This window comes from Silurus aristotelis, assembly GCF_946808225.1.
Source record: "Silurus aristotelis genome assembly, chromosome: 4".
In the NCBI taxonomy this organism is placed as follows: Eukaryota; Metazoa; Chordata; class Actinopteri; order Siluriformes; family Siluridae; genus Silurus; species Silurus aristotelis.
The window spans coordinates 34,008,025-34,129,054 of NC_139577.1; the positions used below are offsets into that span (position 1 = coordinate 34,008,025).

The 121,030-nt window shown below is 40.5% G+C and overlaps 2 protein-coding genes and 3 long non-coding RNA genes across 6 annotated transcripts; 2 read left to right on the forward strand and 3 right to left on the reverse strand.

The window, feature by feature from the left end:
* Window positions 1-21,056: 21,056 nt before the first annotated feature.
* Window positions 21,057-30,707, reverse strand: LOC310724614 (deoxycytidylate deaminase-like). The gene is made up of 6 exons (XM_083538885.1): window positions 30,634-30,707; window positions 27,418-27,501; window positions 23,993-24,125; window positions 23,689-23,805; window positions 23,259-23,355; window positions 21,057-21,352 (listed from the first exon to the last, which is right to left on the reverse strand). Exons 2-6 carry the CDS (start codon window positions 27,466-27,468, stop codon window positions 21,289-21,291), a joined length of 462 nt encoding a protein of 153 aa, XP_083395011.1. The 5' UTR covers window positions 27,469-27,501; window positions 30,634-30,707; the 3' UTR covers window positions 21,057-21,288.
* An 8,802-nt stretch (window positions 30,708-39,509) lies between these two features.
* LOC310724618 lies at window positions 39,510-102,575 on the reverse strand. Of its 2 annotated transcripts, XR_014533099.1 has the most exons (6): window positions 102,414-102,575; window positions 88,727-88,804; window positions 66,849-66,926; window positions 66,451-66,509; window positions 66,104-66,174; window positions 39,510-39,547 (listed from the first exon to the last, which is right to left on the reverse strand). It is a non-coding gene; the product is annotated as an uncharacterized lncRNA (long non-coding RNA). The 2 variants fall into 2 exon arrangements; XR_014533100.1 differs by lacking the exons at window positions 66,849-66,926; window positions 88,727-88,804 and having other exon boundaries at window positions 102,405-102,572.
* Window positions 71,370-73,747, forward strand: LOC310724632. Its single transcript, XR_014533113.1, has 2 exons — window positions 71,370-71,636; window positions 73,716-73,747. It is a non-coding gene; the product is annotated as an uncharacterized lncRNA (long non-coding RNA).
* On the forward strand, window positions 85,890-89,732 carry LOC310724623. Its single transcript, XR_014533104.1, has 3 exons — window positions 85,890-86,160; window positions 88,393-89,307; window positions 89,711-89,732. It is a non-coding gene; the product is annotated as an uncharacterized lncRNA (long non-coding RNA).
* A 2,916-nt stretch (window positions 102,576-105,491) lies between the features above and the next one.
* dctd (dCMP deaminase) lies at window positions 105,492-113,770 on the reverse strand. Its single transcript, XM_083538856.1, has 6 exons — window positions 113,622-113,770; window positions 110,242-110,353; window positions 109,490-109,625; window positions 108,178-108,294; window positions 107,060-107,156; window positions 105,492-106,546 (listed from the first exon to the last, which is right to left on the reverse strand). Exons 1-6 carry the CDS (start codon window positions 113,660-113,662, stop codon window positions 106,393-106,395), a joined length of 657 nt encoding a protein of 218 aa, XP_083394982.1. The 5' UTR covers window positions 113,663-113,770; the 3' UTR covers window positions 105,492-106,392.
* Between the last annotated feature and the right edge of the window lie 7,260 nt (window positions 113,771-121,030).

Here is a 121,030-nt window from a genome sequence, read left to right on the forward strand (position 1 = left end):
GTACAATAGATTGAGTAGGGTAAAATAGTGTAGAGTAGGGTAGAGTAAAGTAGAGTTAAGTAAAGTAGAATAGAATAAAATAGATTAGCATAAGATAGAATAGAATAGAATAGAATAGAATAGAATAGAATAGAATACGTAGTGTAGAGTAGGGTAGAGTAGAGTAGAGTAGAGTAGAGTAGAGTAGAGTAGAGTAGAGTAGAGTAGAGTGAAGTAAATTAGAGTAGAGTAGAGTAGAGTAGAGTAGAGTAGAGTAGAGTAGAGTAGAGTGAAGTAAATTAGAGAAGAGTAGGGTAGAGTGGGGTAGAATAGAGTGAAGTAAATTAGAGTAGAGTAGAGTAGAGTGAAGTAAATTAGAGTAGAGTAGAGTAGAGTAGAGTAGAGTAGGGTAGAGTAGGGTAGGGTAGAGTGAAGTAAATTAAAGTAGAGTAGAGTAGGGTAGAGTAGAGTGAAGTAAATTAAAGTAGAGTAGGGTAGAGTAGGGTAGAGTAGAGTGAAGTAAATTAAAGTAGAGTAGAGTAGAGTAGAGTAGAGTAGAGTAGAGTAGAGTAGAGTAGAGTAGGGTAGAGTAGGGTAGAGTAGAGTGAAGTAAATTAGAGTAGAGTAGAGTAGAGTAGAGTAGAGTAGAGTGAAGTAAATTAGAGTAGAGTAGAGTAGGGTAGAGTAGAGTGAAGTAAATTAGAGTAGAGTAGAGTACAGTAGAGTAGAGTAGAGTAGAGTAGAGTAGAGTAGAGTAGAGTAGAGTAGAGTGAAGTAAATTAGAGTAGAGTAGAGTAGGGTAGAGTAGAGTAGAGTAAAGTGAAGTAAATTAGAGTAGAGTAGAGTAGAGTAGAGTAGAGTAGAGTAGAGTAGAGTAGAGTGAAGTAAATTAGAGTAGAGTAGAGTAGAGTAGAGTAGAGTAGAGTAGAGTAGAGTAGAGTAGAGCAGAGTAGGGTAGAGTAGAGTGAAGTAAATTATAGTAGATTAGAGTAGAGTAGAGAAGAGTAGAGTAGAGTTAATTAAATTAGAGTAGAGTAGAGTAGGGTAGAGTAGGGTAGAGTAGAGTACAGTGAAGTAAATTAGAGTAGAGTAGGGTAGAGTAGAGTAGAGTAAAGTAGAGTAGAGTAGGGTAGAGTACAGTACAGTAGAGAAAAGAAGAGTTAAGTAGAGTAGAGTGCAATAGATTGAGTAAGGTAAAATAGTATAGAGTAGGGTAGAGTAAAGTAGAGTTAAGTAAAGTAGAATAGAATAAAATAGATTAGCATAAGATAGAATAGAATAGAATAGAATAGAATAGAATAGAATAAGTAGTGTAGAGTAGAGTAGAGTAGAGTAGAGTAGAGTAGAGTAGAGTAGAGTGAAGTAAATTAGAGTAGAGTAGAGTAGAGTAGAGTAGAGTAGAGTAGAGTAGAGTGAAGTAAATTAGAGTAGAGTAGGGTAGAGTAGGGTAGAGTAGACTGAAGTAAATTAGAGTAGAGTGAAGTAAATTAGAGTAGAGTGGGGTAGAGTAGAGTGAAGTAAATTAGAGTAGAGTGAAGTAAATTAAAGTAGAGTAGAGTAGAGTAGAGTAGAGTAGAGTAGAGTGAAGTAAATTAGAGTAGAGTAGAGTAGAGTACAGTAGAGTAGAGTAGAGTAGAGTAGAGTAGAGTAGAGTAGAGTAGAGTAGAGTAGAGTAGGGTAGAGTAGGGTATGGTAGAGTGAAGTAAATTAGAGTAGAGTAGAGTAGGGTAGAGTAGAGTGAAGCAAATTAAAGTAGAGTAGGGTAGAGTAGAGTAAAGTAAATTAGAGTAGAGTAGAGTAGAGTAGGGTAGAGTAGAGTGAAGTAAATTAGAGTAGAGTAGAGTAGAGTAGAGTGAAGTAAATTAGTGTAGAGTAGAGTAGATTAGAGTAGAGTGAAGTAAATTAGAGTAGAGTAGAGTAGAGTAGAGTAGAGTAGAGTAGAGAAGAGTGGAGTAGAATGAAGTAAATTAGAGTAGAGTAGAGTAGGGTAGAGTAGAGTAGAGTAGAGTAGAGTGGAGAAGAGTAGAGTAGAGTGAAGTAAATTAGAGTAGAGTAGAGTAGAGTAGAGTAGAGTAGGGTAGAGTAGAGTAGAGTAGAGTAGAGTAGAGTGAAGTAAATCAGAGTAGAGTAGGGTAGAGTAGAGTAGAGTGAGGTAAATTAGAGTAGAGTAGAGTAGAGAAGAGTAGAGTGAAGTAAATTAAAGTAGAGTAGAGTAGGGTATAGTAGGGTAGAGTAGAGTACAGTGAAGTAAATTAGAGTAGAGAAGGGTAGAGTAGAGTAGAGTAGAGTAGAGTAGAGTAGAGTAGAGTAGAGTAGGGTAGAGTACAGTACAGAAGAGTAGAGAAAAGTAGAGTTAAGTAGAGTAGAGTGCAATAGATTGAGTAGGGTAAAATAGTGTAGAGTAGGGTAGAGTAAAGTAGAGTTAAATAAAGTAGAATAGAATAAAATAGATTAGCATAAAATAGAATAGAATAGAATAGAATAGAATAGAATAGAATAGAATAGAATAGAATAGAATAAGTAGTGTAGAGTAGGGTAGAGTAGAGTAGAGTAGAGTGAAGTAAATTAGAGTAGAGTAGAGTAGAGTAGAGTAGAGTAGAGTAGAGTAGAGTAGAGTGAAGTAAATTAGAGTAGAGTAGGGTAGAGTAGAGTGAAGTAAATTAGAGTAGAGTAGAGTAGAGTGAAGTAAATTAGAGTAGAGTAGAGTAGAGTAGAGTAGAGCAGAGTGAAGTAAAGTAGCGTAGAGTAGAGTAGAGTGAAGTACATTAGAGTAGAGTGGAGTGGGGTAGAGTAGAGTGAAGTAAATTAGAGTAAAGTAGAGTAGAGTAGAGTGAAGTAAATTAGAGTAGAGTAGGGTAGAGTAGAGTAGAGTGAAGTAAATTAGAGTAAAGTAGAGTAGAGTAGAGTGAAATAAATTATAGTAGATTAGAGTAGAGTAGAGAAGAGTAGAGTAGAGTGAAGTAAATTAGAGTAGAGTAGGGTAGAGGAGAGTAGAGTAAATTAGAGTAGAGTAGAGTAGAGTAGGGTAGAGTACAGTACAGTACAGTAGAGAAAAGTAGAGTTAAGTAGAGTAGAGTGCAATAGATTGAGTAGGGTAAAATAGTGTAGAGTAGGGTAGAGTAAAGTAGAGTTAAGTAAAGTAGAATAGAATAGAATAGAATAGAATAGAATAGAATAGAATAGAATAAGTAGTGTAGAGTAGGGTAGAGTAGAGTCGAGTAAAGTGAAGTAAATTAGAGTAGAGTAGGGTAGAGTAGAGTGAAGTAAATTAGAGTAGAGTAGAGTAGAGTGAAATAGAGTAGAGTAGAGTAGAGTAGAGTAGAGTAGAGTGAAGTAAATTAGAGTAGAGTAGGGTAGAGTAGAGTGAAGTAAATTAGAGTAGAGTAGAGTAGAGTAGGGTAGAGTGGGGTAGAGTAGAGTGAAGTAAATTAGAGTAGAGTAGAGTAGAGTGAAGTAAATTAGAGTAGAGTAGAGTAGGGTAGAGTAGAGTGAAGTAAATTAGAGTAGAGTAGAGTAGAGTAGAGAAGAGTAGAGTAGAGTGAAGTAAATTAGAGTAGAGTAGAGTAGAGTAGGGTAGAGTAGAGTAGAGTGAAGTAAATTAGAGTAGAGTAGGGTAGAGTAGAGTAAAGTGAAGTAAATTAGAGTAGAGTAGAGTAGAGTAGAGTAGAGTAGAGTAGAGTGGAGTAGAGTAGAGTGAAGTAAATTAGAGTAGAGTAGAGTAGAGTAGAGTGAAGTAAATTAGAGTAGAGTAGGGTAGAGTAGGGTAGAGTAGAGTGAAGTAAATTAGAGTAGAGTAGAGTGAAGAAAATTAGAGTAGAGTAGGGTAGAGTGGGGTAGAGTAGAGTGAAGTAAATTAGAGTAGAGTAGAGTAGAGTGAAGTAAATTAGAGTAGAGTAGAGTAGGGTAGAGTAGAGTAGAGTAGAGTAGAGTAGAGTAGAGTAGAGTAGAGTAGAGTGAAGTAAATTAGAGTAGAGTAGAGTAGAGTAGAGTAGAGTAGAGTAGAGTAGAGTAGAGTAGAGTAGAGTAGGGTAGAGTAGGGTATGGTAGAGTGAAGTAAATTAGAGTAGAGTAGAGTAGGGTAGAGTAGAGTGAAGCAAATTAAAGTAGAGTAGGGTAGAGTAGAGTAAAGTAAATTAGAGTAGAGTAGAGTAGAGTAGAGTAGAGTAGGGTAGAGTAGAGTGAAGTAAATTAGAGTAGAGTAGAGTAGAGTAGAGTAGAGTAGAGTAGAGTAGAGTGAAGTAAATTAGTGTAGAGTAGAGTAGGTTAGAGTAGAGTGAAGTAAATTAGAGTAGAGTAGAGTAGAGTAGAGTAGAGTAGAGTAGAGTAGAGTAGAGAAGAGTGGAGTAGAGTGAAGTAAATTAGAGTAGAGTAGAGTAGAGTAGAGTAGAGTAGAGTAGAGTAGGGTAGAGTAGAGTAGAGTAGAGTAGAGTGAAGTAAATTAGAGTAGAGTAGGGTAGAGTAGAGTAGAGTGAGGTAAATTAGAGTAGAGTAGGGTAGAGTAGAGTAGAGTGAAGTAAATTATAGTAGAGTAGAGTAGAGAAGAGTAGAGTGAAGTAAATTAAAGTAGAGTAGAGTAGGGTATAGTAGGGTAGAGTAGAGTACAGTGAAGTAAATTAGAGTAGAGAAGGGTAGAGTAGAGTAGAGTAGAGTAGAGTAGAGTAGAGTAGAGTAGAGTAGGGCAGAGTACAGTACAGAAGAGTAGAGAAAAGTAGAGTTAAGTAGAGTAGAGTACAATAGATTGAGTAGGGTAAAATAGTGTAGAGTAGGGTAGAGTAAAGTAGAGTTAAATAAAGTAGAATAGAATAAAATAGATTAGCATAAGATAGAATAGAATAGAATAGAATAGAATAGAATAGAATAGAATAGAATACAATAGAATACAATAGAATACAATAGAATAGAATACAATAGAATAAGTAGTGTAGAGTAGGGTAGAGTAGAGTAGAGTAGAGTGAAGTAAATTAGAGTAGAGTAGAGTAGAGTAGAGTAGAGTAGAGTAGAGTAGAGTAGAGTAGAGTAGAGTGACGTAAATTAGAGTAGAGTAGGGTAGAGTAGAGTGAAGTAAATTAGAGTAGAGTAGAGTAGAGTAGAGTGAAGTAAATTAGAGTAGAGTAGAGTAGAGTAGAGTGGAGTAGAGTAGAGTAGAGTGAAGTAAAGTAGTGTAGAGTAGAGTAGAGTGAAGTACATTAGAGTAGAGTGGAGTAGGGTAGAGTAGAGTGAAGTAAATTAGAGTAAAGTAGAGTAGAGTAGAGTGAAGTAAATTAGAGTAGAGTAGGGTAGAGTAGAGTAGAGTGAAGTAAATTAGAGTAAAGTAGAGTAGAGTAGAGTGAAATAAATTATAGTAGATTAGAATAGAGTAGAGAAGAGTAGAGTAGAGTGAAGTAAATTAGAGTAGAGTAGGGTAGAGTAGAGTAGAGTAAATTAGAGTAGAGTAGAGTAGGGTAGAGTACAGTACAGTACAGTAGAGAAAAGTAGAGTTAAGTAGAGTAGAGTGCAATAGATTGAGTAGGGTAAAATAGTGTAGAGTAGGGTAGAGTAAAGTAGAGTTAAGTAAAGTAGAATATTAGCATAAGATAGAATAGAATAGAATAGAATAGAATAGAATAGAATAGAATAGAATAAGTAGTGTAGAGTAGGGTAGAGTAGAGTCGAGTAAAGTGAAGTAAATTAGAGTAGAGTAGGGTAGAGTAGAGTGAAGTAAATTAGAGTAGAGTAGAGTAGAGTAGAGTGAAGTAGAGTAGAGTAGAGTAGAGTAGAGTAGAGTAGAGTGAAGTAAATTAGAGTAGAGTAGGGTAGAGTAGAGTGAAGTAAATTAGAGTAGAGTAGAGTAGAGTAGAGTAGAGTAGAGTAGAGTAGGGTAGAGTGGGGTAGAGTAGAGTGAAGTAAATTAGAGTAGAGTAGAGTAGAGTGAAGTAAATTAGAGTAGAGTACAGTAGGGTAGAGTAAAGTGAAGTAAATTAGAGTAGAGTAGAGTAGCGTAGAGAAGAGTAGAGTAGAGTGAAGTAAATTAGAGTAGAGTAGAGTAGAGTAGAGTAGAGTAGAGTAGAGTAGAGTTGAGTAGAGTAGAGAAGAGTGGAGTAGAATGAAGTAAATTAGAGTAGAGTAGAGTAGAGTAGAGTAGAGTGGAGAAGAGTAGAGTAGAGTGAAGTAAATTAGAGTAGAGTAGAGTAGAGTAGAGTAGAGTAGAGTAGAGTAGAGTGAAGTAAATCAGAGTAGAGTAGGGTAGAGTGGAGTAGAGTGAGGTAAATTAGAGTAGAGTAGGGTAGAGTAGAGTAGAGTGAAGTAAATTATAGTAGAGTAGAGTAGAGAAGAGTAGAGTGAAGTAAATTAAAGTAGAGTAGAGTAGGGAATAGTAGGGTAGAGTAGAGTACAGTGAAGTAAATTAGAGTAGAGAAGGGTAGAGTAGAGTAGAGTAGAGTAGAGTAGAGTAGAGTAGAGTAGAGTAGGATAGAGTACAGTACAGAAGAGTAGAGAAAAGTAGAGTTAAGTAGAGTAGAGTGCAATAGATTGAGTAGGGTAAAATAGTGTAGAGTAGGGTAGAGTAAAGTAGAGTTAAATAAAGTAGAATAGAATAAAATAGATTAGCATAAGATAGAATAGAATAGAATAGAATAAAATAGAATAGAATAGAATAGAATAGAATAGAATAAGTAGTGTAGAGTAGGGTAGAGTAGAGTAGAGTAGAGTGAAGTAAATTAGAGTAGAGTAGAGTAGAGTAGAGTAGAGTAGAGTAGAGTAGAGTGAAGTAAATTAGAGTAGAGTAGGGTAGAGTAGAGTGAAGTAAATTAGAGTAGAGTAGAGTAGAGTGAAGTAAATTAGAGTAGAGTAGAGTAGAGTAGAGCAGAGTGAAGTAAAGTAGCGTAGAGTAGAGTAGAGTGAAGTACATTAGAGTAGAGTGGAGTAGGGTAGAGTAGAGTGAAGTAAATTAGAGTAAAGTAGAGTAGAGTAGAGTGAAATAAATTATAGTAGATTAGAGTAGAGTAGAGAAGAGTAGAGTAGAGTGAAGTAAATTAGAGTAGCGTAGGGTAGAGTAGAGTAAATTAGAGTAGAGTAGAGTAGAGTAGGGTAGAGTACAGTACAGTACAGTAGAGAAAAGTAGAGTTAAGTAGAGTAGAGTGCAATAGATTGAGTAGGGTAAAATAGTGTAGAGTAGGGTAGAGTAAAGTAGAGTTAAGTAAAGTAGAATAGAATAAAATAGATTAGAATAGAATAGAATAGAATAGAATAGAATAGAATAGAATAGAATAGAATAGAATAAGTAGTGTAGAGTAGGGTAGAGTAGAGTCGAGTAAAGTGAAGTAAATTAGAGTAGAGTAGGGTAGAGTAGAGTGAAGTAAATTAGAGTAGAGTAGAGTAGAGTGAAGTAGAGTAGAGTAGAGTAGAGTAGAGTAAAGTAGAGTAGAGTGAAGTAAATTAGAGTAGAGTAGAGTAGGGTAGAGTAGAGTGAAGTAAATTAGAGTAGAGTAGAGTAGAGTAGGGTAGAGTGGGGTAGAGTAGAGTGAAGTAAATTAGAGTAGAGTAGAGTAGAGTGAAGTAAATTAGAGTAGAGTAGAGTAGGGTAGAGTAGAGTGAAGTAAATTAGAGTAGAGTAGAGTAGAGTAGAGTAGAGTAGAGTAGAGTGTAGTAAATTAGAGTAGAGTAGAGTAGAGTAGAGTAGGGTAGAGTAGAGTAGAGTGAAGTGTATTAGAGTAGAGTAGGGTAGAGTAGAGTAAAGTGAAGTAAATTAGAGTAGAGTAGAGTAGAGTAGAGTAGAGTAGAGTAGAGTAGAGTAGAGTAGAGTGAAGTAAATTAGAGTAGAGTAGAGTAGAGTAGAGTGAAGTAAATTAGAGTAGAGTAGGGTAGAGTAGGGTAGAGTAGAGTGAATGAAATTTGAGTAGAGTAGAGTGAAGAAAATTAGAGTAGAGTAGGGTAGAGTGGGGTAGAGTAGAGTGAAGTAAATTAGAGTAGAGTAGAGTAGAGTGAAGTAAATTAGAGTAGAGTAGAGTAGGGTAGAGTAGAGTAGAGTAGAGTAGAGTAGAGTAGAGTGAAGTAAATTAGAGTAGAGTAGAGTAGAGTAGAGTAGAGTAGAGTAGAGTAGGGTAGAGTAGGGTATGGTAGAGTGAAGTAAATTAGAGTAGAGTAGAGTAGGGTAGAGTAGAGTGAAGCAAATTAAAGTAGAGTAGGGTAGAGTAGAGTAAAGTAAACTAGAGTAGAGTAGAGTAGAGTAGAGTAGAGTAGGGTAGAGTAGAGTGAAGTAAATTAGAGTAGAGTAGAGTAGAGTAGAGTAGAGTAGAGTGAAGTAAATTAGAGTAGAGTAGAGTAGGTTAGAGTAGAGTGAAGTAAATTAGAGTAGAGTAGAGTAGAGTAGAGTAGAGTAGAGTAGAGTAGAGTAGAGTAGAGTAGAGTAGAGAAGAGTGGAGTAGAGTGAAGTAAATTAGAGTAGAGTAGAGTAGAGTAGAGTGGAGAAGAGTAGAGTAGAGTGAAGTAAATTAGAGTAGAGTAGAGTAGAGTAGAGTAGAGTAGAGTAGAGTAGAGTAGAGTAGGGTAGAGTAGAGTAGAGTAGAGTAGAGTAGAGTGAAGTAAATTAGAGTAGAGTAGGGTAGAGTAGAGTAGAGTGAGGTAAATTAGAGTAGAGTAGGGTAGAGTAGAGTAGAGTGAAGTAAATTATAGTAGAGTAGAGTAGAGAAGAGTAGAGTGAAGTAAATTAAAGTAGAGTAGAGTAGGGTATAGTAGGGTAGAGTAGAGTACAGTGAAGTAAATTAGAGTAGAGAAGGGTAGAGTAGAGTAGAGTGGAGTAGAGTAGAGTAGGGTAGAGTACAGTACAGAAGAGTAGAGAAAAGTAGAGTTAAGTAGAGTAGAGTGCAATAGATTGAGTAGGGTAAAATAGTGTAGAGTAGGGTAGAGTAAAGTAGAGTTAAATAAAGTAGAATAGAATAAAATAGATTAGCATAAGATAGAATAGAATAGAATAGAATAGAATAGAATAGAATAGAATAGAATAGAATACAATAGAATAAGTAGTGTAGAGTAGGGTAGAGTAGAGTAGAGTAGAGTGAAGTAAATTAGAGTAGAGTAGAGTAGAGTAGAGTAGAGTAGAGTAGAGTGAAGTAAATTAGAGTAGAGTAGGGTAGAGTAGAGTGAAGTAAATTAGAGTAGAGTAGAGTAGAGTAGAGTGAAGTAAATTAGAGTAGAGTAGAGTAGAGTAGAGTAGAGTAGAGTAGAGTAGAGTGAAGTAAAGTAGCGTAGAGTAGAGTAGAGTGAAGTACATTAGAGTAGAGTGGAGTAGGGTAGAGTAGAGTGAAGTAAATTAGAGTAAAGTAGAGTAGAGTAGAGTGAAGTAAATTAGAGTAGAGTAGGGTAGAGTAGAGTAGAGTGAAGTAAATTAGAGTAAAGTAGAGTAGAGTAGAGTGAAATAAATTATAGTAGATTAGAGTAGAGTAGAGAAGAGTAGAGTAGAGTGAAGTAAATTAGAGTAGAGTAGGGTAGAGTAGAGTAGAGTAAATTAGAGTAGAGTAGAGTAGGGTAGAGTACAGTACAGTACAGTAGAGAAAAGTAGAGTTAAGTAGAGTAGAGTGCAATAGATTGAGTAGGGTAAAATAGTGTAGAGTAGGGTAGAGTAAAGTAGAGTTAAGTAAAGTAGAATATTAGCATAAGATAGAATAGAATAGAATAGAATAGAATAGAATAGAATAGAATAGAATAGAATAGAATAAGTAGTGTAGAGTAGGGTAGAGTAGAGTCGAGTAAAGTGAAGTAAATTAGAGTAGAGTAGGGGAGAGTAGAGTGAAGTAAATTAGAGTAGAGTAGAGTAGAGTAGAGTGAAGTAGAGTAGAGTAGAGTAGAGTAGAGTAGAGTAGAGTAGAGTAGAGTGAAGTAAATTAGAGTAGAGTAGGGTAGAGTAGAGTGAAGTAAATTAGAGTAGAGTAGAGTAGAGTAGGGTAGAGTGGGGTAGAGTAGAGTGAAGTAAATTAGAGTAGAGTAGAGTAGAGTGAAGTAAATTAGAGTAGAGTACAGTAGGGTAGAGTAGAGTGAAGTAAATTAGAGTAGAGTAGAGTAGCGTAGAGAAGAGTAGAGTAGAGTGAAGTAAATTAGAGTAGAGTAGAGTAGAGTAGAGTAGAGTAGAGTAGAGTAGAGTAGAGTGAAGTAAATTAGAGTAGAGTAGGGTAGAGTAGAGTAAAGTGAAGTAAATTAGAGTAGAGTAGAGTAGAGTAGAGTAGAGTAGAGTAGAGTAAAGTGAAGTAAATAAGAGTAGAGTAGGGTAGAGTAGAGTGAAGTAAATTAGAGTAGAGTAGAGTAGAGTAGAGTAGAGTAGAGTAGAGTAGAGTAGAGTAGAGTAGAGAAGAGTAGAGTAGAGTAGAGTGAAGTAAATTAGAGTAGAGTAGAATAGGGTAGAGTAGGGTAGAGTAGAGTAAAGTGAAGTAAATTAGAGTAGAGTAGAGTAGAGTAGAGTAGAGTAGAGTAGAGTAGAGTAGAGAAGGGTAGAGTAGATTCGAGTAGAGTAGAGTAGAGTAGAGTAGAGTAGAGAAGAGTAGAGTAGAGTAGAGTGAAGTAAATTAGAGTAGAGTAGGGTAGAGTAGGGTAGAGTGAAGTAAATTAGAGTAGAATAGAGTACAGTAGAGTAGAGTAGAGTGAAGTAAAGTAGCGTAGAGTAGAGTAGAGTGAAGTACATTAGAGTAGAGTGGAGTAGGGTAGAGTAGAGTGAAGTAAATTAGAGTAAAGTAGAGTAGAGTAGAGTGAAGTAAATTAGAGTAGAGTAGGGTAGAGTAGAGTAGAGTGAAGTAAATTAGAGTAAAGTAGAGTAGAGTAGAGTGAAATAAATTATAGTAGATTAGAGTAGAGTAGAGAAGAGTAGAGTAGAGTGAAGTAAATTAGAGTAGAGTAGGGTAGAGTAGAGTAGAGTAGAGTAAATTAGAGTAGAGTAGAGTAGGGTAGAGTACAGTACAGTACAGTAGAGAAAAGTAGAGTTAAGTAGAATAGAGTGCAATAGATTGAGTAGGGTAAAATAGTGTAGAGTAGGGTAGAGTTAAGTAGAGTTAAGTAAAGTAGAATAGAATAAAATAGATTAGCATAAGATAGAATAGAATAGAATAGAATAGAATAGAATAAGTAGTGTAGAGTAGGGTAGAGTAGAGTCGAGTAAAGTGAAGTAAATTAGAGTAGAGTAGGGTAGAGTAGAGTAAAGTAAATTAGAGTAGAGTAGAGTAGAGTAGAGTAGAGTAGAGTAGAGTAGAGTGAAGTAGAGTAGAGTAGAGTAGAGTAGAGTAGAGTAGAGTGAAGTAAATTAGAGTAGAGTAGGGTAGAGTAGAGTGAAGTAAATTAGAGTAGAGTAGAGTAGAGTAGAGTGAAGTAAATTAGAGTAGAGTAGAGTAGAGTAGAGTAGAGTAGAGTAGAGTAGAGTGAAGTAAAGTAGCGTAGAGTAGAGTAGAGTGAAGTACATTAGAGTAGAGTGGAGTAGGGTAGAGTAGAGTGAAGTAAATTAGAGTAAAGTAGAGTAGAGTAGAGTGAAGTAAATTAGAGTAGAGTAGGGTAGAGTAGAGTAGAGTGAAGTAAATTAGAGTAAAGTAGAGTAGAGTAGAGTGAAATAAATTATAGTAGATTAGAGTAGAGTAGAGAAGAGTAGAGTAGAGTGAAGTAAATTAGAGTAGAGTAGGGTAGAGTAGAGTAGAGTAAATTAGAGTAGAGTAGAGTAGGGTAGAGTACAGTACAGTACAGTAGAGAAAAGTAGAGTTAAGTAGAGTAGAGTGCAATAGATTGAGTAGGGTAAAATAGTGTAGAGTAGGGTAGAGTAAAGTAGAGTTAAGTAAAGTAGAATATTAGCATAAGATAGAATAGAATAGAATAGAATAGAATAGAATAGAATAGAATAGAATAGAATAGAATAAGTAGTGTAGAGTAGGGTAGAGTAGAGTCGAGTAAAGTGAAGTAAATTAGAGTAGAGTAGGGGAGAGTAGAGTGAAGTAAATTAGAGTAGAGTAGAGTAGAGTAGAGTGAAGTAGAGTAGAGTAGAGTAGAGTAGAGTAGAGTAGAGTAGAGTAGAGTGAAGTAAATTAGAGTAGAGTAGGGTAGAGTAGAGTGAAGTAAATTAGAGTAGAGTAGAGTAGAGTAGGGTAGAGTGGGGTAGAGTAGAGTGAAGTAAATTAGAGTAGAGTAGAGTAGAGTGAAGTAAATTAGAGTAGAGTACAGTAGGGTAGAGTAGAGTGAAGTAAATTAGAGTAGAGTAGAGTAGCGTAGAGAAGAGTAGAGTAGAGTGAAGTAAATTAGAGTAGAGTAGAGTAGAGTAGAGTAGAGTAGAGTAGAGTAGAGTAGAGTGAAGTAAATTAGAGTAGAGTAGGGTAGAGTAGAGTAAAGTGAAGTAAATTAGAGTAGAGTAGAGTAGAGTAGAGTAGAGTAGAGTAGAGTAAAGTGAAGTAAATAAGAGTAGAGTAGGGTAGAGTAGAGTGAAGTAAATTAGAGTAGAGTAGAGTAGAGTAGAGTAGAGTAGAGTAGAGTAGAGTAGAGTAGAGTAGAGAAGAGTAGAGTAGAGTAGAGTGAAGTAAATTAGAGTAGAGTAGAATAGGGTAGAGTAGGGTAGAGTAGAGTAAAGTGAAGTAAATTAGAGTAGAGTAGAGTAGAGTAGAGTAGAGTAGAGTAGAGTAGAGTAGAGAAGGGTAGAGTAGATTCGAGTAGAGTAGAGTAGAGTAGAGTAGAGTAGAGAAGAGTAGAGTAGAGTAGAGTGAAGTAAATTAGAGTAGAGTAGGGTAGAGTAGGGTAGAGTGAAGTAAATTAGAGTAGAATAGAGTACAGTAGAGTAGAGTAGAGTGAAGTAAAGTAGCGTAGAGTAGAGTAGAGTGAAGTACATTAGAGTAGAGTGGAGTAGGGTAGAGTAGAGTGAAGTAAATTAGAGTAAAGTAGAGTAGAGTAGAGTGAAGTAAATTAGAGTAGAGTAGGGTAGAGTAGAGTAGAGTGAAGTAAATTAGAGTAAAGTAGAGTAGAGTAGAGTGAAATAAATTATAGTAGATTAGAGTAGAGTAGAGAAGAGTAGAGTAGAGTGAAGTAAATTAGAGTAGAGTAGGGTAGAGTAGAGTAGAGTAGAGTAAATTAGAGTAGAGTAGAGTAGGGTAGAGTACAGTACAGTACAGTAGAGAAAAGTAGAGTTAAGTAGAATAGAGTGCAATAGATTGAGTAGGGTAAAATAGTGTAGAGTAGGGTAGAGTTAAGTAGAGTTAAGTAAAGTAGAATAGAATAAAATAGATTAGCATAAGATAGAATAGAATAGAATAGAATAGAATAGAATAAGTAGTGTAGAGTAGGGTAGAGTAGAGTCGAGTAAAGTGAAGTAAATTAGAGTAGAGTAGGGTAGAGTAGAGTAAAGTAAATTAGAGTAGAGTAGAGTAGAGTAGAGTAGAGTAGAGTAGAGTAGAGTGAAGTAGAGTAGAGTAGAGTAGAGTAGAGTAGAGTAGAGTGAAGTAAATTAGAGTAGAGTAGGGTAGAGTAGAGTGAAGTAAATTAGAGTAGAGTAGAGTAGAGTAGAGTAGGGTAGAGTGGGGTAGAGTAGAGTGAAGTAAATTAGAGTAGAGTAGAGTAGAGTGAAGTAAATTAGAGTAGAGTAGAGTAGGGTAGAGTAGAGTGAAGTAAATTAGAGTAGAGTAGAGTAGAGTAGAGTAGCGTAGAGAAGAGTAGAGTAGAGTGAAGTAAATTAGAGTAGAGTAGAGTAGAGTAGGGTAGAGTAGAGTAGAGTGAAGTAAATTAGAGTAGAGTAGGGTAGAGTAGAGTAAAGTGAAGTAAATTAGAGTAGAGTAGAGTAGAGTAGAGTAGAGTAGAGTAGAGTAGAGTAGAGTAGAGTAGAGTAGAGTAAAGTGAAGTAAATAAGAGTAGAGTAGGGTAGAGTAGAGTGAAGTAAATTAGAGTAGAGTAGAGTAGAGTAGAGTAGAGTAGAGTAGAGTAGAGTAGAGTAGAGAAGAGTAGAGTAGAGTAGAGTGAAGTAAATTAGAGTAGAGTAGAATAGGGTAGAGTAGGGTAGAGTAGAGTAGAGTGAAGTAAATAAGAGTAGAGTAGAGTAGAGTAGAGTAGAGTAGAGTAGAGTAGAGTAGAGTAGAGAAGGGTAGAGTAGATTCGAGTAGAGTAGAGTAGAGTAGAGAAGAGTAGAGTAGAGTAGAGTGAAGTAAATTAGAGTAGAGTAGGGTAGAGTAGGGTAGAGTGAAGTAAATTAGAGTAGTGTAGGGTACAGTAGAGTGAAGTAAATTAGAGTAGAGTAGAGTAGAGTAGAGAAGAGTAGAGTAGAGTGAAGTAAATTAGAGTAGAGTAGAGTAGAGTAGCGTAGCGTAGAGTAGAGTAGAGTAGAGTAGAGTAGAGTAGAGTAGAGTAGGGTAGAGTCGGGTAGAGTAGAGTAGAGTTAAGTAAATTAGAGTAGAGTAGAGTAGAGTAGAGTAGAGTAGGGTAGAGTAGAGTAGAGTAGAGTAAATTAGAGTAGAGTGGAGTGGAGTAAATTAAATTAGAGTAGAGTAGAGTAGGGTAGAGTAGAGTAGAGTTAAGTAAATTAGAGTAGAGTAGAGTAGAGTAGAGTAGAGTAGAGTAAATTAGAGTAGAGTAGAGTAAATTAAATTAGAGTAGAGTAGAGTAGAGTAGGGTAGAGTAGAGTAGGGTAAATTAGAGTAGAGTAGAGTAAATTAAATTACAGTAGAGTAGAGTAGGGTAGAGTAGAGTGAAGTAGAGTAGAGTAGAGTAGAGTAAAATAAATTAGAGTAAAGTAGAGTAGAGTAGGGTAAAGTAAAATAGCATAATATGTAATTAAGTAGAATAGAATAGAATAGAATAGAATAGAATAGAATAGAATAGAATAGAATAGAATAAGCTTAAATTGATTATTTTAAATTGGTTATAATAAATTAAAGGATAATTAGAGAAGCTGTTCAATTAGTGCAAAAATAATGGCACCTTAAAAAAAGGAAGAGGATCCAGATTTTATAGAAAGATGCCAAATTTGGAACATTCCATCATTATTTGTTTATTTTATCTTACTGTGAGATTTGCCTTTGATGGATTTTGTGGGCGTCGCTAAATAAAACAGGGCTGTGCTGTAGACACACTCGGTCATTTAGGGTTTGGCCTAAGAAAGGTTTTCTCGTGTTTTTCTGATCTAAATGAGCCGAGAAACTCTGCTGAACAGCTTCTACTACTCAGTCGTGATGCTACAAACACACACACACACACACACACACACACACACAGAGCATATTTAAATTTTTATCTTCAAAACCTCCTGCACCAAACAGGAAGATATCTTTCTCCCTTTCGAGGCCAAAAAGGTCTTCAGTGAGACGTGTGATCCATTCAGCACATAAATTAAAAAACTTCCTCAGCTTTTTGGAGTCAAACTGATTAACCGGAGACAGACAGCAGAGATAATAATAAAAACGCTGTCATGCAGCAAATATTTTTTTTACAGCCAGAAGACAAAAGCTTCAAGAAGTAGAAGAGAAGGAATTAACCTCTGAGCTCTTACAGCCAGCAGGAAGACGCCTTCAAGGATTTTCTCCTTTTTTTTATCGAACCGTTTTCTTTTGTCCATCCATGTTTGATCCACCAGTAATGAAAGTCTCAAGATTTTATTTACTGTCAGACTTTATACAGCGAGTACATAAAGGTGCAGTCGATGGGTTTTCTCACCCGGAGAGCTTTAAGCTCAGAATCTCATTACAGCAAGGAAAAAAAGGGACGCATGAAGGGGAAGAAAAGTGCCACCCTGTGGATATATATTTCAACACGTTCATGTCATTCAAATATGAAATATTAAATAAGAAGTAATTAAAAAAAGCAGGCTGTTGAAACATTGATATGCTTCGGTCCCACCGGTTGTTAAACGGATCACGATGACATGCGAATGAGATGAACAGCAGCGACACATTTCGCCATATATAAGTGTCAGAAGAATTGCCTAAAAGTGTAAAACTCAAATTAAACCCCAAGGCCTCATGGTTATGTAACGTACGCTTCAGATTTATGATCAAGACTTTACTTTAACTCTATTAGCAACTTTTAGAAGTTGAATCTCTTTAACCTAAAACAAAAAAACCCCAAAAAAACTAATAAAAAGACAAATTGCATAAATGTGTTTATCACAAACTCTTATTACATTTAAATATAAGATTATTAAACCTACTTCCAGATAATTTTACTCATTCAGGCTTGAAATTCATTCCTGTTGTTTTGCTAATGATCTGCTAACTGAATACAAACATGTAAAGCTTCAATAATCGTATATTTGTTTCGTTATAATCTCAAAATAACATAAAAACCACACAAATCTGCCCATAGTCAGGATGAATATTAAACTCTGAAACTAACAGATAAAAAAATCAAATCAAATCAAATTTTGTTTGTTACATACACGGACATAATGCTTTTTACGATGTCCAATACTGAAGAATGTACATGTAAACAGAAATAGAGTATAAAAATATAAAGGTATAATAAAGTATGAAAAAAAAATCTTCATTTTTAAAGGAAAGATGCTTTTACTTGTTACAGAACAGAGAAATCCATATCCCAGTGATGTCAGGAAGCTGGGGTCAGAGCACAGGGTCAGCCGTGATACAGCACCCCTGGGGCACAGAGGAATGAGGGCCTTGCTTAAGGGCCCCGAATGTGGTAGCTTGGCAATACCTGGTTTTGAACCCCTGACCTTCTAATCAGTAACCCAGAGCTTTAACAACTGAGCTCCCACTTCCCCATGGAGATGTCTGGGTTTAAAATCAAAAAGGTGAATATGAGCTGAGATGAACAGTTTGTTGGAGGTCCACAATTTTATCAGACGTCTTTGAATGTGGCAGCATGAAATATTCCTTCACTTGAACTAGGAGACCCAAACCTGTTCCAGCATGACGATACCCCTGTGCACAAATCCAGCTCCATGAAGATCTGCTTTACATGAGGATGTTGGAGTGGAAGATCTCTTGCTGTAGAGTTCCAACCCTATTTAACACCTTTGGGATGAATGTGAACACTGACTGCACCCCAGACCTCCTCACCTTCTCACCTGAAGTTCAGAATGGTCCTGGAAGCCAAGCAAGAAACAGAAAACCAGGTAGAGAGGAGACGGTGGCGAGTGGTGAAGATTATCTGGTTATAGTCCAGAGTTTAAAGCATTAAAATGTCCCTGTGTTGTGTTACAGAGTGTTTCCTCTACATATAACAAGAATATTTTAAATCTTTGATGTTGTAGGTTTGATGATATAATGACAGTTTCAATAAAAAAAAAACTGTATACTAAGTTTGCAATCTAGTGTTAATTTATTAATTGATTTAGACTTCGAAGCACTTTTGGACATTGTTCTGGATAAGAACGTCTCACTCCTCACACACACTGAGAGTGTCAGGGAGTTCTAGGTTTTTGTTTTTACTTTCTTTGTGTTCCCTTTTTTCCCCACCAGATGTCGCCAGAACGTTCCAGAGTCCATGGTTAGCTTTTACTGTTTCCACCTGAGTTTTATTAGCCTGTTGTCTGTAAGTTCCCCTTTTTGTGCCTGTCTCTTGCTAGTTTATTGATGTTATGTTTTGTGATCTGTTTCCCAAATTGGTATTTGAGTCTCATGCCTTTTCTTGAGTTGCCCAGCTTTGTTTTATTTTGTTGGATTTTTGGTACTTGTGTTATTGGGATTTATATTTTCTGTTATATATTTTTGGACTTTCCATAATAAAACTATGGATTGTTTGTCATTTCTGAATGTGTCTTTGCATTTGGGTTCATACGCCACCCGGTGGCAGACTTCTCTAACTCCTGCCTCTCATGCAGTAGACTCTGGTTCGAGCTAAGACCCTGAAAGAACCCTCATTCCACACACTCACCAGAACCTTATAACGCTTGTGCTCTTACCACAGCTTCTCATTTAATGCTCTATTCACATAAAAGTAGTAAGGAACGGCCCATAACATAAAAGATTGCCATAAGATAAAAAATAAAAAGATACTCTGAAACAATTCAGATACATGAAAAATGCACTTACATAATAATACATAAAATGTGATTCAGACAGATGAATTATCAAATTAGATCATTATAATAAAACTTTGTGTTTTTCTTTGTCTTAACAGTCACCTCTGACGGCGTTTTCTCTCCTTCCTCAGTAGTATCTGATTCTAAGACACTGTGCACTGAGATACTCAGGCAGCAGGTGGTGCTGTTGCTTAGATATTGACTGCTGTCCAGGAACAGGACATGACGTTTAAGCGTTAGGATGAGTATAGAAGGAGGAAAGCACTACTTACTACTACTACTTACACCCCTTATCTTCACACCCATATGTAATTTGTCTCCAAACTGTTACTACAAGGCTAGAAGCACAAAATTGTAAAGAACATGTATCATCTTCTTCTCCTTCTTTCAGCTGCTCCCATTAGGGGTCTCCACAGCGGATCATCCGTCTCCATACCCCCCTGTCCTCTACATCTGCCTCTTTCACACCAACAACCTGCATGTCTTCCCTCATCACATCCATGAACCTCCTCCTTGGCCTTCCTCTTTTCCTCCTACCTGGTGGCTCCATCCTCAGCATTCTTCTACTGATATACCCCATGTCTCTCCTCTGCACATGTCCAAACCATCTCAATCTCACCTCCCTCACCTTGTCTCCAAAACGTCCTACATGCGCTGTCCAACTAATAAACAAATTTTGAATCTTGTCCATCCTCGTCACTCCCAAGGAACATCTCAAAATCTTCAGCTCTGCTACCTCCAGCTCCACCTCCTGTCTTTTACTCAATGCCACTGTCTCTAATCCATACAACATCTCAGGTCTCACCACAGTCCTATAAACTTTCCCTTTCACTCTCACAGATACTCTTCTATCACAAATCACTCCTGCTATCACTCTTCTTCACCCACTCCACCCTGCCTGCACCCTTTTCTTCACTTCTCTAACACACTCTCCATTACTTTGCACTGTTGACCCCAGGTATCTGAACTCCTCCACCTTCTCCACCTCTTCTCTCAGCCTGGCTTCCACTACTCTTTCCCAGAACTTCATGGTGTGACTGATCAACTTTATTCCCCTGTAGTTACTGCAGGTCTGCACATCTCCCTTATTCTTAAAGATCGGTACCAGCTCACTCCTTCTCCATTCCTCAGGCATCTTCTCACCTTGCAAAATCTTGTTAAACAATCTGGTTGAAAACTCCACTGCATCTCTCCTAAACATCTCCATGCTTCTACCTAAATGTTATCTGGTCGAACCGACTTTCCACTCTTCATCCTCTTAATCGCTGCTCTCACTTCCTCCTTACTAATCCTATCAACTTCCTGCTTTACCAACTCCACATCATCCAACCTTCTCTCTCTCTTTCTGATTTTCCTCATTCATCAGCTGCTCAAAATACTCCCTCCATCTTCTCAACACACTCTCCTCACTAGTCAACACATTTCCCTCTCAATCCTTTACTGCTCTAACTTGCAGCACATCCTTCCCAGCTCGGTCCATCTGCCTGGCCAATCGCTACAAATCCTTTTCTCCTTCCTTAGTGTCCATCTTCTCCTACAGCTCCTCATATGCCTTTTCCTTGGCTTTCGCCACATCCCTCTTTACCTGCTGCTGCATCTCCTTGTTCTCCTGCCTACTTTTCTCATCACTCTGTTGATCCCACTTCTGTTTTGCCAACCTCTTTCTCCTTATGCTCTCCTGCACTTCCTCATTCCACCACCACGTCTCCTTGTCTTGCTTTCTATTTCCAAATGTCACACCAAGTACTTTTCTAGCTGCCTCCCTCATCACTCCTGCAGTAGTTTCCCAATCACCCAACACCTCTTCACCACCACCGAGCCTCTGTCTGATCTCTTCCCTGAATCTCACACTACACTCTTCCTCCTTCAGCTTCCACCATCTTATTCTTCTTGCAGTCCTCACTCTCCTTCTCTTCTTCTTCACCTCCAAACCCATCCTACAGACCACCATCCGATGCTGTCTAGCTACACTTCTCCTTCAGGTTGCATCTCCTGCATAGAACATAGTCCACCTGTGTGCACCTTCCTCCACTCTTATACGTCACCCTATGATCCTCCTTCTTCTTAAAATACGTGTTCACCACTGCCATTTCCATCCTTTTAGCAAAATCTACCACCATCTGCCCTTCCACATTCCTCTCCTTAAAACCATACCTACCCATCACCTCCTCATCACCTCTGTTCCCTTCACCTACATGCCCATTAAAGTCTGCCCCAATCACTAATCGTTCTTTCCAAGGTACACCATCTAAGACTTCATCTAATTCACTCCAGAATCTTTCCTTCTCCTCCATCTCACAGCCGACTTGTGGAGCATAAGCACTGATGACATTTATCATCTCCCCTTTAACTTCCAGCTTCACGTTCATCACCCTATCAGAAACTCTCTTCACCTCCACTACACTCTTACTGTACTCTTCCTGTAAAGAACATGTATACCATTACAATTTCCTGTTCCAGCATGATGATGCTACTGGGTATAAAGCAAGTCCCATGAAGATATGGTTGTTGGTGTGAAGGTTAGAGTGGAAGAACTTTGGAGTGGAAGTCCATCACAGAGCCATGACCACCTCAATCACACTGAACACCTTTTGGAATGAACTGGAACTGATCTAGTTTTTAACTAGCTGATCTATTGAACTATCTGAGCTGCTGAATAAATAGAATGGGAACTGTAATGTAACCACCTCACTGCCTGGAGCATTGTATCATAGCTGATCATGCTCTGATCCCAATTTCCAAACAGACTGGAATATGCAAAGAAAGTATTCCCCTGTGCTGTAACTTGTGTGACAAATAAAAGCCTCTTTCTTCCATGCAGTAATATATTAACATACGAGACTCCTATTAGATTTATTTCAGCACTCATCATTTTCCCATTCATGCATTATTCTTTTATTAATATAAAAAATAAAATAAAAATTTGCTGCAATGTAAGGCATTTGACAGCAAAGCAAAAAAAAAAAAAAAGATATTTTCCTTATCAGAAAATAAACAGAAGAAGAACAGAAGATTCCCTTAAGCAGGTGCATAACCCTACTATATGAGGAACTTTCCCCATGTAACCGTATAACTTCTAAGTATAGTTCAAACTTTAGAATAAGACAATACATAAAAAATATATATATATATATGCTGTTTAATTAATCATCAGTCATTTGAAAGACAAGACAAAGCATTGTGAAATAGCTTATATAGTGATACAAAATTTTCTGCTTAAAAATATATTTAAATTAGATGTTAAATTAAGTTTAATTTGAGAAATTTATTTAATTAAAGATACAGATACTCTATTAACCCATTACTAAATGTAAACTGCCCCAGTATTTTATTAGAGATGACTGCAGTCCAGGTCTTATTCACTCAGCATTCGGATCGATGGACTTCAGCAGTTCACAGACATCACCCTGTGCAGTGAATTGCCTAAAAACACACAACAAAACATTAACCAATCTGAACCATTTGTTTAAAAACAAATGACCTGTTTTTGCTTAAGACCAAGGCTACAACTCTCTGTTTTGCTACATCTTAGTGCTGCATTCAACACTATACATTGATTATGACTTTCTCCTGGATCGCTTACAAAATTACATCAGCATTCAGGGACTGGCATTAAGCTGGGTTAAATCCTACCTGTCTAATCGTTACCATTTTGTAGATTTAAATGGAGAATTATTCAGGGTTATGCAAGTAAATTATGGAGTGCCACAAGGTTCAGTTCTAGGACCTCTGCTTTTCACAATATACATGCTTCCCTTGGGAAATATTAAAAGAAGGTATGGGATTAGCTTCCACTGTTGCGCTGATGATACCAGCTATACATCTCATCAAAACCAGGTGATACACTCAATTAGCTTGGATAACTGAGTGAATTAATGAATTAAAAGATTGGATGACCCATAACTTTCTACTATTAAATTCTGATAAGACGGAGATTTTGCTCATCGGCCCAAAATCAAGTACACAGAAGCTCCAGCATCTTAACCTGCATTTAGACGGATGTTCTGTAACTACAAGTTCAACAGTAAAAGACCTGGGAGTTATTTTAGACTCCAACTTGTTTTTTAAAAATCATATCAACCAAGTTACAAAAACAGCCTTCTTTCATCTTAGAAATATTTTTAAGCTAAGAAACATGTTGTCTATATCTGATGCAGAGAAGCTCATCCATGCATTCATGACCTCCTTTGTAATGCATTACTAGGTGGATGTCCTGCATCATTAATAAACAAGCTTCAGTTTGTCCAGAATGCGGCAGCAAGAGTTCACACAAGGTCAAAAAAATATCACCATATAACCCCAATCTTCTCATCCCTACACTGGCTTCCTGTTAAGTTTCAAATCCACTACAAACTACTCCTACAAAACACTAAATGGTTTATCTCCATGTATCTCTCCAGTCTTCTAACACGCTACAAAGATCTCAAAACTCTGGACTTCTAGTAGTTCCTAGAATAGCAAAGTCCACTAAAGGTGGTAGAACATTCTCACATTTAGCTCCTAAACTCTGGAATAGTCTTCCTGACAGTGTTCGGGGCTCAGACACACTCACCCAGTTTAAGTGCAGCTTAAAGACGTATCTCTTTAGCGAGTTCTACACCTAACACACATCACATCATAACCTTGTGCTCCAGAACATCTGATCACATGCACATTATCATCTTGTGCTGATAATATCATGAACAGCAGCTACGCTAATTCCTCTCCACTGCTTCTCTTTCTCTCCCCATCCTGAGGCATCCTGAGGTTGCTCCAGGTCCAGTCACGTCCCACCTCATGAAGATTGTGGACCTTTAAAGAAGTAGATGCCCACAAACATCCTGAACCATCTAGAGACGTACCAGCGTCATTTGGATCCCACTTCATGTGGAGTTTGGACATTGAAACTCTTTGAGTGTTTAAAGGTTTTGGCATGGAGAAGCTGGTGTTGATCACAAATGTTGAGCTATTTTATTTGCTCAGTCGCTGCTGGTTCCATCATCTCAACTGACTGTATAAGACTGTAGATAGAACATTACTCATAATCACACACTCCAGTGCTCATGTTAGTTCTCACTATCCAGTGTTCTGTATTGTTTAAAGACTATAATCACACTCTTGATGTCACCCAAGTGGGAGTCCGCTCAAGGTTTCTTCCTCATAACATCTAAAGGAGTTTTTACTTGTCACAGTCACCACAGTCTTCATCATCAGGGATAAACACACACCATTCACTTTAATGCCTAAATTCTGTAAAGCTGCTTTGAGACAATGTGAAAAGCGCTATAGAAATAAACTTGACTGACCTGTTTCATCTAAAAACAGATAAACACACCCTTTGGAGACTCACCTTTGTTCAACACCTGCTGTTTCCAGCATTCTGCGCGATGCCTTTACTTCATTGGTTTCTCTGTATTTATTTGACAAATAGCAGACACCTCCTATACCTGTAGTTTGAAAATATTAATTAAGACACACACACAAACACACACACACACACACACACACACACACACACACACGTCCACATTAGGTTTAACATCTGAAACTATACATTTTCTTTGTAACTGCTCAATATTGTCTGAGCTTAAATAAAAACACTACCACAATGTATCAGTTGAAAGTCCTGTTCGTTAACTAGATCCACCACTGAACCTAGCAACATTTCACTTCATGTTGAAATGTGTTACATACCTGAGCTTACAAACAATGGAAACATTAAATAGTGTATAACAGGCACAAATATGTATTTATACAGGGATATGTGTGTTTTTCATCACCTGATTGGATGAGAATTTTGGCACACTCGTTACAGGGGAACAGAGTGACGTATATGGTGCATCCCTTCACATCCACTGAGGTTTTATTCGCGATGGCATTCAGCTCTGCATGGCACACTGTGACCAATAAAAAGCCATTTAAAATGTTATATATTTTAGAGTGTAAAAATAAATAAAGCAGCATAAGGTGTTGAAAATCCAGGGATATTTGTCATTGTTAGAAATAACGATAAGCAATGCAGGAGAAACTTTTTTTTAGGTTTAGAAAAAGTCGAGCACAACAGGATGCTGTACTATAACTTACCATATGGATATTTGTTGTCCAATACGTTTAACTCCTTCCTATTCCAGGGAAACTTGTCCTCACAGCCATTAGGCATTTTATTGTAGCCAACACCCACAATGTTCCCTTCTTGATTTACAATGCATGCACCCACCTACACAAAAATAATTCAGCTCAATTCATCTTCAGAAAGACACTGAAAGTAACAAAAGGCGATCTGTCAGAGAACATGTTAACAATGTTAGCAATCACTTTACAACCTTTTATAATAAATAAATATAATAAAATTAAAATTGAGGTAGAGTACCTCTCAAAAACTAGGAAACACCTAATCTTTTAACATTTTGAAAGACACATGCATGTTCTTTTTCTTTCTATGCAACAAAACACAAGAACTGGACAGTGAATGCCTGGAAGAACGTTCTGTAGACAGATGAGTCCAAATGTGACATTTTTGGCTCCAGCAGAAGAACTTAGGAAGGAGAACAGGGGAGATGTTAACAGACATACCCACAGTCAAAAATGGAGGTGTAGGCTTAATGGTCTGGGGTTGTTTTCATGAATAGCGTTCCTTAAATGTATCTGTCATTGTTTAGGCCTTGTTATAGCATCAGAGAAAGCGCTGGCTAAAGTAGTAAATGACCTGCTACTGGACTCTGAGCAGGGCTTAGTTTTCTTGCTTGACCCTAAATATTGCGACACCACTGATCACAATATTCTCCTTGTGAGCGCAGAAAATATTATTAGAGTTAACGTAATTGATCCCTCCTGGTTTTATCTAAATAATCATTATCATTTTGTAGATAAAATTTGATTACTCTACACTTTTTATTAGTGAGGTAAAGTTTGTTGTTCCACAAGGATCTGTCCCACAGGCCCACTGTTTCTTTCATCATATATGCTACCTCTGAGTGAATTCATAAACATGGACTCATTTCATTTAAATGAACTTATCCATCTGTGCACCCATAACCGGACTCTCAGGTCCTCCAATCATGTCTTGCTCAAAGTTCCTAGAACAAGATATAAATCGCAGGGTGACCGCATTTTCTCAGTGGCAGCTCCTAACTTTGGAATTCCCTCCCTCCTGATCTCAGCTCTAAAAGGGAATTCTCTACTTTTAAAGCTAAACTAAAGAGCCACTTATTCACCAAAGCCTTTGTTTTGTAGTAGAGGGTGTGCTTAGTGTTCTGCGTTTACGTTTATTTTATTTTTCTTTAATGATATATTTTATCAATTTTATGTTATCTCTAATTTCATTACTATTTTGCACATTGCCTTTTGCACTTTGTTCAGCACCTAGGTTCTACCTGGTAGTTGTTAGGTGCTATATAAATAAAGTTTGAATTTAATTGAATGGACTCAGACACAGTCTCAGTGTTTAATTCTAGGTTGAAAACATGTATTTATTCAAGCCTTTGTGAATATTTTTTTTTAGGTATAAAATCAGATACAGTGTGTTTTGGGTAAGTGGGCTGTTTGGATGCTGTCAATCTTTTTGGACCTTCCTGATTCATCCTGGTGCATTACCTCTTGATGGAGTTCTCTTCAATTGGTGAACACTCAGAACATGCTGCTGTTTAACCCAGCCATCATGGTAACCCAAGTCAGGTCACTCCTAGGGTCGGTTTCAAGCCGGGAAAAATTGGGAGGTTTGTGTTATGAAGGGCATCGAAAATAAAACATGTGGCAAATCAAATATGCGGATCACGATCCTGAATTTCATACTGGGGTTACCAATGACCACCACAGGTATCGTTAACAACAGGGTACCAGTGGAAATTAGACTTTTGTTGGCCGAAGGAGGAGAAGGAGAGAAGAAAGACATCTACAGAGACAGCAGGGAAAATGTGATTTGTAGTGAGAGTAGTGAGCAGGTTGAGAAGAGCCTGGAGAGGTGGAGATACACGCTGGAAAGAATGGGAATGAAAGTCAGTAGGAGTAAGACAGAGTACATGTGTGTGAATGAGAGGGAGGGCAGTGGAGGGGTGCGGTTGCAGGGAGAAGAGGTGGAGAAGGTGGAGGAGTTCAGGTACCTGGGGTCAACAGTGCAAAGTAATGGAGAGTGTGTTAGAGAAGTGAAGAAAAGAGTGCAGGCAGGGTGGAGTGGGTGGAGAAGAGTGATAGCAGGAGTGATTTGTGATAGAAGAGTATCTGTGAGAGTGAAAGGGAAAGTTTATAGGACTGTGGTGAGACCTGAGATGTTGTATGGATTAGAGACAGTGGCATTGAGTAAAAGACAGGAGGTGGAGCTGGAGGTAGCAGAGCTGAAGATGCTGAGATGTTCATTGGGAGTGACGACGATGGACAGGATTAGAAATGAGTTTATTAGAGGGACAGCGCATGTAGGACGTTTTGAAAACAAGGTGAGGGAGAAAAATGGAGAAAAAGGAAGACCAAGGAGGAGGTTTATGAATGTGGTGAGTGAAGACATGCAGGTAGTTGTTTTAAAAGAGGCAGATGTAGAGGACAGGGGGATATGGAGACGGATGATCTGCTGTGGAGAACCCTAATGGGAGAAGCCGAATGAAGAAGAAGAAGAAGAAGAAGAAGAAGTGCTGCTATTTCCACATTCTCTAAACACAAGATACTTCAAATGAAAATGAAATGATCATTACTTGGTGCCAGTTAATCAGGTAGTAAACAAGTTTACATTTTAAATGTTGGTTGTTTTTGTTTCACTTGGCAGATAATATCATGTAAGATCAAAATGGTAAACTGAATCTTCATCTTTGGGAAGAGGGCGAAGTCTGCAGGAGCCAAATCTGGGTGAGTGCAGGTGGGTGCAGAAGTGAGATCAGGTGGATTTGTTCTCCGAAGATTGTCATGAACAAGTTGACGAACAGTTTCAACATTTTCAGTAGTCGAGCTCATCAAAAGTCTTCCTGATCTCTAATCATCTTTCAATGGTTTTTCAGCTCTTAAAGCATGCATGCCAAGATATTTCCTCAACCCAGACATAACAGGTTGCCAGCATATACAATGTGGTATCAAAGGTTTTGAAACCAATGGTGTAACTGGTGCTATTCTGATGACATTCATTACCATGTCTGTAATTTCATCACGGACAGCAAGTTAGATCAAAGAGCACACGTTAAACTGGGCAAATCTGCCACAGAGACATTCGACACGACACACGTTCATAACATTTTCATGCATTCTTTATGACCAAATTATCTTTGTAAAGCTGCTTTGAGACATTGTCCATTGTTAAAAGCGCCATACAAATAAAACATTTATTGAATTAACATGGAGAATTGTGGGTAATATCCCAAGCCACACTGTCTGGTTAAAAAGAAAAAAATAATTCTATGATTGCATTCAATTTAAATCCTTTAATAGAAATAGAAAAGACTGGACACCCCTTTGAAATTTGAACCTCATAGAAAGGCAGTCAACAGGGGCAACATTGCAAGTGCTGCATAAGTTTGACAAAGTTTAAATACCTTTGTGCTTGGATCAGGGCTCTTCTTAGCAAACAGGAGAGCAACAGTCATAAAATATTTTTATCCTCAGATGATCCAGTTGCCCTGTAGAAGGTATAAAGAAAATGAGGTAAAGATTTACAATCCTGATTTCTGCCTTACATATTTAGCACAGCAAAAGCATGTCCTGTACATTGCCGTGTTTACTGTTATTAGAAATAAAAAGGCATCTTTTAGTGTAAATTGAGTGTGCAATGAATCATACATCATACAAAGTCATGTCCTGCAAAAGGCTGATTGGGTCCATGTTGTTATTCTCATTATACAGGGGTGTATGTGTGTGCAAAATATGCAGAGGTGGTCTTAAGTCAGTGTTTTAGTAATCATTTTAGTATATCATTTAAGTATATCTTCTAAACGAATGAACTTATAGAGATAACATTTATTTAGAGTAGTCAATGTGCAGCTTGAATTGCAGTACAGATTTTGCTGTCCTCTAAAAATAACTCAACATACAGACATTATTGTCAAAACATCTGACAATAAGCCACATGTCCTATCTATCGTGTTCATGTTTTTGTCTGCTTGACAGGGCCATACAAATTTGTGTATCTTGTATTAGAGCAGTTCAAATGTGTTGCTTTGAGTCCAATTCTCTCATACTGAACACTGGATGATCAACATGGACTTCATGGTAAAGAGTCTCTGAGGATGTGAGAATTAGAATTGTTGCTCTCCACAAAGATGCAGAGGCTGTAAGAAAATCAGTATCACCCTGAAACTGAGTTACTGTACAGTGACCAGCATCACACAGGTTTTCCAAGACGGGGTTCCAGTCGGAACAGACCACGCAAGGGTCCATCAAAGAAGTCGAGTCCTTGTGCTGTGCCAGAAGCTGCTTCAAAAAAGAGAGGCATGAGTGCTGAGGTCATTTCTTTAGAGGTTGCAGAAGCAGATCACATGAAACATTGCAAACAGTTTGCTAAAGAACAACCTGCCCAAGAATCACTGCAACCATGTCCTGTGGTCTGATGAGATTAAAATGAACTTGTTTGGCTCAGTTGGTTTTCAGCATGTGTGGTGGCAAACCAAGAAAAATTGTGTCTTGCCTACAGTTAAGCATGGTGGTGGCAACATCATGGTCGGGGGCTGCATGAGTGCTGATGGTACTGATGGGCTGCAGTTCATTGAGGGAAACATGGATTTCAACATGTACTGTGATGTTATGAAGCAGAGCATGATGCCCTCCCTTCAGAAACTGGGCCAAACAACAGATTTCCAAAATGAAAACAACCCCAAACACACCACCAAGATGACAACTGCCTTGCTGAGGGGTGAAGTTGATGGAGTAGTTGATGTCTCTAGACCTGAACACTATTGAGCAGCTGTGAAGCATCCTCAAGTGGAAGGTGGAGAAGCGTCATGTGTCTAACATCCAGCAGCTCCATGATGGATGTTAGACACATGACGCTTCTCCACCTTCCACTTGAGGATGCTTCACAGCTGCTCAATAGTGTTCAGGTCTAGAGACATCAACTACTCCATCAACTTCACCCCTCAGCAAGGCAGTTGTCATCTTGGAAGAGGATCCCAGCAACAACCTGTGCAACTCTGGTAAATTCCATGCCCAGGAGGATTAAGGCAGTGCTGGATGCTGTACTGCTATATAGGTTGCAGATTGACTACTCTAAACTATGTCCACTTTTAATTTCTATAGTATTGTCCCTTGAGAACATTATACTAAAATGGTTGCTGAAATGTGAGGAATGTGTAAAGGACATTAGACAGATAACTACCGTCTCTAGGTTACGACCGTAACCCTAGTTCCCCGAGGGAACGAGACGCTGCATCGAAACGCTATGGGAACGCCCCATAGCGTTTCGACGCAGCTCGAGTTCCTGAAGGGGAACCAGGGAGGTCTGAAGAGAAAAAAAGACAGGAACACTGGTCAAAAAAAAAAAGCTTGACTAAATAAAAGTTTTCAGTCTCGACTTGAACACTGATTGGAAGGTTGTTTAATAACTGTGAGGTTTATAAGAGAAACATCTGCCCCCTGCTGTAGTCTTCATTATTTAAGGTACCAACAAATAGCCTGCATCTTTTGATGGGGAATCATAATTTATCAAAAGTTTGCTTAAATAGTGCGGTGTGAGACTGTTCAGTGATTTATATGTTTTATAATCAATGTGAGATGTAATTAAATATGTAGACTGATTAAAACAGGGGTGATGTAGTCATATTTCCTGGTTCTAGTAAGGACTCTTGCTGCTGCATTCTGGACTAACTGAAGCTTATGTTTGCAGTTACTTGAACACCCAGACAGTAAAGCATTACAGTAATCTAATATAGATGTTACAAAAGCATGAACTAGTTGTTCTGTATTCTGTAATGACATGTTTTTAATTTTTGCAATATTTCTAAGTTCCCCTTCAGGAACTCGAGCTGCGTCGAAACGCTATGGGAACGCCCCATAGCGTTTCGACGCAGCGTCTCGTTTCCCTTGGGAAACTAGGGTTACGGTCGTAACCTACAGACGTTCATCCCAACGTCCTACCTCTACAACAAACTACCTTAAATTTAATAAACGTACACATTCTTTTATATAACCGTATTTTCACTTTATCTGTGTAAATTGTAAAATTGTCCATTGTAAAAAGCACTATACAAATAAAAAAATAATTGAATTGAATAGAATATTCAACTGTTTTGCAAACTGATGTTGAGGAACATTATTCTTAAATTGTTCGACAATTTGTAGATACAGTCTTTAACAGATTGGTGAAGCTCTGCCCATATTTACTTCTAAGAGACTCGGCCTCTCTAAGATACACTATTTATACCTAATTATCTTACCGGCCTGCTGTCAATTAACCTCATTAAATGCAAAACTGGTTAATTTGAATAAAACTTACTTTTCCAGGTTTTTGTTGCCCTGTGCCAACTTTTTTGAGACATGTTACAGCCATCAATTTCAAAATGACCTTTTTCTTTTTTTAAATGGTACATTTCCCCAGTTTAAACATTTGATATGTTTCTGTGTTCTATTGTGAATAAAATATGGATTAATGAAATTTGCAAATCATTGCATTTTGTTTATATTTACATTTTACACAGTTTTCCTACATTTTGGAATTTGGATTGTACTCAAAACATACAAAATCATAAAATAAAAAATAAAAAACTGAAACATTCATCAGACTATGACCCTGACATGGATAACAAACTTCACACACTTACACAATCTTTGGTGGTGGTGGTTCTAAATCAGAGTCTTTGCTACGTTCCTTGTTTTTGGAGGCCATCACACCACATCACACAAAGGTAAATGACCATTTTTACTGCACTGTAACTAGGGCACAAAAATGTATGCCAAAAGCAGATAGAAGCTGTAAAGAAAAGCACATTTAAAATAAAAAAAATAAAAAACACAATAAATAAGTTTATGTATGGAAATAAACTCTATAAATATAAATTAAATAATTTATTTAACAATAAACCATTAAAAAAGAGTTAGTATTTTGACTGATTTATAACACCTACCTTTTATTTTTATTGAGTTTTTGCAAAAGATGCTGTGCTGTTTCTGGTTGTATCCCGGTAACTCCTACCTGTGGCGTGCAAACGTAGAAGAAGGAAGAGTTATTTATATACATGTGGTCATGGCAAAACACAGAGACTAAATAATAGGTTGAATGTGACAGGGCGTTTCTAATCACAACTTCTAAATCAATATATAGAATGACATCGACTGACTCATTTTGTTTTTCAGAAGAAACTCAACATCATTCATTAATCATCCATTAAATGTATTATTTAGACTTGTTTGAATAATAAAATAAAAGATTTCAGAGCACATTTTGAAAGTGATCTAAAGTTAAAATGCTCAAGCTTTTAAGTCTGCTGGGGAACATTCCGTCTGCACACTGTTTGAGATTTCTCATTTCTGCCAGATTTGCTACCGGTTCCTCAGGTTGGTTGGATGTTGTTTTTTGACTACAATATTGAATAATGCCACTGTTTCGCACACCCAGGGATGAGTTTATTCAACGTACTACACCATGGACGGTCCTTAGCCGGGCTACGGAATGAGGAGGGTGGGTGTTGTGCTAACAACTCCATAACAAAATTAAGGACCGTCCATGGTGTAGTACTTTATCAGCATTCCCACAATTGAGCACCCATGGGGGGTTCAGGACCTTTCTCAAGGGCCCAAGAGTGGCAGCCTGGTATTGGAAACCACAATCCCTGGATCTAAAGTCTAATGCCACTAAGCTACCACGCCCCAATTCAAGGTTTGCACTACACAAATACGTTGATCTGTACAATAGACCTTTTATGGTCTTTTACACTGCTGAAAAGGATTTTTTAAGTCATGTGTAGATTCAGGGCTGGTAGTAATCAAGCTTCATTGGTCTAATCTAATTAAAACATTGATCAATTTAACGGGGTTAGTTGTTTATTTCACTAAGAGGAGAAGGACCTTCTTCCCGTGGGCTCACCACCTGCAGGAGGGACCGTAGGGGCGGTGCTGTGAGGATTGGGCAGCAGTCGAAGGCGGGGGCCTGCTTAGACTGCTGCCCCCGCGACCCGAATTACGGGTTAAGCGGGAGAAAATGAATGAATGAGAAGGACCTTTTTCACAAAATAACCTGTTGAAGTTTAGAGAAAATTATTTATTAAAAATGTGTGTTGTGTTTAGGTTAAATGTATTATATTTATATTACTTTCTATTTACAGGAACAACAAACACTGAACGATTAAGAATTTGAAGTCATGACCATTTTATTTATGAAGCTACTATTTCCCTGATAGCGTCGCAGAAGTTATTTTTAGTAGGTGTAACATCTTGTTACACCCTGAACAAAACAATGCACATCTGCATTTTTGTAATTCACCAGAAGGTAAATAATTAGACATTTATTTAAATAACACTTCATATTTCCATTTCAGAAGAACTATGAGATGAACATTACCAGGACAGATCCATAAAGAGTGTGACAGCTCTACTAGTTAAATTAATACATTTAATTTATAAATCACTTTTAAAAATAGTATTTTTCCTTAAAACAGCTTCATGTAAATCTAGATGTAGGTTTAGTTCCTTGATGTCAGAAGCTCAATAAAGTAGACATTAGAAGAAAATGGCCAGGAAGCTTTAAACCCATTTTTAGCTGAGCACCAGATTTGGATTTTTGATGGACTGGTCATTGCATGCTGCTCAGTTCACCAGATTTATCTGGATCAACTTAGGATGCTGTGTAAAATATAAATTAAAAACAGAATGATTTGCAAATCCCATAAAACCACATTTGATTCACAATAAAACATACAAAACATATTAAATGTTTGAACTAAGGTAATGTACCATTTCAATGAAAATATAAAGTAATTTTAAATTGAATAGTTGCAAAACATCTCAGAAAGGTTGGTACATTTTAAACCCTAATTAAAATATTAGTTGAAGATAACACAAATGAACACAACTTGTAGTTTTTTTATTCACAATAGAATATAGATAACATATCAAATGTTGAATGTGAGACATTTTGAAATGTCATGCCAAATATTGGATCATTTTGGATTTCATGAGAGCTACACATTCCAAAAAAGTTGGGACAGGTAGCAATCAGAGGCCGGAAAAGTTAAATGTACATATAAGGAACAGCTGGAGGACCAATTTGCAACTTATTAGGTCAATTGGCAACATGATTGGGTATAAAAAGAGCGGTATAAAGTGGAAAACTGTTCTGTGGTCAGATGAATCAGAATTTTAAGTTCTCTTTGGAAAACTGGGACCCCATGTCATCCGGACTAAAGAGGATAAGGACAACCCAAGTTGTTATCAGCGCTCAGTTCAAAAGCCTGGTATAGGGTTGCATGAGTGTGTGTGTGTGTGTGTGTGGCATCGACAGCTTACACATCTGGAAAGGCACCATCAATGCTGAACAACATATGCTCCCATACAGATGTCGTCTCTTTCAGGGAAGACCTTGCATTTTCCAACACGACAATGCCAGACCACATACTGCATCAATTACAACAGCATGGTTGCGTAGAAGAAGGATCCGGGTACTGAAATGGCCAGCCTGCAGTCCAGATCTTTCATCCATAGAAAACATTTGGCCCATCATTAAGAGGAATACCCACATGTTGACCCACTTGGGATTGTATAGTCTTTAATAAGCCAGTGTCTATAAGAGCCTCTCTCTAACACAGTGCTGCTGCAGAAAGTATGGTGAACTGAGCAGCATGCAATAATTAGTCCCTCATATATGACTCCAAATCTGGTGCTCGGTGAAAAATGGAGTTTAAGCTTTCTGGCCATTTTCTAATGATGTCTACTTTTACTGAGTCTCTGACTTCAAGGATCTAAACCTACATCTAGATTAACATGAATCTGCTTTGTGGCATTATCTATTTTTAAAAGTGATTTATAAATTAAATGCATTTTATTGAACTAGTAGAGCTGTCACATGCTTTATTGATCTGTCCTGGTAATGTTCATCTCTCAGTTCTTCTGAAAAGGAAATATGAAACAAGGAAGTGTTATTTAAATAAATGTCTAATCATTTATCTTCTGGTAAATTGCAAAAATGCAGATGTGCATGGTTTTGTTCAGGGTGTAACAAGATGTTACAGATACTAGAAAAATCTCTGTAATGGCATCAGGGAAATAGTAGCTTTGTGCATAAGTTGGGCATGACTTCAAAGCATTCATTGTTCCTGTAAATAGTTTTTTTTTCTTAATAGAAATAAGATTACTTTTAAATAAAAATTGTATCTATTGAAGGAAAAACATCATTATCCCCTTAGTTAAAAAAATAAACAACTAACCCTATTAAATTAATCAATGTTTTAATTAGATTAGACACAACAGAGCTTGAATATAGATCAAAGTATTTGTGTAGTGCAACCCTTGAATTAACCTATCTCTATATGAACTTGAGAATCAGTGGCACTGGTTAAAATTGCAGTCAAAAAATGTCCAACCAACCTGAGGAACCGATCATATCTGGCAGAAATAATGAGTGAAAATCCCAAACAGGAACGTTCCCCAGCTGGCTTGAAAGCTCTTGAAGTACTTTAAAATGTGCTGACCAAAATATACTCTAATAGAAAAGACTTTGAACTTTTGCTTTGAGAATGTTGATGGAGAAGTATAGAGAAGGTCAGAAGGAGTTGCATTGTGTGTTTATGGATTTAGAGAAATTGTGGTACTGTATGAAAAAGTCAGGTGTGTCAGAGAAGTATGTGAGCGTGGTGCAGGACATGTATGAGGGCAGTGTGACAGCAGTAAAGTGTGCAGTAGGAACAACAGACTGGTTCAAGGTGGCGGTTGGACTGCATCAAGGATCAGCTCTGAGCCATTTCCTGTTTGCAGTGGTGATGGACAGGTTGACGGACGAGGTTAGACAGGAGTCTCCATGGACTTTGATTTTTGCAGATGATATTGTTATATGTGGTGAGAGTATGAAGCAGGTTGAGAAGCGCCTGGAGAGGTGGAGGTACACGCTGGAGAGAAGGGGAATGAAAGTCAGTAGGAGTAAGACAGAGTACATGAGAGGGAGGGCAGTGGAGAGGTGCGGCCGCTAGCAATTCTCTGTTGTATACTGTTTCCAACTTTTAAACATCCACTGAATTCACTGCAGGCACAGAGGCGGGTGGGTTGGAATCCATATGTAAATGTATTAAAATACCAAAAGTACAAACCAAAGATGTAATCTGAGGATGAAGCAGTCCACTAGACCAATAATTCAGACAAACAGACGAGAACCTAGTAGGGTCGAAAACACAGTAAAACACAGATCATGAATGGTTTGGTAATGCAATGGAAGCAACCACAATACTTCGCATGGGTGACAGTGTGAGCATGGTTTAGGAATGCTTCCCTCTGCCAGTGTGGGGTATAGTCCAGAGTTTAAAGCATTAAAATGTCCCTGTGTTGTGTTACAGAGTGTTTCCTCTACATATAACAAGTATATTTTAAATCTTTGATGTTGTAGGCTCGATGATATAATGACAGTTTCAATAAAATAAAAAAAATGTATACTAAGTTTGCAATCTAGTGTTAATTTATCAATCAATTTAGACTTCGAAGCACTTTTGTACATTGTTCTGGATAAGAACGTCTCACTCCTCACACACACTGAGAGTGTCAGGGGTTCTAGGTTTTTGTTTTTACTTTTTTTGTGGTCCCTTTTTCCCCCACCAGATGTCGCCAGAACGTTCCAGAGTCCATAGTTAGCTTTTACTGTTTCCACCTGAGTTTTATTAGCCTGTTGTCTGTAAGTTCCCCTTTTTGTGCCTGTCTCTTGCTAGTTTATTGATGTTATGTTTTGTGATCTGTTTCCCAAATTGGTATTTGAGTCTCATGCCTTTTCTTGAGTTGCCCAGCTTTGTTTGATTTTGTTGGATTTTTGGTACTTGTGTAATTGGGATTTATATTTTCTGTTATATATTTTTGGACTTTTCATAATAAAATTATGGATTGTTTGTCATTTCTGAATGTGTCTTTGCATTTGGGTTCATACGCCACCCTGTGGCAGACTTCTCGAGCTCCTGCCTCTCATGCAGTAGACTCTGGTTCGAGCTAAGACCCTGAAAGAACCCTCATTCCACACACTCTCACCAGAACCTTATAAACCTTATATACAGCTTCTCATTTAATGCTTTATTCACGTAAAAGTAGTAAGGAACGGCCCATAACATAAAAGATTGCCATAAGATAAAAATAAAAAGATACTTTTTAGAAATTCAGATACATGAAAAATGCACTTACTTAGTAATACATAAAATATGATTCAGACCAATGAATTATCAAATTAGATCATTATAATAAAACTTTGTGTTTTTCTTTGTCTTTACAGTCACCTCTGACGGCGTTTTCTCTCCTTCCTCAGTAGTATCTGATTCTAAGACACTGTGCACTGAGATACTCAGGCAGCAGGTGGTGCTGTTGCTTAGATATTGACTGCAGGACGTTTATGTGTTAGGATAAGTATAGAAGGAGGAAAGCACTACTTACTACTACTACTTACACCCCTTATCTTCACACCCATATGTAATTTGTCTCCAAACTGTTATTACAAGGCTAGAAGCACAGAATTGTAAAGAACATGTATACCATTACAATTTCCTGTTCCAGCATGATGATGCTGGTTAGAGTGGAAGAACTTTGGAGTGGAAGTTCATCACAGAGCCCTGACCACCTCAATCACACCGAACACCTTTTGGAATGAACTGGAACTGATCTAGTTTTTAACTAGCTGATCTATTGAACTATCTGAGCTGCTGAATAAATAGAATGGGAACTGTAATGTAACCCCCTCACTGCTTGGAGCATTGTATCATAGCTGATCATGCTCTGATCCCAATTTCCAAACAGACTGGAATATGCAAAGAAAGTATTCCACTGTGCTGTAACTTGTGTGACAAATAAAAGCCTCTTTCTTCCATGCAGTAATATATTAACATACGAGACTCCTATTAGATTTATTTCAGCACTCATCATTTTCCCATTATTCTTTTATTAATATAAAAAATAAAAATAAACATTTGCAATGTAAGGCATTTGACAGCACAGCAAAAAAAAAAAAAAAAAGAGATTTTCCTTATCAGAAAATAGACATAAAGAAGAACAGAAGATTCCCTTAAGCAGGTGCATAACCCTACTATATGAGGAACTTTCCCCATGTAACTGTATAACTTCTAAGTATAGTTCAAACTTCAAAATAAGACAATACATGAAAAATTTATCTATGTATGCTGTTTAATTAATGGGTTAATAGAGTATCTGTATCTTTAATTAAATAAACTTCTCAAATTAATTTTAATTTGAGAAGTTTATTTAATTAAAGATACAAATACTCTATTAACCCATTACTGAATGTAAACTGCCCCAGTATTTTATTAGAGATGACTGCAGTCCAGGTCTTATTCACTCAGGATTTCATTGAAGGACTTCAGCAGTTCACAGACATCACCCTGTGCAGTGAATGGCCTAAAAACACACAACAAAACATTAACCAATCTAAACCATTTGTTAAAAAACAAATGACCTGTTTTTAGCTTAAGACCAAGGCTACATCTCTCTGTTTTGCTACATCTTAGTGCTGCATTCAACACTATACATTGATCATGACTTTCTCCTGGATTGCTTACAAAATTACATCAGCATTCAGGGACTGGCATTAAGCTGGTTTAAATCCTACCTGTCTAAGCGTTACCATTTTTTAGATTTAAATGGAGAATTATTCAGGGTTATGCAAGTAAATTATGGAGGGCCACAAGGTTTAGTTCTAGGACCTCTGCTTTTCACAATATACATGCTTCCCTTGGGAAATATTAAAAGAAGGTATGGGATTAGCTTTCACTGTTACGCTGATGATACCAGCTATACATCTCATCAAAACCAGGCGATACACTCAATTAGCTCGGATAACTGAGTGTGTTAATGAATTAAAAGATTGGATGACCCATAACTTTCTACTATTAAATACTGATAAAACGGAGATTTTGCTCATCGGCCCAAAATCTCAACCTGCACTTAGACGGATGTTATTTTAGACTCCAACTTGTTTTTTAAAAATCATATCAACCAAGTTACAAAAACAGCCTTCTTTCACCTTAAAAATATTTCGAAGCTAAGAAACATGTTGTCTATATCTGATGCAGAGAAGCTCGTCCATGCGTTCATGACCTCCTTTGTAATGCATTACTAGGTGGATGTCCTGCATCATTAATAAACAGCTTCAGTTTGTCCAGAATGCGGCAGCAAGTGTTCTTACTAGGTCGAGAAAATATCACCATATTACCCCAATCTTCTCATCCCTACACTGGCTTCCTGTTAAGTTTCAAATCCACTACAAACTACTCCTACAAAACACTAAATGGTTTATCTCCATGTTTCTCTCCAGTCTTCTAACACACTACAATCCGTCACGCTCCCTGAGATCTCAAAACTCTGGACTTATAATAGTTCCTAGAAGAGCAAAGTCCACTAAAGGTGGTAGAACATTCTCACATTTAGCTCCTAAACTTTGGAATAGTCTTCCTGACAGTGTTCGGGGCTCAGACACACTCATCCAGTTTAAGTGCAGATTAAAAACATATCTTTTTAGCAAAGCCTACACATAACACACATCACATCATAACCTTGTGCTCCAGAACATCTGATCACATGCACATTATCAACTTGTGCTGTTTATATCATGAACAGCAGCTACGCTAATTCCTCTCTACTGCTTCTCTTTCTCTCCCCATCCTGAGGCTTCCTGAGGTTGCTCCAGCTCCAGTCACGTCCCACCTCATGAAGATTGTGGACCTTTAAAGAAGTAGATGCCCACAAACATCCTGAACCATCTAGGAGACGTACCAGCGTCATTTGTATCCCACTTCATGTGGAGTTTGGACATTGGAACTCTTTGAGTGTTTAAAGGCTCTGGCATGGTGAAGCTGGTGTTGATCACAAATGTTGAGCTATTTTATTTGCTCAGTAGCTGCTGGTTCCATCATCTCAACTGACTGTATAAGACTGTAGATAGAACATTACTCATAATCACACACTCCAGTGCTCATGTTAGTTCTCACTATCCAGTGTTCTGTATTGTTTAAAGACTATAATCACACTCTTGATTTCACCCAAGTGGGAGTCCGCTCAAGGTTTCTTCCTCATAACATCTAAAGGAGTTTTTCCTTGTCACAGTCACCACAGTCTTCATCATCAGGGATAAACACACACCATTCACTTTAATGCCTAAATTCCGTAAAGCTGCTTTGAGACAATGTGAAAAGCGCTATAGAAATAAACTTGACTGACCTGTTTCATCTAAAAACAGATAAACACACCCTTTGGAGACTCACCTTTGTTCAACACCTGCTGTTTCCAGCATTCTGCGCGATGCCTTTACTTCATTGGTTTCTCTGTATTTATTTGACAAATAGCAGACACCTCCTATACCTGTAGGTTGAAAATATTAATTAAGACACACACACACACACACACACACACACACACACACACACAAACGTGTCCACATAAGCTTTAACAGCTGAAACTATACATTTTCTTTGTAACTGCTCAATATTGTCTGAGCTTAAATAAAAACACTACCACAATGTTCCCTTCTTGATTTACAATGCATGCACCCACCTACACAAAAATAATTCAGATCAATTCATTTTCAGAAAGACACTGAAAGTAACAAAAGGCGACCTGTCAGAGAACATGTTAACAATGTTAGCAATCACTTTACAACCTTTTATAATAAATAAATATAATAAAATTAAAAATGAGGTAGAGTACCTCTCAAAAACTAGGAAACACCTAATCTTTTAACATTTTGAAAGACACATGCATGTTCTTTTTCTTTCTATGCAACAAAACACAAGAACTGGACAGTGAATGCCTGGAAGAACGTTCTGTAGACAGATGAGTCCAAATGTGACATTTTTGGCTCCAGCATAAGAACTTATGTAGGAAGGAGAACAGGGGAGATGTTAACAGACATACCCACAGTCAAAAATGGAGGTGTAGGCTTAATGGTCTGGGGTTGTTAAATAGCGTTCCTTAAATGTATCTGTCATTGTTTAGCCTTGTTATAGCATCAGAGAAAGCGCTGGCTAAAGTAGTAAATGACCTGCTACTGGACTCTGAGCAGGGCTTAGTTTTCTTGCTTGACCCTGAAAATTGCGACAACACTGATCACAATATTCTCCTTGTGAGCGCAGAAAATATTATTAGAGTTAACGTAATTGATCTCTCCTGGTTTTATCTAAATAATCATTATCATTTTGTAGATAAAAATTGATTACTCTACACTTTTTATTAGTGAGGTAAAGTTTGTTGTTCCACAAGGATCTGTCCCACAGGCCCACTGTTTCTTTCATCATATATGCTACCTCTGAGTGAATTCATAAACATGGACTCATTTCATTTAAATGAACTTATCCATCTGTGCACCCATAACCGGACTCTCAGGTCCTCCAATCATGTCTTGCTCGAAGTTCCTAGAACAAGATATAAATCGCAGGGTGACCGCATTTTCTCAGTGGCAGCTCCTAACTTTCGAATTCCCTCCCTCCTGATCTCAGCTCTAAAAGGGAATTCTCTACTTTTAAAGCTAAACTAAAGAGCCACTTATTCACCAAAGCCTTTGTTTTGTAGTAGAGGGTGTGCTTAGTCTTCTGCTTCTTAACGTTTATTTTATTTTTCTTTAATGATGAGTAATTGATATATTTTATCAATTTTATGTTATCTCTAATTTTATTACTATTTTGCACATTGCCTTTTGCACTTTGTTCAGCACCTAGGTTCTACCTGGTAGTTGTTAGGTGCTATATAAATAAAGTGTGAATTTAATTGAATGGACTCAGACACAGTCTCAGTGTTTATTTCTAGGTTGAAAACAGTTATTTATTCAAGCCTTTGTGAATAGTTTTTTTAAGGTATAAAATCAGATACAGTGTGTTTTGGGTAAGTGGGCTGTTTGGATGCTGTCAATCTTTTTGGACCTTCCTGATTCATCCTGGTGCATTACCTCTTGGTGGAGTTCTCTTCAATTGGTGAACACTCAGAACATGCTGCTGTTTAACCCAGCCATCATGGTAACCCAAGTCAGGTCACTCCTAGGGTCGGTTTCAAGCCGGGAAAAATTGGGAGGTTTGTGTTATGAAAGGCATCCAGCATAAAACATGTGGCAAATCAAATATGCGGATCACGAACCTGAATTTCATACTGGGTGTGGCAGCGGGGGCGGGGCTGAGCGCCGGTTTGTGAATGAAGGGCAGGGCCGAGAGAAGATAGGTATGGAATTGCCTCACCTGAAGTCTATCTAACCTCATGTGTTCTTTATTTTATGATCAAAGGAGGCATTTAAGGAGGAGGGTGTGTGTGTGTGAGAGGTGTGTGCGTACGGGTGCCAGAGACATGCGGCGTGAGCACAGTACAGAAAAGCAAAACTTTGTGTAAAAGAAAATAAAGACGGCTAAATAGCCTTTACCCCTGACCTGTTGTGGTGTTCCTCCTTTCCCACCGACAAGCTCTCCCACAGTGGTGCCGAAACCCAGGAACCACCTTCAGATAAACGGGAAAAGGGACCCAGGTCAGGAAAATGACGGAGCCTTCTCCACTGGCCGAGCTCGTGAAAGCGATCGCTGAGCTCCAGCAGACGCAGCACCAGGCCCTCCTTCAGGTACGGGCCGAGCAGGAACAGTGGTTTGAGGCCGTGGTTCGAGCACAGGCGGAGGACCGAGCTGCATTCCGCAGCGCCCTAAACTCGAAAGAGGCACCGGAAAACCCCCCCCCCCTCGCTCCCCGCCGGTCATCCCGCAAAGATGGGCCCGCAGGACGATGCGGAGGCCTTTTTGGAGCTGTTTGAGTGGGTGGCGGCCGCCGGAGAATGGACCGGGATGGAACGAGCTCTTCGCCTGTTGCCGCTGCTTTCCGGGGAGGCCCAGCTTGCGGCCCAGCAGCTGCCGGCTGATCAGATGCTGGAGTACGAAGAGCTGAAGCGAGCTATCCTCCAGCGAGTCGGCCGTTCGCCGTCGCCCACCAGCTTCGCGATGCATACCGGAGATGGCTGCGGGACGAGGGCCGGAGCACGGACGAGGTGGTGGATTGCGTGGTGTTGGAGCAGTTCATCGCCCGTCTTCCGCCGCGGACGGTGGAGTGGGTACAGTGCCAGCGACCGGAAACTGTGGAGAAGGCAGTACAGCTGGCAGAGGACCACCTGGCGGCGTATGCCGGGGCGGATGGATTCCTCGGATCTCCTTCCGACTCTCCTCCTTCCCGAACACCTGGTTCTTTCTCCACTCCTCCCATTCCCTTACCCAGGAAACGGGGGCTAATTTCCCCGAAGCCAGTGCCTCGGGCGCGAGCTCCTCCCTCTTCCTTCTCTGCTTCTCCTCCTTCTGTTCGCTCTAATAACTCTTTGCCTCTGAATCCACAGGGGGCTGAGACGACCCGCGCGGGGGCGGAGCGGAAGCCTGGGCCGGTCTGTTGGCGCTGCGGGGAGCCGGGACATTCCCTGGATCAGTGTCCCGTCATGGAGTTGGGGGTAATGGTCCGGATTCCCAAAGGCGCCACAGGCTGCCCCCGATCAAGCGGGAACGTACCGCATACCGGTGAGTATCCAAGGGGGTACACACCAGGCGTTGGTGGATTCGGGCTGCGAGCAGACCGCCATCCATCAAAACCTGGTGAGATGCGAGGCTTTGAATACGGCACGCCGGGTGAAGGTGAAATGTGTGCATGGGGATGTTCACGAATATCCACTGGTGGCCATTTCGGTTCGGTTCAGGGGGAAAAATCATAGAGTGGAGGCGGCGGTTAGTCCCCGCCTCACCCATCCGCTAATCTTGGGTACGAATTGGGCCGGTTTCCCTCGCTTACTGAAGGAAATGTGCGCGGATGGGTCCTGCAGTACGGCGAAGGGGGGGGGGGGGAAGGCGCGCTATGTTCTCGGGGGAGGCTTCACCGGGGACGTACGACAAGGGTGCGCGGCTTCGTCAGTTTTCACTGGGAGATAAAGTCCTCGTTCTGCTGCCTACGTCAAGCTCAAAATTACTCGCCAAGTGGCAAGGGCCTTTTGAGGTTACACGGCAGGTGGGGGATGTCGACTACGAGGTACGGCACACGGATAGGGGCGGGGCGCTCCAGGTGGAACTTCAGGCGATGCTTGACATGGGGGTGGTCGAGGAGTCTCACAGCGACTGGAACAGCCCGGTGGTCTTGGTTCCCAAGAGCGACGGGTCGGTCCAGTTCTGTGTGGACTACCGAAAGGTCAACGCGGTGTCTAAATTCGACGCGTATCCGATGCCTCGCATCGATGAGCTCCTTGATCGGTTAGGCGCGGCTCGCTTTTATTCGACGCTGGACTTAACCAAGGGATATTGGCAGATCCCCTTGACGCCAATGTCCCGGGAAAAAACGGCCTTTTCCACTCCGTTCGGTTTGCACCAATTCGTCACCCTTCCGTTCGGTTTGTTCGGGGCTCCGGCGACGTTCCAACGTCTGATGGACCGGATTCTCCGGCCGCATCATGGGTACGCCGCTGCCTATTTAGATGACATTGTGAATTATAGCAATGATTGGCAGCGGCATTTACAGCATCTCAGGGCGGTCCTGCGGACCTTGAGACGGGCAGGGCTCACGGCAAACCCCAAGAAGTGTGCGATTGGGCGGGTGGAAGTACGGTATCTGGGTTTCCACTTGGGTCACTGGCAGGTGCGTCCCCAAATTGATAAGACGGCAGCGATTGCGACCTGTCCAAGACCCAAGACCAAAAAGGAGGTGAGACGGTTCCTGGGGCTGGCGGGTTATTATAGGAGATTTATCCCTAGGTTTTCGGACATCGCCAGCCCGCTGACCGATCTCACTAAAAAGGGAGCACCAGATCCGGTCCAGTGGTCGGAGCCGTGCCAACAGGCTTTTACGCGAGTCAAAGCCGCACTCTGCGGGGGTCCGCTCCTACATGCTCCTGACTTTTCTCTTCCTTTTTTTTTGCAGACTGATGCGTCGGACAGAGGGTTGGGGGCCGTGTTGTCTCAGGTGGTGGAGGGGGAGAAGCGACCGGTGCTGTTTATCAGCCGTAAGCTGTCGGTGCGTGAGAGCCGGTACAGTACGATCGAGCGGGAGTGCCTGGCCATAAAATGGGCGGTCCTCACCCTCCGGTACTACCTGTTGGGACGGGCCTTCACCCTCTGTTCAGACCACGCCCCGCTGCAGTGGCTCCATCGCATGAAGGATGCCAACGCTCGGATCACGCGGTGGTATCTGGCGCTTCAGCCATTCAAGTTCGAGGTGGTCCACAGACCGGGGACGCAGTTGGTCGTGGCCGACTTTCTCTCACGTCAGGGGGGGGAGTCGGTGGCGGCCGGACAGCTCCCCGGCCTGGATCGGGCGGGGGGGGTATGTGGCAGCGGGGGCGGGGGCCGAGCGCCGGTTTGTGAATGAAGGGCAGGGCCGAGAGAAGATAGGTATGGAATTGCCTCACCTGAAGTCTATCTAACCTCATGTGTTCTCTATTTCAGTGATCAAAAGAAGGCATTTAAGGAGGAGGGGGTGTGTGTGTGAGAGGTGTGTGCGTACGGGTGCCAGAGACGTGCGGCGTGAGCACAGTACAGAAAAGCAAAACTTTGTGTAAAAGCAAATAAAGACGGCTGAATAGCCTTTACCCCTGACCTGTTGTGGTGTTCCTCCTTTCCCACCGACAAGCTCTCCCACACTGGGGTTACCAATGACCACCACAGGTATCGTTAACAACAGGGTACCAGTGGAAATTGGGCTTTTGTTGGCCAAAGGAGGAGAAGGAGAGAAGAAAGACGTCTACAGAGACAGCAGGGAAAATGTGATTTGTGGTGAGAGTAGTGAGCAGGTTGAGAAGAGCCTGGAGAGGTGGAGATACACGCTGGAGAGAAGGGGAATGAAAGTCAGTAGGAGTAAGACAGAGTACATGTGTGTGAATGAGAGGGAGGGCAGTGGAGGGGTGCGGTTGCAGGGAGAAGAGGTGGAGAAGGTGGAGGAGTTCAGGTACCTGGGGTCAACAGTGCAAAGTAATGGAGAGTGTGTTAGAGAAGTGAAGAAAAGAGTGCAGGCAGGGTGGAGTGGGTGGAGAAGAGTGATAGCAGGAGTGATTTGTGATTGAAGAGTATCTGTGAGAGTGAAAGGCAAAGTTTATAGGACTGTGGTGAGACCTGAGATGTTGTATGGTTTAGAGACAGTGGCATTGAGTAAAAGACAGGAGGTGGAGCTGGAGGTAGCAGAGCTGAAGATGTTGAGATGTTCATTGGAAGTGACGACGATGGACAGGATTAGAAATGAGTTTATTCGAGGAACAGCACATGTAGGACGTTTTGAAAACAAGGTGAGGGAGAAAAATGGAGAAAAAGAAAGACCAAGGAGGAGTTTTATGAATGTGGTGAGGGAAGACATGCAGGTAGTTGTTTTAAAAGAGGCAGATGTAGAGGACAGGGGGATATGGAGACGGATGATCTGCTGTGGAGACCACTAATGGGAGAAGCCGAATGAAGAAGAAGAAGTGCTGCTATTTCCACATTCTCTAAACACAAGATACTTCAAATGAAAATTAAATGATCATTACCTGGTGCCAGTTAATCAGGTAGTAAACAAGTTTACATTTTAAATGTTGGTTGTTTTTGTATCACTTGGCAGATAATATCATATAAGATCAAAATGGTGAACTGAATCTTCATCTTTGGGAAGAGGGCGAAGTCTGCAGGAGCCAAATCTGGGTGAGTGCAGGTGGGTGCAGAAGTGAGATCAGGTGGATTGTTCTCCAACGATTGTCATGAACAAGTTGACCAACAGTTTCAACATTTTCAGGAGTCGAGCTCATCAAAAGTCTTCCTGATCATCTTCCAATGTTTTTTCAGCTCTTAAAGCATGCATGCCAAGATATTTCCTCAACCCAGACATAACATTGTTGCATCATTGGTAATACTATGGAAACGGCTCTTGCCGCCCAATGCACCTCACGCATTGGGCGGCAAGAGCCGTTTCCATAGTGATTTCGGCCCCCTTTTGCCACATTTCAGGCTTCAAACATAAAGATATAAAACTGTAATTTTTTGTGAAGAATTAACAACAAGTGGGACACAATCATGAAGTGGAACGAAATTTATTGGATATAAAAAACTGAAAAATTGGCTGTGCAAATTATTCAGCCCCCTTAAGTTAATACTTTGTACCTTTGTACTACAGCACCTTTTGCTGCGATTACAGTTGTAAGTCGCTTGGGGTATGTCTCTATCAGTTTTGCACATCGAGAGAAATCTTTGCCCATTCCTCCTTGCAAAACAGCTCGAGCTCAGTGAGGTTGGATGGAGAGCATTTGTGAACAGCAGTTTTTAGTTCTTTCCACAGATTCTCGATTGGATTCAGGTCTGGACTTTGACTTGGCCATTCTAAAACCTGGATGTTTATTTGTGAACCATTCCATTGTAGATTTTGCTTTATGTTTTGGATCATTGTCTTGTTGGAAGACAAATCTCTGTCCCAGTCTCAGGTCTTTTGCAGACTCCATCAGGTTTTCTTCCAGAATGGTCCTGTATTTGGCTCCATCCATCTTCCCATCAATTTTAACCATCTTCCCTGTCCCTGCTGAAGAAAAGCAGGCCCAAACCATGGTGCTGCCACCACCATGTTTGACAGTGGGGATGGTGTGTTCAGGGTGATAAGCTGTGTTGCTTTTATGCCAAACATAACGTTTTGCATTGTTGCCAAAAAGTTCGATTTTGGTTTCATCTGACCATAGCACCTTCTTCCACATGTTTGGTGTGTCTCCCAGGTGGCTTGTGGCAAACTTTAAACGACACTTTTTATGGATATCTTTAAGGAATGGCTTTCTTCTTGCCACTCTTCCATAAAGGCCAGATTTGTGCAGTATACGACTGATTGTTGTCCTATGGACAGAGTCTCCCACCTCAGCTGTAGATCTCTGCAGTTCATCCAGAGTGATCATGGGCCTCTTGGCTGCATCTCTGATCAGTCTTCTCCTTGTATGAGCTGAAAGTTTAGAGGGACGGCCAGGTCTTGGTAGATTTGCAGTGGTCTGATACTCCTTCCATTTCAATATTATCGCTTGCACAGTGCTCCTTGGGATGTTTAAAGCTTGGGAAATCTTTTTGTATCCAAATCCGGCTTTAAACTTCTCCACAACAGTATCTCGGACCTGCCTGGTGTGTTCCTTGTTCTTCATGATGCTCTCTGTGCTTTAAACGGACGTCTGAGACTATCACAGTGCAGGTGCATTTATACGGAGACTTGATTACACACAGGTGGATTCTATTTATCATCATTAGTCATTTAGGTCAACATTGGATCATTCAGAGATCCTCACTGAAATTCTGGAGAGAGTTTGCTGCACTGAAAGTAAAGGGGCTGAATAATTTTGCACGCCCAATTTTTCCGTTTTTTATTTGTTAAAAAAGTTTGAGATATAAAAAGACCCTTTCAGAGTGGCAGTATCTCTCAGAAGTCAAGATGGGCAGAGGATCATCAATTCCCCCAATGCTGCGGTGAAAAATAGTGGAGCAATATCAGAAAGGAGTTTCTCAGAGAAAAATTGCAAAGAGTTTAAGTTCTCATCATCTACAGTGCATAATATCATCCAAAGATTCAGAGAATCTGGACCAATCTCTGTGTGTAAGGGTCAAGGCCGGAAAACCAGACTGGATGCCCGTGATTTTACAGGAATGCTACTGTAATGGAAATCACAACATGGGCTCAGGAATACTTCCAGAAAACATTGTCGGTGAACACAATCCACTGTGACATTCGCCGTCGCCGGCTAAAACTCTATAGGTCAAAAAAGAAGCCGTATCTAAACATGATCCAGAAGCTCAGGTGTTTTCTCTAGGCCAAGGCTCATTGAAAATGGACTGTGGCAAAGTGGAAAACTGTTCTGTGGTCAGACAAATCAGAATTTTAAGGTCTCTTTGGAAAACTGGGACCCCATGTCATCCGGACTAAAGAGGATAAGGACAACCCAAGTTGTTATCAGCGCTCAGTTCAGAAGCCTGCATTTCTGATGGTATGGGGTTGCATGAGTGTGTGTGTGTGGCATCGACAGCTTACATATTTGGAAAGGCACCATCAATGCTGAAAGGTATATCCAAGTTCTAGAACAACATATGCTCTCATCCAGACGTTGTCTCTTTCAGGGAAGACCTTGCATTTTCCAACATGACAATGTCAGACCACATACTGCATCAATTACAACATCATGGCTGCGTAGAAGAAGGATCCGGGTACTGAAATGGCCAGACTGCAGTCCAGATCTTTCACCCATAGAAAACATTTGGCGCATCATAAAGAGGAAGATGCGACAAAGAAGACCTGAGACAGTTGAGCAACTAGAAGTCTGTATTAGACAAGAATGGGACAACATTCCTATTCCTAAACTTGAGCAACTTGTCTCCTCAGTCCACAGACATTTGCAGACTGTTAGAAAAAGAAGAGAGGACGCCATACAGTGATAAACGGCCTTGTCCCAACTTTTTTGAGATGTGTTGATGCCATGAAATTTAAAATCAACTTATTTTTCACTTAAAATTATACATTTTCTCAGTTTAAACATTTGATATGTCATCTATGTTGTATTCTGAAATTTGAAACTTCCACATCATTGCATTCTGTTTTTATTCACAATTTGTACAGTGTCCCAACTTTTTTGGAACCGGGTTCATTAAGACTGAAAGATCTACAAACTTTGTTTCAGTTAAACCACAGTTCAAAATCAATGTTAAATTTTTTTAGTTAATTTTTCAGGAAATATTTATTTATTATTACTTTTGCATATTTTGGTTATTTCAGTTTAGGTATTCTTTAATACACAGGTGCATCTCAATAAATTAGAATATTATAAAAATGTTAATTTATTTTAGTAATTTAATGCAAAAAGTGAAACTGGTATATTATATAGGTTCATCACACACACACTGATATATATCAAGTGTTTGTGTTCACACAATTTTATCAGACATCTTTGAATGTGGCAGCATGAAATATTCCTTCACTTGAACTAGGAGGCCCAAACCTGTTCCAGCATGACGATACCCCTGTGCAAAAATCCAGCTCCATGAAGATCTGCTTTACATGGGAATGTTGGAGTGAAAGATCTCCTGCTGCAGAGTTCCAACCCTATTGAACACCTTCAGGATGAATGTGAACATTGACTGCACGCCAGACCTCCTCACCATCTCACATCTACATCATACCTGACTTTACTAACACACTCGTCAGAGAAAAAGACAAACTGATTCAAGTGGCATTAACAAAGAAAAGGTATCAAGAAGCAGATCTGCATTAAAAGGTCAGATCTCAAAGTTCAGAATGGTTCCCGAGAGTGTAAGGATCTGGGGGTTTCAGATTTTTTTTTCCACCAGATGTCGCCAAAATGTTCCAGGATTCATGGTTAGCGTCTACTGTTTCCACATGAGTTTTGTTAGCCTGTTGTTTGTAAGTTCCCCTTTTTGTGCCTAGTTAGTTTATTGATGTTATGTTTTGTGATCTGTTTCCTAAATTTGTATTTGAGTCTCATGCCTTTTCTTGAGTTGGCCAGCTTTGTTTTTTTGTTGGATATTTGTGTTATTGGGATTCAGTGGCGGGCCTTGCATTTGGTACATGGGCCTTCAGTGAGGACGTACCCGACTTAATCCACCTCTTTATACCACCACTCTCACGTCACAATTATAGAAACCATCAATACAATACAAAAACACAATATAACAACACGTGGCATTACAGAGAGAGAGAGAGAGAGAGAGACATTTCACATATGGAGGGTGAAAACCATTTTACTAAAGCAACAAACCGAGTTAAGACTCCATACCTCTACACTACAACTACAACTGTGCACCTACAACATCTGGAGCAGTTCAGAATTAATATTTGTCTAATATCATGACAAAAACATTAAAATGTTAATAAAATACAACCTACTCACCAAAGATGCAGACTCATAATTGTAGACTCCAAATCAATTTATCTTCCTCCGTAGGCATAAAAAGGTCTAACTCAGATGTATTAATGTGTTTTCAGAGCTACACACATGTTTTCACTTGGCTGTAACAGTTTCCCTCTGACTAACCAATCAGTGTATGAAAAAATGCTGACACTACTCTGTGAGGCAAATTTGAAATCTAATTGGTTAAAAAAAAAGACTAATTTCTTATAGAGTCTAACATAAAAAGCCAGCAGTACTGACCTTGAAGGCCCTGGGCAGATTAGATTGACAAGGCAGCACATAGAGGCTGAAATCTGATTGGACAAAAGGTTGTAAATGTAGGTCAGTGCTTCTGATAGTGTTTAGGCCAGCAGAGAAGGTTTTGCTAGCCCCGACCGCTCACCACTGTTGGAATTTATATTATCTGTTATATATTTTTGGACGTTCCATAATAAATCTATGGATTTTCTGTCATTTCCGAATGTGTCTCTGCATCTGGGTTCTTACTGGCAGACTGCTAGAGCTCCTGCCTCTCATGCAGAGACTCTGGTTCGAGCTAAGACCCTGACAGAACCCTCATTCCACACACTCTCACCAGAACCATATAAAACTTACCACAGCTTCTCATTTAATTCTCTATGTATTCACTTAAAAGTAGTAAGGAACTGCCCATAAAATAAAATAATGCCATAAGAGAAAAAAAAACTCTGATAAAATACAGATACATAATAATACATAAAATATGATTCAGACAGATTTATTATCAAATTAGATCATTATAATAGAACTTTACAGTCTATTACAGTCACCTCTGACGGCGTTTTCTCTCCTTCCTCAGTAGACTCTGAGTCTAAGACACTGTGTAATGAGCTACTTCAGGCAGCAGGTGGTGCTGTTGCTCAGATATTGTCTGCTGTCCAGGAACGGAGTAAATAAACAGGACATGACGTGTATGCGTTAGGATGAGTATAGAAGAAGGAAAGCTCTACTTACTACAGTCAAAATTACATGCACCCCTTATTTTCACACCCATATGTAATTTGTCTCCAAACTGTTACTACAAGCCTAGAAGCACAGAATTGTATAGAACATGTATACCATTACAATTTCCTGTTCCAGAATGATGATTCTCTTGGGTATAAAACAAGTTCCATGAAGATATGTTTGTTTATGTGAAGGTTGGAGTGAAAGAACTTTGGAGTGAAAGTCATTCACAGAGCCCTGACCACCTTAATCACACTGAACACCTTTTGGAATGAACTGAAACTGATCTAGTTTTTAACTAGCTGAACTTATTATAATTATGAGATAAGCACTCCGTTACCTTAAACTTTATTTCATGAGTGCATTTTCATCACAGGACTGTGCATCAAGTGGTATTATTGAGCTGCTAAATAAATAGAATGGGAACTGTAATGTAACCACCTCACTGCTTGGAGCATTGTATCATAGCTGATCGTGCTCTGATCCCAAATACCAAACAGACTGGAATATTCAAACAACTATTTTTTTACAGTACTCTAATACAGTTTCTCTACAACATCCAAAGGATTTAACCATTTCTGCCTACACAGGCTGCCCAGGTGCTTGTTTACAGCAAATGATCCAAAACGCAGTTGCACGACTTGTGTTCAATCAGCCCATCTTATCTCAGAGACCTTATCGCATCTCGCACTGCACCACGCTGTCTGAGATCCTCCAGCACTGCTCCACTGGTACCACCTTCTCTCAGAATGAGAGGTAAGTACACTTCAAGGCTCTTCTCTGTTCTGACACCGAGGTGGTGGAATGAACTTCCCCTAGATGTCTCTACAGTGGAGTCCCTGACTATCTTCAAGCTAAAGTTGAAGACCTTCATCTTCCTGAAACACTTAAATTAGCACTTTCCAAGTTTGCTTTGTAGAATTAAAGCGTTATATTTATATTAAGTTTGTAATTTGGCATACCAGTGTAGATTTATTCACTACTAGAGACTCAAAGCACTTTTGTACGTCGCTCTGGATAAGGGCGTCTGCTAAATGCTGCAAATGGAAAAGTAAAAGTATTCCACTGTGCTGTAACTTATGTGACAACTAAAAGCCTCTTTCTTCCATGCAGTAATATATTAACATACTAGACTCCTATTAGATTTATTTCAGCACTCATCATCTTCCCATTCATACATTGTTTTTTTTCATTATTATTTTTAATGAAAAATTTGAATGTGACAATTTTTGGCAAAAGCATAAGAAATGCTATTTTGCTTATCAGAATATAAACATCAGAACTATTAGCTGAGGACAGAAGATTCCCTTAAGCAGGTGCATCACCCTACTCTGAATATGAGTAACTTTCCCCATGTAACTGTATAACTTCTAAGTATAGTTAAAACCTCAGAATAAGACAATACATGAAAAATATATCTGTGTATGCTGTTTAATTAATCATAAGTCATTTGAAAGACAGGACAAAGCATTGTAATTAATATAGTATACTATATGTATTAATATAGTAATCAAAATTTTCCCCTCACCAAAAAATATATATATTTAAATCAAATGTTAAATTAAGTTTAAATTGAGAAATTAGTTTGATTAAGATAACAATTAAAAGTTAATTTGATTAAAGATACAGATACTCTATTAACCTATTACTGAATGTAAGATGTCTCAGTATATTTAATAGAGTTGACTGCAGTCCCGGTCTTATTCACTCAGCATTGGGATCGATGGACTTCAGCAGGGCGCAGACATCATCCAGTGCAGTGAATTCCCTAAAAACACACAACAAAGCAGAACGCAATCAAAATCGCTCAAATGTTTATCACAGTATAAACAGTATAAATGAAAAAAGAAATCAATTCTAAAACTGATAAAATTGTTATCATGGTTTATTTGCATTGCATCTAATTTTAAACCTGATCTATAGACCATTTTAAAGATGTAAACAAGAACAAACGTGTTGTAATGATACTGTGCATGTCTGATCCTAAAGCATTTCTGGTGGTGATGTTTTTTTTGTCACAACAAAATGACTAACAAATATTTTTTAGTTTAGTTAAAACAGAACAGTTAAGATTTATAAAATCTATAAATTAACAGACCCCTTGAATCAGACACTGAAGCGACAACTTTTCACTCAGAACATTAAAAGTCTACCTGAATCCAGGTGTGTATTATTATCTAGTAGAGACGGAGCAAGTCTACACAAGAGAAGCAGTAAAGCTTTATTCTAGTCTATATGCCTATAGTTACTTCCTATGTGGAAAAGTCATACAAAATTTGTCCATACAATGTGGATGATGTTTATCTTGTGTTTGGTGAAAGTTGGAGCATCAAGGTTATTGAAGGTTATTAGTACACATTACACATGCATGGCCGGGTATGTATGTATGTCCATGATAATAAATCACATTGCTAAATTAAATCTATTAAATCTACTTCAAGATAATGCTACAAATCGAGGAAAAGAAGAGTCTGTGTGAGAATTGTGAGAGATGAGATGCAGTGTTTAATCCGCTGTGGCTAATGTATGCGTTTCAACTCCTGATGTTCAATAAACCAAGTGTTGTGGTCTCCTGAGCTCCTTGTTGGTGTCCTGACTGCAGTGGTGATAAACCAATCGGCAGAACAAAGCCAAAACCTCACGAATGTTTGTGCGTGGTAAGAACAGTGAAGCCACTTACGTTACAAAATTAATCGTTGTGTTCCATCGTTAATTAGTGCATACAAAATAATTTCTTATATTTTGGAATGTTTGTGACTAGATTGGGTGAAGTGTGTAGCCATTTTGCAGTAATTCTTGTTGTTGTGTGTGTGAGAGGGTTTCAATGCATCATCTGTGACATCTGAACCCTGTGTGTGGTCAAGAATAAACAAGAAAGTGCAATACCATGCTGGATAATGTGCCTTTTTTATTCAATTAATATAAAATTTTTATTAATCATGTGATGTTTTTAGATAACAGAATATATCCTTTTTGAATGTGCGCATTAGCTAACCGGAAACGTCCAGGACCAAAGACATCACTTCCTCATGTGAACAAATGGCTGTTAAAATGGTCTGTAAAATATCTGATTTAAAAACACTGAGCAGATGTTCCACAAAATAAATATGATCTTCACCATACTAAAAACACACTCTCTTTAGGAGACTCACCTGATTGTAACACCTGCGGTGTCCAGCAGTTTATTAGAAACATTTGTGTCAGGTCTGTCTTTACGTTTATTTGACAAATAAACCAAATTTCTTACACCTGTAGTGGAAATAGTGATAAGGTATATACACACACACACACACACACACACACACACACACACACACACACAGCCTTTGAATTTTAATATAAATCATATAAACCTACAACTTAAATACCACAAAGACAAAGCAAAGAATTGTGATCACGTAGCATTAGCATTACTTCCCACTTATTCAGACATTTCTCTGGATCATCTTTGAGATTGAAACTAGAAACCTTACACTTCCAGTAGGAAAAGCTTACTTACATGAGTTTATAAACATTGAAAATGTAACAGTGCAGAATAATGTGTATAACAATTTCATTTATGCAGGGAGACGTGTGTTTTCCATCACCTGATTGGATGAGCGTCTTGGCACACTGATTACAGGGAAACAGTGTGACATAAATGGTGCATCCCTTCACATCCACTGAGGTTTTATTCGCGATGGCATTCAGCTCTGCATGGCACACTGTAACAAACAGCAACACAACTTTGAATAAATATTTAATTGTAGAAATAATAGCGATGAAAGATGGCCTCCGCCCTGCATTTGCACAACTGTGTTCACTTAACTAAAGTATTGTATGAAAAGTTTTGAGAGACCTGGAAACAATTCAATGCATTGTTTAATTTGAAATAAAGAGATCAATAGTTTGTACATTTTCTTTGGAATTTAGAATCAAGTTTTGTGCATGGACTGGCATGTTTAAAAATAAGGTATTGATAAACAACCTGCTTATTAAATCTGACCCTCCATAGAGAGTGGAAGCAATTAATGTGTAATCAGCAATGGAAACGGGCCCCAGACCCACTCACAAGGAAGTGAACTGGGATATTTGTATGCTGTCGTCCCCTCACTCTCACATGTTCACTCAGGTTTGTTGATGGTGGTGTGGTGGGTCGTTTCTTATCCCAGAGATCCTCATGTCTGTGTTTCCTTCTGCTTCTCCCATTTAACTTTCATACAACAATAAGGAGACTTAATAATCCATATCCTTCTCTTTCTGTCTCCCCTCCTCTCTCTCTCTCTCTCTCTCTCTCTCTCTCTCTCTCTCTCTCTCTCTCTCTCTCTCTATCTCTCGTTAAACATGCTCCTAAATAACCACTGTTCCTGCTTCTCTTCTCTCCCCTCCTTAGACCTGCCCACTCATCCCGGCCTGCCTCTGGATGGTGTTCTCTTCGATTAAAGGTGACTGTGCAGCTGGGGATCACACTCATGGATTTGGACTGTAGTTAATATCAACAGTCTGCTACACTGACTCAGGACTACAGTTTGCTCTGATTACCATCACTGCACCTCAACATTGTTTATCTGTAATAAATGGACATCCACCCAGATGAGGATGAGGTTCCCTCTAGAGTCTGGTTCCTCTCAAGGTTTCTTCCTTCTGCATCTCAGAGAGTTTTTCCTTCACTTATATGTATTATACACTTTTTTTTGTTGCTACTATAGAGTGAAAGAAAAAACTAAAACTGGGTCTCTGTTATGTCCTTTCTTCAAAGAGCCATCACAGAAACACCATATGGTAACTTCCTACCCTAGACTTAAAAAGGGAACATAACACCCACTCTATGCAAAAATGGCAGCAGCGGAGAGGTTTTCTGAAAGACCCCTGCAACGCCTCACAAACAGGGAGATCCTGAGCCCTGCAGCAGAAACCTGCTTACCCCAACATGCAATACCCCAGTGCAGGTATTGCAGCCAAAAGTATTCAGCCAGAGTGCCCCACTCCTTCTCCCACCTCCAGTTACTCTCCACTAACCCTTTTTTGTGTTTTTTGGGGGGATTAAATCCCCAAATAAAACACAAGTGAATCCCAGTAATTAGGTTCACAAAGGAGTTTTATTGGTTGGCACAAAATTACGCCTTACTTTATTTAATGTCCTTCTGCCCTCATGTGGATGTCTTATTAGTGGGATTATTGTGTCTATTGTATACTGGTCAATGAGTGTTTCATGCTCCAGATTAGTAGATGCTCCAGATAACAATATGCGTCTCCTATTGTTATGGTATGGGATAACAATGGTTGTCCATGTATTTGTGTAAATTACCTTAAGTTAAATCATTGGACCTATAAATCTTTAATGTATTTTTGTTTTCCACTGGATTTATCCAGTAAGTACAACCAAGTTCCTGTGGCAGAGAAGAATAAAGCTCCCTTCAGATTGCTTGGGCTTAGTTACATGCCCTTTAGCCTTTGCATTGTCACCCAGGTATTATAAAGAACAGCACTCAATGAGGTAGTGTTTTTCTTCTGTCATCCTACAGCATCTCAAGTTTTTGGAGATGGTGCAGAACCTTGCAAAGTGCAAAAAGTAGCGAAGTGCAAAAAGTAGCAATCGTGCAAATAGTGCAGATAAACATGTATCATATTTACAGCATGTGATATGTATGTAAGCATATGTACAGTGATTAAATATAAAGGCTGTATCAGTGCAGAGACGTGTGGACATCATTAAGAGGCTTTGCTATGTTTCCACACGGACAGTTAATGAGGTGATACCGGAGAAACTGCACCTCTTCAAGTCAAGTAGCTTATATATAAAATCATAGACATTTTACAGATTTGAATGAGGTTTTGTTTTTATCTGTACGATCAATAAAGACAGTAATTTAAGTTCGTGTCACCATTATGAGGGAAAACCCCACAAAACGCCACCCAGAGGATTAATTGTGTAAAACATGGCGGATTTGGTGTTTGATTTGAGACTTGGCGCAAAAATAAAACAAAAGTTTACTGATTAAAAATATTTTTCGGTGGAGTTTATTTATTTATTTATTTAATATCAAAGTAAAGAAGGGACGTTGTGAATAAGTGTATGTTTTGCTGGAGGTTTTAATTTCGCCTCTTTTATATTTAGTTATTTGTTTATGTATTTACATTTTTTTCATAAAAATGGTAAAAACAGAAATTCACGCTGAATTGATGGCGCGTTAATAACATTTAGTGCCGTTTACAATAGTTTTAATATTGACAGCCAAATATATACATTTGGATATACATTTGGATACATACGTTATGGATTGAAATTGTGTTATTTACTCATTTAAATCGATTTCGTATAGTGTTCTTTGGGTTTTTACTGGGTTGGAAGGGGCGTATCAAAAGGTCGCGAAAATTCGGTGTTGGTCCCTAACCCACGCGAGCTCCGAAGTTCCACTGTATATATTAATACAAAACGAATTTAAAATGTTGTTACCGAATGAACGTATTCAGGCTGAAGATCCACATATAGAACACAAGCAAAGAAAAGATGATGATTCTTCTTCACCTTAACAGCCATTTTACAGACAACCATCCGATGTCTATCTACATTGTCCCCTACCAACACTTTCCAGTGTCCAATCTCCTTCAGGTTGCATCTCCTAAATAGAATATAGAATTCCTTCTACCACTTTATAGATAGATAGATAGATAGATAGATAGATAGATAGATAGATAGATAGATAGATAGATAGATAGATAGATAGATAGATAGATAGATAGATAGATAGATAGATAGATAGATAGATAGATAGATAGATAGATAGAACTTTATTGTCATTGCATAGTACAGGTACATAGCAACGAAATGCAGTTTGGCATCTACCAGAAGTGCAAAGTGTAGCAGTTGTGCAAAAGTGCAAATAAATATATGGCATATTTACAGCAAGTTATAGTGATAATATGTAAACAAATGTAAAGTGAATAAATACAAAGGGAGTAACAGTGCAGAGATGTGTGGACATCAATTTAGAGTACAAGTCGAATAAACAGTCTACTATATATAAATATTTATATATATATATATATATATATATATATAAATATATATATAGGAGTTTGTATGTGAGTTTTGCTTTCCTGATGCCTCTTTTCAGGTTGGCCCTGGCTCTGTTGTAGTCCTCTGCCCTGCCAGATTTAAAGGCAGCATCTCTTGCTTTCAACAGGAGACGGACTTCAGAGTTCATCCATGGTTTCTGATTAGGAAAGCATTTCACGTGTTTGACAGTAGTGACATTGTCAATGCATCTGTTAATATGGTCCAAAAGAGGTGAAGTGTAAATGTCCATGTCTGTGTGAGAGTCCAGTGTGGCCTGTGAGGCAAACATGTTCCAGTCAGTATCCTGAAACTGTAGCTGTAGAGAAGAAATGGCCCCCTCTGGCCATACCTTTACTGTCCTCAGAGCTGGTTTCACATGTTTTATCAGTGGTGTGTATTTGGGTAGCATGAACAAAGAGAGGTGATCAGACTGACCCAAGTGGGGGAGGGGAATGGCTGTGTATAACCCAGGTATGTTTGTGTATACCTGGTCCAGTGTTTTGTCCCCTCTGGTAGAGCAGGAGACATTGCGGTGAAATTTTGGTAAAAACCGATTTCAGGTTGGAGTGGTTGAAATCTCCAGCAACAACAATAGCTCCTTCGGGATGTGCAGACTGCTGTTTGCTGATAGCTGCATGCGGTTCCTCCATAGCTAGCTTAGCATTAGCATCCGGCGGAATGTACACTGCAGTCACAACAATGGCTGAGAATTCTCTCGGTAAATAAAAGGGTCTGCACTTAATCATCAAATACTCTAAATGAACAGAGCAATGACTTTCAGTAACAGTAGAGTCCGTGCACCATGAGTTGTTAACATAAATGCACAGACCTTCACCTCTGCGCTTACCAGAGTCCTTTGCCGTCCTGTCCGCCCGAAAAACACTGCGACCCCCGAGCTCAATGGCGCTGCTGGAAATGTTGTTGTTGAGCCATGTTTCCGTAAAAATCATGACATTACATTCCTTAATCCGTTTGTGTGATGTTATCCGGAGCAGCAGCTCATCCATTTTGTTTGCAAAAGACCGTACATTAGCAAGGAAGATGCTAGGAATCGATGGTTGATGCGGGTTTAGCCTTAGCTTAGCCCTGATCCCGCCTCGCTTCCCCCTCCTTTGTTTACGGTCTCGCCGCCGGCGCTGTGGTCTCGCTGTCTCGCTGGTGTTCGGGCGATTTCCCGAGGGAGTTCAAAGTCTGTTGAAAGCCCGTATCTGTGAGAGTAGCCGATGTCTAGTAATGCTTGTCGGCTGTATGAGATGTGTGCAAGCTTGTTCTGAGTGAATAAACTCGCTGTTGATGGAGAAATTGCTACTAAATCGCAAAATCTGGAGAGACGCTGGGCCTTGCGTTGTGCACGCGCCGCCATCTTGGAATCGTCATCTAATTAACTCCAGAATTTTTCCTTCTCCTCTTTCTAGCAAACCACTTGTGGCTTGTGGTTGCCAGCTGTCCAATTATAGGCCAATATCAAACCTCCCCTTTATCTCCAAAATTCAAGAAAAGGTTGTAGCACAGCAGTTCTGCTCACATCTACTTATAAATAAAATTTACGAAATGTATCAGTCAGGATTTCGGCCTTATCATAGCACAGAGACGGCTTAGTTCAGGTGGTAAATTACTGTTATTGGCCTCTGATCAGGGTTTTGTCTCTTTACTTGTTTTGCTCGACCTCAGTGCAGCTTTTGACATCATTGATCACACTACACTGCTTGACAGACTAGAGAATGTTGTTGGAATAAAGGGAATAGCTCTCTCGTATTATTTGACTGATCGCTATCATTTTGTTTATGTAAATGGTGAGTTCTCCACACTCTCTGAGGTAAAGTTTGGTGTTCTGAAAGAATCTGTGTTAGGCCCACTACTTTTCTCTTTATATCTGCTGCCTCTGGGTGAAATTATACATAGACATGGTATTCGCTTCCATTGCTATGCTGATGATACACAGCTGTATATTTCAGCAAAGCAATGTTGAGGATTGTAAAGGACATTAGACAGTGAATGCTTGATACAGGCTCAACAGGCTATTTGTTGGTACCTCAAATAATAAAGACTACAGGAAGGGGCAGCTCTTTCTCTTATAAAGCCCCACAGTTATAGAACAACCGTTCCAATTACTGTTCGGGAATCAGACACAGTCTCAAAGGCTGAAAACATATTTATTTAGTCAAGCCTTTTATCTGTAGGTGTTTGTGAGGTAAAGTAGCAGATCTGGAGGGATCATGGATATGGAGTGTTTGGTGAACTGGGATATTTGGATGCTGTCGTCCCCTCACTCTCACACGTTCACTCAGGTTTGCTGACACTGGTGCGGTGGCGTCTTTTATCTCAGAGATCCCTCATGTCTCCAGCTCTCCCTTTTTGATATGCTGCCATAGTTAGTAATGCCCCTACTTATAGCATGCTGTAATGGTTCCAGCAGTTATGTCTCCTCCGCAGTACCAGAGGGAACCATCTCCCGAGTATTAAGCACTTTCAGTTCAAGGGACACTTACTGTTTTTTAGCATTCTTAACCCATGCTCATGCAAACACCCACACAAAGTATAGTGTTTGTTTCTATCGCTTTATTATCTCGTCTACCATGTTCTGATTGTGTTTACCAGGTTAGTTTACCACACGGACTACTTCATTAGTGTATCTGATGACTTCGCCCTGATGACCTTTGGTTTGTGAATCTGCATATGGATTCCAACCCATTTGCCTCTGCCCTGGCATCATAAATATTTACACTGTACATGGCAACTACCATCTAACAATAATGATACCTAATAATCCATGTTTCTCTCTTCCTGTCACCTCCTCTACACACATGGTTACTCTCTCTCTCTCTCTCTCTCTCTCTCTCTCTCTCTCTATACCACTCTTATTAAACATGGTCCTTTTTTCTTTCTAGACCTGCTTGATTCATCTTGATGTGTGTCAGGGATTCACCCTGCCACGCCCCCCTCTGTAGCTGTCAGGGATTCACCCTGCCACGCCCCCCTCGATAGCAGTCACGCTGCTTTCCAAGATTACCGACAGCTGTGGCTCATTAAAGAACAGACTACTTAAACTCACGTTCTGAGTCACAGGCTGTAGGTCGTTATATTGTCAAGCTGGACAATCGCGTGGCTGCTCGACCGCCGGCTGTATATCCGAATTCGACTCCCGACTTGGATTACTCATTGCCGAAGGCTTTATGGATTATGCTTGGGACATTCGAACTCATAGCGGACAACGCGTATCGAGCGGATGTCTTTGTTTGTTGTTTTCAACGGCTTATGAGTGTTTTTGTGTTGTACGGTTGTTGAAATAAAAGGACAATGATCGGACTATATCGGCTTCCGCGTCTGCAGCCTGACAGAAAGACCGACCTATACCGAACGCGGATTCGCCATTCCGACCGCAACGGATCGGCAGCTGAACCCGGCTTTGGATTTCCTCCAGAAGCTCAGTGCCGCTTCTCGCGGTTCAGATCCACAGGAGCCGGATCATGAGAGCGCGGCTGCGCCACGCTCCTCAGAGAGCGCGAGGGGATTACCGGCTCGTTACTCGGGGAAAAAAGACGAATTGGGCGGATTTCTGCAAGGCATCGGCGAGTATGTGGCTGTTAACATTTCCAGGTTTCCTTCCGAACGAGCCAAGATTGCCCTCTGTATTTCCCTCCTGTCTGGTGAAGTTCTTGCCAAAGCCAGCTCACTATGGAGCGCCAAAGGGGGCAAATTCGGCTCACTCTACCAGCAAATTCAGCGGGCTGCTTCTGGGGAAGTTGGGGATAGAGGTGGTGGATCTCCACTACAGTCCCCTTGAGGAGGAAGGTGCTCCATTCCAAGGTTCTCAAGAGCACGCGGCTCCGTGCCGGATCTCCCATGAGCCTGCAGCTCAGCCCCAATGTTTTGATGAGAGGGCTGCTTCATCTCAGGGTCTCTACCAGCGTGCTGCTGTGTTCCGGGGTTCTCGTGGACGCACCACACCATCTCCGAGCGTCGGCAAGCACACCATGCCGTCACAGAGCTTCTACAGGCGTGCCGCTCTGTTCCGAGGTTCCCGTGGGCGTGCCACGCCGCCACAGTGTCTCCAGGAGCGTGCTTTCCCGCCACAGAGTCGTCACCAGAGCGCCGCGCCGCCACAGTGTCTCCAGGAGCGTGCTTTCCCGCCGTCACAGACCCGTCACGAGAGCGCCGCGCCGCCACAGACCCGTCACGAGAGCGCCGCGCCACCACAGACCCGTCACGAGAGCGCCGAGCCGACACCTCCGGTCACAGAAGGCGAAGTGACTCCTCCGAGTCCCTCTCCAGACGACGCCACATCCCAGAGCCCCTTCCAAGGCGACATCTCGCCCACGGAAAGCTCGGCTCCGCCCCAGGTCCCTCAAGAGAGCTCCGCCCAGCTCCAGGTCCCTCAAGAGAGCTCCACCCAGCTCCAGGTCCCTCAAGAGAGCTCCGCCCAGCTCCAGGTCCTTCCAGAGAGCTCCGCCCAGCTCCAGGTCCTTCCAGAGAGCTCCGCCCAGCTCCAGGTCTCTCAAGAGAGCTCCGCCCAGCTCCAGGTCCCTCAAGAGAGCTCCGCCCAGCTCCTGGCTCCTCAAGAGGGCACAACTCTGCTCCAGGCTCCTTCCGAGAGCTCGTCTCCGCCTCCGAGCGACCCCACGAGCTTGTCTCCGCTTCAGTGTCCCGAAGAGAGCTCCACTGATGTCGTGGACCTCCAGGCGAGCCCTTCTCCGCTCGTGGATCTCCAGGCAGGCTTCACCCCATTTCCAGGCTGCCCAGTAGGCTCCGATCTGCTCCTAAGGGTCCCAAGGAGCGCTCCTACGCCCAGGGGTTACCCTGTGCACTCACCCCGGCTCCAGGACTGCGAAAGGGAAGTCAAACCGCTGCCCCCGGGTTCCACCGAAGGCGACGGCTCACCCCACAGTCCCACAGAAGGCGACGTCTCGCCCCCGGGCTCCACAGAAGGCGACGTCTCGCCCCCGGGCTCCACAGAAGGCAACGTCTCGCCCCCGAGTCCTCTTCAGGGCGAAGGAATGCCCCCGAGTCCTCTTCAGGGCGAAGGATCACATCCAGGCTCCACGCAGGGCGAAGGATCGCATCCAAGCTCCACGCAGGGCGAAGGATCGCATCCAAGCTCCACAGAGGGTGACGTCTCGCCCCCAGGTCCTCTTCAGGATGGCGACGTCGGTCCTCCAGGTCCCTCTGACGGCGACGTTGGTCCTCCAGGTCCCTCTGACGGCGACGTCGGTCCTCCAGGTCCCTCAGAGGGTGGTACGACGTTCCTGGTCTCTGCCCGGGACATCCTCCACTCCCCGGTCATTGTCATGGTTGCCATCCAGTTCCGGTTCCCCGCCATGGAGGTCTCTCCGGCTCCAATCCCCGCCAAGGGCTTTACTCAGCCTGGTGGTACACCTCAGATGGTACACATGCTGCAGGGCTTCTTCACCAGAGTGTTGATGTGACAGGACAGTGACAGGTCCTGTGTGATGTGAACACATAGGTACCAGAAACTGTCCACTCTCTCCACTGGGGTCCAGTTAATGTTTAGCAGTTGGTATGATTGCTCCTGCTTCGTGCTAATCTCCACTATCAACTCCTTAGTCTTGCTGATGTTCAGGAGAAGATTGATCTCCTGGCACCATCTCTCCAGGTTTTTGATCTCCTGTAGGTAGGCTATCTTTTCGTTGTTGGAAACCAGGCCCACCACAACAGTGTCAATCGTCAGCAAACTTGATACAGTCATGTGTGTACAGTGAGCACAGCAGGGGGCTCAGAACACAAGCCTAAAGAGCTCCAGTGCTGAGGGTGAGGGTGGATGAGGTGTGTTTATCCACACATATTGCTTGTGGTCTGTCTGTCAGGAAGTTAGAGATCCATTGAGACAGTGGTGGGCTTATTCCCAGGACCTCCGACTTAGAGGCGAGTGTGGAGAAAATTATGGTCTTAAACGCTGAACTGTAGTCCACAAACAGCATTTTTGCATAATTCCCTTTTCTGCAGTCCAGTTGGCTCATCGTTGTGTGGATAAGATGTGCGATGGCATCACCAGTAGAGCAGTTCTGGCAGTATGCGAACTGTAGAGGATCCAGTGTGTCTGGTAGTGATGCCGTGATGAAGTCTCTGACCAGTCTTTCAAAAGCACTTCATCACTACTGAGGTCAGGGCTACAGGGCAATAGTCATAGAGGCAGGCGGACTGGGGTTTCCTTGGGACAGGCACAATTATGGTGCAAAAGTGTGCAATGGGGCAAGGAGAAGTAATGTATATTTGCTGCCACTTGGGAAGCATTCACAAATTGATAAGATAGTAACTATTTTAGCCTGCCTAAAACCCAAAACCAACAAGGATTTGAGACATTTCTTGGGGTTGGCTGGTGTAACAGGTACAGAAAGTGTTCTTTTAAAACATGTGTATTGATTGTTATAATTCTCAAAAAATGGTTTTTCATATATCTGGTGTACCTGCCTGAATGAGCACCTTTCCCCTTTAATTGCTGTGATGTCATCATGAGCCTACATAATTTCCTGTTTTGTCTCCTCCTCTTCCTCTTGGCATTGTTAATGCATGGAAGAGGTGGGTTATTTTTGGCTCCTGCTAATCCTCATTAATCTTTATTTTAATTGTTGCTTTTATGTCTATCTTTATTGCAAATTATGTGTATTATGTTATTTTACTTACCTGTGTGGTTATTTTTGTCATTTTGCCCAATTTAAGTTATATTTGTGTCTTTGACCTATGTGGAGATGAAAAGCACATGGTAATTAAATCTACATCACATTTGTTTTATAGAGCAAAATAAGGGTGATTGTACTCAGAGGCTGCTTTTATTTCTTTTACATCAGATAAAAGCCAGTGAAACCGCCGCCTGTTGTCCCGTGTCTGTCTCCACTACACTACACAACGCAGAAAAGTGATTTTATAACTGGTGTCGCGAGCCACCGGTTACACTGGCTATTACTGTAGGTTATTTTAGATGCCTATTTATTGGATGGTACCAGCACTCTCACTCATCTAACTAAAAAGGGATTGCTGGATCTGCTCCAGTGGATGGAGTCTTGCCATGAGGCTTGCACTCAGGTACAGGTGTGGTTGCCCACATTTACATTTCCCTGATTTCTCTCTTTTTACAAACAGACATGGACACTGCTGCACATCAGTGGCAAGCTTTCAGTGGCAAGCTTTCAGTGGCAAGCTTTCAGTGGCAAGCTTTCAGTGGCAAGCTTTCAGTGGCAAGCTTGCAGTGGCAAGCTTGCAGTGGCAAGCTTGCAGTGGCAAGCTTGCAGTGGCAAGCTTTCAGTGAGTGGAAGCAGTACAGCAAGATCACAGAAGAAAGCTTGGCCATCAAATTGGTGATCCTCACCCTCCAATACTATCTACTAGGATAAGCCTTCAGCCACTGTTCGGACCACACACCCTCCAGTGTAGCCATTGCATAAAAGAAAAACTAACATGCAGATCACTCGTTGGTATTTAGCACTTCAGCCATTTAAGTTCAAACTGGTTCACAGAAGGCTATGGTGAATTTTCTCTTGTGATAGGGGAGGGACATAAGCTCCATCGGCCTGAATCAGAACCTGATTCAGTTTGTGACTGGACAGTGGAGGAAAAGGAATCAAGTGGTAGTGATCTCACAACTTTGCATTTGTGTTAATAACAGTTGTTTGCTGTTGCAGTGAGCAATAGAGAGGAGAAAGGGAGGGGAGAGACAAGAGACTTAAGAAAAAGATAGAGAGATATGCAGACAGTGTTTGCTCCATAGACAGAAAAGTCAAATTAAACAAAAGAAAGCTTGGCCGCGGCAAATATAGTCACCTGCCTCCCATTCTTCACTTCCTAAACCAAAGCTAACTTCATATTCACTAATCACTAGGGTGTAAGTAAACAATGAGTGAGATGTAATCCTGCAATTTGGCTGAATGTCAGACAGTGGATATTACTACTGAGGACAAAACCTTCATAATTTTATCCACCATGATTTATAAAAAGTGATTTAAGAGTTTCACTAAAATAATGAACATGAAACAATAATGACATGAGTCTGTGTGAATTTTAGAAGCAAAAAATGTGTAAAATGGCACACATACTTATATAAAAACTGTCCACTGTGAATTGTTTTTTAAACACACTGCTTATGAGAGACTTCTACTCGAAATGTAAAAAATCATTATGTGTAGTCACAAAATCATAAACCTACAATTCTGAAACGTTCACCAATCAGACTATGACACTGACATGGAAACAAACTTCCCACACTTACGCCATTGGTGGTGGTGGTCCTGGTTTAGTGTCTTTGCCACTTTCCCTGTGTTTGCTGGCCATCACGTCACTCTGTGGGGAAAAAAGGTATACAACAATCTTTACTGCACTGTAAGTAGGGCACAATTTTTTTTTTACTTTCAAATATAAAAGTTTACTTTTTTGTAAACTTAATGAAGTAAAGAAATATAGAAAATCCCCTTCTCTCACATTTTAACTTTAAAATATAGAATCTGTAAATTAAAAACACTGTTTCTCATTGTAAATTATATAAATATATAATATATAATGCTTTTAACAATAAACCACTGAACGTGTCAGTGATTTTGACTGATTTAAAACACCTACCTTTTGATTTCTCTGTGAATGCAGGAGACTGTGCGGTTTGTGGTTGTTTTCGGGTAGCACTGAAGTGAAAATTTAGGAGAAGGAAGGGTTATTTACACATGTGGTCATAGCAAAGAATTTGTAGAATTATTTATACACTGACTCATTGTTCAGTTCAGGACAAACAACACCCAGACCACAATGATGTTTAAAATTCATAGAAATATACACGGAAACAAAATTGCTTGCAAATTTTTTTTTTAACATTATTTGAAGCCAGCCATTAGGGTTGCACAAGCCAGTGCACACTTAGTGCCGATCCCAAGCCCGGATAAATGGGGAGGGTTGTGTTATAAAGGACATCCATCGTAAAACATGTGCCAAATCAAATATGCAAATCACGAAAGAGAATTTCATACCGGATCGGTCGAGGCCCGGGTTACCAATGACCGCCAGAGGTATCATTAACAAACAGGGTACCTGTGGAAATTGGGCTACTGTTGGCGGAAGGAGAAGAAGGAGAGGAGAAAGACAACTACAAAGACGGCAGGAAAATGAGAAGTGTAGGAGAGTGGAGGTTAACTCAGCCATTAAGGGGGGCACAAGCCAGTGTAAATGGGGAGGGTTGCGTTAGGAAGGGCATCCAGCGTAAAACATGTGCCAAATCAAATATGCGGATCACAAATGAGAATTTCATACCGGATCGGTCGAGGTCCGGGTTAACAACGACCGCCACAGGTATCGTTAGCCAACAGGGTACCGGTGGAAATTGGGCTACTGTTGGCCGAAGGAGGAGAAGAAAGGAGGAAGGTGTCTACAGAGACGGCAGGAAAAGGAGCAGTGTAGGAGAGTAGAGGTCCGGGTTGGTACTTTAAATGTTGGTACTATGACGGGTAAAGGGAGAGAGATAGCTGATATGATGGAGAGGAGAAAGGTAGATGTGTTGTGTATTCAGGAGACCAAGTGGAAAGGGAGTAAGGCCAGGAACATTGGAGGTGGGTTTAAACTGTTTTATCATGGTGTGGATGGGAAGAGAAATGGTGTAGGGGTGATTCTGAAGGAAGAGTACAGTAAGAGTGTAGTGGAGGTGAAGAGAGTTTCTGATAGGGTGATGATCGTGAAGGTGGAAGTTGAATGGATGATGATAAATGTCATCAGTGCCTATGCTCCACAAGTTGGCTGTGAGATGGAGGAGAAAGAAAGATTCTGGAGTGAATTAGATGAAGTGGTAGATGGTGTACCTAGGAAAGAACGATTTGTGATTGGGGCAGACTTTAATGGGCATGTAGGTGAAGGGAACAGAGGTGATGAGGAGGTGATGGGTAGGTATGGTTTTAAGGAGAGGAATGTGGAAGGGCAGATGGTGGTAGATTTTGCTAAAAGGATGGAAATGGCAGTGGTGAACACGTATTTTAAGAAGAAGGAGGATCATAGGGTGACGTATAAGAGTGGAGGAAGGTGCACACAGGTGGATTATCTTCTGTGTAGGAGATGCAACCTGAAGGAGATTGGAGACTGTAAGGTGTTGGCGGGGGACAGTGTAGCTAGACAGCATCGGATGGTGGTCTGTAGGATGGTTTTGGAGGCGAAGAAGAAGAGGAGGAAAGTAAGGTTTGAAAGAAGAATAAGATGGTGAAAACTGAAGGAGGAAGAGTGTAGTGTGAGGTTCAGGGAAGAGGTCAGACAGGGGCTTGGTGGTGGTGAAGAGGTGCCGGATGATTGGGCAACTACTGCAGGAGTGATGAGGGAGGCAGCTAGAAAAGTACTTGGTGTGACATCTGGAAATAGAAAGCAAGACAAGGAGACGTGGTGGTGGAATGAGGAAGTGCAGGAGAGCATTAGGGGAAAGAGGTTGGCAAAACAGAAGTGGGATCGACAGAGTAATGAGAAAAGTAGGCAGGAGTACAAGGAGATGCGGCAGCAGGTTAAAAGGGATGTGGCGAAAGCCAAGGAAAAGGCATATGAGGAACTGTATAAGAGGTTGGACACTAAGGAAGGAGAAAAGGATTTATACCGATTGGCCAAGCAGAGGGACAGAGCTGGGAAGGATGTACTGCAAGTTAGAGCAATAAAGGATGGAGAGGGAAATGTGTTGACTAGTGAGGAGAGTGTGTTGAGAAGATGGAGGGAGTATTTTGAGCAGCTGATGAATGAGGAAAATCAGAGAGAGAGAAGGTTGGAGGATGTGGAGTTGGTGAAGCAGGATATACATAGGATTAGTAAGGAGGAAGTGAGAGCAGCGATTAAGAGGATGAAGAATGGAAAGTCGGTTGGACCAGATGACATACCGGTAGAAGCGTGGAGATGTTTAGGAGAGATGGCAGTGGAGTTTTTAACCAGATTGTTTAACAGGATTCTGGAAGGGGAGAGGATGCCTGAGGAATGGAGAAGGAGTGTGCTGGTACCGATCTTTAAGCATAAGGGAGATGTGCAGACCTGCAGTAACTACAGGGGAATTAAGTTGATCAGTCACACCATGAAGTTATGGGAAAGAGTAGTGGAAGCCAGGCTGAGAGAAGAGGTGACCATCTGTGAGCAACAGTATGGTTTCATGCCGAGGAAGAGCACCACAGATGCCTTATTTGCTTTGAGGATGTTGATGGAGAAGTATAGAGAAGGACAGAAGGAGCTGCATTGTGTATTTGTGGATTTAGAGAAAGTGTACGACAGGGTGCCGAGAGAGGAGTTGTGGTATTGTATGAGGAAGTCAGGTGTGTCAGAGAAGTATGTGAGGGTGGTGCAGGACATGTATGAGGACAGTGTGACGGCAGTAAAGTGTGCAGTAGGTACGACAGACTGGTTCAGGGTGAAGGTTGGACTGCATCAAGGATCGGCCCTGAGCCCTTTCCTGTTTGCAGTGGTGATGGACAGGTTGACGGACGAGGTCAGACAGGAGTCTCCCTGGACTATGATGTTTGCAGATGATATTGTGATTTGTGGTGAGAGTAGAGAGCAGGTTGAGAAGAGCCTGGAGAGGTGGAGATATGCGCTGGAGAGAAGGGGAATGAAAGTCAGTAGGAGTAAGACAGAGTACATGTGTGTGAATGAGAGGGAGGGCAGTGGAGTGATGCGGTTGCAGGGAGAAGAGGTGGAGAAGGTGGAGGAGTTCAGGTACCTGGGGTCAACAGTGCAAAGTAATGGAGAGTGTGTTAGGGAAGTAAAGAAAAGAGTGCAGGCAGGGTGGAGTGGGTGGAGAAGAGTGACAGGAGTGATTTGTGATAGAAGAGTATCTGCAAGAATGAAAGGGAAAGTTTATAGGACTGTGGTGAGACCTGCGATGTTGTATGGATTAGAGACAGTGGCATTGAGTAAAAGACAGGAGGTGGAGCTGGAGGTAGCAGAGCTAAAGATGTTGAGGTTTTCGTTGGGAGTGACGAGGATGGACAAGATTAGAAATGAGTTTATTAGAGGGACAGCCCATGTAGGATGTTTTGGTGACAAGGTGAGGGAGGCGAGATTGAGATGGTTTGGACATGTGCAGAGAAGGGACATAAATTATATTGGTAGAAAAATGCTAAAGATGGAGCCACCAGGTAGGAGGAAAAGAGGAAGGCCAAGGAGGAGGTTCATGGACGTTCATGAGGGAAGACATGCAGGTAGTTGGTGAAAAAGAGGCAGATATAGAGGACAGGGTGGTATGGAGACGGATGATCCGCTGTGGCGGAAAGAGAAATGGTGTAGGGGTGATTCTGAAGGAAGAGTACAGTAAGAGTGTAGTGGAGGTGAAGAGAGTTTCTGATAGGGTGATGAATGTGAAGTTGTGATGATAAATGACATCAGTGCTCACAAGTGAGTTGTGAGATGGAGGAGAAAGAAAAATTCTGGAGTGAGTTAGATGAAGTGGTAGAAGGTGAACCTAGGAATGAAAGATTGGTGATCGGGGCAGACTTTAATGGGCATGTAGGTGAAGGGAACAGAGGTGATGAGGAGGTGATGGTAGGTATGGCTTTAAGGAGAGGAATGTGGAAGGGCAGATGGTGGTAGATTTTGCTAAAAGGATGGAAATGGCAGTGGTGAACACTTATTTTAAGAAGAAGGAGGATCATTGGGTGACGTATGAGGGTGGAGGAAGGTGCACACAGATGGACTATGTTTAATGTAGGAGATGCAACCTGAAAGAGATTGGAGACTGTAAGGCAAGAGTGCCTGCAGGCAACGTGGTAGCCCGCAAGGACCACATGAGTAGCCCGTGGGCCTTTTCTAAAAATAGCTGTTTCCTACTTTGTTAATACATTGTTGATGATTATTATGAGAAATCACTAACATGATCAGTGTCTTCACATAGATAAATATCATTATTTATTAATAATAACATATAATAAAAGGTAAATTGAGCGAATTTGTTATTTCAGATCAAACTGAAAACTGTGTGTAACAAACTGGTAGCCCTTCACACTAATCGGTACCCAAGAAGTACCTCTCAGTTTCAAAAAGGTTGGTGACCCCTGCTGTAAGGTGTTGGCAGGGGACAGTGTAGCTAGACAGCATTGGATGGTGGTCTGTAGGATGGTATTGGAGGTGAAGAAGAAGAATAGGAGGAGAGTGGAATGGAGAAGATGGAGGGAGTATTTTGAGCAGCTGATGAATAAGGAAAATGAGAGAGAGAGAGAGAGAGAGAGAGAGAGAGAGAGAGAGAGAGAGAGAGAGAGAGAGAGAGAGAGAGAGAGAGAGAAGGTTGGATGGTGTGAAAATGGTGAAGCAGGAAATGGATAGGATTAGTAAGGTAGTCGGAAGTCGGTTGGACCAGATGACATACCGGTCAGTAGAAGCATGGAGATGTTTAGGAGAGATGTCAGTGAGATAACTTCAGGGGAATAAAGTTGATCGGTCACACCATGAAGTTATGGGAAAGAGTAGTGGAAGCCAGGCTAAGCAAAGAGGTGACCATCTGTGAGCAACAGTATGGTTTTATGCAGAGGAAGAGCACCATGTATGTGAGGGTGGTGCAGGACATGTATGAGGACAGTGTTACAGCAGTGATGTGTGCAGTAGGAACGACAGACTGGTTCAAGGTGGAGATGGAACTGCATCAAGGATCGGCTCTGAGCTCTTTCCTGTTTGCAGTGGTGATGGACAGGTTGACAGAAGAGGTCAGGCAGGAGTCTCTGTAGACTAGGATGTTTGCAGATGATAGTATGATTTGTGGTGAGAGTAGGGAGCAGGTGGAGAAGAGCCTGGAGAGGTGGAGGTACGCGTTGGAGAGAAGGGTTATTTACATACACACGTGGTCATAGCAAACATTTTTTATAATTTGTATAAAATTTGTAGAATTATTTATACACTGACTTATTGTGCTGTTCAGGACAAACAACACCCAGACCACAATGATGTTTAAAATTCATAGAAATATACACGGAAACAAAATTGCTTGCAAAATTGTTTTTTAACATTATTTGAAGCCAGCCATTAGGGTTGCACAAGCCAGTGCACACTTAGTGCCGATCCCAAGCCCGGATAAATGGGGAGGTTTGTGTTATAAAGGACATCCATCGTAAAACGTGCCAAATCAAATATGCAAATCAAATAGACAACTACAAAGACGGCAGGAAAATGAGAAGTGTAGGAGAGTGGAGGTTAGGGTTGGTACTTGAAATGTTGGTAATATGATGGGTAAAGGGAGAGAGGGAGCTGATATGATGGAGAGGAGAAAGGTAGATATGCTCTGTGTTCAGGAGACCAAATGGAAAGGAAGTAAGACGAGGAGCAATGCAGGGGCGTTTAAACTGTTCTATCATGGTGTAAATGAAAAGAGAAATGGTGTAGGGGTGATTCTGAAGGAAGAGTACAGTAAGAGTGTAGTGGAGGTGAAGAGAGTTTCTGATAGGGTGATGAATGTGAAGTTGTGATGATAAATGACATCAGTGCTCACAAGTGAGTTGTGAGATGGAGGAGAAAGAAAAATTCTGGAGTGAGTTAGATGAAGTGGTAGAAGGTGAACCTAGGAATGAAAGATTGGTGATCGGGGCAGACTTTAATGGGCATGTAGGTGAAGGGAACAGAGGTGATGAGGAGGTGATGGTAGGTATGGCTTTAAGGAGAGGAATGTGGAAGGGCAGATGGTGGTAGATTTTGCTAAAAGGATGGAAATGGCAGTGGTGAACACTTATTTTAAGAAGAAGGAGGATCATTGGGTGACGTATGAGGGTGGAGGAAGGTGCACACAGATGGACTATGTTTAATGTAGGAGATGCAACCTGAAAGAGATTGGAGACTGTAAGGCAAGAGTGCCTGCAGGCAACGTGGTAGCCCGCAAGGACCACATGAGTAGCCCGTGGGCCTTTTCTAAAAATAGCTGTTTCCTACTTTGTTAATACATTGTTGATGATTATTATGAGAAATCACTAACATGATCAGTGTCTTCACATAGATAAATATCATTATTTATTAATAATAACATATAATAAAAGGTAAATTGAGCGAATTTGTTATTTCAGATCAAACTGAAAACTGTGTGTAACAAACTGGTAGCCCTTCACACTAATCGGTACCCAAGAAGTACCTCTCAGTTTCAAAAAGGTTGGTGACCCCTGCTGTAAGGTGTTGGCAGGGGACAGTGTAGCTAGACAGCATTGGATGGTGGTCTGTAGGATGGTATTGGAGGTGAAGAAGAAGAATAGGAGGAGAGTGGAATGGAGAAGATGGAGGGAGTATTTTGAGCAGCTGATGAATAAGGAAAATGAGAGAGAGAGAGAGAGAGAGAGAGAGAGAGAGAGAGAGAGAGAGAGAGAGAGAGAGAGAGAGAGAGAGAGAGAAGGTTGGATGGTGTGAAAATGGTGAAGCAGGAAATGGATAGGATTAGTAAGGTAGTCGGAAGTCGGTTGGACCAGATGACATACCGGTCAGTAGAAGCATGGAGATGTTTAGGAGAGATGTCAGTGAGATAACTTCAGGGGAATAAAGTTGATCGGTCACACCATGAAGTTATGGGAAAGAGTAGTGGAAGCCAGGCTAAGCAAAGAGGTGACCATCTGTGAGCAACAGTATGGTTTTATGCAGAGGAAGAGCACCATGTATGTGAGGGTGGTGCAGGACATGTATGAGGACAGTGTTACAGCAGTGATGTGTGCAGTAGGAACGACAGACTGGTTCAAGGTGGAGATGGAACTGCATCAAGGATCGGCTCTGAGCTCTTTCCTGTTTGCAGTGGTGATGGACAGGTTGACAGAAGAGGTCAGGCAGGAGTCTCTGTAGACTAGGATGTTTGCAGATGATAGTATGATTTGTGGTGAGAGTAGGGAGCAGGTGGAGAAGAGCCTGGAGAGGTGGAGGTACGCGTTGGAGAGAAGGGTTATTTACATACACACGTGGTCATAGCAAACATTTTTTATAATTTGTATAAAATTTGTAGAATTATTTATACACTGACTTATTGTGCTGTTCAGGACAAACAACACCCAGACCACAATGATGTTTAAAATTCATAGAAATATACACGGAAACAAAATTGCTTGCAAAATTGTTTTTTAACATTATTTGAAGCCAGCCATTAGGGTTGCACAAGCCAGTGCACACTTAGTGCCGATCCCAAGCCCGGATAAATGGGGAGGTTTGTGTTATAAAGGACATCCATCGTAAAACGTGCCAAATCAAATATGCAAATCAAATAGACAACTACAAAGACGGCAGGAAAATGAGAAGTGTAGGAGAGTGGAGGTTAGGGTTGGTACTTGAAATGTTGGTAATATGATGGGTAAAGGGAGAGAGGGAGCTGATATGATGGAGAGGAGAAAGGTAGATATGCTCTGTGTTCAGGAGACCAAATGGAAAGGAAGTAAGACGAGGAGCAATGCAGGGGCGTTTAAACTGTTCTATCATGGTGTAAATGAAAAGAGAAATGGTGTAGGGGTGATTCTGAAGGAAGAGTACAGTAAGAGTGTAGTGGAGGTGAAGAGAGTTTCTGATAGGGTGATGAATGTGAAGTTGTGATGATAAATGACATCAGTGCTCACAAGTGAGTTGTGAGATGGAGGAGAAAGAAAAATTCTGGAGTGAGTTAGATGAAGTGGTAGAAGGTGAACCTAGGAATGAAAGATTGGTGATCGGGGCAGACTTTAATGGGCATGTAGGTGAAGGGAACAGAGGTGATGAGGAGGTGATGGTAGGTATGGCTTTAAGGAGAGGAATGTGGAAGGGCAGATGGTGGTAGATTTTGCTAAAAGGATGGAAATGGCAGTGGTGAACACTTATTTTAAGAAGAAGGAGGATCATTGGGTGACGTATGAGGGTGGAGGAAGGTGCACACAGATGGACTATGTTTAATGTAGGAGATGCAACCTGAAAGAGATTGGAGACTGTAAGGCAAGAGTGCCTGCAGGCAACGTGGTAGCCCGCAAGGACCACATGAGTAGCCCGTGGGCCTTTTCTAAAAATAGCTGTTTCCTACTTTGTTAATACATTGTTGATGATTATTATGAGAAATCACTAACATGATCAGTGTCTTCACATAGATAAATATCATTATTTATTAATAATAACATATAATAAAAGGTAAATTGAGCGAATTTGTTATTTCAGATCAAACTGAAAACTGTGTGTAACAAACTGGTAGCCCTTCACACTAATCGGTACCCAAGAAGTACCTCTCAGTTTCAAAAAGGTTGGTGACCCCTGCTGTAAGGTGTTGGCAGGGGACAGTGTAGCTAGACAGCATTGGATGGTGGTCTGTAGGATGGTATTGGAGGTGAAGAAGAAGAATAGGAGGAGAGTGGAATGGAGAAGATGGAGGGAGTATTTTGAGCAGCTGATGAATAAGGAAAATGAGAGAGAGAGAGAGAGAGAGAGAGAGAGAGAGAGAGAGAGAGAGAGAAGGTTGGATGGTGTGAAAATGGTGAAGCAGGAAATGGATAGGATTAGTAAGGTAGTCGGAAGTCGGTTGGACCAGATGACATACCGGTCAGTAGAAGCATGGAGATGTTTAGGAGAGATGTCAGTGAGATAACTTCAGGGGAATAAAGTTGATCGGTCACACCATGAAGTTATGGGAAAGAGTAGTGGAAGCCAGGCTAAGCAAAGAGGTGACCATCTGTGAGCAACAGTATGGTTTTATGCAGAGGAAGAGCACCATGTATGTGAGGGTGGTGCAGGACATGTATGAGGACAGTGTTACAGCAGTGATGTGTGCAGTAGGAACGACAGACTGGTTCAAGGTGGAGATGGAACTGCATCAAGGATCGGCTCTGAGCTCTTTCCTGTTTGCAGTGGTGATGGACAGGTTGACAGAAGAGGTCAGGCAGGAGTCTCTGTAGACTAGGATGTTTGCAGATGATAGTATGATTTGTGGTGAGAGTAGGGAGCAGGTGGAGAAGAGCCTGGAGAGGTGGAGGTACGCGTTGGAGAGAAGGGTTATTTACATACACACGTGGTCATAGCAAACATTTTTTATAATTTGTATAAAATTTGTAGAATTATTTATACACTGACTTATTGTGCTGTTCAGGACAAACAACACCCAGACCACAATGATGTTTAAAATTCATAGAAATATACACGGAAACAAAATTGCTTGCAAAATTGTTTTTTAACATTATTTGAAGCCAGCCATTAGGGTTGCACAAGCCAGTGCACACTTAGTGCCGATCCCAAGCCCGGATAAATGGGGAGGTTTGTGTTATAAAGGACATCCATCGTAAAACGTGCCAAATCAAATATGCAAATCAAATAGACAACTACAAAGACGGCAGGAAAATGAGAAGTGTAGGAGAGTGGAGGTTAGGGTTGGTACTTGAAATGTTGGTAATATGATGGGTAAAGGGAGAGAGGGAGCTGATATGATGGAGAGGAGAAAGGTAGATATGCTCTGTGTTCAGGAGACCAAATGGAAAGGAAGTAAGACGAGGAGCAATGCAGGGGCGTTTAAACTGTTCTATCATGGTGTAAATGAAAAGAGAAATGGTGTAGGGGTGATTCTGAAGGAAGAGTACAGTAAGAGTGTAGTGGAGGTGAAGAGAGTTTCTGATAGGGTGATGAATGTGAAGTTGTGATGATAAATGACATCAGTGCTCACAAGTGAGTTGTGAGATGGAGGAGAAAGAAAAATTCTGGAGTGAGTTAGATGAAGTGGTAGAAGGTGAACCTAGGAATGAAAGATTGGTGATCGGGGCAGACTTTAATGGGCATGTAGGTGAAGAAAACAGAGGTGATGAGGAGGTGATGGTAGGTATGGCTTTAAGGAGAGGAATGTGGAAGGGCAGATGGTGGTAGATTTTGCTAAAAGGATGGAAATGGCAGTGGTGAACACTTATTTTAAGAAGAAGGAGGATCATTGGGTGACGTATGAGGGTGGAGGAAGGTGCACACAGATGGACTATGTTTAATGTAGGAGATGCAACCTGAAAGAGATTGGAGACTGTAAGGCAAGAGTGCCTGCAGGCAACGTGGTAGCCCGCAAGGACCACATGAGTAGCCCGTGGGCCTTTTCTAAAAATAGCTGTTTCCTACTTTGTTAATACATTGTTGATGATTATTATGAGAAATCACTAACATGATCAGTGTCTTCACATAGATAAATATCATTATTTATTAATAATAACATATAATAAAAGGTAAATTGAGCGAATTTGTTATTTCAGATCAAACTGAAAACTGTGTGTAACAAACTGGTAGCCCTTCACACTAATCGGTACCCAAGAAGTACCTCTCAGTTTCAAAAAGGTTGGTGACCCCTGCTGTAAGGTGTTGGCAGGGGACAGTGTAGCTAGACAGCATTGGATGGTGGTCTGTAGGATGGTATTGGAGGTGAAGAAGAAGAATAGGAGGAGAGTGGAATGGAGAAGATGGAGGGAGTATTTTGAGCAGCTGATGAATAAGGAAAATGAGAGAGAGAGAGAGAGAGAGAGAGAGAGAGAGAGAGAGAGAGAGAGAGAGAGAGAGAGAGAGAGAGAGAAGGTTGGATGGTGTGAAAATGGTGAAGCAGGAAATGGATAGGATTAGTAAGGTAGTCGGAAGTCGGTTGGACCAGATGACATACCGGTCAGTAGAAGCATGGAGATGTTTAGGAGAGATGTCAGTGAGATAACTTCAGGGGAATAAAGTTGATCGGTCACACCATGAAGTTATGGGAAAGAGTAGTGGAAGCCAGGCTAAGCAAAGAGGTGACCATCTGTGAGCAACAGTATGGTTTTATGCAGAGGAAGAGCACCATGTATGTGAGGGTGGTGCAGGACATGTATGAGGACAGTGTTACAGCAGTGATGTGTGCAGTAGGAACGACAGACTGGTTCAAGGTGGAGATGGAACTGCATCAAGGATCGGCTCTGAGCTCTTTCCTGTTTGCAGTGGTGATGGACAGGTTGACAGAAGAGGTCAGGCAGGAGTCTCTGTAGACTAGGATGTTTGCAGATGATAGTATGATTTGTGGTGAGAGTAGGGAGCAGGTGGAGAAGAGCCTGGAGAGGTGGAGGTACGCGTTGGAGAGAAGGGTTATTTACATACACACGTGGTCATAGCAAACATTTTTTATAATTTGTATAAAATTTGTAGAATTATTTATACACTGACTTATTGTGCTGTTCAGGACAAACAACACCCAGACCACAATGATGTTTAAAATTCATAGAAATATACACGGAAACAAAATTGCTTGCAAAATTGTTTTTTAACATTATTTGAAGCCAGCCATTAGGGTTGCACAAGCCAGTGCACACTTAGTGCCGATCCCAAGCCCGGATAAATGGGGAGGTTTGTGTTATAAAGGACATCCATCGTAAAACGTGCCAAATCAAATATGCAAATCAAATAGACAACTACAAAGACGGCAGGAAAATGAGAAGTGTAGGAGAGTGGAGGTTAGGGTTGGTACTTGAAATGTTGGTAATATGATGGGTAAAGGGAGAGAGGGAGCTGATATGATGGAGAGGAGAAAGGTAGATATGCTCTGTGTTCAGGAGACCAAATGGAAAGGAAGTAAGACGAGGAGCAATGCAGGGGCGTTTAAACTGTTCTATCATGGTGTAAATGAAAAGAGAAATGGTGTAGGGGTGATTCTGAAGGAAGAGTACAGTAAGAGTGTAGTGGAGGTGAAGAGAGTTTCTGATAGGGTGATGAATGTGAAGTTGTGATGATAAATGACATCAGTGCTCACAAGTGAGTTGTGAGATGGAGGAGAAAGAAAAATTCTGGAGTGAGTTAGATGAAGTGGTAGAAGGTGAACCTAGGAATGAAAGATTGGTGATCGGGGCAGACTTTAATGGGCATGTAGGTGAAGGGAACAGAGGTGATGAGGAGGTGATGGTAGGTATGGCTTTAAGGAGAGGAATGTGGAAGGGCAGATGGTGGTAGATTTTGCTAAAAGGATGGAAATGGCAGTGGTGAACACTTATTTTAAGAAGAAGGAGGATCATTGGGTGACGTATGAGGGTGGAGGAAGGTGCACACAGATGGACTATGTTTAATGTAGGAGATGCAACCTGAAAGAGATTGGAGACTGTAAGGCAAGAGTGCCTGCAGGCAACGTGGTAGCCCGCAAGGACCACATGAGTAGCCCGTGGGCCTTTTCTAAAAATAGCTGTTTCCTACTTTGTTAATACATTGTTGATGATTATTATGAGAAATCACTAACATGATCAGTGTCTTCACATAGATAAATATCATTATTTATTAATAATAACATATAATAAAAGGTAAATTGAGCGAATTTGTTATTTCAGATCAAACTGAAAACTGTGTGTAACAAACTGGTAGCCCTTCACACTAATCGGTACCCAAGAAGTACCTCTCAGTTTCAAAAAGGTTGGTGACCCCTGCTGTAAGGTGTTGGCAGGGGACAGTGTAGCTAGACAGCATTGGATGGTGGTCTGTAGGATGGTATTGGAGGTGAAGAAGAAGAATAGGAGGAGAGTGGAATGGAGAAGATGGAGGGAGTATTTTGAGCAGCTGATGAATAAGGAAAATGAGAGAGAGAGAGAGAGAGAGAGAGAGAGAGAGAGAGAGAGAGAGAGAGAGAGAGAGAGAGAGAAGGTTGGATGGTGTGAAAATGGTGAAGCAGGAAATGGATAGGATTAGTAAGGTAGTCGGAAGTCGGTTGGACCAGATGACATACCGGTCAGTAGAAGCATGGAGATGTTTAGGAGAGATGTCAGTGAGATAACTTCAGGGGAATAAAGTTGATCGGTCACACCATGAAGTTATGGGAAAGAGTAGTGGAAGCCAGGCTAAGCAAAGAGGTGACCATCTGTGAGCAACAGTATGGTTTTATGCAGAGGAAGAGCACCATGTATGTGAGGGTGGTGCAGGACATGTATGAGGACAGTGTTACAGCAGTGATGTGTGCAGTAGGAACGACAGACTGGTTCAAGGTGGAGATGGAACTGCATCAAGGATCGGCTCTGAGCTCTTTCCTGTTTGCAGTGGTGATGGACAGGTTGACAGAAGAGGTCAGGCAGGAGTCTCTGTAGACTAGGATGTTTGCAGATGATAGTATGATTTGTGGTGAGAGTAGGGAGCAGGTGGAGAAGAGCCTGGAGAGGTGGAGGTACGCGTTGGAGAGAAGGGTTATTTACATACACACGTGGTCATAGCAAACATTTTTTATAATTTGTATAAAATTTGTAGAATTATTTATACACTGACTTATTGTGCTGTTCAGGACAAGCAACACCCAGACCACAATGATGTTTAAAATTCATAGAAATATACACGGAAACAAAATTGCTTGCAAAATTGTTTTTTAACATTATTTGAAGCCAGCCATTAGGGTTGCACAAGCCAGTGCACACTTAGTGCCGATCCCAAGCCCGGATAAATGGGGAGGTTTGTGTTATAAAGGACATCCATCGTAAAACGTGCCAAATCAAATATGCAAATCAAATAGACAACTACAAAGACGGCAGGAAAATGAGAAGTGTAGGAGAGTGGAGGTTAGGGTTGGTACTTGAAATGTTGGTACTATGATGGGTAAAGGGAGAGTGGGAGCTGATATGATGGAGAGGAGAAAGGTAGATATGCTCTGTGTTCAGGAGACCAAATGGAAAGGAAGTAAGACGAGGAGCAATGCAGGGGCGTTTAAACTGTTCTATCATGGTGTAAATGAAAAGAGAAATGGTGTAGGGGTGATTCTGAAGGAAGAGTACAGTAAGAGTGTAGTGGAGGTGAAGAGAGTTTCTGATAGGGTGATGAATGTGAAGTTGTGATGATAAATGACATCAGTGCTCACAAGTGAGTTGTGAGATGGAGGAGAAAGAAAAATTCTGGAGTGAGTTAGATGAAGTGGTAGAAGGTGAACCTAGGAATGAAAGATTGGTGATCGGGGCAGACTTTAATGGGCATGTAGGTGAAGGGAACAGAGGTGATGAGGAGGTGATGGTAGGTATGGCTTTAAGGAGAGGAATGTGGAAGGGCAGATGGTGGTAGATTTTGCTAAAAGGATGGAAATGGCAGTGGTGAACACTTATTTTAAGAAGAAGGAGGATCATTGGGTGAGAGGATCATTGGGTGACGTATGAGGGTGGAGGAAGGTGCACACAGATGGACTATGTTTAATGTAGGAGATGCAACCTGAAAGAGATTGGAGACTGTAAGGCAAGAGTGCCTGCAGGCAACGTGGTAGCCCGCAAGGACCACATGAGTAGCCCGTGGGCCTTTTCTAAAAATAGCTGTTTCCTACTTTGTTAATACATTGTTGATGATTATTATGAGAAATCACTAACATGATCAGTGTCTTCACATAGATAAATATCATTATTTATTAATAATAACATATAATAAAAGGTAAATTGAGCGAATTTGTTATTTCAGATCAAACTGAAAACTGTGTGTAACAAACTGGTAGCCCTTCACACTAATCGGTACCCAAGAAGTACCTCTCAGTTTCAAAAAGGTTGGTGACCCCTGCTGTAAGGTGTTGGCAGGGGACAGTGTAGCTAGACAGCATTGGATGGTGGTCTGTAGGATGGTATTGGAGGTGAAGAAGAAGAATAGGAGGAGAGTGGAATGGAGAAGATGGAGGGAGTATTTTGAGCAGCTGATGAATAAGGAAAATGAGAGAGAGAGAGAGAGAGAGAGAGAGAGAGAGAGAGAGAGAGAGAGAGAGAGAGAGAGAGAAGGTTGGATGGTGTGAAAATGGTGAAGCAGGAAATGGATAGGATTAGTAAGGTAGTCGGAAGTCGGTTGGACCAGATGACATACCGGTCAGTAGAAGCATGGAGATGTTTAGGAGAGATGTCAGTGAGATAACTTCAGGGGAATAAAGTTGATCGGTCACACCATGAAGTTATGGGAAAGAGTAGTGGAAGCCAGGCTAAGCAAAGAGGTGACCATCTGTGAGCAACAGTATGGTTTTATGCAGAGGAAGAGCACCATGTATGTGAGGGTGGTGCAGGACATGTATGAGGACAGTGTTACAGCAGTGATGTGTGCAGTAGGAACGACAGACTGGTTCAAGGTGGAGATGGAACTGCATCAAGGATCGGCTCTGAGCTCTTTCCTGTTTGCAGTGGTGATGGACAGGTTGACAGAAGAGGTCAGGCAGGAGTCTCTGTAGACTAGGATGTTTGCAGATGATAGTATGATTTGTGGTGAGAGTAGGGAGCAGGTGGAGAAGAGCCTGGAGAGGTGGAGGTACGCGTTGGAGAGAAGGGTTATTTACATACACACGTGGTCATAGCAAACATTTTTTATAATTTGTATAAAATTTGTAGAATTATTTATACACTGACTTATTGTGCTGTTCAGGACAAGCAACACCCAGACCACAATGATGTTTAAAATTCATAGAAATATACACGGAAACAAAATTGCTTGCAAAATTGTTTTTTAACATTATTTGAAGCCAGCCATTAGGGTTGCACAAGCCAGTGCACACTTAGTGCCGATCCCAAGCCCGGATAAATGGGGAGGTTTGTGTTATAAAGGACATCCATCGTAAAACGTGCCAAATCAAATATGCAAATCAAATAGACAACTACAAAGACGGCAGGAAAATGAGAAGTGTAGGAGAGTGGAGGTTAGGGTTGGTACTTGAAATGTTGGTACTATGATGGGTAAAGGGAGAGTGGGAGCTGATATGATGGAGAGGAGAAAGGTAGATATGCTCTGTGTTCAGGAGACCAAATGGAAAGGAAGTAAGACGAGGAGCAATGCAGGGGCGTTTAAACTGTTCTATCATGGTGTAAATGAAAAGAGAAATGGTGTAGGGGTGATTCTGAAGGAAGAGTACAGTAAGAGTGTAGTGGAGGTGAAGAGAGTTTCTGATAGGGTGATGAATGTGAAGTTGTGATGATAAATGACATCAGTGCTCACAAGTGAGTTGTGAGATGGAGGAGAAAGAAAAATTCTGGAGTGAGTTAGATGAAGTGGTAGAAGGTGAACCTAGGAATGAAAGATTGGTGATCGGGGCAGACTTTAATGGGCATGTAGGTGAAGGGAACAGAGGTGATGAGGAGGTGATGGTAGGTATGGCTTTAAGGAGAGGAATGTGGAAGGGCAGATGGTGGTAGATTTTGCTAAAAGGATGGAAATGGCAGTGGTGAACACTTATTTTAAGAAGAAGGAGGATCATTGGGTGACGTATGAGGGTGGAGGAAGGTGCACACAGATGGACTATGTTTAATGTAGGAGATGCAACCTGAAAGAGATTGGAGACTGTAAGGCAAGAGTGCCTGCAGGCAACGTGGTAGCCCGCAAGGACCACATGAGTAGCCCGTGGGCCTTTTCTAAAAATAGCTGTTTCCTACTTTGTTAATACATTGTTGATGATTATTATGAGAAATCACTAACATGATCAGTGTCTTCACATAGATAAATATCATTATTTATTAATAATAACATATAATAAAAGGTAAATTGAGCGAATTTGTTATTTCAGATCAAACTGAAAACTGTGTGTAACAAACTGGTAGCCCTTCACACTAATCGGTACCCAAGAAGTACCTCTCAGTTTCAAAAAGGTTGGTGACCCCTGCTGTAAGGTGTTGGCAGGGGACAGTGTAGCTAGACAGCATTGGATGGTGGTCTGTAGGATGGTATTGGAGGTGAAGAAGAAGAATAGGAGGAGAGTGGAATGGAGAAGATGGAGGGAGTATTTTGAGCAGCTGATGAATAAGGAAAATGAGAGAGAGAGAGAGAGAGAGAGAGAGAGAGAGAGAGAGAGAGAGAGAGAGAGAGAGAGAGAGAGAGAGAGAGAGAGAGAAGGTTGGATGGTGTGAAAATGGTGAAGCAGGAAATGGATAGGATTAGTAAGGTAGTCGGAAGTCGGTTGGACCAGATGACATACCGGTCAGTAGAAGCATGGAGATGTTTAGGAGAGATGTCAGTGAGATAACTTCAGGGGAATAAAGTTGATCGGTCACACCATGAAGTTATGGGAAAGAGTAGTGGAAGCCAGGCTAAGCAAAGAGGTGACCATCTGTGAGCAACAGTATGGTTTTATGCAGAGGAAGAGCACCATGTATGTGAGGGTGGTGCAGGACATGTATGAGGACAGTGTTACAGCAGTGATGTGTGCAGTAGGAACGACAGACTGGTTCAAGGTGGAGATGGAACTGCATCAAGGATCGGCTCTGAGCTCTTTCCTGTTTGCAGTGGTGATGGACAGGTTGACAGAAGAGGTCAGGCAGGAGTCTCTGTAGACTAGGATGTTTGCAGATGATAGTATGATTTGTGGTGAGAGTAGGGAGCAGGTGGAGAAGAGCCTGGAGAGGTGGAGGTACGCGTTGGAGAGAAGGGTTATTTACATACACACGTGGTCATAGCAAACATTTTTTATAATTTGTATAAAATTTGTAGAATTATTTATACACTGACTTATTGTGCTGTTCAGGACAAACAACACCCAGACCACAATGATGTTTAAAATTCATAGAAATATACACGGAAACAAAATTGCTTGCAAAATTGTTTTTTAACATTATTTGAAGCCAGCCATTAGGGTTGCACAAGCCAGTGCACACTTAGTGCCGATCCCAAGCCCGGATAAATGGGGAGGTTTGTGTTATAAAGGACATCCATCGTAAAACGTGCCAAATCAAATATGCAAATCAAATAGACAACTACAAAGACGGCAGGAAAATGAGAAGTGTAGGAGAGTGGAGGTTAGGGTTGGTACTTGAAATGTTGGTAATATGATGGGTAAAGGGAGAGAGGGAGCTGATATGATGGAGAGGAGAAAGGTAGATATGCTCTGTGTTCAGGAGACCAAATGGAAAGGAAGTAAGACGAGGAGCAATGCAGGGGCGTTTAAACTGTTCTATCATGGTGTAAATGAAAAGAGAAATGGTGTAGGGGTGATTCTGAAGGAAGAGTACAGTAAGAGTGTAGTGGAGGTGAAGAGAGTTTCTGATAGGGTGATGAATGTGAAGTTGTGATGATAAATGACATCAGTGCTCACAAGTGAGTTGTGAGATGGAGGAGAAAGAAAAATTCTGGAGTGAGTTAGATGAAGTGGTAGAAGGTGAACCTAGGAATGAAAGATTGGTGATCGGGGCAGACTTTAATGGGCATGTAGGTGAAGGGAACAGAGGTGATGAGGAGGTGATGGTAGGTATGGCTTTAAGGAGAGGAATGTGGAAGGGCAGATGGTGGTAGATTTTGCTAAAAGGATGGAAATGGCAGTGGTGAACACTTATTTTAAGAAGAAGGAGGATCATTGGGTGACGTATGAGGGTGGAGGAAGGTGCACACAGATGGACTATGTTTAATGTAGGAGATGCAACCTGAAAGAGATTGGAGACTGTAAGGCAAGAGTGCCTGCAGGCAACGTGGTAGCCCGCAAGGACCACATGAGTAGCCCGTGGGCCTTTTCTAAAAATAGCTGTTTCCTACTTTGTTAATACATTGTTGATGATTATTATGAGAAATCACTAACATGATCAGTGTCTTCACATAGATAAATATCATTATTTATTAATAATAACATATAATAAAAGGTAAATTGAGCGAATTTGTTATTTCAGATCAAACTGAAAACTGTGTGTAACAAACTGGTAGCCCTTCACACTAATCGGTACCCAAGAAGTACCTCTCAGTTTCAAAAAGGTTGGTGACCCCTGCTGTAAGGTGTTGGCAGGGGACAGTGTAGCTAGACAGCATTGGATGGTGGTCTGTAGGATGGTATTGGAGGTGAAGAAGAAGAATAGGAGGAGAGTGGAATGGAGAAGATGGAGGGAGTATTTTGAGCAGCTGATGAATAAGGAAAATGAGAGAGAGAGAGAGAGAGAGAGAGAGAGAGAGAGAGAGAGAGAGAGAGAGAGAGAGAGAGAGAGAGAAGGTTGGATGGTGTGAAAATGGTGAAGCAGGAAATGGATAGGATTAGTAAGGTAGTCGGAAGTCGGTTGGACCAGATGACATACCGGTCAGTAGAAGCATGGAGATGTTTAGGAGAGATGTCAGTGAGATAACTTCAGGGGAATAAAGTTGATCGGTCACACCATGAAGTTATGGGAAAGAGTAGTGGAAGCCAGGCTAAGCAAAGAGGTGACCATCTGTGAGCAACAGTATGGTTTTATGCAGAGGAAGAGCACCATGTATGTGAGGGTGGTGCAGGACATGTATGAGGACAGTGTTACAGCAGTGATGTGTGCAGTAGGAACGACAGACTGGTTCAAGGTGGAGATGGAACTGCATCAAGGATCGGCTCTGAGCTCTTTCCTGTTTGCAGTGGTGATGGACAGGTTGACAGAAGAGGTCAGGCAGGAGTCTCTGTAGACTAGGATGTTTGCAGATGATAGTATGATTTGTGGTGAGAGTAGGGAGCAGGTGGAGAAGAGCCTGGAGAGGTGGAGGTACGCGTTGGAGAGAAGGGTTATTTACATACACACGTGGTCATAGCAAACATTTTTTATAATTTGTATAAAATTTGTAGAATTATTTATACACTGACTTATTGTGCTGTTCAGGACAAACAACACCCAGACCACAATGATGTTTAAAATTCATAGAAATATACACGGAAACAAAATTGCTTGCAAAATTGTTTTTTAACATTATTTGAAGCCAGCCATTAGGGTTGCACAAGCCAGTGCACACTTAGTGCCGATCCCAAGCCCGGATAAATGGGGAGGTTTGTGTTATAAAGGACATCCATCGTAAAACGTGCCAAATCAAATATGCAAATCAAATAGACAACTACAAAGACGGCAGGAAAATGAGAAGTGTAGGAGAGTGGAGGTTAGGGTTGGTACTTGAAATGTTGGTACTATGATGGGTAAAGGGAGAGTGGGAGCTGATATGATGGAGAGGAGAAAGGTAGATATGCTCTGTGTTCAGGAGACCAAATGGAAAGGAAGTAAGACGAGGAGCAATGCAGGGGCGTTTAAACTGTTCTATCATGGTGTAAATGAAAAGAGAAATGGTGTAGGGGTGATTCTGAAGGAAGAGTACAGTAAGAGTGTAGTGGAGGTGAAGAGAGTTTCTGATAGGGTGATGAATGTGAAGTTGTGATGATAAATGACATCAGTGCTCACAAGTGAGTTGTGAGATGGAGGAGAAAGAAAAATTCTGGAGTGAGTTAGATGAAGTGGTAGAAGGTGAACCTAGGAATGAAAGATTGGTGATCGGGGCAGACTTTAATGGGCATGTAGGTGAAGGGAACAGAGGTGATGAGGAGGTGATGGTAGGTATGGCTTTAAGGAGAGGAATGTGGAAGGGCAGATGGTGGTAGATTTTGCTAAAAGGATGGAAATGGCAGTGGTGAACACTTATTTTAAGAAGAAGGAGGATCATTGGGTGACGTATGAGGGTGGAGGAAGGTGCACACAGATGGACTATGTTTAATGTAGGAGATGCAACCTGAAAGAGATTGGAGACTGTAAGGCAAGAGTGCCTGCAGGCAACGTGGTAGCCCGCAAGGACCACATGAGTAGCCCGTGGGCCTTTTCTAAAAATAGCTGTTTCCTACTTTGTTAATACATTGTTGATGATTATTATGAGAAATCACTAACATGATCAGTGTCTTCACATAGATAAATATCATTATTTATTAATAATAACATATAATAAAAGGTAAATTGAGCGAATTTGTTATTTCAGATCAAATTGAAAACTGTGTGTAACAAACTGGTAGCCCTTCACACTAATCGGTACCCAAGAAGTACCTCTCAGTTTCAAAAAGGTTGGTGACCCCTGCTGTAAGGTGTTGGCAGGGGACAGTGTATCTAGACAGCATTGGATGGTGGTCTGTAGGATGGTATTGGAGGTGAAGAAGAAGAATAGGAGGAGAGTGGAATGGAGAAGATGGAGGGAGTATTTTGAGCAGCTGATGAATAAGGAAAATGAGAGAGAGAGAGAGAGAGAGAGAGAGAGAGAGAGAGAGAGAGAGAGAGAGAGAGAGAGAAAGAGAGAGAGAGAGAAGGTTGGATGGTGTGAAAATGGTGAAGCAGGAAATGGATAGGATTAGTAAGGTAGTCGGAAGTCGGTTGGACCAGATGACATACCGGTCAGTAGAAGCATGGAGATGTTTAGGAGAGATGGCAGTGAGATAACTTCAGGGGAATAAAGTTGATCGGTCACACCATGAAGTTATGGGAAAGAGTAGTGGAAGCCAGGCTAAGCAAAGAGGTGACCATCTGTGAGCAACAGTATGGTTTTATGCAGAGGAAGAGCACCACAAACGCATTATTTGCTTTGAGAATGTTGATAGAGAAGTATAGAGAAGATCAGAAGGAGTTGCATTGTGTGTTTGTGGATTAAGAGAAAGATTACGACAGGGTGGAGAGAGGAGTTGTGGTATTGTATTAGGAAGTCAGGTGTGGCAGAGAAGTATGTGAGGGTGGTGCAGGACATGTATGAGGACAGTGTTACAGCAGTGATGTGTGCAGTAGGAACGACAGACTGGTTCAAGGTGGAGATGGAACAGCATCAAGGATCGGCTCTGAGCTCTTTCATGTTTGCAGTGGTGATGGACAGGTTGACAGAAGAGGTCAGGCAGGAGTCTCTGTAGACTAGGATGTTTGCAGATGATAGTGTGATTTGTGGTGAGAGTAGGGAGCAGGTGGAGAAGAGCCTGGAGAGGTGGAGGTACGCGTTGGAGAGAAGGGTTATTTACATACACACGTGGTCATAGCAAACATTTTTTATAATTTGTATAAAATTTTTAGAATTATTTATACACTGACTTATTGTGCTGTTCAGGACAAACAACACCCAGACCACAATGATGTTTAAAATTCATAGAAATATACACGGAAACAAAATTGCTTGCAAAATTGTTTTTTAACATTATTTGAAGCCAGCCATTAGGGTTGCACAAGCCAGTGCACACTTAGTGCCGATCCCAAGCCCGGATAAATGGGGAGGTTTGTGTTATAAAGGACATCCATCGTAAAACGTGCCAAATCAAATATGCAAATCACGAAAGAGAATTTCATACCGGATCGGTCGAGGCCCGGGTTACCAATGACCGCCAGAGGTATCATTAACCAACAGAGTACCTGTGGAAATTGGGCTACTGTTGGCCGAAGGAGAAGAAGGAGAGGAGGAAGACAACTACAAAGACGGCAGGAAAATTAGAAGTGTAGGAGAGTGGAGGTTAGGGTTGGTACTTGAAATGTTGGTACTATGATGGGTAAAGGGAGAGAGGGAGCTGATATGATGGAGAGGAGAAAGGTAGATATGTTCTGTGTTCAGGAGACCAAATGGAAAGGAAGTAAGACGAGGAGCAATGGAGGGGTGTTTAAACTGTTCTATAATGGTGTAGATGAAAAGAGAAATGGTGTAGGGGTGATTCTGAAGGAAGAGTACAGTAAGAGTGTAGTGGAGGTGAAGAGAGTTTCTGATAGGGTGATGAACGTGAAGATGAAAGTTGAAGTTGTGATGATAAATGTCATCAGTGCTTACTGATGACATCAGTGCTCACAAGTGAGTTGTGAGATGGAGGAGAAAGAAAAATTCTGGAGTGAGTTAGATGAAGTGGTAGAAGGTGAACCTAGGAATGAAAGATTGGTGATCGGGGCAGACTTTAATGGGCATGTAGGTGAAGGGAACAGAGGTGATGAGGAGGTGATGGTAGGTATGGCTTTAAGGAGAGGAATGTGGAAGGGCAGATGGTGGTAGATTTTGCTGAAAGGATGGAAATGGCAGTGGTGAACACTTATTTTAAGAAGAAGGAGGATCATTGGGTGACGTATAAGAGTGGAGGAAGGTGCACACAGGTGGACTATGTTCTATGTAGGAGATGCAACCTGAAAGAGATTGGAGACTGTAAGGCAAGGGTGCCTGCGGGCAACGTGGTAGCCCGCAAGGACCACATGAGTAGCCTGTGGGCCTTTTCTAAAAATAGCTGTTTCCTACTTTGTTAATACATTGTTGATGATTATTATGATAAATCACTAACATGATCAGTGTCTTCACATAGATGAATATCATTATTTATTAATGCATATTTGCATATTTGATTCATATCAAATATGCAAATATTAGCCCTTCACACTAATCGGTACCCAAGAAGTAGCTCTCAGTTTCAAAAAGGTTGGTGACCCCTGCTGTAAGGTGTTGGCAGGGGACAGTGTAGCTAGACAGCATTGGATGGTGGTCTGTAGGATGGTTTTGGAGGTGAAGAAGAAGAATAGGAGGAGAGTGGAATGGAGAAGATGGAGGGAGTATTTTTAGCAGCTGATGAATAAGGAAAATGAGAGAGAGAGAAGGTTGGATGGTGTGAAAATGGTGAAGCAGGAAATGGATAGGATTAGTAGGTAGTCGGAAGTCGGTTGGACCAGATGACATAGAAGCATGGAGATGTTTAGGAGAGATGGCAGTGAGATAACTACAGGGGAATAAAGTTGATCGGTCACACAATGAAGTTATGGGAAAGAGTAGTGGAAGCCAGGCTGAGCAAAGAGGTGACCATCTGTGAGCAACAGTATGATTTTATGCAGAGGAAGAGCACCACAAACGCATTATTTGCTTCGAGAATGTTGATAGAAAAGTATAGAGAAGATCAGAAGGAGTTGCATTGTGTGTTTGTGGATTTAGGGAAAGATTATGACAGGGTGGAGAGAGGAGTTGTGGTATTGTATTAGGAAGTCAGGTGTGGCAGAGAAGTATGTGAGGGTGGTGCAGGACATGTATAAGGACAGTGTGACAGCAGTGATGTGTGCAGTAGGAACGACAGACTGGTTCAAGGTGGAGGTGGATCTCCATCAAGGATCGGTTTTGAGCTCTTTCCTGTTTGCAGTGGTGATGGACAATTTGACAGAAGAGGTCAGATAGGAGTCTCTGTAGACTATGATGTTTGCAGATGATAGTGTGATTTGTGGTGAGAGTAGGGAGCAGGTGGAGAAGAGCCTGGAGAGGTGGAGGTACGCATTGGAGAGAAGGGGAATGAAAGTCAGAAGGAGTAAGACAGAGTACATGTGTGTGAATGAGAGGGAGGGCAGTGGAGGGGTGCGGTTGCAGGGAGAAGAGGTGTAGATGGTGGAGGAGTTCAGGTACCTGGGCTCAACAGTGCAAAGTAATGGAGACTGTGTTAGAGAAGTGAAGAAAAGAGTGCAGGCAGGGTGAAGTGGATGAAGAAGAGTGACAGGAGTAATTTGTGATCTGCAAGAATGAAAGGGAAAGTTTATAGGACTGTGGTGAGACCTGTGATGTTGTATGGTTTAAAAACAGTGGCATTGAGTAAAAGACAGGAGATGGAGCTGGAGGTAGCAGAGCTGAAGATGTTGAGATTTTTGTTGGGAGTGACAAGGATGGACAGTATTAGAAACGAGTTTATTAGAGGGACAGCACATGTAGCACATTTTGGAATCATGGTGAGGGAGGCACGATTGAGATGGTTTGGACATGTCCAGAGAAGGGACATGGGGTACATCGGTAGGAGAATGCTGAGGATGGAGCCACAAGGAAGGACGAAAAGAGGAAGACCAAGGAGAAGGTTTATGGATGTGGTGAAAGAAGACATGTAGGTAGTTGGGCTGAAAGAGGCAGATGTAGAGGACAGGGGGGTATGGAGATGGATGATCCACTGTGGTGACCCATAAAGCCTATAAGAAGTAGAAGAAAATGTAAATAATTTGCTGTCGGTACACAACAATGTGATGTTCAGATAAGTAGAAACGAGTACAATTTAAATCAATAGAATTTCTAGAACATGACAACACAAAAATAAACATTTTGAAAGGATGCATATTTATTTTCTATCTAATTAAACAGGCTTTCAACCCAGTACTTTTCTGGATTGCTCCAGGACTGATTTCATGTATTTATATATGAAAATAAAATGTTCAATGCAGGAAATGTACTTTCAAGGCACTTCATCATCTATAACATATAATCTTATTGAGCATTATAAACTTTGAATTATTGACAGTAAAGCCCAAAGTTTCTTCTTACCAAACATATCTTAATTGTGTATGTTTAGGTAGGTCATTTTCAGCTGTGAGTCCCAAAATTTGGGCTGGGTGGGGCATGGAGGGGTGAACCAGACATAGTGTCAGATAAATGTTTGCAGGAATCTCATTTCTTAAGATATCTTCATTCAGTTTGAAATATAAACTCATTAAACATTTTGCTTCGTAAAGGCTAACAGGTTTTGCCAAGTCCCATGCAGGCACTCTAGGTCGCACAGGAGGCCTCAGCCTAGTGTCACCAGCAGGTTTCTACCCAGTGATTGCCCCGCCAGGGGGGCATAATATGCCGAAATAGGGCTTTAAGGGTGGATGGAGTCGACCCTTTGGCAAACTGTTCTTGAAGGAATTCCAGCACTGAACTAACTGGATCCAAATGGTTCTAATTACACCATACACTGAACAGGCTCCATTTAGTGGCATATGACCTCCTCGTGGAGGGAACTCTGGATTGAAGAATGGTCTCTACCACCTCGGTGAAGAGACCAGAAGCTCTGAGCTGTACCCCCTCAGGGGCCACAGCCACAGTCTCCACAACTCCCAGGAGCAGCATGAAGGAAAAATCGTACAGGCGCAGCTTCGGCCATGGCATCCAGACCTAGAGGAGCTGGGGGGTGTATGGGAGATCTGTGCATTATATGCATTATGGCAAGTATGACTGGATCTGTTTAGTAGGCAATGTGTTGTCAATGCAAAAGCAAATGTACCTGGTTAGCTGACACGTATTCATCAACTCAATGGTACAGTCCTTATGTATAGCAGCATACTTTACCTCCCAGTCAGTGCAGTCAAAGCAGAAGCACCTAATCAGTGCACCTAATCTGATCCTTCAAACCACACTTTTTACAGTTTTACTTACTAGGTAAGAGGTCTTGTTTGATGCTCAAAACACATTTGTTTAGTTATGCCTTTAGTCAGTAGGTGTTTCTGAGGTAAATGAGCTGGATGGAGGGATCATAGATATAGAGTGTTTTGGTGAACTGAAATATTTGGATGCTGTCTTCCCCCTACTATCATTCGCTAACTCAGATTTGTTGACACTGGTGTAGTGGGCCGTCTCTTATCCTAATGTCTGTGGATCTCCCTTTTCTGCCAGAGTCATTACTTACAATATTATATTGTAAGAGTTCCAGCTTCTATGTCCCCTCCACACTAGCAGAGGGAAGCATTCCTAAACCATGCTCACACTGTCACCCATGCAAAGTATTGTGGTTGCTTCCATTGCATTACCAAACCATTCATGATCTGTGTTTTACTAGGTTCTCGTCTGTTTGTCTGAATTATTTGTCTAGTGGACTGCTTCATCCTCAGATTACATCTTAGGTTTGTACTTTTGGTATTTATATAAATTTACATATGGATTCCAACCCACCCACCTCTGTGCCTGCAGTGAATTCAGTGGATGTTTAAAAGTTGGAAACAGTATACAACAGAGAATTGCTAGCGGCCTATATAAAGCAACTCAAAGTTCATCAGGCTGCAAACGGGCACCTCCTACAAATCCTCTTTGCTATGTTTGCCTGCCGATCTAATCCATTAAAAATGGCTGTACCAGATTTTTATTCTTCCAATGATCGCTGTCCCGGTGTTCTCCTATATCACAATGACCCTTTGACTCAACAATCTCTTGTGGAACCAGTACCACACACCAGAGTAACACCCCCGCACAAACTATGCCGGACCATTTTCAGCAGACAACCCCAGTGCATTGGAGCCAATGCAGCCTAGTAGGACATTAGTCTCTCTAAAGCAACATCAGCAATGTCTGTGACTCTGATTCTACTGTAAAATAGGGCCATCACTGTCCAGCATGTCCATAGAAAACTCATTCGCAATTGGCTAAGGTGAACTTCAAACCAGGTACAGTTGATCTGCACTAATGGAACCCATAGCTTCTCAGTCATAGTTGACTCAGGGTTTGCAGTCAAATTAATCCACTGACAAGTATTTTAAGACCTTAAGATCCCCAATGTCTGGTGCATCATGCCCATAAGGATCACAGTGGTGGATAATTGCCTACGTTCCCAAAGAATTCCATGACATGAAAAAGGTTGTCAATACAGAACGAGTCACCATACTAGCTCCTAATAATGCAACTGCACCATAGAGTTGCTTCCTAATATGGCACCATACTGGGGCTGCATATACCCGCTTTCCATGCCCAAAACTTAAGCCATGGAGGAGTACATTGAGGAAGCACTTGCAGCTGGATTTATCCTTCCCTCCACATTCCCAACTGCTACAGGATTTTTCTTTGTGGAAAAGGATGGATGGCTAAGAGCATGCATCGTGGTCTGAACTCCATCACCGTACAGTATCCATCCCCACTCTCTCTGGTGTCATCTGCCCTTGGACACTCAGAGAGGCACGATACTTGTCCAAACTAGACCTCCACAGTGTCTGATCTGGATCAAGAAGGAGGACAAATTGCAAATTGCTTTGCACATCCTGAGCAAGCACTACAAATACAGAGTGATGCCATATGACCTTATGCCAATAATATTGCTAGTGGGAGATGGTAGCTCAGTGGTTAAGGCATTGGACTTGGATCTGAACGTCACAAATTTTAATCCCACCACCACTAAGCTGCCACTGCTGGGCCCTTGAACAAGACCCTTAAACCCCCCCATCCCCCACCCCCCACCCCAAGTTTTCAGGAATTATATTTTTAGGGACATGCTGAAATTCTGCCTCCAACCGCACCTCTCCACTGCCCTCCCTCTCATGTACTCTGTCTTACTCCTACTAAATTTCATTCCCGTTCTCTCCAGCGTGTACCTCCACCTCTCCAGGCTCTTCTCAACCTGCTTCATACTCTCACCACATATAACAATATTATTTGCAAAATCATAGTCCATGGAGACTCCTGTCTAAACTCGTCCGTCAACCTGTCCATCACCACTGCAAACAGGAAATGCTCAGAGCTGATCCTTGATGCAGTCCAACCTCCACCTTTAACCAGTCTGTCGTACCTACTGCACACTTTACTGCTGTCACACTGCCCTCATACATGTCCTGCACCACCCTCACATACTGACACACCTGACTTTCTCGTACAGTACCAGAGTCCAGAGTCCTCTCTCTCCACCCTGTCGTACGCTTTCTCTAAATCCAAAAACACACAATGCAACTCCTTCTGACCTTCTCTATACTTCTCCATTAACATTCTCAAAGCAAAAGTTCAAAGTCTTTTCTATTAAAGTATATTTTGGTCCGCACATTTTAAAGTACTTTAAGAGCTTTCCAGTCAGCTGGGAAACGTTCCTGTTTGGGATTTTCACTCATTATTTCTGCCAGATATGATTGGTATCTCAGGTTAATTGGACATTTTTTGACTGAAATTTTAACCAGTGCCACTGATTCTCAAGCTCATATAGAGATGCGTTAATTCAAGGGTTGCACTACACAAATACTTTGATCTACTGTATATTCAAGCGCTGTTGTGTCTAATCTAATTAAAACATTGATTAATTTAATGGGGTTAGTTGGTTTTTTTTTCTTTACTAAGGGGATAATGATGTTTTTCCTTTAATAGATAAAAGTTTTATTAAAAAAAAAACTATTTACAGGAACATTGAATGCTTTGAAGTCATGCCCAACTTATACACAAAGCTACTATTTCCCTGATGCCAACAAAGAGATTCTTCTAGTATATGTAACATCTTGTTACACCCTGAACAAAACCATGCACATCTGCATTTTTGCAATTTACCAGAAGAAAAATTATTAGACATTTATTTAAATGTGTGTGTGTGTGTGTGTGATAATTCAGCATATCCTATTATTTACAGTTCTATACAGTTCTATTTATCTAGTGCAGTGTAGAGTTTTTCTGCTGGACCAAAGTAAAGTCTATAATTACAACTACATCCTATAATACATTAAGATATAGGACCACCTTCAACAACTGTTAAGGTCTGGACTTGGCCAATACAATACCTTCATTTTTGTCATTTTATAGACATTCAGATTTGCTGGTTTGAAAGAAGTTGCCATACTTGTAAGCCACACTGTCTTTTTCTAAATGCAGATTCATACACCAACATTTACTGTGCTTTACTGGAAATAATTGGAAATACGATTTGTATTGCATTGTAAAACTTGCTAAATCGCGCCAGTCCTTTTGCCTTTGCTCAAGAATTTCTATTAAAAGGAAAGAGTCCTGACAATTCTGCATATCGAAGGAGTAAATGAATAAAGGATGGCTTGAATAAAGACATTTGTTAAAGTAGGCTGAAATAAGCAGAACAGTTAAGTAGATCAAATCTTTAGAAAATGAAATATTAAATGTAAAACAGACACAAACACATCTGTATTACCCACATGAGGTCTAACATGTACATTTACTTACATTGTTCCATTTATAAAAATTTTTATGTAGTCTCAATACCACCTCATATATGCCAAATTAAACAAAAGTGTTGTCTCTTGCCTTTTTTTTGCACTAAATGTTGCACAAGCGCACTTTGTGTTGTTAGTTTAGAGTTATGTGTACTTCTGTGTTCCTTGTTAATTTATTTTGTTTGCTGTAGCACACTGGTCCTGGGGAAACGTTCTTTCATTTCAGTGTGTACTGCAGTGTAGATGGTTGAAATGACAATAAATCCTACTTGACTTGACAACAAACAACCAACATTTAAGATGAAAAGTTGTTTATGACCTAATTAACTGGCATTACAGAAATTGTTTTAGTACGTGTAACACCTTGTTACACCCTGAACAAAACTTTCACCAGGAGATAAATGAGATTTAGATAATTTTTTAAACACTTCCCTGTTTTATATTTCCTTTTTAAAAGAACTAAGTAAATGAACAAAATGGAAACACCCATAAAGAGTGTGAAAGCTCTACTATTAGTTTAATTAAACACATTTAATTTATAATCACTTTTAATAATAGACACTGCCACAAAGCAGATTCATGTAAATCTAGATGCAGGTTTAGATCTTTGAAGTCAGAGGCTCAGTAAAAGTAGGCCACTGTTCCTTCTCCTCTCCTCAGATTTGCCCGCTTCGTCCCGGTCTGCTGGATGAAGTTCTCTTCAATTGGAGAAGAGTGTGTAGCTGGGGCTTCACATCAATAGCCTGGGGATCCACGTAATTACAAAGTAACACAGGAGCTCTGAGGTTGGATTTGGACTGTAGTTAATGTTCCTCTTCTACACTGACTCAGGACTACAGTTTCCATTTGATTATCACTGCACACCTCAACATTGTTTAGCTATAATAAAGTAAATTTGGTGCCACCCAGATGAGGGTGAGGTTCCCTCTTGAGTCTGGTTCTTCTCAAGGTTTATTTTTCTTAATGCCATCTCAGGAAGTTTTTCCTTCACCACAGTCACCACCGGCTTGTTCATTAGGGACAAACTTGCAATTACAGTATAAGGAACGTTTCTAGGTTACGTATGTAAAGCTTCCAAATGCTCGAGTTCCTGAAAGGGAATAATCTTATTCATTCTTTATCACTACATTATCAGTGTAAAACTGCTTTCACATTTCATATAAAAGTGGGTCAGGACTGAATAGAAAAGATTGCATTTTTGGCTCCTCACCAACCTGAAAAAACACCTGTGACACATTATGGCTGAAAATTTAATTTGTGTCGCTGCAACATGGCATTATGAACGCTGACTTTTTGGACCGATCCTGCCCTCTCAGGGCTTTTATTACCTGCCAGAACTGCTGAGAAACCATGATATTACCTGATGGCATAGCCAACTGCTCTCTGCAATCCACTTTCTAAAATCTCATGATCTGAAATTTGCAGTGTAATACAACACTGTTCTGTCGTGTTTTTTATTTTTTTATGAACTTTATAATCAAATATAAGAATAATAGAATAAGATTGCAGTCAAACTTGGTACTCTTATAAATACAAAAACCAAGGGAACTGCTGCTGCCTTATATTTGTATGGGGAAAGTTCATGTCCTTGAACGCAGTGGTGGACAGTAATGAAGTAAATGCAATTCAGTTTAATTTGTTTTTATTCATAGTACACTTTTAACAATGAACATCGTCTCAGAGCAGCTTTACACAGATAATGTGGTGATAAAAAATGAATAAGATGTTTTTTATAAGTGTAAGTTTTTCCCTGATGAACAAGTTGGTGGCAACTGTGGTGAAGGAAAAACTTCCTGAGATGCAGAAGGAAGAAACCTTGCGAGGAACCAGACTTAAGAGGTGTTCTGATTGGCGCTTGGTGAATCTACTGATCACCAACATACAGTTCAGCATCAGTTTAACATTAAGCAGAACATTTAGAGAGGAATAAATGATGATGAAACTCCAGACTCGAACTCACCACAACACACGTGAAACATAATGTACAATAATTGAGTACTCTTCCGAAAGAGGGAGAAGAGAAAGACTGATTTTTGTTGAACATAGCAGGGAAAAAATTTACTTTTTGTATAATGTAAACTGAGAGAGATCCACAGAGCGAAGGTTAACGTTAACTCATCCCGAAACGCTTGAAACACGCATTGAGACACAAGAGACCGGGTTTCAAATGCAAAAGTTTGGAGGGTATAATACATATCAAATAAACACTAAAAATTGACTCTTAAAATAACCTATTGCAGATGCAGTGGTCCTGTAAGCAGTGCATTTTTGCCACAGATAAATAAGGACAGTTGTTGAAACATTGTTGACTGAAACATGGAGGTTTTACACGGTAAAGGCCGATACCATGTCTTCATAGTGATTGCTTGTGCACATTCAAATCTTTTAATGCACTCAAAGTGCATTTATCTGTGTGGCATCCTCGATCAGAGAGGCAAAGAAGTAAATCCACAGCTGCATTACATTGCCAGTTATGTGAATACATGGAGCCCAGCACTGAAGCAGAGTTTTTCACACACTTGCAAAGTCATTTAAAACTTAAGCAAAGAGTTGTGTGTCCATACGAAGGCGGTGATTTTCAGAGCAATGTATATTCAACATTTAATGCACACAAAAGTAGGATTGACGGTATGAGTACTACACCACATTTTAAACCAGGAATAGTACACAATAGTACACAGGTGACCAAATAAAAGAATGTTTCTTTACAGGATGACTTTGAATGTGAGTATGAGGAGTCTATGGGAGACACACAGGACTTAGAAACTCAGCTGGAACATAACCTTGCTGCTCTGTTTTTAAAAATGCAGACAGTCCTGCAAATATCTAAAATTGCTGCCCAAGAAGTTATACAGAAGATCAACCAGATCCATTTACTTTCAAGGCCGCTAATACAAAGTGCAGTCCAGAAGATTATCAGTCAGCATTGTGGTGATGTGGATGATACCATAGTAAATGATATTGTAAATGTAGTTACACAAAGTAATGTCATGCTTAAGTTCACCAATACAAGAGGATCCCTGTCAACAGCTAGCAGATCATCTTATTTTCTGCAAGAATCTCCAGTTGTTATACCAGTTGAATTCTGCCTTGACGGAGGTAGTTCATTTGTGTATGTTCCCATACTGAAAATGTTGCAAGTTTTATTAAACAATCAAGATATTTTGGATAAGGTGCTACACAAAAAGACTCTTTCATCAGAAGGATACCTCTCATTCAGAGATGGCTCTCACTTCAAATAAAATGTTCTTTTGAATGTGGAAGAGTTTAGGATTACTCTTGGGCTATATATAGATGATTTTGAAGTGGCTAATCCATTGGGAACATCGAAGAAAAAGCACAAGCTATGCGCAGTATATTGGGTGCTTGCTAACCCTGATTCCAAATATCGTTCAGCTCCGCACTCCATACAACTTGCACTTTTGTGTAAGGTTAATACTGCAAAGGAACATGGCTATGCAGAAATCCTTCGTCCACTCATTCAGGATCTTGCAACCCTAGAGGAACATGGTGTTTATGTGTAACAACTAGCAGAAAGTGTTAAAGGCACTGTGTTGTATGTAGCAGCAGACAACTTGGGGGCTCACTCTGTGGCAGGATTCCAGGAGAGTTTTGCAGCCGACCTCTTCTGTCGGTTTTGTATGTGTAAACAAGATGAGATACAGGATCAAGAGGTCAGATCAGGTCTACTCCATTTAAGGACAAGAGAGAATCATGACAGACATGTACAAGATGTTGTACATGACCCTGCTATGGCCAGACATCATGGTGTTAAAAGAGGGTGTTCATTCAGTGAAAATCTGAGACACTTTCATGTGGTCAATGGCTTTCCACCTGACATCCTGCATGACTTTTTGGAGGGTATTGTGCCAGCAGAACTGTCACTGTGTCTTCAGGATTTGTTTACCAAGCAGCATATTTCTTTGGACTTTCTTTGGATTTCTTTGGAAGGCTATTACACTTCCTGGAATGCAAAATCTCAGAACATAGAAAGTTACTGCAGCAAACCTTTCCAACCTACAAACTTCGTCCAAAACATCATTTTATTGAACACTACCCTCAAATGATAAAAATCTTCGGCCCACTAGTAGACGTGTGGACAAAACAGTTTTTTTTCAAAGGTTGTGCATGACACTCGCAATTTTAAGAATTTACAACAAACTTTAGCTGTAAGACACCAGAAAATGATGGCCTTTCATTTGGCTTCATCATCATTCTTAAAGCCTCCTTTGGAAATTGATTAAGTGAGTTCAGTTATGATTACATCTTTCCCTGAAAATGTTCAAAACTCCCTTCATCAGCATAATGCCAAAGTACGGTATTGGTTGCATCATCTGCTTGTGTTGATGGTATAAAATACAGTGCAGATATGATCATTTCAGTTGGGACTTGTTCAGGTCTCCCAGAGTTCCAGCAAATAGCACATATTGCTGTTATTAATACAGAAATCCTGTTGGTCTGTAGGATTTTGACTTCAAGGTATGTTGAACACTTTCGTGCTTATGAGTTGTGCTTCAGTGGGGCGGGGTCTCTCACAATCACTCATTTTTCTGATCTAAATGATCCTTTCCCCTTATCCTCCTATCTAGTAAAGGGCAATGTGTATGTGATACTGAAGCGTTATATATTATGCTGAATGATTGCATGTGAAATTGGCACTAAAGTGTCTGCTCTTTATAGGACCATGGGAAGCTATAAACTAAGATTTTTTGTAAATGAACAGGATATACATAAAGTCTCACTAGATGGGAGACCAGAAACAGTTGAAGAACTTAAGATAATGACCCAAGATGGTGGCGCCAGTACATCGCGAGGAACAGGGTCTCTCAAAAATCTGCAATTTTGCGGTATCTCTGTTGCTTATCTCGGGGTCTGTTCGTGCAGAACAGCTGTGCCTTTACATTGTACACCCAACGTGAGCTTTTGGATATTGGTTTACGACAACCGTAAAACAAATCCTGAAAACGATCGTAAACAAAGGCAGGGGAAGTGTGGTGGAGTGAAAGCCAAGCTAAAGCTAAGACCACACTGGCTCTCTTTACCCAGGATCTTCCCCGCCAATGTTCGGTCACTGGTGAACAAAATGGAGGATATTAGACTCAGCATCACTCACAGCATGAAACTTCTGGCTTTTTTCCTAGAGCTGTCTCTTTACTGAACTCTGCCCCTCGCTGATCCTACTGCCCTCATACAATGCTACATTACCCCCCCCACCCCTCACACTTCGTTATTTTGCTAATGGACTGTCTACACAATAACTTATGTTCACTTGGACACTTGCTCATTTCTCACCTCACACTTTGTTATTGTGCTAATGGACTGTTTACACAAAACTATGCTCATTTGCACACTGCTCTTCTTAGTATTGCTGCTCACCATTAACTTACCATTGTATATATACCAGTTTTCTCTTTATAGTAATAGCAATATATTATGTTCACCGTTCACATCCTTCTGTAAATTTCTGTTTATAGTAATAGGCATCTGTATGTCATGTTCATAGTACATATATATTCATAGTACATATACATCTGTAAATTACTGTTTATAGTCCTATAATACCATTTAATTTGACTTATGTAAATCATATAAACACTGTATATCCTACACTTGCTGTTATTGCACTCTGGTTAGACCCAAACTGCATTTTGTTGCCTTTTACTTGTACATGTGTAATGACAATAAAGTTAAATCTAATCTAATCTAATAATAGTTTAAGAAAAATGCAAACTCGAGGATGACTTTTCTCTCATGTATGAAGATCCTGACTTTGATAAGTCCCTCTGCAACCTTGATGATGTACAACATTTTTACCACCTACAAAGGCTACTGTCAAGGTCATACCATTGGTGACACTGACACTGATACCTACCTCTACCCCCAATCTATCTGAAGTCTCCTCAGATGATACAGAGATTCTGTCCAAGCTCATCAACAAGACAAGGGCAATGGCAAGAATTTTTTTACATTCCAAATTTCCTAGTTGATGTGGAATTCAGACTGAGACAGGAAAATCTTCTGTTTTTACGAGAATGTACTTACCTGAATGTGCCAAGAGACATGAAGCATGGTATTTTGGAGAAACTTGCTGAGGAGATCTACAAATTTGATGCCTATCCAAATAAAGAACGATGCTCTTCTGTGGCATTAGCACTCATAAAAAACATCCCTGTCTGAGGGAACCAGGCTCACCAGATGGGTGCTCTGGCTGGAAGAACAGCTTGATGTACAAAATGGGAAACTATCGCACTAAACTGAGAAAAGCTGGATGTGCAGAGGTTGCAATAAACACGGGGATAAAGTGCGCCCCGCAAATGGCATCAAAAGGCCTCAAAAGACCAAAAAGGAATGAGGTGAATTACTTACCTAAATTACCAGAGGGCCAGAATAAAGATGCACTAGACGCTGAAAGAAAGCTCCTGGTTGAAGAAATGAAAAAAACAGAACCCCAGTGGAACTGTTATTGCTTCAAAGATGGATCAGACCTTCCCACTGTGGAGACGGGAGATTGTGGAGACCTAACCTGAAAACCCTGAAGGAGCATTGGCCTGCCCTTTTTCCAGAAAGACAAGTAAGACGTGACACACACTTTTTTGTTTACACCAATAATAAATGCCAGTCTAGTCACATGTTTTTTTGTTTATTTGCTGTGCATTGCAGAGGTTGGTGCAGGACATGTATGAGGACAGTGTGACAGCAGTAAAGTGTGCAGTAGGAACGACAGACTGGTTCAAGGTGAAGGTCAGACTGCATCAATCCTTGAGCCCTTTCCTGTTTGCAGTGGTGATGGACAGGTTGATGGACGAGGTCAGACAGGAGTCTCCCTGGACTATGATGTTTGTGGATGATATTGTGATTTGTGGTGAGAGTAGGGAGCAGGTGGAGAAGAGCCTGAAGAGGTGGAGGTACACGCTGGAGAGAAGGGGAATGAAAGTCAGTAGGAGTAAGACAGAGTACATGTTTGTGAATGAGAGGGAGGGCAGTGGAGGGGTGCAGTTGCAGGGAGAAGAGGTGGAGAAGGTGGAGGAGTTCAGGTACTTGGGGTCAACAGTGCAAAGTAATGGAGAGTGTGTTAGAGAAGTGAAGAAAAGAGTGCAGGCAGGGTGAAGTGGGTGGAGAAGAGTGATAGCAGGAGTGATTTGTGATAGAAGAGTATCTGTGAGAGTGAAAGGGAAAGTTTATAGGACTGTGGTGAGACCTGAGATGTTGTATGGTTTAGAGACAGTGGTATTAAGTAAAAGACAGGAGGTGGAGCTGGAGGTAGCAGAACTGAAGATGTTCTTTGGGAGTGATGAGAATGGACAAGATTAGAAATGAGTTTATTAGAGGGACAGCACATGTAGGACGTTTTGGAGACAACGTGAGGGAGGTGAGATTGAGAAGGTTTGGACATGTGCAGAGGAGGGACATGGGGTATATCAGTAGGTGAATGCTGAGGATGGAGACACCAGGACGGAGGAAAAGAGGAAGACCAAGGAGGAGGTTTATGGATGTGGTGAGGGAAGGCATGCAGGTAGTTGGTGTAAAAAAAGGCAGATGTAGAGGACAGGGGGTTGTGGAGACAGATGATCCGCTGTTGCGACCCCTAATGGGAGCAGCCGAAAGAAGAAAAAGAAGAAGCTGTGCATTGCAGTGCAGGTATATGCAGAGTTCAACAGGATTGCCACCAAAAATCTAGAAAAGCGTTGTTTTTTTTATGCGTTGGACTGCTTCACACCACGCTTTGTCCATATCTTCAAGTCCAAGAAAGGAAGTGTTGGAGAAAAAATTGCTGAATGTGCAGCAGGTTGATTCAGGCGTAAGTCTTCTAAAGTGTTCTTAATGTCATTTTTTGTTAAACGAGCATAAATACTGTATTTTAAGAAATGGCAAATTGCAGTAGTGTTAAAACACAAGGTCCTTTGTTCCTGATAAACTGTGTACTAGATTTGGAGATGACTTCTCTCCACTGGAAAAAAAACCCATTTAGATAAAACTCTTTTCATGTACACTTTTGTGTTCATATTGTAACGTTGAATATTGTATTATTCTGAACTTAATTTGTTCTTTCCATTAGAAGCCAGATGTGACAGCAGTACGTAGCCTTTTTCTCAGAGGCCTCCCAATACTACTTGGTGACGATCCGAGTAACTTCTACAACTCTGCCTTTGTAAGTTCTTACACAGTTACAGAAAAATAAGAATATGGAATGTGTCCCTTTGAGTTCAGTACTAGAAGGGAGCACAGTGGTGCATTGGGTAGTTCTGGTCATTCACAGCAAGAATGAACTGGGTTCAATCCAGCTAGCTGACAGGTGTGGAAGATTGGCAGCAGGAATATTTTTGTGTACAGTAAAAATGATCCATGGCCCATGTGTTGATGTAGGAAAATGCAGGTTTGTGTAGAATGATTCTTCTGTTTGTTTTTGTCTTGGCCAGCCTGTTGGATCTGTCCGGTCCAACAGTTTTTGTTTCATACAGGTTTCAAATGATAATGAGGGCTGGGCACAGGTGACTGCTGGCTTGCTGACTGTTATCAGCAAAGATGCACCCATGTCTTCAAGTCATCTCCACTTAAACCTACTTTCAACTGCCATCATTCTGGAAGGAGGTATTGTGATGGACAATCTCACAAGCCTACCACAAGAATTTTGCCTTTTGTTTGGTCTGTCATATGCTCTCCACCTTGAATACCCAAGGGCCATGAGAAACACATTAAACTTCATCCAGAGAGTGATGCTTAGCCTGGGAGAGAACGACCTCCCCCCCAAAGTCTCCAAACTCATTATTGCACTTCTTTGAAATAGTTTTGTTTTTGACCCCTGCCCTATTTTGCAGGGCAGGGGGCCTGAGAGGCTAAAGGGGGACCAACAGTGCATAAGTGATTAACTTTAGTATCAAAGAACTGAACAATACTGGAAGGCAAAAAAATACTTTTTTCAAGTTCTGTATGAGGGCAAACGATTATTCACAAGGACTTGTATGGGAGAAACAGTGTAAAGTGGCTGGAAGGTCAATGGTTAAGAGCAGGACTTGTTCTAGACAAGTTCCACAGCAGTGACTGTGGAACTTGATAAGATTGAAGGGAGGTTGGATGGAGTCATGTACAGGCAGATTTCTGAGAGGAATCTAATTAAATCTGTAAAACATCTTCAAATATTTAAAATCAGAACACTGACCAAGCCAAAGGGCCAAGCATGCATACTATGGAGTTCCTTACTAAGAATAAGAGGGAAGTTCTGGAGTGGTCCAGTCAAAGCCATGATCTGAACCCATTTTTAAATCTATAGAAAGGACTTGTACATTGGTGTCCGCCAAATCCAGTTTTGACATCCTTTCCCCAAAACGCTGGTAGATGAACTTGGTGCCAATGTGTCGATTCTGGGGCAGAAATTCCAGCTTCAAAATGAAAATAATTCGAGATGAGAGAAACCTTCAAGCATATAAGACCGGATATAATTTTCACTCCAGTGTCATATTTGAGCATTTTAATCTTCCAACAAGCAGAGTGGACTTTCTAAAACATTCAACATTTAATATGCAGTTTAATTGAGAACTAAATAAAAAGTACAAACATTTCTGCCCAGAAAACAAAGTGAAACTGTAGTCATTATATTACTCCTCATATTATAATAAAATAAAAACGGCTTGTGTTTTTATATATATATATATAAAAACACAAGCCGTTTATTCAATGCTAAGCAGAACCGTTTGTGATGCACCCAAGCACAAGAAGAACCCTGTACCAACATAGAAAAGGTTCTCAAAAAGTCATTGAGTTTGTAGAAAATGTTGGTGTTTTCAGTACTCAGCTCACTGCATCAGACTGCGTCCATATGCGTTATTTCAGTAATCAGTGTCAGTACAATAGAAGATCTTTATTTACTTTACACTGGTAAATATCTTAAACCCTAATATAATATCTAAAGGTACTGGTTCTTAAAATAATCACTAAAGTACTGAAAGGTCACTGCTGTTTAACTGATTTTGGTTGATTTTCATGTTCTGGTCTTGCAGCACTTCTGTAGCACAGCAATAAAGTGACGTCTGATGATTCACTCGCTTTTATTTTACCATTTCACCAAACATCAGACCAAATAAACTGCCTACAACTGAATATTTTGATATTTCTTCAATCATTTTTCTGTATTTGATATTTTTAATGTTTGGATTCTAGTGTTTCAGAAGCTCAGCATGTTTTGGCTGACGTGTGTAAGGAACGTGGGAAAGTTTTCTGCAAGCACCACTGAAATATCCCACATTATAAAACTCAGTGCCTGGCATCACATTTCAGTAACTTACCTTCGCCGGTCTTCTGCATTTAAACGATTAAAAATCCCAAATCATTTAAATTAAGATTTTATAAAAGTATCAGTTTAGTTTTTACAGCATGTGTCAGTTTTTTGTGTTCCAAGTTTCAGCACTTCTCCGTTTACAGCCGGTGCACAGCCTCCGTCAGACTCGCGCGGTCCCGAGCGACCGATGGAGTCAAAATCAATAACGATCCTGTTCCGCTTTGGATGAAACTGACTAAAAAACACAGAACAATAAGAATAAATTGTATAAATCGTGTTCTCCATGTTCTCTCTTTAACCTTACTAAAATACAGAAATGATAAATACTTTCACCAAGCAAGCAGAAGCTCAGCCCCATGTTTTGGTCATAAAGAAACCAAGCTAATTAATGGTGTAAGAGCAGCTGAAGGTCTAATGCAGACCTGAGAGAACTCACACTGTGCTTCTGACCAACACAAACCTACAGAAGGTTTCACAATTATAGATGTTCTCTCACCATCATTAACCATCAGGTGACATTTTCAGTAAAACGTTTGAGTGATCATTAGCAGTGTACTGAAGGTGGAGAAGAGAACCGAAGACCACTCAGGTGCACCTGAGGATGTTCTCCACGATATTCTCCACGTGAACAGCCTTAATATCCGTTACTCAGATTCAGTCCATAATTAACGAGAACACGATATATACATGAATGCGGTCTGGATGATCTAGAGGAAGTCTTGCTGACTTCACCTGTGCTGAGACTCACCTGTATGGGATGCGTGCCAAATCCAGCAGCCTTCTGGAAGCTTCCATCTCTGGGGTGCTGTGGTATTTATCCGACAGATAAACGACATCTTTTATACCTTTACAGAACATACAGAAGAAAGACCTGAGCTTTAAAAGATACACACACAAACAGTCGCAGCAAATATTTACATCACTGTATAACTATAACACGGTTTCTATTTCTGTGCTAAACGCTTTAACACTACATATCTGTGTGGCTAAACGGCAAACAACCAAGTGGGCGTGGCTAAATGAATAATGACTGAGGTGGAGTGGGGCGTGGCTAAATGGAAAACAACTGGAAGGTGAGTGGGTGTGGCTAAGTGTGTCAATCCAGAGTACCAAGTGGGTGTGGCTAAATGTAATACCGACAAATGAGTGTGACTAAGTGGATAACGAATAAGAAATTTGTGGGTGTGGCTAAGTAGATAACAGGACCACGAGTGGGTGTTACCAAGTGGAAAGCAGAAATGCAAGTGGATGTGAGTAAGTGGACAACAGAGGCCATGCCTAAATGGGCCAGTGCATAGAACCAAGTGGGTGTGGCTAAACAAATAACAGACACACAAATTAGTGTGACTAAGTGGATAACCACTAAGAAGTGAGTGGGCATGGTTAAGTAGATTACTTTAGCGTAGCAAGTGGGCATGGCTAAATTATTATTATTTTTTTTTTTATTTATTTTTTTAAGATAAGTGGGCGTGGCTGAGTAGAGAGCAACCCCTAACTGTGCCTGGTTATGTGGACAACAAATGAGGAGTGGGTGTGGCTAAATAGAAAGCAGAAATGAAAGTGGGAGTGACTAAGTAGACAATGACTGAGAACTGAGTAGGCGTGGCTAAGTGGAACACTTCAGACTAAGTGGGTGTGGCCAAGATGACAACTGATGATTGGGAGTGGTTTAATGGGTTGTGCCAGAGATCCCAATGGGTGTGGCTAACTGAGATCAAAGTAGCTGTGATTGTTTTAAAGAGACAAATGGGTGTGGCCAAGAGATTTCAGACCGGTGAGTGGAAAACCTGAAACCAAGTTTTTTTTTTTAATCGAGGAACAGAAACAAGTGTGTGTGTGTGTGTGTGTGTGTGTGTGTGTCCTCACCTGACTGGATGATGAGCTTTGCACACTCGTTACAGGGAAACAGAGCGACGTACATCGTGCAGCCTTTCACAGTCGCAGAGTTTTTATTCATGATGGCGTTCATCTCAGCGTGGCACACTGCAACACACACACACACACTACATACAATCAAAAGAATGAAAAAACGAGAAGGAAATAAAAATATATGTATAAATAACTAAAATTAATCTGCTTCTTTTCTTTAGTGTATTAATTTTGTATCAATTTATTTTCATTATTAGAAAAATGTGTACAAATTGTATTTGTAAAAATGACGATCACAATAAAGTCTTTATTCTCGATATCAGCAGCAGACTCGGGCTGCGGCAGAGGGGAGCTGAATCTCCCGATCGGAAATACTGGAGCTTTAAATAAATACATCAAATAAGATAAAGATGTTGGCATGCACACACACACACACACACACGAATCCAAGTGTGTTGGAGTGTGAACAGATGTTTGCTCTCCAGAAGAATAGTGCAGGAAGTCCCAGGAGAATCGCTTTTTCTGCCAGCAGTGAAGAACTTCATCAGCGGCTGGATGTGGCGACGCCGAGAAACACCAACACCCCCAAACACCAAGCCGAAGTGTGTTTTACTCCCACATACGAGCAGGTTATACATACAGGCATCAATTATAATAATAGAAGAGGTTCCACTAGGTTTTGTGCAGTCGGTGTTCACATTCAAACATGCTCAGGAGCTTCATAATCAGAAGGTCTTCCACATCTTCCAACCCTTGTAAAAGTCTGTAGTTCAAGTGAAGGGAAAATTTCATGCATTTGGGGAAAGAACCGCATTCAGGTGGAAAAAGTCAAGTGTCCCAATACTTTTGTCTGCATCACGTGTGGATGAATGATCAGAAAATGGATACATCACACGGTTTCGTGTCGTCCTTAATGTCGATTGTTTTCACACACAGTGCGTTATTCTGTAATCGTTCGAATTTAATTTGTTTTCTTTAAGTCTAAGTTTATCTGGAGAGCCTCAAAGGACCCCATTAATAATAATTGATGGCACTTCCAGACAGAAATCCCAAAAGAATCATATAAATCATGCAATACTCATGTTTTCAGATTTACATAAAAGTTTCTTCTCCTGGGGAACCACAGATAGAAAATTTACTTGTTCTTTGGCGCCGTCTTGTGGCCCAAAACCAAACTGCAGCAATAAAGTGGATTAAAACTATAATGGTTTTACAGTATTTCATTTCACAACAGCAGTGTGTACACTTGCTATTAAATATAAATGTGATGTATTAAAGTAGCATAATGCAGTGACGTAGAGAAACTGACCATAGGGATATTTAGTGTCCAGACGGTCATCCGCGGATCGAGACCACGGCAAAAGATCATCGTCGCAGCCGTTCGGCATCCCGTTATAACCGATTCCCACAATCTTATTCTCCTGATTTACAATACACGCTCCCACCTACACACACACACACACACACACACACACACACCTTAGATTAGTGCATCCTTCAGAAAGAAAAAGGAACAAACAAGAGAGAAATGAAGAAAGTACAAAAAAATAAAAAACTGTGGGACATCAAACCAAAATTAATAAAAATAAATAATAAAAAAACAAGAAAGGAGTGTTAAGTTGTGTGGACATCTACAGCGCATGTGTGGAGGGAGGAGTTCATGGTGGAGCACGTTTTTCTAGATGATGTTGAAGAGAGAATAAAGTGGATTTACTGCTGTAGTTATAGAAATAAATAATTTTAGATAATGAGAGAGGAGAGAGAGAGAGAGAACACACAGGAGGGAAAACTAAGCTCAAAGAATGTGAAACAAAAAAACAACAAAATGAAAAAGAACGAACAAAAAAAAAGTACAAAAATGAAGAATGGGAAATGGGAAAAAAAAGACGAACATTATGAGAAATCCAAACTGATTACTGAATTCAAAAGTATTAAATAAAACAATAATAATACCTTCAGACTGTTTGTGTGTGTGTGTGTGTGTGTGTGTGTGTGTGTGTGTGTGTGTGTGTGTGTGTGTGGTGAAAGAAGAATCCTGAGATGATCACAGAACACTGATACCTGTGAACTCGGATCTTTGCTCCTCTGAGCAGACAAAAATGCGACGGCCATGAAATACTCTGACCACTCCAGATAATCCTGCCTCTTCCTCGCCTCAGCACCGCCCCCCATGCTGTAAAAAAAAGAGACACTCAAGATCAGACACAAACTCCACAGAAATGACAGAAGACTGCGATTCCAGTTAACGTTCAGAGACGAGTTGTTGCTCCACACCAGGCTGTTAACTGTCTGTATGCAGACTCGTCGTTCTTGCTGATGAGACCCATGACAGTCGTGTCATTGGTGAACTTGATGATGTGGTCTGAGCTGTGCATTGCTACACAGTCGTGAGTCAGCAGAGTGAACAGCAGTGGGCTGAGCACACAGCCCTGAGGTGCCCCGGTGCTCAGTGCGGTGGTGCTTAAGATGCTGTTCCCAATCCGGACAGACTGAACAATGACTTCCTGACTGGGGACCTCAAAGATTGTGCAGGACATCATGATGCCTGTGCAGCAAGCTGACGGTTCATACTCCACATGGATTAAGGTAAATACAGTCGTCCTACACAAAAGGCTTGATTGACAGGCGTTCTCGTCATGGCAACAGAAACTAAGGAAGGCGGGTTTTTGCGAAGGGTCAATTGCTTATACATTTATGAAAACTAATTACTTTAATCCATCTTGAGTATAAACAGTCATCAACTTCCAGCACGAGCATCATAACATCCTCCACAATTTAATAAACTTTATTGTTCAAAACATTCCACAAAATCATCCTTTACTGACATTTCCCCGGCTGGCCATCGACGGTAAGTGACGTCGTGTCCAAATAAAAACACGACCACTGACAAAGTCCCACCCCTGACACTTGATTGACAGCTTTCAGTGCAAGGGATAAGAAATGCAAACCGCACAAGGCTTCAGTCAGACGCTAAAGGATTTTGCTTTTTCTATTTAAAATTTGCAGTAATGCAGGATTTGCAATCGCCTGTGGATTATGTGGATTTCTGCGTCCACATATAGAAACGCAATTGCAAAGACAAATTCCGGAGTAAGTAGAGGAGCTTTGAGGATGGATTTGGACTGTAGTTAATATCAACAGTCTGCTACACTGACTCAGGATTACAGTTTGCTCTGATCATCATCACTGCACCTCAACATAGTTTATCTGTAATAAATGGACATTCGGTGGCACCCAGATGAGGATGAGGTTCCTTCATGAGTCTGGTTCCTCTCAAGTTTTCTTCCATCTGCATTTCAGGGAGTTTTTCCTTCACCACAGTCACCGGGACAAACTTACACTTAAACAACATCACCTTCATTTATCACCACATTATCTGTGTGATTGTTGTTTATTGTTAAAAACGCAATACAAATAAAAATAAATTAAATTTGCAGCTCCCTTTGAATATTTGCCGGAAGATTCTTCCATATTTTAATACTTTCTGAAATTGTATTGGGAAAATTATAGAAAAGCAAAAAATCTTTCAATAAAAAAATAAACCCCTCATACTATGTACAGTGTTTTGATTTAGAAAGTCAAACAAAATTCATATTGTAACAAAATATCACAAAGAGATTTTTGACCATTTACATGTGTATAAAGAACTTCCCTAATAAAATTAACAAAATTGGCATAAAAATGTGACATTTTTTTTTATCCAAGTAAAAAATATATTTTAAATAATCAGTACAATTAGTACAAATCAAAATCTCAAAAATTATTATTCCAGAAATACTAATGAGATGTTGCTGACAATAAATCAACTACTGAAACATTATGACTACATGTTCTATCAGTATAAATATATTTCTTCTTCTTCTTTCGGCTTCTCCCGTTATGTGTTTCCACAGCGGATCATCCGTCTCCATACCCCCCTGTCCTCTACATCTTCCTCTTTCACACCAACTACCTGCATGTCTTCCCGCACCACATCCATAAACCTCCTCCTTGATCTTCCTTTTTTCCTCCTTCCTGGTGTCTCCATCCTCAGCATTCTCCTACTGATATACCCCATGTCCCTCCTCTGCACATGTCCAAACCATCTCAAGTTCGCCTCCCTCACCTTGTCTCTAAAAAGTCCTACATGCGCTGTCTCTCTAATAAACTCATTTCTAATCCTGTCCATCGTCGTCACTCCCAACGAAAACCTCAACATCTTCAGCTCTGCTACCTCCAGCTCCACGTCCTGTCTTTTACTCAATGCCACTGTCTCTAATCCATACAACATCTCAGGTCTCACCACAGTCCTATAAACTTTCCCTTTTACTCTCACAGATACTCTTCTATCACAAATCACTCCTGCTATCACTCTTCTCCACCCACTCCACCCTGCCTGCACTCTTTTCTTCACTTCTCTAACACACTCTCCATTACTTTGTATAAATATAAACACAGTTAATAAGATTTATTATTATAACGAATGATCGTTTAGATTCACTGCAGTCTCACAAAACCAGCTGATACTGAATATCACAATACTATAATCATGAGCTGGTGTTTTGGAATAACGGATTTGTATAAATATTCAGTACATGTCAATAAATACTTTATTATTTTCCCCCCAAAATAAACACATTCACGTCACCGCCTTTCTGAAGACACCAGACTCCTGACGTCACTTCCGTCTTGTTCACTCCGGAAAAAAAAAACATTCAGTTGATTTTAATTCGTCTTGAATAAACGTTGAATAAAGTTATTCTCTACCAACATTTCCAGCGTGGTATTTCACCGGTGTTTATTTCACCAGTGTTTATTATTGTTTACTGGCCGTGACGCAATGTGAGGTTTCTAAAAATGGCGGAAATACCGGATGTTGTGAATAGCGCTCCATTTTTAGATTTACCATTTTTTACTTCTTTTATATGAAATGTTACTGGTGTGTTTGTGCACATTCACACGAGGTTTATCGGCTACACGTCGCAATAAAAAGACGTCATGAAGCCCGCTGTCAGGTCGCGGACATGTTAATCGGTTGCCTGGCAACTGAGCTTGCGCGACTTCATGAAGTTATTTTTAATTGTATATTATAATTGTATTAATGTTTATAAACGGCATACAGAACAGTAATACAACCATCAACAAATAAGAATGGAAAACAATGATAAATAGTAAACGTGAGCAAAATAAGTGTTAATAAGTAACACTTTCATTAAAGATGGGGAAAGAATTATAAACAAAAAGATTTTCTGTTGTTTTTAGACAATTGGCTCAATGACGTGTTGCTCAAGAGCTTTATGAAAACTAAATAGAGGTCTGGAGTTTGAATATTTGCATCTGTGAACGTGTGAAGATTTACTACATAAAACTTTTCTTTCCGGCTGTTTGAACATAATAAACAGGACACAGGAAATATCAAACGTCTGGCCAAGATTTCTTTGTGAAAGAGACTATAAACTTACCCGGAGCGTATCGTGGGCCTGTGGGTTTCCTCCTCATTCATCCTGCTCTCTGTGCACGAAAAACCGAAGACGTCAACACACGCACATGCACGCAGAATAAAAGAGAAAGAAGAGTTTCCCGCGAAAAAAGACACAGCGGTCCAATCAGATCGCACGCTTTCCCGGAAACGGCGCGTAGGCATTGAAGAAAGTCAGTGCTGCGCATAGAAAAACGCAAAACGCAGTCTTTTAACCAATAAAACGTATTTCATAATTTATCTTAAAGTATTGACGGCGTTTAAGAGCCAATATGGGATAAAAAAAAAAAGAATTGGAAGGAGAGGGGCAGTTAATTTCCGAGTTTAAAACTTAATTAAGTCGTTTTCTTGTCATCTTCTAACTTGTATTATTATTTATTTTTTTATTTCAATTTACAACTTGAAAAAAATTTGTTTTAGGTAAAAAATTAGTTTTGCCCCTCCTCTTCCAATTATTATTATTTTTTATCGCATATTGGCCCTAACACGCCATCATATAAAGTTCTTTAAATACACAATAAAACAAATATGAGAAAAAGTGGTGAAAAGATTGGAAGCACTCAGTCTTTTATCATTTTGTTAAAGAGATACATGCATGTTCCTTTCATTTCTATACAACAGCAACAACTCGATCTATTAGATAGTTAACAGTCTTCTTATCTCTGAACATAAACAGTGACAGGAAGGGCATACTAGTATAAGAGCATGCCAGTAATGTTAGCGTTAATATCCACCTATTTCCTAGGAGCTTCTTCTTTTAGCTGCTCCCGCCAGGGATCCCCACAGCAGATCATCCGTCTCCATACCCCCCTGTCCTCTACATCTGCCTTTATCAAACCAACTACCTGCATGTCCTCCTTCACCACATCCATAAACCTCCTCCTTGGTCTTCCTCTTTTCCTCCTTCCTGGTGTCTCCATCCTCAGCATTCTTCTTTTTAACCTGCTCACTACTCTCACCACAAATCACAATATCATCCACAAACATCATAGTCCAGAGAGACTCCTGTCTGACCTCGTCCGTCAACCTGTCCATCACCACTGCAAACAGGAAAGGGCTCAAAACCGATCTTTGATGCAGTCCAACCTCCACCTTGAACCAGTCTGTCGTTCCTACTGCACACTTCACTGCTGTCACACTGTCCTCATACATGTTCTGCACCACCCTCACATACTTCTCTGACACACCAGACTTCCTCATACAATACCACAACTCCTCTCTCCACCCTGTCGTACACTTTCTCTAAATCCACAAATACACAATGATCTGATCTTCTCTATACTTCTCCACCAACATTACCATTACATTTCTAGACTGTTCTCTTTGTAAGAGGGTAAACTTGCAAAATCAGCAAGGGATCAAATAATTATTTCCCCCACTGTATGTATTTATGTGTGTGTGTGTGTGTGTGTGTGTGTGTGTGTGTGTGTGTGTGTGTGTGTGTGTGTATATATATATATATATATATATATATATATATATATATATATATATATATATATATATATATATATATATATATAAGCTTTGGTTTGCCATTAACAACAAATAATTTCAAACAAGAAACACTGAAATAGTGCATGTTATTTCTGCTCATCTGGTGATGCATTTCCTCTTTCTGGCAAGTGGCTGCTTTTGTGGTCTCGATTTCAGTTGTTGTTTTTTTCATTTAACCGCAGTCGTGTGGCACGTAGATCAAACTACAGCACATACAAATGCATGTTGATATTATTATTATTATTTTTAAAGTTTAGGGGTTCAAGCACGTAGTGCTACTACTTAATTGTAGGGATTTTTATTATTATTATTATTATTATTATTATTATTATTATTATTATTATTATTATTATTATTATAAATATTATCTATTATTCTAAAACTGATACCAAATCAAACCAAATCGTAAGGCCTAAAGACTTGAAACTTGGCCAGATAGTAGAGCTCAATTTGGGGAGAGGTTGAAAAAGCATCAACTCAATTGGCCAAAGGTCGGTGCTACAGTCCAAATGGCCGTAGCTCGTACAGCGTTTGTCGTTGACTCAAGAAAATGCCTTTCCACCAATCTGAGTTTTGTCCAAAACCTACTTTTTTCACCCGACCTGAACCAAAACAGTGCAGAAATGTTCGCTGGACAGTGAATATCAATAATTATTTTAAAACGTTGAACTCATCGTTGCAAAGGATCAACAAAATGTTAGAAATAGGTGGGGCCACTTTTACTAAAATGGCTATAGCACATAAACAGAATGAGATTTCTGCACCAAACCTAGTGCACGTGTGTATGAGCTCAATCTTTCTTTAAATAAAAAAATGCGTAGCTTTGCCACTTAGTGGCGCTAAACAAAAATAAATGGCTTTAACTACGCAACTGTTTGTCCGATTGACCAGCTGTCTCTGTCCAATGTGCCCCAAGGGTCTATAAGGACCTTTATTATATCTCAAAAAACATGGCTGCCATCACCCAATGTATTTAGAGCACCTACTGTATTATACAAGGTTAACGGAGGCCAATCAGAATATAAACATGGTGCCCATGTTCCTAATGTTTTTTTTCTTTCTCATGAGCTTAAGTGCCTTAGGTGTTAGAATAATCACTGCTTGCACCTATATTTATTTATTTATTTTCAGGTTTGACCTGCTGTAGTGTATTAAAAAAAAAAAATTTGTGTGTGTTTTTCTCTATATAATCTTTTTAATCTATTTTTTTTTTTTTTAAGATTTTGCTATTCAATGATGCATTGAACAATTTGCAATTTTTCATGGAAAGTAAAATCCTGAAAAGCAGATTTTATGCTTTATTAGTAGCGTCACAACCTTTCAAACAGGTTAAAGTGATTATTAAATAATTGAATTGAAATAAATGAAACATAAACATTAAAATTAATTCAGTGTCTGTTCCACAGTTACACCGAATACTTCAGCGTTTTTCAATTTTATAACAAAATACTTTATTGTTAGGTATTATGGGGGTGTTTTGTGTTTTAAAATGTGCTAATTATGTAGATAATTTGTTATTTGTCTGGCAAGGCTTGGAAAGTTTTATTTATATATTTATTGCTGTGTTACTTTTATTTAATAAAAGGCACATTTTATTCATTTGGTTGATGGTTTTATTCATCATTATCATCATCATCATCTGTAGAAGGAGTTTTTGGAAAAAAAAATTAAAGCAGAAGAAGGAGAAGCAGAAAGGTAGAATACCAATACAATGCCTGTGCACATTCAGTGCTTGGCCCCTTAATTACAAACTACAGAAGACCACCTCATGCCCACCCTGGTTCATGCACCTGGGTTTAGCTACACGATGTGAATAACGGTAGACCTTATTTTGATAGGATAGGATGATCACATCTTCCCCTCCCTCAAACTCAACACAGGATGTCCTACATCCTGTCACCTGCATGCTACAAACTGTAAGCCAACGACTGCATCGGAAGAAAAACACAGCTCCATCTCCATGAATTTTATTGATGGCACACTGATGATCATTAACTCTAAAAGAATACAGGGAGGAAGTGAAGTTCCTCAGTGTCCACCAAAGATCGTACCTGGTTACTCAAAACACATAAAGCATCCTGAAAAAATATCCTTCTCCCAATAACAACTCGACTCCTTCAGCTCCTATTACAGGCATCCGAAAAAACATCTACAGGTGGAGATGATTTTACTGTAGAGTGTTGTTGAAGCCCATCCAGCACACCTTCACCAGAAAAACCTTCTGTTTCAACCTCCACCATTTAAAAAGAGTTCGTATTCATCCAAACCTAGAGAAACAGATTCAGCAATAGTTTCTACCATTGAAAAGTGAAACTGGTCAAACCAGTAAGACTGGTTTTAGTTTAGAGATTTTTCACACACACACACACACACACACACACACACACACACACACACACACACACACACACACACACACACACAAGATCATATATGGAACATGCATGTCAAATATGGATGAATAGAAGGGGGGGGGGAATGGGGAGACATGTAGAGCTTATATATTGAAGCAAGAAGGATACAGAGAAAGGGGGAGAAAGAGAATAGAAAGAGAGAGAGAGAGAGAGAGAGAGAGAGAGAGAGAGAGAGAGATCTACAATATTGTTGATTTTCTGGACAGTTACTGGTTAGTTGCTGGTGATTATTTAGTGGTTAGATTGTGAGTGTTTGGTGATTATTTAGTGGTTAGATTGTGAGTGTTTGGTGATTATTCAGTGGTTAGATTGTGAGTGTTTGGTGATTATTTAGTGGTTAGATTGAGAGTGTTTGGTGATTATTTAGTGGTTAGATTGTGAGTGTTTGGTGATTATTTAGTGGTTAGATTGTGAGTGTTTGGTGATTATTTAGTGGTTAGATTGTGAGTGTTTGGTGATTATTTAGTGGTTAGATAGTGAGTGTTTGGTGATTATTCAGTGGTTAGATTGTAAGTGTTTGGTGATTATTTAGTGTTTAGATTGTGAGTGTTTGGTGATTATTTAGTGTTTAGATTGTGAGTGTTTGGTGATTATTTAGTGGTTATATTGTGAGTGTTTGGTGATTATTTAGTGGTTAGATTGTGAGTTGTTGGTGATTATTTAGTGGTTAGATTGTGAGTGTTTGGTGATTATTTAGTGGTTAGATTGTGAGTGTTTGGTGATTATTTAGTGGTTAGATTGTGAGTTGTTGGTGATTATTTAGTGGTTGGATTGTGAGTGTTTGGTGATTATTTAGTGGTTAGATTGTGAGTGTTTGGGGATTATTTAGTGGGTTGATTGTGAGTTTTTGGTGATTATTTAGTGGTTATATGGTGAGTGTTTGGTGATTATTTAGTGGTTATATGGTGAGTGTTTGGTGATTATTTAGTGGTTAGATCGTGAGTGTTTGGTGATTATTTAGTGGTTATATGGTGAGTGTTTGGTGATTATTTAGTGGTTATATCGTGAGTGTTTGGTGATTATTTAGTGGTTAGATTGTGAGTTGTTGGTGATTATTCAGTGGTTAGATTGTGAGTTGTTGGTGATTATTTAGTGGTTGGATTGTGAGTGTTTGGTGATTATTTAGTGGTTAGATTGTGAGTGTTTGGTGATTATTTAGTGGTTTGATTGTGAGTTTTGGTGATTATTTAGTGGTTATATGGTGAGTGTTTGGTGATTATTTAGTGGTTATATGGTGAGTGTTTGGTGATTATTTAGTGGTTAGATCGTGAGTGTTTGGTGATTATTTAGTGGTTATATGGTGAGTGTTTGGTGATTATTTAGTGGTTATATCATGAGTGTTTGGTGATTATTTAGTGGTTAGATTGTGAGTTGTTGGTGATTATTCAGTGGTTAGATTGTGAGTGTTTGGTGATTATTTAGTGGTTAGATTGTGAGTGTTTGGTGATTATTTAGTGGTTAGACTGTGAGTTGTTGGTGATTATTTAGTGGTTAGATTGTGAGTGTTTGGTGATTATTTAGTGGTTAGATTGTGAGTTGTTGGTGATTATTTAGTGGTAAGATTGTGAGTGTTTGGTGATTATTTAGTGGTATGATTGTGAGTGTTTGATGATTATTTAGTGTTTAGATTGTGAGTGTTTGGTGATTATTTAGTGGTATGATTGTGAGTGTTTGGTGATTATTTAGTGGTTAGATTGTGAGTGTTTGGTGATTATTTAGTGGTATGATTGTGAGTGTTTGATGATTATTTAGTGGTTATATTGTGAGTGTTTGGTGATTATTTAGTGGTTAGATTGTGAGTGTTTGGTGATTATTTAGTGGGTAGATTGTGAGTGTTTGGTGATTATTTAGTGGTTAGATTGTGAGTTGTTGGTGATTATTTAGTGGTTAGATTGTGAGTTGTTGGTGATTATTTAGTGGTTAGATTGTGAGTGTTTGGTGATTATTTAGTGGTTAGATTGTAAGTTGTTGGTGATTATTTAGTGGTTAGATTGTGAGTGTTTGGTGATTATTTAGTGGTTAGATTGTGAGTGTTTGGTGATTATTTAGTGGTTAGATTGTGAGTTGCTGGTGATTATTAAGTGGTTAGATTGTGAGTGTTTGGTGATTATTTAGTGGTTAGATTGTGAGTGTTTGGTGATTATTTAGTGGTTAGATTGTGAGTGTTTGGTGATTATTTAGTGGTTAGATTGTGAGTTGTTGGTGATTATTTAGTGGTTAGATTGTGAGTGTTTGGTGATTATTTAGTGGTTATATTGTGAGTGTTTGGTGATTATTTAATGGTTATATTGTGAGTGTTTGGTGATTATTTAGTGGTTAGATTGTGAGTGTTTGGTGATTATTTAGTGGTTATATTGTGAGTGTTTGGTGATTATTTAGTGGTTATATTGTGAGTTGTTGGTAATTATTTGGTGGTTTTATTGTGAGTGTTTGGTGATTATTTAGTGGTTGTATTGTGAGTTGTTGGTAATTATTTAGTGGTTATATTGTGAGTGTTTGGTGATTATTTAGTGTTTGGATTGTGTGTTGTTGGTAATTATTTGGTGGTTATATTGTGAGTGTTTGGTGATTATTTAGTGTTTAGATTGTAAGTTGTTGGTAATTATTTAGTGGTTATATTGTGAGTGTTTTGTGATTATTTAGTGTTTATATGGTGAGTTTTTGGTGATTATTTAGTGGTTATATGGTGAGTGGTGATTATTTAGTGTTTATATGGTGAGTGTTTGGTGATTATTTAGTGCTTAGATCGTGAGTTGTTGGTAATTATTTAGTGGTTATATTGTGAGTGTTTGGTGATTATTTAGTGTTTAGATTGTGAGTTGTTGGTAATTATTTGGTTGTTTTATTGTGAGTGTTTAGTGATTATTTAGTGTTTAGATTGTGAGTTGTTGATAATTATTTGGTGGTTATATTGTGAGTGTTTGGTGATTATTTTGTGTTTAGATTCTGAGTTGTTGCTAATTATTTGGTGGTTATATTGTGAGTGTTTGGTGATTGTTTAGTGTTGAGATTGTCAGTTGTCGGTAATTATTTCGTGGTTATATTGTAAGTGTTTGGTGATTATTCAGTGTTTAGATTGTGAGTTGTTGGTAATTATTTAGTGGTTATATTGTGAGTGTTTGGTGATTATTTAGTGTTTAGATTGTGAGTTGTCGGTGATTATTTAGTGTTTAGATTGTGAGTTGTCGGTAATTATTTAGTCGTTATATTGTGAGTTGTCGGTAATTATTTAGTCGTTATATTGTGAGTTGTCGGTGATTATTTAGTGTTTAGATTGTGAGTTGTCGGTAATTATTTAGTGGTTATATTGTGAGTGTTTGGTGATTATTTAGTGTTTAGATTGTGAGTTGTTGGTAATTATTTAGTGGTTATATTGTGAGTGTTTGGTGATTATTTAGTGTTTAGATTGTGAGTTGTTGGTAATTATTTAGTGGTTATATTGTGAGTGTTTGGTGATTATTTAGTGTTTAGATTGTAAATT

What these genes read in the sequence shown, in the direction of transcription:
- LOC310724614 (XM_083538885.1), bottom strand. Translation starts at nt 27,468, where the DNA reads ATGACTGTTGCTCTCCTGTTTGCTAAGAAGAGCCCTGATCCAAGCACA. An exon ending in GGACAACAAATATCCATATG is followed by an intron (nt 23,806 to 23,992) that starts GTAAGTTATAGT and finishes TATTGGTCACAG; the next exon opens with TGTGCCATGCAGAGCTGAAT. An exon ending in CAAAATTCTCATCCAATCAG is followed by an intron (nt 23,356 to 23,688) that starts GTGATGAAAAAC and finishes TTCAAACTACAG; the next exon opens with GTATAGGAGGTGTCTGCTAT.
- dctd (XM_083538856.1), bottom strand. Translation starts at nt 113,662, where the DNA reads ATGAATGAGGAGGAAACCCACAGGCCCACGATACGCTCCGG. An exon ending in GCAAAGATCCGAGTTCACAG is followed by an intron (nt 109,626 to 110,241) that starts GTATCAGTGTTC and finishes GTGTGTGTGTAG; the next exon opens with GTGGGAGCGTGTATTGTAAA. An exon ending in AAAGCTCATCATCCAGTCAG is followed by an intron (nt 107,157 to 108,177) that starts GTGAGGACACAC and finishes TGTTCTGTAAAG; the next exon opens with GTATAAAAGATGTCGTTTAT.